Below are 144,179 nucleotides of genomic sequence, written 5' to 3'. Positions count from 1 at the left end.
TGAAAGAGCTAAGAGCTAAGAAAATCAGGTGAGAGATCACAGCACTTGTATATACGGAAATAATAAACGACACATTGAAGGGAGTAGGAAAGATAGTTCTACATAACCTACTGCCACCCCTCCCCTAATCCCAGGCAACACAGCATGAAGAGATACCCTCTCCAAAGGGTGAAGGAGAGGAAAGTGACCTCTGACCCCAAAACTGTCCCATTCCAGTAAAATCCAGGCCTGGGCCATCCTCCACAGCCCTAGACTCCAGGCTGGTACTTGTGGACTCAGCCTCCAGGCCTACCTTACCACTAGGCCTACCCTAGTGACCATAGACTCGAGGCTAACCCCAGCACAAGGCAAACACCTGCAGTCTTACTCATAGTCTGTGTATATTGGCTCCAAGCTTACCTATAGTGATCAACCTGGAAGGCTGTCCGTCCTATATTATTAAATGAGAAGAGTAAGTTGTAGGGATATATAAATAGTATGATCCTATTTTTATAAACAACTAACAAGACATAGCTCTTTTACATATGCATATTTGTTTGTGTATGTTTTATGGTAATGGAAACTGTTGGGGAAAATATACAGCAGACTAATATTCTTTACCAGGAATGAGGAGGTGAAGGGAGAGGGAGAATAGAGGAATATGAGTGTGGGGCAATATTAGTAGCTTTTTTATTAATGTAGCTTTGAATAGTTTTACTTGATACAGAAAGATTTATTATTGCCTTTGAAAACTTTAATAAAAAGTAATAAGCAATAAAACTTAAATATTTTAATCACTAGAACATACTATATGTTACTTGCACTTTAGTCAGAACTATGCAATAGAACTCTCTGCAATGATGAAAAATGTTCTGTGTCTATGCAGCCCTATATAGTATCTGCTGGCTACATGTGGCTATTACAACTGAGGAAATAGATTTTAAATTTTACTTAAAATTTTAATTATTTTGGATTTAAATTAAATAGCCACAGGTAGCTAGTGGCTTTTCAACATTACGTGTTGAGCCTGCCTACAGACACTGAGATTTCCTGAATAATCTTCATCTGCAAAATCCGTTCATGTTGCCACATGCAAACCCTTGCTGTGACTACGGCTACAAGATCGAACTTTCTCATTAGCCTAAGCATTGCGAAATTTCACTGTGTGTAACAACTGTGGCCCATTTTCTATGACTCATACTACGTGAGTCCTAATCTAGCTTTTCTTTTTTTCCTCACATGACCCCAAACATATGAAACTTATAATAAATCACAAAGCTATTACTCTCCCGATACCAATTCACATTCCAATGTTTTCATTCATCTTGTTGTTTCCAATTTCTATTTATGGTCAGAGAGTCCTTACTAGCTTCTTGAAAATAACAAGAAGAGAAATTAATCTGTTTCAATAACTGTGCATTTTCTCTCCCTTTTTTGTACTGACTAAAGAATCACTTCATATCTTCATTGAACTATCTTTTCTCCTGTAAATTCTTAAATATCTTTTCTTCCTATTCAGCCCTATTTACATATCTACTGAAATTTTGAACTACAGTTATACTAGAGAATGATGCTCTTGAGGAATGTATGGTTAGGGCATTAATACCATTACACATAGAAAGAGAACTGTGTTATAAGAAGTTTTAGTAAATATCACGTGAATTGTACACACACACATAAACATGCCTGTATACACACACAAACACACACAAAATTCGAAGAGTTTAGAGGAGAGAGCTATTACTTTTACATGGATATCAAGAAATGTTGGCCAGGTGTGGTGGCTCAAGCCTATAATCCTAGCCAAAGCGGGTGGATCATTCAAGGTCAGGAGTTTGAAACCAGCCTGAGCAAGAGTGAGACTCCATCTCTACTAAAAAGAAAGAAAGAAAGAAAGAAAGAAAGAGAGAGAGAGAGAGAGAGAGAGAGAGAGAGAGAGAGAGAGAGAGAGAGAGAAAGAAAGAAAGAAAGAAAGAAAGAAAGAAAGAAAGAAAGAAAGAAAGAAATTGGACAACTAAAAATATATAGAAAAAATTAGCTGGGCATGGTGGTACATGCCTGTAGTCCCAGCTACTTGGGAGGCTGAAGCAGAAGGATTGTTTGAGCCCAGGAGTTTGAGGTTGCTGTGAGCTAGGTTGATGCCACGGCACTTTAGCCAGGGTAACAGAGTGAGACTCTGACTAAAAAAAAAAAAAATGTTATATGTAGAAGTTATGACCTTAACTTGGCTTTGAATTATAGGCAAAATTTCGAATGGGTAAAAGAATAGGCATTCAGAACATAGTTAAGAATACTAGAAGCACATGGGATTTGTAGGCTACACACTAGGCAGACATACCATTCTCTTGACAGTCTTAATAGTTATGTAACCTTATGTAAATTTCATAATATAAATAAACTTATTTTAGTCCCTTGTAAGGTGACAGACTCACAAAGCTTTTAAAGGTTAGAAATAATGTCTGTAAAACTCCTAGCATGGTGCCTGGAAAATCAATATAGAATAGCATTTATGACTTTTCCAGATGAAGATGTCTTGTGGATCTGGAGGCAGGAATTTTCACAGACACAGGTGAGATTGAGAGATAGTGCAATGAGTTTCTGTGAACAGATCAACTTGGTTTGAGAATTGTGTTTAAGGGATCAATAGGAATCAAATAAGTATAAAAAATAGATTCAAATAAGATTGTAGAGGGCATTGAATTCAAAGGTAAAGAGTTATGATATAGGTTGGAAGTAGCCAATATTTTTGAGTGAGGGAGTGGCCAAGTGGAACAGCATTTTAAGAACAGAAATCTACTAGTGTCATGCCTGATTGACAGGGCATTGACAGAAAGGGGACTAAAAATAGAGATTCAAGCCAGAATCCTAGCACAATCATTAAAACATTACAAAATAAAGTCGAAAATTAGAGCACTGAATGTGGGAAAGTAGTTTTAAAATAACAGACAAATACAGAAAAAATAATAGATCTTTGACAGGAAGAGGAACATGGGATGAAAATTGGTGTAGTGAAAGGAACATCTTTTTTGGAGTCAGCAAGTTTTGGGCTCAAATTCTATCTTCCCTAGATTTGTGACTTCAATCATATACTGAATCTCCCTAAGCTTCAGTTAGCTCATCTGTAAAATAAAATGATACCAGTGAATTTGCTAAGGGATTGTAATATGATAAAATGGTAAGTTTTTTTTTTTTTATTTCAGAATTGGGATAATGTTAGTATAAATGAAGAAGATCATAGGTAAACGAAAACACATTTGAAATAGAAAATAATAAGACTAACATTTTATTTGTTTGATTTTGTGACTAGTATTCAAGGGAGAAGCTATTATTTTATTTTTAAAATGGAAGATATTTTAGAAGTATGAAGAGAAAATTAAGGGCTAGGATGACACCAAATTGTGAGGTTTATAAATATGCAAACTCTTCATCTCTGAGTTCAGACCATGAAGAACTTTATTTAGATGATGGCTTAATAGGTTTCTTAGCTAGCTGCTGTCACTCTCCCATTCATTCTTCCTAACATGGCTAAATATATTTTCCTAAGCCCCATTTAGAAAACTCCACTGATTTTTGCAGGTTTGATACTCTTATCTCTCTACTGTATGGCTCCAACACACCCTTTTAGTCCCAATATCTCACCACATTTCTGTACATTTTTTGCTGTTTCAGGCAAGATCGCCTAGGACTTTTCAATATTTGTCAAAATAAGCCATCATCATAAATGTCACACATCTCCAGGATTTCAGGGTGTATTCATTTAAAAATTGAAAATCTGTGCTATGTAAAACAGAGCATTTCTTTTAGGTAAGCACAGACCTGGCAGGCAAGCTATTAGATTTATATCATGTTATGTGTTGCCTCAATTTGGGTCAGATACAAAATGAGTAAGAATCAGATTGACTTTCCTCTGTCTTAGCTTCAGCAAATATTGCAAACCCAACCTTTTCTCATTATGGGAAGTGATACACCATTGGCAGAATGTAGAAAAAGTCTTTATTATCCTCCATGGGGTTTGCTTAGAATGGACAGACAATATTACTATATAATCATTGGCTTAATTTTATTTTATTAATACCTGGAACCAACCCGTTTACAGAAAGGATTACCCTAATGTGAAATGAGTGAAATAATTATTTGCACCACCCTGCCTCCCTTTTGAGAGTTTAATCTCTTCTCCTCTCTCTTGGTACATTCTTTTGTAAAAGCTCAGAGGTCTCCCAAGATGTCTCATTTTCCAAATAGCACACTTCACTCAAACCCTCCCACTTAAAAGAATACCATAATTCTGACATATTTTACCCCCTGAAGATGATGTTACCAAGGCTCTCTTAGTAAGCACTATGAGATAATAGAAAGTGAAGTTCAACTTGCTGAGCTTGTCTTCTTATCTAAAGTAAAAACATTAAAATCTATCTATTGTCACAAGTGAGTGCACTAACAGACACGAGAATATTAGCAAAGTATCCAGCATGTGACAGTTGTTCAAAAATGATAATCTTCCTTGTCCTGTGCCAAAAAGAGTTGTTATTAAACACTCACCTAGATAATCAGTGATGATTCTATCTCCTACACAATTCTTTATCTTGACTGGCCTAATGACATACTTACTAGAAGATAACCACACATATCCTGTTGGGAACACATGTTGGGCTGAGCCACCCAGGATTGAAGGTCTTACTCCCTTAGTTTCTAAAATGCTGCTACCTAATATCCAAGATCTGTCAGTTCTTTCCAGAAATTTCCCACAGCTGAAGGATCACATACTTCCCCTGGGGGATAGTCTACATCTTATGACTGGTGCTTCAAATTGGGGTAAATCTGAAGACCCACCCCAGCTTCAGAGCTCCCTGTGGGGTTGGCTGAGACCCTTTTATTGCAGCCCAGTTTTCCCCTCTGATTAATCCTGCTGTTTACTTTCACTTCCCCCCAGATATTGACCCTGAGAGCACTCCCTGATTATCTTCTTTCACACTAGTCTGTTTCAGAGTCAGCTTTCCAGGGAACTACACCAGTAAAATGCTCCAAGCCAAGTATGTCCAAAGCAGACTACTACCACCTCCTCCTCCTCCAGCAAACCTGTTCTTCACACTGCATTTTATGTGCTGAACAGTGCTCTTTGACTCAGTTAATTGCCCAAGGCATCCTACTCATTCTCACTTCATTTCCTCATCCAAGGAAATGCAGTCTTGCCATTTTTAACTCAGCAATTTTTCTCTGACCTATGACACTTTTCCATTCATATTTCTACTGCTTTTGTTCAGACACTTATTTTTTCCCTGCCTTATAAAAAGGCAGAAGAAACACATATGCTTTTCTTATGGTTCCTCTTTAACACATTTAAAATAGTTTATTACAGATTCATGCAGACTAACAGTGATTTCTCTAAAGCTCACATGGACATATTTGTGTCCAATCATTTAGAGGATGGGAGAGTACTTAGATTGTTCAAAGGATTACCATTTCTTCCACACACACAAAAAATGTAGGTATTCAGAAATGTAAACTTTTAAATAAGCTTAGATAGATTTAGCAAGGAATGTTGTATTACCAGAAACCAGAGTCATTGGAGTTGTTGTTATTCTTTTTGTTTGGTAGTCAATGAGCTGAAGATCACTTCCTAAAACTAGATCTTGCTAAGAATTAGAGAAGGCCATGAGGACTTAGAAGCATGTGAAGGCTGTGGAAAGGAGTACACCAAATGGGAGCAATTGGGCAGAATAAGTAAACTGGTATCACAATTGACAACAGTAAATTTCTAGTTCACTGAGGAGTGGCCTTTCTGTAGCTCATATGCTCTTAATTGACCTTATCCATTATCATCACTCTTATCATCATCTTCCTTCACTTATGACACCTTTGAGTGTGCTTTGAGAACAATACACCCATGGTTTTGCCTGAAGTAACAGTTTTTCCAAGTAACTCACAGGTGAGAAATAACAGAAATTAACTGTGCATGTTCAGACATATATTACCTGCCTCTGGGGAAGAACTCATGCGTGAGCATATGAATTACCCTGCCAACTGCCCCTGCACTCATTCACTCAGGCTGCCACACAGAGAGCTTGCTTCACTTGGTTACTCAATTCAACCTCAATTCAACCAACCTCAATTCACTCACTATAGTTTGCCTTACTATAGTGCTCAGTGCCCTGCACAATTCAGCTCTTGCTAAACTGTAGCCTCTTGTCACCATACCAGCTTCAGAGTTTCCTGTGTGGTTGTCTGTGACCTTGTTAGACTTTTCTATAAGAATCTTATTGTAATACTTATGGGAAATTCTAACACCACATTCCCACTCTAGTCATACTGAGTATCTTAGCCCCCACAGGCATGGTATTTTTTCTCTGGACTCCAGGATTTTGCACAATTTCTCCCTTTATATTATATATCCTTACTGCCTTAAACTCCCCCAATATGGACAGCTATTTCTAATTTTTCAAGTGTCAACTTTGATGTCTTATTGTCTTAAAATCAAAAGAAAAATAAGACCTTTCTACTACCCTAGACTTGGTCAAATACTCTCCTATGTTCTCTCCTGTGACTCTTGACTTATCTGGGTAATAGTATTCACCAATACATAAAATTGGGTGACATAATTTTAAGCTCTTCAAATTTAGGCTCCAAAAGAACTAGAGAAGATGCTAAATATTATTCACCATTGTAGTCAAGCTCTTGACATAGGACCTGACATATGGCAGGCATTCAAAATTTATTGAAAGAATGAGTGACTCATGTGCTGAAATAAGTATTCTTTTGGCTACCTTGAAAAAAAGTCAAATTGTTGATTTGAGTGTGGTTAGACATAGTTCTAAGATATGGACTTTTTTGGAATTTTTTTTCTCTTGAATTTATAATAGAATTATAGGGCCCTGTATCTGTCAAAATAGAACAAGTCATATTTGTATTAACAAACAATGCCATAATTCAGTGTCTTGAAATATGAATGATTTATTTCTTGCTCACTGCTATAGTCTGAATATTTGGGTCCCTCTGAAATTTATATGTTGAAACCTAATATCTAATGTGAAGCTATTTGGAGTTGGGGCTTTGAGAAGTGTTTAGGTCATAAGGACAGAACCAGAGGATTCCTTGCCCCTTTTACTATGTTAAGGCATAGCAAGAAGGCCCTGAGTATTACCAGGCACTGAATCTGCCAGTATCTTGATCTTGGACTCTTCAACTTCCAGAACTGTAAAAAATAAATGTTGTTTATAAACCAACCAATTTATAGCATTTTGTTATAGCAACCAGAATGGTCTAAGACATCATACTACATGTGAATAAAATTACATGGAGAGAGTATTCATAGAATGAGGACAGAATTCTGAAAATAGAGTTTTCCAAACATTTAACAAATAAAATAAAGAAGAAAATTACATGATGATAATAATTTAGATAAGTTTTTGTTGCACCAAAATGCATTTATGTACACCTATGTGAACAAAAGTAAATAACTAAGTATTTAAGAATATTTATATACTTAAGCAATTGCCATTAATGAAATTTAGGAAAGTAAGTCATTTGTCTTTGAAATACATGACTATTTTCTCTAAAAGAGTGATTTTTTATTTTTTAAAATTTCTGGTAATCATGTTGAATACACAAATATGAAAGGTTGTTTTCTTTTTATGTATATGAATTAGTCAAAATGGGAAACTTTCTCATAGAAGGCTTTACAAATTATTTGCAACTTAGTGTATTTCTTTCAGGTTTTATGTTTTAGATTAATCATAATCGAATTCTAAGACATTATTATTATGATGTTTTCTTGAAATACTTAATTATTGGCAGTTATTTCAGATATTTGGGGAATCATTGTTTTCCTTACTGATGTGCTAGTATTCTTTGGCTTATTTCTCATAAGTGGAAGGAATGTCTTACTTTCAGAATTTTATTTTTTAATGCTTTTTACTATTGAGAATGCAGATTAGGGTATTTTGTTAAATAGTAATATATATTACCTCCTACTATTACCCAGTTTTTTCTTGCTTATACCACTGACTTTCACCTTCTATAGGCAATATTCTCAAGATAGGGCTGACTCTGCTAATGAGTGGAATAGGCAGATTGATAAATGTCTGATAGAATTTGCATGGTTTCAAATTTCTTCACAACCAGTCCCTGTGTCTCACACTCCCACATTGGCTGCACTTGTTAAAAGTAGCTATTTTAGCACTTTTATAAAGTTAACTCAATAAACAAATTTGTTTATCTGAGTTCTCTATGTTGCTTCTCTGTTTTCACATTTGATTTCTCAGATTTTTAAAGAACAAATTGTTAAGCTATTTTAAAAGTATAAAAAGAAAAGACAAAAGAGGCTTCAGTCACAGGGCAGAAACTATTAGCACAGCTCAATTCAATCACTCTCTTTCTCATTCCATAAGATTACTACTCAAGGAGAGATGAGAAAGGTTCAAGAAAAGCTATCCTTCTTCTCATGACTTGGAAATACATCCTTTCTTCTGTGAAGGATGGGGGGATGTGTTTATTTATCTATATATCTATATCTCCTCATATATATATACTCATTCTTAATCCTCATTCCATTCACTTATTTTAAAATCTCCACTAATTCATATATCTAATTATGATGAAAAGTAAATGGTAGTGGAAGTCATTCAATTCTATTAAAATTATTGCCATACTGCTTGGGCAAAATTATATGTGTCTGAATTGACCTGAGGACTTTCTGAGAAGAGTGATTCCATTTTGTTTTTAATTTTCATAGTACTTGGCACATCAAGGTATTCAGTAAATATTAAGTAATGAATGAATGTGTGAATTGATGAGTATACTTTAAAACATCATTTAAATATTAAAGTGATTTCTGGAAGAAAAATATAGAAAATATAGAAAAATATAGAAAAATATAGAAAATCTATCTTTTGAGTGGTTTTAAAGAAAAACTACCTTTATAAAAATGTGTTTTCCAAGGTCCTTTTGACAAGTCATGATGTACCACCTATAAAGGACAGATAATCTGCTGGCAGTTCCACTAAGCAAACCACATCCATATCAATCCACGTAGGCAAGGATTGGGGCACCAAATATCTCATGTGGGAAGATTAATCACACTGTTTATGGGAAGTTCTTGGGTATGAAGGTTAAGTTGGGGGCGGTCTTCTTATTTGAAGGGGAATCACAGTTGCTTCAGAATCCTATGACCAATGATCTAAGGTAGATCATTTTCTACCTTAGATCTGAATCCACCTTAGATCTGTAATATTATTTAATTTGCCTTTACTCCTTTGTCCAGTTCCTTCCTTAACATGACTGTATCTGGTCTTAATTGTCCTGGATTCATCAACTCTGGGGCCCATACACATTGTTGAAATTATCTTTATAAACAAATGCAAATAATATTTATGAAGATGCTCTTTAGCCTGTTTTCAAGAGCATAAAAAACATGTATCATGCAATCTGGTATCAGACATATCTTAGAAAAATATGAAGGGATCACACAAAAAAGAATATTTAATTAAACTTTCAGAATTCTGTTTAGGACATCAAAGGATTCCAAAGCCTTAAGTTAATTTATCTTCAATTAATCATGTACTCATTATTATATACATTGTTGTAAACAGATGAGAATGAAAATGTTTCCATTTTTGCTATCATTTACTATACTACTCCATAAGTAATTTTGAAATTTTTGCAAAGAAATTTTAAGTTCATTTATATCCTTTTTAATATTTCTTAAAATAAACTTTCTTGCATTTTATTATCTTATTAGGCAATAGAATTACAGAGGAGAATTCTTGGACATTGTTGGACTGATAAGAATCTCTAAAAGAATTTTTTTCCTTGACTAAATCTGCAATTTGCCTATAACCTAATTTCTCTAAGGCTTTAGCTTATTGACTCATCTTGACAATCAGCCAAAAGGAAATTCAAGGCATGCACAAAGTGAAAAGTTACAGTCAGTGTTTTCTTCACTTCTGGGAATGCCTTTCTGGGTACCAAGTTATTCTTGATTTGTTTTAGCTAGAAGTCCCACCTAGGAAAATTTATAGAGTGGAAAATTTGGAGGTTTGGGGTTTTGAATTTTTTGAAACCCATTTTGTCTTTATAAGGCTCTCGTTGCAGTTAGAAACTTCCCTTTCCTTACCTCCTCCTCTTTCCCACTGGATTCTGATCATCTTCCTCCTTCCTCCTTAGCCTCTGCAAGAATAAACTGTGGAAGTCAGGGAACTTAACTCAAAGATCCTTCTAAGCAGGAAACATGTTTTATTAATCCTTTTAATGTTTGTCTCCCCTAGAGTCCTTGAGGCAGAGCCTTAACACATATTTATTAACTATCTGACTGCCTTACTAACTTAATGTCCATGTCAGTGAGAAAATAAATGAATGAATAATCATAGCGATTGTTACAGATAATTTCCTACATTGCTTCCCACCTTATTCTTTCAAGTTATTTTAGGAGGACAGTCATTATAATTAGATATTCACTTATTTTTTATTGTATTTTCCATTTGTAAAAATAATTCTTAATATTATTTTGGTTGAGCATTTAAAATACTTGTTTATATGCCTTAAGTTTAAGATTAAATAGTGTACCCTTATAAATATTTGAAACCAATATTGTTTTCCTTTTCTTTATTTTTCTCCTTTTCTTTGTATTTTGAAAATATTAGGCCCAAAGAAAGCACAGTTTGTTCAAGCGAAGGAGATATTTTTCTCTGGGAACAAATAGAATCCACTTTTTTGTGATTCTTTATCTGTCCCTATAAGGCTTTCAGGAAGCAACACCCAGTACCTGTTATCCTTAAGGAAAATTGAACAATGCTTTATTTTGCTTTTTGTCTCACACCAGCTCTACAAATTCTATGATAATAAGAAGAAATGAAAGAAGGGATAATATGTATCTCGGAAGAAAAAAAATGAAATAAAAAAATGAAAAAAAAAATGAAACCTGGAGACATTCTGTTAAGTGAAATTAGCTAGGCACAGACAGACAAATAGGACATGATCTCACTCACATATAGAATCTAAAAAGTTGATATTATATAAGCAGAGGGTAAAATGATGGTTACTAAGGGCCTGGGATCCTTGAAGGGAGGAGAGTTGAAAAGATGTTGGTCAAAGGATACAAAAGTCCAGTTAGATAGGAGGAATAAATTCAAGAGCTTTGTTGCACAATATGGTGACTACAGTTAATAACAATGTGTTGAATCTTGAAAAATGCTAAGAAAGTCATGCAAAGTGTCCTCACCACAAAAGTCATACCTATGTGAGGTATTACATATGTTAATTAGCTAGATTTAGTCATTCCACAATGTATATATACCTAAAAGCATGTTGTACACAATGAATTCAAAGCCCTTTGTATCAGATCATGGCTTCTGTGTCCAACACGATCTCCTCATCAATCTCCCTCTCTTCCTTCCAGTTTCAAGCATACAGTATGCATCCTTAAATCTCCTTGTCTTTGCCATCTATATCTGAAATGCTACACCAGTTTGTCAAATTAATACTCATAAGCCCTTTCTTCATAGATTTATTTAATTATTTGTTATCTATCTCCCCCACTAGCTAGTAAAATCCCCAGTGGCAGGGCCATTCATTGGCATTTATCAAGACCCCAGTACATTTTTCTGGTAAATAGAATATAATCAGTAAATATTTTTAATATCCATAATTGAATGACATGTGTCTACTTTCCTATAATGTGAAGCCAAATAATCTAAATATGCTACAGATAAGGCATATTCCATGCAGAGGAACTGCAGAAGGTGGACTTATTATTTTCTTGGGGTGAGGGGTAGTTTTAGGAAAAGCTTCACTGATTTGGTGGCAAGTCAGGGTTGAATTTATGATTGGAGACTAGAGATTTTGTCCATAGGCAAGTATTGACTGAGGTTCTTAGTTTTAGTTCTCTTTATCTCTCTCTTTCTCTGTTCTTAGTCTCAAAATGGCACGTGTGATAAATGACTATATTTCATTAACTTTTCAATTGTTATGGTTTGCTACTATCCACACCTTATTGTTCAAGAGCTCAATTTTATTTTAGTGTACTGGCATGACTGTTCTCCTTCACAGTGAATTTCTATTAGATTTCCATAATTCTCTTGGAATTTGTGCTCACTATAAGAGGGAGTTGTCTTTTGGAAGCATCCCAGAACCTTTGACCTATAATTTACAACATTTACTTAATGACACAAAAGACAACAAACAAAAGAACATTTTTGAATGACCCTAGAGACTTTCCCCATTAAATCTAATTTTAGATCGTTTCAGTTCCTGCTATTGGAGGTCTTGGAAGCTGCAGTTCACACAGTGCTATCAATTTTAAGGAGAAGGCAATGGGAACATACGGGACCAAAGTTCTGTTATTTATATTCTCCATATTAACCTCTCCCTTTAAAATTAATCAGCATGAGAGGAAATAAACATTTTTTTGTCTTCATTGTACAATGGGAGTGATATCCTCTTCCATTTCCCCAATGATAAATTCCAGATAGATTAAATTTTGTCTTTAACTGTAAAATTTAAGTCAGGTTGACTCCTAAGAGCAGCTTGGGAAGTATTTTTACCAAGCAGAGGAAAACTGTTTCTAAGATAGAGCCAAAAAGCCAAATATTACTCTAAGACTAATCATAGGATTTACAATTCAACTTCAGGGTGAAATAGCTTGCATCAAAGAACTATTACCTATGACATCTTACCTACAATTTAACCCAAAGGGGAAAAATAGTTATGAGAGGAAGACTTAGGATTAATAAAGTTTTATATAGCTATCAAAAACTGAGAATTATATATCAGAATGTTTTCTGAATAATCATAAAGATGTAAAATTAGAAATAAACAGAATTATTAGAAACTCATTGCTTTTTCTGAGCTGTTTCTACTGATTCATAGAAAAAAAAGAAAAAGTACTTAAGAAAATCTATAGACCTGAAGAATTTTACCCATATTGCGGAGTTTGTTAAATAAGAAACATCAAAAATAATTAAATATCAATTGTTCCATTCTGATTATGTGTGAAAAATGAAATTGTCTAAACAGATATTTATTCCCTATGTTTTTCACACTTAATGGTTCTACATTTTAATTGACATCAGAATTAAACACAAAAGCTTTTGTTCTTTAACATTAGAGGAAAAAAATATTCTAAATCTAAAGAAAGTTTTAACCTTTCAGAGATTCTATTCTTTTGATGAGTAATTAAATCTCACTCTCTCTCTCTTTCTCTCTCTCTTTTTCTTTCTTCGAGGAAGACTTTACAAATTTATATCAATTTCTAGTTCAATAAGTCTTAAGGCAGACATAATTATTGTTTTTCCTTTATTATTTGTTGAGATGTTTCCAATATTTTTGTCACTAGCTGCATTCTCTTTCCAGATAGCCTCAGCAATTAGATCACTGCATCATTTAAAGAACTCTTTTTCCCCTCCACAATATAAAATAAATGGGCACTATTTTAAGTAGCAATTATTCTTATTTAGTGAGCTCCACTTGTATACGAGAGACTGTGCTAAGAACTTTGCATGTGCTACCTTCAACTTATAATATTTACCTCCTTGTTTTGTGGTGTGAAGTAAAGAGTTAGTGAATGAAGACACTTTGAACAGTAGCAATGGGCCACACAGTAATCACTATGCATTAACTAGTACTTAATGTAATACATTAACATATTACCTAATAGAATTGTTCTATAAGGCAATTTTTTTTCAACATTTAAATGTTGAGGAAATTGGAGATTAGAAGTTTTAAGTAACCTGTTCAATTTCACAAAGTAGAGGAGCCCAAATCAGAATTCACATCTCTCTTACTCCAAAGCCCAAGTTTAAAATCTGCCTCTTCTATGGCTCCAATAGTCCCCAACCCACATTGTGCCTCCCGGCATATTCAGCATAAAACGTGACAGAAGCACAGCACCTTAACTCACATGCACAGTTGCGTGCATGCTGCTTACAGGAGAAGCAGTTGCCTGAATTATACTTTACACGTGGGCTCTTTCATTCTCTTTGGGTTTGATGAAGGCTACTCCTCTTTTCAAGTCCCATTTCTGTTTTAGGTTTGCTGCTTTCTGCCTTTCCTGCTTTAATCTCCCCCCTCTTGTGTCTTTCATCTGCAAGTTTAGAGGAGGAAGGAACAAATTCTCAGTAGTCAACAGATATGGCATGATACTTGCTTCATTTAGTCTCAAAACTCTTTCTTACTTTTAGTTTGCAGTTTTAAAGAGGTTAGGAAGATCTCAAATGAGTCTTAGAAGATTAAGATAGACTTTCTTAAACTACTGGGTATACTTATGTTGAAGAAATGAGACACCGAAGCATTTTTAGTGACTCTGGCGCTCAGAACCAAACAACACATGATTCCCGTGATGAGAAAAGGCTCATCCTTCCACACAACGGCTAGTGGGAAAGTATTTCATTTATTTCTTGATGCATCACATGAACTTTGTAAAAGTAAAACGAGGCAGAAAGGAGTAACTTGTAGGGAAAAAATATTGAGAAAAATCTCTGAGAAAATCTCTTTTGAACCCTAATTTTCATTTTTGATAGAATAGAAAATACCTGCTTATCTAAGTCAAGAGACGTTTCTGCCTCTTTAATTAATAAGTTGTAAACATGTAATTACTGGGATAAAAATCAAGAGGAAAAGTCACCCTGTTACTTCCTGCCTTTCAAACAGGAGTACAGGCAGACTTTCTGTTCTCTTCCTGTTCACTCAGAATTAGCCTCCATCCCACTGGCCCAGAGATAACCTTTTGTTATCACAAAGTTTCTCCAGTGAGAATAAATTAATAATACTTTCTCCTGCAGAGACTAAGTTGCTATAGAAATTGGGGTTACTTGTATTGATATTTCTCAAGATACTACTCTAAAATTATTACTTTGAATAGTTCAATGTTTTAAATGTAGTAAGCAATCTATCAGGACATATAACTTAGATATAATATATAATACATCTACAAATCAATATGATTCTATAATATAGTCAGGTGTCTTTTTCTTGCCTTTACCAACTCTGTGCCACAAATCCTTGAATGAATTCATCAAGTCAAGTTGACACAACGTGACTAACCTGGAAATAATCGAAGAAGTCAATTATTTGTTCAGGATGGCTGAACACTTAGTTTGAAATAAGAAATGTATAGAATTAACTTAGGAATATTATGCATTCATACCAAAATACCATGAAGACAGTTCTAATTCAACTTTCAGGTGCTCATCTCTCAGTGATAACTTTTATTTTCTAAGACAAAATATATACTTCTATGACTTTGTGATTCTTCTAAACATTTCTTTTCCTGTGGATCCACATATCTTCTGTTCAGCTAGTTTCATCTCCAGTAACACTTTTTATTTTGTTCCACATACCAAATTTTGTGACTTCAATTCTCCATGAATGACTCAAGACTCCTATGACATGCACATGTTTAAACATGTGATTAGTGTGGCTATTGAGTTTTTGGGGTAAATGAATGTTGATTTTGCTTGACTGGAAGTTCAGATTCAAGTATCAAGAGATACTTTTTGGAAATAAAAAGTAATCTAGTAGGGAATAATAATAAGTATCAATGTTTTTCATTTCTCTAAAAAATTATCAATAATTTATGGAAATTTTTCATTTTCCTTTCCAAAATTTTCACTAGTTTCTCAAAAACTAGTGGAGAACTATTGCTGGAAAATATTTCCTTAAGTTGTTTTATTTTTGCTTTTGCTATTGTTTATGATTATTTTTATTTATCTTCACTAATTCTTTATGATGCCTATTCTACTCATAGACAACATGTGCTCTTTTTTAAATTCAGTTAAATATGCAAGTGTTTAGAGTTTATTATCTGAAGGCCGTTTTTTGGTATGTCATTTATAGTGTTTACATAGATTAATGAGGCATGCACTAATTTCAACCCATGTAATACTTACAGTCTAGTAAGCAGAAATTAGTAGATGTGCTCCAACTGGCTAATAATACAAGCCCAAAACTAGGAGGTGAAAGGTGAGTCACATCCCATTTGCCATGTGAAAAAAAAAAAAAGAAGCAGAAGAAAGAAAGAAGATTTTCACCTTGGGAAGTTATTTTATTCTTAAGGAACAAATTATATTTCTTTAAAAATATATTTAACATTTATTATTAAAATTTGACAAATACACAAAATCAGAAAGTAGAGTTAACGACATAAATCCAACCCCTCATATTTAGCTATTATTAACATTTTGCCATAGTTGCTTTGAAAAATTGGATTTTGGTGGTGAAAAATTGGATTTTGGGTGGACATTCAGTTAACAGCAATTTTATAAGGAAAAACATTAGGATAAGGTCATTCGGGGACTGTGAAGGAACAAGACATTTAGGAGGATAGAGGATAAAATAGAAACCGAGGTTATTTTATAGCTAGTATTTGATCATATAAACACAAAGCTTAAGAATGTATGTACATAAAGGAATGGTGGGGATAGAAAGAATCTGAGTTCTTTCGTGTAAAACGCTATGCGCACCCTCCTCTCAGCTATCTTATTTAATATAAGATGTTTTGGACCCTTTCTTTATTTTCTACTTTCTAAAATTTTTAATAGATTTAGGGTACAAATTGAATTCTGTTACATGTATATATTGTATAGTGGTGGAGATTGGGCTTTTGGGGTACCCATTATCCAAGTAGTATACATTATGCCCCATAGGCACTTTTTCATTTCTAAGCCTTCCTTTCCTCCAATGTCTCCAATGTCCATTATACCACTCTGTGTATCTTTATGAAGCCATAGTTTAACTTTCAATTATAAGTGAGAATATATGGCATTTTTTTTCTGTTCCTGAGATACTTCACTTAGGATAATGGCCTCCAGTTCAATCCAAGTTGCTGCAAAATACATTATTTCCTTCTTTTCTATTGCTGAATAGTAATCCATGGATTATATATATATACCACATTTTCTTAACCCATTCATCAGTTGATGGACACTTAGTTTGATTCCAAATCTTTGTGATTGTGAATTGTGCTGTGATAAACATATGAGTGCAGTTTTCATTTGCATATAATGATTTCTTTTCCTCTCTGTGAATACTCAGTAGTGGAATTGCAGGATTGAAAGGTAGATCTATTTTTAGTTCTTTGAGAAGAACTAAATCCATACTGATCTCCATAGAGGTTTACTAATTTATATTCCCACCAACAGTGTATAAGTGTTCCCTTTACACTGTATCTGTGCCAACATCTATTGTTTTATGACTTTTTAGTAATGACTATTCTAATTGAAGTAATATGATATCTCATTGTGGTCTTAATTTGCATTTATCTGATGCTTAGTGAAATTGAGCTTTTTTTATTTTGTTGGCCATTTGTATATCTTATTATGAAAAATACCTATATCTTATTATGAAAAATGTCATTTGTCCACTTTTTAATGGGATTGTTTGGTGTTTTTCTTGCTGAGTTGTTTGGGTTCCTTGTAGATTATGGATATTAGCCCTTTGTTAGACACACAATGTGCAAATATTTTCTTCCATTTTGTAGATTGTCTATTTCACTATTTTTATTTTTATTGCATTTGCTTTTGGGATGTTAGTCATAAATTCTTTGGCTAGACCAATTTCCAGAAGAGTTTATCCTAGGCTTTCTTCCAATATTTTTATGGTTTCAGGTGTTAAAACTTAAGTCTTTAATTCACCTTGAATTAATTTTTGCATATGGTGAGAGATAGGGATCCAGTTTCATTCTTCTGCTTATAGTATTCAATTTTCCTAGCACCCATATTAAATACTGTGTCTTTTACTCAGTGTTTTTGTCTGCTGTGTCAAAAATTAGTTGGTTGTAAGTATATGGCTATATTTCTGAGTTCTCCATTGTGTTCCATTGATCTACATTATCCATTGTCTACTTTTATGCTAGTGTCATGCTGTTTTGGTTATTATTGCTTTGTAATATAATCTGAAGTCAGGTGATATGATGCTTCTGGTTTTGTTCTTAGAATTGCTTTGGCTATTGAAGCTCTTTTTGGTTCCATATAAATTGGATACGGTGTCAATTGTTAAAATTTTGTTAAGACTTGTGGCCTACAATATGATCTATCTTAGAGAATGTTCTACATGCTGAAGAAAACAATGTATATTCTATAGTTGTTGGGTAGAATGTTCTGTAAGTATATGTTAAGTCCATTTGGTCTAAGGTCCAATTTAAGTACAGTGTTTGTTGAATTTCTGTCTCAATGACTACCATTTTGTTGCTATCTATCTCTTTCTTTAGGTCTATTAATATTTGTTTTGTGAATCTGGATGATCCAATGTTGAGTGCATATATATTTAGGACAATTATATCTTTTTGCTGAATTGATCCCTTTATCATTATACAATGATCTTGTCTTTCTTTTTTTGTACTGTTTTTTATTTAAAATTTGTTTTGTCTAAGATAGCTACTCCTGCTCACTTTTAGTTTCCATTTGCATGGAATATCTCTTTCCTTCCCTTTGCTTTCAGTTTATATATGTCTTTATGGGTAAGGTGGATCTCTAGTAGTGGCATATAGTTGGATCATTTTTAAAAACCCATTCTGTCAATTTATATCTCTTAAAAGGAGGGTTTAATCCATTTACATTCAAGGTTAATATTGATATGTGAGACTTTGTTCTTGTCATAGTGTTAGTTGATTTCTAGTTGTTTTATAAATTCTCCTTCTTTCTTTCTCTTTTTGTCTTTGTGGTTTGCTGGATTTCAGTCATGTTATCATTTAATTCTTTTCTATTTCTCCTTTTTGTATTTGTTTTACTAGAACATTCAGTTTTATATATTTGTGTGTTTTTGTGATGATGAATATTGACCTTTCATTTCTATGTTTAAGACATAATTGAACATTTCTTGTAGGGCTGACCTACTGGTGATGAATTCTCTGCATTTGCTTGTCTGGGAATCAGTTTGTTTCTCCTTCTTTTATGAAACTTATTCTGGCAGAATATATTATACAATTCTTTGCTAGAAGTTTTTTTTTTTTCCTTTCTTTCATTAGTTTGAAAATGACATCCTATTCTTTTCTGGCCTGTAAGGTCTCTGCTGAGAGTTCCACTGTTATCTGATAAGATTTCTTTTATAGATGACTAGATGCTTTTTGCTTGCTAATTTTAAAATTCTTTCTTTCACCTTGACTTTAATCATTCTGATTATAATATCTGTGTTGAAATTCTTTTTGCAATGTATTTGCCTGGGGATCTTTGGGCCTCTTGTATCTGGATGTCTAACTCTCTTTTTAGTCTGGGGAAGTTTTCATTAATTATTTACTTAAATGAGTTTTCTAAGTTTTTTGATTTCTCTTTCCCTTTGTGAATACCGATAAATTGTAAGTTCAGTTGCTTTATATAGTCCCAGATACCTTGAAGGCTTTGCTTAATCTTTTTTCCTTAATTTTTTCCGACTAGATTATTTCAAAAGAACTGTCTTCAAGTTCTGAGATTCTTTCTTCCACTTGGTCTTGTCCAGGGGTGGGGAACCTTTTCATGAAGGAAGGTACATTAGTTTAGATATAATCAAATAAGGCCTCATTCGAGAAACTTCAATTAGCTGTACTTAAAAATGTATACTATTTTGTAAAAATCTAACTAGTATGTACTTAATAATTTAAAAAACTAAAAGTTATTTGTTAATTTTACAGTTTAGTAACCTTTTGATGACTTTGTTATGTCTGCTTTTTGTTAGAAAGCATTTGAATATTTGGTTGTAGTATAGAGGTACACAGTTTCAGGTCATCCTCTAGATTGATATCAGTGATTTGTTACCTAAAAGGCATAGGCATCTCAATTTGGGTTATGTAGGAGAGTATAGATTCACAACAATAAGTGGCTGAAAAGCAAGAAAGCATTTTCAAGCATATTGCCAAAGGCATGAGTATTCTACTGCATTTTCCCTTATTTTGATCAGATCTTTCATAGCATCAAACAGTGACTTTAAAATGTTATCTACTGACAGCTCAATCCATTCCCTTCAGGTAGTTCTTTAGGTACCTTGGTGATGGTGGTATAAATTAGGTGAGGCTGAAATTCTAATTCCAGCGCAATATCATTATTCTCAAAGTAGTGAACCTTTCATTGCATTCTCTAATTAATAGGTCTATAATAGCTGCATACTCCTCAAATGATTCATATATATCATCATGCTCATCGATGACCTTTGCTAACTGGGGAAAATGTTTATCTGAAATTTCCTTTTGAAGAAAAAAGATAGCTTATTTTTTGAAATGCTTGGATTTTTGCCACATATCATATATAGACTTAGTTTTACCTTGCAAAGAAATATTCAAATAATTTTGATTTGACATGATATCATGCAGAAATGCTGCATTTTTATAGAAATCTTCTTTCAATAATTCACATTGCTGATTCTGTTCTTCATAAAATTTAACTTTCCATTCTCACAGAGATAAAATTTTGGCTATCACCTGTCCCTGAGATAGCCAATGCACTTTAGAATGATATGGCAAATCCACACTGAGTACCTCATCGTTTAACTTTAGCAAGTTATGAAACTGATGATTCTGTGCTGCATTTTCATCAATATAATTAACTATACTTATAACTTGTTACAAAGCATCACTTAAAATAGTTGCTATAGCACAGAGATTTTGCTGATCCAAGATACAATGAAAAGAAATGAGAACATCTAAATCTGTTGATACCTTTTTTTTAAATCTGTGCAATAAAGTCTTCATGTTTTCCTGTCATGGAAGGTGCACAGTCTGTACATACACTCCCAAATTTACCAAATTCAGTTCAACTTCATGACATTTATCTTGAAAGTTGTTGACAATATCTATTCCCTGTGTACTGTTCACAAGAGTGCCCCAGGCAAGTAACTCTTTGTAATAAAGAAAATCGTCTGTTATAACCTGAATGAAATATAAAACCTGTGCTGAGTCAATAGCATCCGTTGATCCATCCAAAGCAATTGAAAAATATGTATTTTCTTTTTTCAGTATTGCATGAAGTTGTTCTGTTAAGTTCAAGGCTAATTCATACTGCCAATCAGTTACAGTTCTCTTTAAAAGAGGCAGTTGTTTGTTTGTACTTTGAAATGTTATTAGGGTCTAAGTAGCCTACAAATTAGGCAAGGCACTTCTTTCACAATTTCTGTATCACTGAATGACTTCCTTTTATTCCTGAATATATAAGCTACTTTATAAATTGTTTCAATGACATTATTTCCAGGTCTTATTGCTGCTTGAAAGAATTTTCTTAGCTTTTGCTTTTTGTCTTTTAATTTCTGCAATACAGCCTTTAGTGCCTCTCCCTCTAATTTAAAATATTTGTGGTCCTGGTGAGTGTTATAGTGCTGATGAGTATTCAATTTCTTTAATGTTGATATTATAGTATAGCAAAGCAAGGAAATCATCTTATCTTTAGCAGAAACAAGTAATATTGAATTCCTAATTCTCAATAAAAATTTTGGTTTTTTCCTTGAGCATTCTCTTGGTCTTCTTTGACATTATGTGATGTTAAGCAGATAGAATTAAAAAATACTGTTGAGCTGTGCAACTATTCACAAATTCCACTTCAAACAAAAACACCACACCATTGTCAAAAGCTGATAAGAGACTGGCATACTTGACCCAATATACTGTCACCAACCAGCCTCATGTATTGGTGATGCCAGTCATGTAGGGGAAGTTAGAACTGAACCATGAACATAGCAGCCATCAATGTAGCCATATGGCTTACTGATGTTCTAATTGTGCCAGTCATTCTGGGAAGATTATGTCATTGAATGTTATTTTATTCTTTGATATTTTCAATATGTGCATTTTAAAAATAAAATAAAAATATAAAAGACAAACAAAAATGTATTAACAAAACTGAAAGGATTTGTTTTATAAAATTTGGATTCAATCAAAAGGCTGCGCTTAAGGACCTAGAAGGCCACATGTGGCTTTAAGGCTGCAGGTTCCCCAACCCTGGTCTTGTTTATTCTTGAAGCTTTAGAATATGTTTTATATTTCCTTCAATGAATCTCTCAGCTCCAGAATTTCTGTTTGTTTTTTATTTATAATATCTATCTCCTTGGTAAATTTCACATTTACACCCTGAATTGATTATCTGATTTCTTCATATTGGTTTTTAGATTTCTCTTGTATTTTGTTGGGCTTCCTTAGAATCGATATTTGGAATTCTTTACCTGGCATTATGAAGAATTCTTTTTGATTGGGTTATGTTGGTGGATGATTGTTGTGGTCCTTTTGTGGTGTCATATTTCCTGCTTTTTTATGATTCTTGTGTCTTTCTGTTGATCTGCACATCTGATGTAATAGTCTTTTGTTCCAACTTTTTGAAATTGCTTTCAAAGGGGAGAATTTTTTCTGATATATATACATATATTTATATATATATATGTATATATATATATATATTGTTGGTTGAGTAGGACACTTTGGATTTGATTTGGGGGACCTGCAGTTGTGTGATCTTTGTATAATTTCTTAGGTACTACACAAAGTCAGTGGTATCCATGACCCTCAGTGGTTTAGGGAACAGTTGTTAGTTGATGCTGTAGGAAAGTTTTTCTAGGGACTTTCTAGGGACTAGTCCCAGTGGTGGAAACAGTGGGTCACATATGCCTAATTTTAGGCCACAGAGCAGCTTACTTTGGTAGCAGGGTTACTGCATCCTGGGGGGCCAGTTCTTGGGTCTTCGGATGACTATCGCAGAAGCTAGTAGTTGGAGCAGAGGGCCAGGTGTATGTGTGGGGGGGAGGTGTCCTCAGGCTCCTGAGAAGCTAGTGTGATGTGGAACATGGCAGTAGTGGTGGTTGAGCTACCCACTAGGACCCAAGTGGTCCATGTTGGTGTTACTGGTAGCTGCAATGGATTGGACATGCTAGTCCCCAGCCCCACAGCTGCCTATAACATAGTAGTGGGTTAAGTGTGCTTAGAAGAGCTTGGTCACCTCTGCACTTGTCTGGCTTAATGGCAGCTATAGCTAAGTCACCTTGAACTCAGCCCAAGGGTGAGCCATGGCCCAGCATTAAGTTCTCAAAATGGTGCTGGTTGTGGGCTTGCAATGAAGGAGGATAGGTCCCCTTTTATACAAGTGGCTTGGGGAAGAAACTGTGAAGAGTGCTGTCTGCTTGTGCCTAAGTCTCATAGGAGCCCACAGTAGGGCTGTGGGAATTATCCTAGGTGGCGTAGGAGAGCCTGGGCTTCCCTGTCCCTCCTCAGCTGGGCAGGGCTATAGCTTCATCAGCCCAAACTCAACCCGAGTGCATGCACTGCCCAGCTTTAAACTCCCAAAATGGTACCATGGGCCTGTGACAAGAAAGGGTGGTAAATAGACAAACAGTGTGGGCAAGATGCTGGGAGAAGTGCCATTCATTTGCATCTGTCTCACCACGGCATGTGGCAGGGCAGGAGGAATTGTCCTAGGGGTGTGTCCTAGGGGAGCTTGGACTCCCTGTTTCTTCTCAGCTGGGTGGCAGCTGCAGCTGTGTCAGCCCAAGTTCAGCCCAAGGGTGGAGCGTTGCTCAGGTTTAAACTCCCAAAATTGTGCCTTGGGCCTGTGATCAGAGAGGGCAAGGCCCTTCTCAGGTGGGCTGAAGTGGCAGGAAACTGTAGAGAGTGCAATTTGCCCGAGTCATAGCAGCTGGCTGTAGGATGGTGGGCACTGTCCCAGATGTATATGGGAAAGTCTGGTTTCCCTGCCTCTCAGCAGACAGGTGGGGGCTGCAGCTACATCAGCCCGGACTCAGTCCAAGGGTGGGGCACATCCCAGTGTCAAACTCTGAAAATGGCGTCTTAGACCTACAACTGGAAAAGGTTGCCTGCCTCCCCCACCCGGGCAGGCAGAGTGGGCAAGATATTGTAAAAAATGCTGTCTGCTCACATTTCACAGCAGGGCAATGAGGACCTTCCTAGTGGTGTGTGGGAGTGCCTGGGCTCCTCTATTCCTCCTCAGAGCCACTCGGTGACTGCAGGTGTGCCCACAATTTCCTGTTATCTATGCACTCAGAATGGTCACCAGCTCAAGTTGCTCTAGGCACAGGTGCCTATGGGGTTCCATGTGGTTTTTCTCTTTTTGGAGCAACATCTCTGTGCAATCTAAGCAGTTCCTTATGTTAGGCCCAAGAAAGCATGGGCCGGGGCTTCTCTGGTAGCCAAAATAGTATTAATAAAAGCTCATGTCAGAGAGTAGAGCCCTCTAGGGGCTTTTCTCTTACTGTTTCCCCACATCCAGGGGATTCTTTTGGCTGTTAGGCAGTCCCTGGTTAAGCAAGTGGCCCTGAACCCTCTCCTTACCCACTTGTGGTGCTTCCAAGTGCTTCCCTGGTGAATCCTAGTGTTCTATCCTAGATGATCTGTTCAAAATATGAGGATCTGCTTACTATTCTGGTTCCTCTCCATGGAGGAGGCATATTCGACCTGTGTCTAGGTGTCCATCCTATCCGCTGGGCTTTTTCTTTAGGTGACAGATCTTTGTAATCAGAGTTTCTCTGTGGAAAGAATTTCTAGCATATTGGGTTGAATGGCTTTTGGGGAAGAAAGCATGAATACATGGAAGTCAGTTTAGGGTCTAGTAAAATAGTTACGTGAGTGATAATGAAATAAAGCTGAGAACAGGGTTTGCAGGACAAGAAGTTGCAAGTACTCCTTTAGCTTAACTTTCAAGGATGTGAAAATTGATAAGGTATGAATTATCAGGGAAAAGGAAGAGGAAAAATGAAGAAAAGAATAATAAGCTGATATTCACTGAACACTTACTGTATGCCAAACACTGTACTAAATACTTAAATTATTTCATGTAAATTTGTAAACCTCAAAATTAAATACCATTGTTTTTACTATTTAAACAAAGAGAAAACTGAGTAAGAAAGGGGTTAGAAAAATTTAATTAAAAAAACTTGCAAGTAGAAGATTATGTCACAAGTACCATCTGATTTTATAACCTCTTATTTTTCTATATTACCTATCTAAATTCACTTAAAAGCAAAAAGAAAATTAGAGGTGTTAGTGAAGGGAAAAAAGATGATGCTTTTAGTGATGACAAGAGGAAAAACTGGCCATGGAGAATGATAATGGGTTTGATTTGTATATTATAGCAGAAATTCCAGTCATCCTTCAATACCCATTCTCCTCTTCTTCCGTAGTAAATCAACTTCTAATTTTTAACTAGTACCTGAATGTCAAGAATAAAAAATACATTTACCAGCTTCTCTTGCAGACAGGTGTGAACACGTGACAAAATTCTGGCCAGTGGGAAGGAGGTGAAATGCTAAGTATAGCGTTCAAGGAATGTCATTAAAGAACAAAGTTAGGCTCTTTTTTCCATACCTCATATCTGACAGGTAGTGTCAGACCCACAGGTTAAGGGCTCAGTTCCACAAGACTGCCACCACTTCAGACCCAAGTTAAGCTCAGGTTGTCACCTGTGCTTCTTACTGTCTATAGGTTGGAGGTTCCCATGACCCTCTTGGGGTTCCATCATTTGCTAGAATATCTGACATAACTAAGGAAAACAGTTTACTTACTAGATTACCAGTTTATTGCAAAGGATGTACCAAGGAATACAAGCTAACAGTCAGATGAAGAGATACATACAACAAGTAGAGAAGGGTCCCAAGTATAGGAGCTTCTGTGCCTCTGGAGTTGAGGCTGACTCCTGGTACATGGTGGCATTCTCATTCACCAACCTGGAAACTCTGCAGACCCCATCCTTTTGAATTTTTATGTGGACTTTATTACATAGGCATGATTGGTTAAATCATTGGCCATTGGTGGTTAAGTGAATCTCTAGTCCCTTTCGTCTTCCTGAAGTGCAGGAAGTAGGTTTGAACATTCCAAAGCTCTAATCACATGGTTGGTTCACTGGCAACAAGCCCCATCCTGTGATTATCTAGGGGTTTTCCAAAAGACACTTCCTTAACATAAACTCAGGTATGTTTAAAAGGGCTTATTATGAATAACAGAAAGTGTTCCCTTCATTTTTATTGCTATTATCACTTAGGAAATTCCAAGAGTTTTAGGGACTCTGTGCCAGAAATGGAATAAAGACAAAATATATATTTATTATTATAAATCACAATATCATAGTAACTAGCCCATCCAGAATACATTTGTATTATATTTACCTGGTCCAGTTTGCATAATGTCATATTGTCTCTCCTTATAGAGAGACATTCTGCAGAATATGAAGATAATCAAGCATTCTCTGTACTATACTGTGACAGAGATAGAAAACAAGCAATTTAACACAAACTGACCATAACTGTGAATGCCCCTCCCGTGCTACTGCCCCTCCCGTGTAAAGGAGGACTAATTTTTTTAATTCTTTTTATTTATGGAGATTGAAAAATAAAGTTTTTTCTATATCATTAGATATATATTATACTAAGTGTCAGATAAAATATATTGATGTGTTCAAATAAAATAACACATCCACACTGCACCTGCAACTGGGGCCACTTGGTTAAGTCTATTGCAGACCATTACTATCCACAGATCTTTACAAGAACCATTCAAATGAATTAAATGTGAATATGATAAGCACCACACACATATTCTTATATTTTTGAGAATGGTACTAATCCCCATGATTCTATCTGGAATATGATTGTGCATTTGAAATTTCAGGAGTAAGAAATTCTAGGGACATTCACTTTTTTTCTTATGCCTCTGATAGCTCTTACTCTATGGGCCAGGAAACAAATATAAGGGTTTTGCCAGCTGCAAAATGGATCCATCCCAGCTTGGCACATGGGGATCAAGAAAATACAGTGTAGGCCTTTGGACTTGGGCCCTAGACTCTTTTTATTACCTGGTCTACTTTATTTATTCCTTCTATCTACCTGTATGTTTATAACAATTAAAAAAACTCTCTTTATCCCTTCCTGCTCCAATACCCTTCTCAGCCTTTAGTAACTATCATTCTTCTCTCTACCTCCATGAGATAAATTTTTCTAGCTCCCACATATGAGGGAGAACCTGAAGTTCTTTGTCTTTTTGTGCCAGCTTACTTCAGTTAATGGAATGACTTCCAGTTCCATCAATGTTGCTGCAAATGACAGAACAGTATTTCATTCTTTGTCATAGCCAAGTAATATTCCATTGTGTGTTTGTGTGTGTATATACACACAACACATTTTCTTTTTCTTCTTATTTCAACACATTAAGGATGTACAAGTATTTTGTTACATGGGTGAATTGTATAATGCTGAAGTCAGGGCTTTTAGTGTGCTTGTCACCAGAATAGTGTTCACTGTACCCAATAAGTAAATATTTATGCCTCACCCACAACCGGCCCACTCCCCTGCTTAATGGTTTCCAATGTCCTTAACATCTCTTTGTGCTCATGTGCACTCATTGTTTAGCTCCCACTTATTAGTGAGAATATGTGGTGTTTGTTTTTCCATTCCTGAGATACATCACTTAGGATATTGGTCTCCAGTTCCATCCAAGTTGCTGCAAATGACATTATTTCATTCTATTTTATGGATGAGTAGTACTCCATCCGTGTGTGTATGTGTGTCTCACATTTTCTTTATCCAGTCATCAATTGATGGATACTCAGGTTGTGTCCATATCTCTGCAATTTTGAATTGTGCTGTGGTAAACATTCTAACGCAGCTATCTTTTTGATAAAATGACTTCTTTTTTGGGGGGTAGATACCAAATAGTGATATCACTAGATCAAATGGTAGGCATATTTTTAGTTTTTTGAGGAAACTCCATACTGTTTTTCATAGAATTTTATGAATTTGCAGACCCACCAACAGTGTAAAAGTGTTGCTTTTTCACTGCATCCATGCCAACATCTATTGTTTTTTGACTTTTAAGAATGGCTATTCTGGTAGGGGTTGGTAGTATCTCACTGTGGCTTTAATTTGCACTCTGCTGATGATTTGTGACATTGAACATTTTCTCAGACATTTGTTGGTCAATTCACTATCTTCTTTTGAAAAAACTGTTCATGTATTTTACCCACTTTTTGATGGAGTTGTTTGTATTTGTCTTGCTCATTTGTTTGAATTCTTTATAGATTTTAGGTATTAGTCCTTTGTCAGATGTATAGTTTATGAATATTTTCTCTCATTCTGTAGGTGGTCTATTTACTCTGTTGATTATTTCTTTTGCTGTGCAGAAGCTTTTAAATTTAATCAAGTCCCATTTATTTATTAAATATTTTTGTAGTTGCTATGTTTGCCTTTGAGTATTTAGTCATAATTTTTTGCCTAAGCCAATGCCTAGAAGAATTTTTCCTATATTTTCTTCTTGAAATTTTATGATTTCATGCCTTAGATTTAAGTCTATAGTCCATCTTGAATTAATTTTGGTATATGGCAAGAGATACGGATGCTGTTCCATTTTTCTGCATGTGGCTATACAATTTTCTGAGCACCATTTATTAAATAGAGTGTCCTTTCCCAGTGTATGTTTTTGTTTACTTTGTCAAAAATCAGTTGGTCATAGCTATTTATTTATTTCTGGGTTATCTATTCTGTTCCATTGCTCTATATCCCTACTTTTTTATGCCAGTATCATGCTATTTTGGTTACTACAGTCTTATAGGATAATTTGAAGTCAGGCAATGTGATGCCTCCTAATTTGTTCATTTTCCTTAAGATTGCTTTTGCTATTTGGGTTCTTTTTTGGATCCATATAAAGCTTAGGATAATTTTGGGGTTTTTTTAGATCTGAAATATCACATTGATATTTTGGTGGAAATTGCTTTGAATCTCTAAATAACTTTGGGCAGTTTAGGCATTTTAATGGTGTGGGTTCTTCTAATCCATGAGCATGGATATGTTTCCATTTGTTTGTTCCATCTATGATTTCTTTCATCCGTGTTTTGTCATTCTCTTTGTACAGATATTTTACCTCATTGATTAAATATATTCCTAAGTATTTTTCTTCTTTGCAGCTATAATAAATAGTATTGAGCTCTTGATTTGACTCTCAATGTGACAATTATTAGTATATAGAAATGCTAAATACCAATGATTGACTCGATTAATTTGAAGTCCTTGTCCTCAAGGCTTTCTTCAACAAATTCTTTCTTCTTGTTGTTATGGCCTGTTGTTAAAGCTTTTGGCTGTATTTTGAAATTCCCTAAATGACTCTTCATTTGTTTACATTCTGTTAAATCTTTTGTTATGTTGTATATCTCCTTAGAAAATTTTCCTTCATGTATAGACATATGCTTTGGGCTTCTTTGTGTTGTTTTTCAAATTTCTCATCGATCTCATCCATCACATTTGCAATCCATAATCTGAATTCCATATCTGGCATTTTGAAAGTTTTCTTTTGGTTGGAGTTCATTTGCTGGAGACCTATTGTGATCCCTTGGGGGTGATGAACTAGCTTGTTTTTTGTTTTGTTTTGTTTTGTTTTTTAATGTTGCCAGAGTTTTTAAGCTGCTTCCTTCTCATCTAAAACCTCTGCTCTCAGCTGAGGACAGCTAAGTTTGTGGCATACTTGTTCTCCTTTTCTGGGAGCTCTCCTCCTTACTGAAAAGAAGGAGAGGTTCCTGGATGGCACATTTTGTGCATTACTCCAGGAGACTGACCTGGAAAGAGAGAGGAGAATGCACTGAGAGCCTGGGATGCAGCTCTTCTCCTGTGTTGTGCCGTTCTACTTTGGTTGTCTGAATTAAGCTGTTGCTGGAGTATAGTTCTGTGGAGTCATGGGTTGGTTCCCTAGGCCACTGGGGAAAGCTCAATCAGAGGGCTAGGCAATTCCCTCTCCACAGAGGCCAGTGGTATGGGAAATTGCTCTGCCAAAGTCTTTCTGTGGCAGTGGCAGTGGTGGTTGGGCAAGGCTTTCTAGGTGGTGGCTATGTTTAGAATGCCATAAATGTTCACTTTCTAGAACATTGTGGGTGTTTGTTTCACTCTGGTCCAGTGTGCAGTGGTGACATGTGATGGGAGAGAGTGGGTCATGGATTATAGGTCTGTGAGCAGTACATGGTGCCACAGGAGGGTCCATGGTGCAGGGGTGCTGAGAGGCAGTGGCTCTCTCCCAGTGCAGGTCTGGCTGTGGCTGCTGTTGCAACACTTCTTAGGTGGAGTTGGTGGACAGTGAGGGCAGCAAGTGCCTGCTCTTCTCAAATCCCCTATTGGCAGGGAGACAGGGGTTTATGGAACATTTTCGGTTCGAGGTCACATGGTACATGAAAGCATCTGTCCTCTCTGCTCCCACCCCATTCTGGCAGGGCTGCTATGGAGGTGACTGCAGTAAAGCTGGTCCCTGTGTAGACTAGTGATCTAGGCTTGGGAGCTTAGAATGGCATCAGTTGCAGCAATCCAGGAACCCAGTGTGTCCCTACTATGCTTGCTCTCTTGTGCAATGTTACTGTAGTCTCCAAGCAGCAACCTGATCAGTTTGGAGGCCTGCCATGGTGGGGGACCCCCTCATAGCTCAGGTTGCAGTGTCCATGGGGAGAATGTGAAGCCATGAAATTCTCTCCTCTGACCCTTCCCCACATGTGGACTCTTCTCCCAGGTACCTTCTGATCTTGCAGAGGTGATCACTCTGCCTCCCTGTCTTTTACTTTGGGTGTCTCCAGTCACTTCTCTGATGATTGATGAGGCTCTCTCCAAGACTGTCCACCCACAGGTGGACATCTACTTGCAACTTTCAATCCTTGAGAATAACTTGTCTGGGCTGCTTCTACTCTGCCATCATGGCTCCTCCCCTATACCACATTTTCTTTATCCCTTCAGCCATCGATGTACACTTAAATTGGTTCCATATCTTTGCTCTTGTGAATAGTGATATACAACATAATCTAAAGATTTTCAAAGAACCTCATCAAATAATGACATTAAAGTTATTTAAAATGGCTTTAGCCCATCAAAATAAAAATACAGATAAAAATAATTTTTAAGTTCTTCCAAATAAATAGCAGAATAATTCAGTCACCCATGAAGAGCATCTGACTTTTGAATTAGCTAGGTTCCACTCAAACAGAAAACATTCCAAAATATGTGGGCCTTGGATAGTATGGGTTAAAATAATGAAAATATGAATGATGTGTAACTTTCAAACAGTGACTGAATCTCCTGGTTAACAAAAAGTAGTTAGAATCAAATTTAAATAATACAAAATAAACTTACCCCCTTCAAATAAAGGATATGTAATTTGAAACATGTTATTAAAAACTGTGAGGCAGATGTCTAATTGCTATTAGAATAGCCCTGTAGCCTACCCCTGTTTCTACCTTGCCTCCTTTCCCACTCAGACCTTAAAGAAAGGTCACTGAATTTGGGCCTGGGCTGCATCAGGCTTTGGATATTAGACAAGCCAAGAAAACCTGACTGGGGAGGGTAGAGTGACATTGTATCTTCTGTATGCCAATTTTCCTTCTCTACACTAGAACCCCAACTCTGTAGACTTTCCTGCTTTCAAATCTTATCTTACCAGCCTCTTCCTCTATAGCCCTGTTTGACCACTTCCCTTTGCTGTCAATACCTGGTGTTAGTCCCATTTGTTTTATTTTGAATTGAGCACTAATTAGTACAGTGCTAATGTAAAACATGGCTTTAGCTGTGAAATGAAAAGAACCCTTTCTCAAAGTAAAACCAAGCCTTCAGATACTAATGTCCTTATGGCCCATGATTAAGTTTTGTCTATCATAAATATTAAATAATCAGTATAAGTACATTTTTTTTTTTTTTTGTCAAAAGAGGGGGCAAAGGGCAACAACTGGAGAGCTTTTGGCAATGGGAGATGAGAACAGCCAATTCTAAAATAAAGGAATTTCACAAGAATGGGAGGCCAGGAAATCAAAATAGACTTCCACATACTTTAGATTTTTGCATAGGAAGTACCCTGGGTGTTTTAGTTTTATAAGGGTTTCCTCTTGGGTGTTCACAGCTGTTCTGGGCTTCTGTTTAGTGTCAGGTTTTGTAATAGGCACTGGGACATGCCACAGTGAAGACAAGGCTACAGGATTATCAGGGCAAATATGTTTATTTACATTTAACAGAAAGGAAAACTGAGGCCAGAGGGCCTTCCAAGTGACTTTTCTTAAGGTCTTGGGGATAATATTGACAAAACTGCATCAAGAAAAAAATCTTGTCATTTGTGATAACATGGATGAACCTGGAGAGTGAAATCAGCCAGACACAGAAAAACAAATACTGCATGATCTCATTTATACATAGAATCTAAAACAGTTGAACTCATGGAAGTAGGTAGTAGAATGGTGCTTATTAGGGGATAGGGGGAGGGGGTTTGGGGCATATATTGGTTCAAGGGTACAAAGATCTACTTCGGAGGAATAAGTTTGAGAGAGCTATTGTAGATCTATTATATATATCATTGTGACAATAGTAAAAATAATATATTTTATATTAGAAAATTGCTAAGAGAGTAGATTTTAAATGTTATCACCACAAAAAATTGATAAGCATGTGGAGTGATAGGTATGTTAATTAGCTTGATTTAATCACTCCACAATGTATATATTATCAAATCATCATGTTGTACCCATATATACAATAAAATATTAATAAACATTTCACAATATGAAAAAGGAAAAGGGATCCAGGTCCCCTCATTGCTCTTTGTTAAGACCATGACTACTAATTTAGACTTTAGCCATAAGATTTTTAATAAGACATTGTCATGTTTCTTCCATCCTGTACTCATTTCCTCTTCACTTTAGTTACTGCAGTATCGTTCCTCACCATTTTTCTGTCCTTTCCTCTACTGCCCAAGCACCTTTTGCTCTTTGCCGTTGTTATTGTATATGTTGCTCCATCATTTTAAATACGTAGATACAGTCAGAAATTTCCATGACAATTTCTGCCCTAAGGGTATTGGCCAAGATTTCAGGAAGGCACGGGATGTGCCAGCATATTGCATAAGCACCTTGATCCTGTAATCAGACACCGTGGTACAGGACAAAAAATGAACAGGGGGAGCAAAGTCAAGGGGAAAGGGAGAAACATACAGAACAGCTACCACATTGCACTTGAAGCAGAGTAGGCTAATAGGTTCTTAGGCAACCACATTGTTATAAAGGGTTTGCTGCTAGAAAGAAGTGTCAGTAAAACTCAGAATCTAATTATGTGAAAAGTTATTAGGACACTTCATCCATGAGCAAAGGCAAGAAAGAGACATGTCTTTTGCAACACAGAGCATGCATCCTGGACTTAGGATCTCCCTAGAGGACTTGGGATACACAGAGCTGCAGTGAGGGGTCTGGTTTACTCGCTGATATTGTTTGTACCTCACTTTTCTCTGAAATTTGTTGCAGGTTTTGTTCCAAAGGATTATAGGAGAATTGAGAAAATTCTTAGAATGTTCTTTCATGCAATCTCTGAAGTGTCACTCGTTTTAAAAATTTGTAAGGAAAGGAGTTCTCTTCCATGCTCGATTTTTCCTATTTCAGGCACCATTGTCTTCTGTTCATCTTCAAAATCATTTTCAAATTTCTTTACATATTTGGCAAAAAACAAATGATCAATACACTCTGATTTTATATATAGTAAAAGTTAGAAAATGATCGGGGTGAGGGATACTTGAGAAAAGCACTAACATCTCTCTCTCTCTCTTATAAAAGAGCCTCAAGATTATGATATTTTAAAAAAATCATCTTGTTTAAATTCTGCTGTTAGTAACTTTAATGTTACCAGTTATTTGTACCCAAGACTTTGTAAATAGTGTTAATATTACAAAAAAAAACAAACAACATTCTGAGAGTGGGGTATATAAAATATCTCTGGATGTAGGAGAATTTAGGATATGAGCTCATTCTATTTATTCGCAGCTTGATTTCTCTAGGGAGGAAATGTATTCTCTTTTCATTACAAGATTTTCCAGGTAGAAAACAATTGTTCTTAAGCTTGGGGCTTGAAACTGGTTTTTATTCAAGGCTGTATAAATCCTGGAGTTGGTAGACAATTTTAGAGAAGAAGGTATAAGAAGGAAAAAGGGGCACAAAGTTTATAAAGACAATGATTTGGAATTTTTTTTTTTTTTTAAAGAAGCCCTTAAGTAATCTACAGTTGTGCAATCAACTCCCTCAAAATTGAATGAATACTAATTTTAAACTGAATTAGTAGTCATAAAGTAGTCAAAATATAATAGAAAGAATATTGTTTGTGAGATAATGCCAGTTCTATTTCTTATACTAACATAAGTAAATAAACATTTGTATTTTCATTGCTTATACTATTACATAAACTAAGAAGGTAAATATAACTCTGGTAGGTAACCTAAAGTGGTATTTCCTAGGAAAAATATTCAAACTGTAGCCTTCATATTGTGCTTCTAGTCATAATTTTCAATTTTTAAATATTAATGCTTTTTGTTTTTTTTCTGAACATGGTCCTTATATATGATTAGGGAAATAATTAAAATTGAAAAACATATGTATAATGTTGTTTATTCCACTATCTAAGGATGATCACTCTGAAGCCTTCCAGTGATAAGGATATTTCTTACTGCTTGAGAGTTGCATGTAATGAAGGGCAACTATTACATAGAATCAAAAGGAAATTTTATGTTATTAAAATTTTAAAGGTATGTTAGAATTAACATAGTCATACTCACTAAATTCATCATGACAATTTAATTTTCCTCATGCACTTAGGCTTTACCTTTACTGCATTCCCTGGTTTTTTTTTGATTGGGGAAGCATTTTTCTGACATTCTAAATACCTATTACTATGTTGCATTTTGTCTACTTTTCCTAGATATTATGATAGCAAATATCTACAGAGCATAGGAAAAACCTTTGATTCAGATTTCAGGCCTTTTGTGCAACTCAATTTCAAATTTATATAGTAATGAGTCCAAGGCCATGTTTAGAATCCATTCAATCTAATTTTCAAGGGCCCAGGATTGTGACACCTCTTGTTCATAAATGAGAAAATGTGTTTCTTGGCCTTAAAAAGTTTATTGGAGCAACTGAGTACTGAAAAGTCATCTGAGTGACAGTATATTTGGAAAATATAGATTTATAGGTGATCCGTTACTTCTCATTTATAACTGAAGTTGTAAAAATAAAAACATCTGGCTATGGCTGGGCACAGTGGCTCACGCCTGTAATCCTAGCACTCTGGGAGGCCAAGGCGGTAGGATCAATCAAGGTCAGGAGTTCAAAACCAGCCCGAGCAAGAGTGAGACCCCATCTCTACTAAAAATAGAAAGAAATTAACTGGACAAAGAAAAATATATGTAGAAAAAATTAGCCAGGCATAGTGGTGCATACCTGTAGTCCCAGCTACTCAGGAGGCTGAGGCAGGAGAATCGCTTGAACCCAGGAGTTTGAGGTTGCTGTGAGCTAGGCTGACGCCACGGCACTGTAGCCCCGGCAACAGAGTGAGACTCTGTCTCAAAAAAAAAAAAAAAAAAAAACTGGCTAAGGAAGCATGTTATAATCAAACTAAATATTGACATTTGGTATCAATTGGTCTGACAGCAAGGATAGAGACTAATACTTGGCTGATAAGATAGAATTCTCATCCAGTCTATAATCTGCACTGTAGTGTTCTTTATATGAGTGATTTACAGAGGCTTAAATGAGACGGTTGATGTGTTAGCTCTGTAAGGTGAAATGAAGGAGTAGAAGTAGGAGTAGTACAAGAGTGTTAAAAACTGCACATTGAGTGAACACAAGCCCTAAATCATGCCTTGGAGATAGAAACTCAGGGTAGTGTAAAGACCTAGAGTGTGAGATAGAGTTGGTCTCTAATGGTTGTGGAACTTTGAGCAAATCATTTAGCTTTTCTCATCTGCCATATGTGTGACTTGAGTTAGCTCTATTAATTTGCATTCACTTTGAATTAACTACTTTATGCATATGTGTGAGCAATTCTGATTTTCAAAATCATGACAAATTAGAAGTTTTCTCAACAATCAGCTTTAATCTAGAGAGTCTGAACCCAAGAAGCCAGAGTAAAGAGCTTGACATTGGAGACAATGCTGAGATCTAAAGAAAAAGATAGTTTAGCTTGATTTTAAAATCATTTTAAATGAGCTAGATGTTAGTCTCTAAACCAACTATAGCTTCTGTATAGATCTTTATCCACATACGATCCAACAAGGTGAGCCAAGACATCTGGAGATGTGCAAAAGAAAATCCTTGGACCTGATGGAGACTCACTGTTCATAATTCTGATAGAAGAGAGGGTCAGAATTCAATAAAACTATTGATTGATAATTGATTATTCCATTAAAGTATTGATGGGTACATGCATTCAAAATTATTATAGAGCACCTGCTACGCTGTAAACTGTGATGACTACAAAGTCACAATCGCTTCCCTCCAGAAGCTTCTACTTTAGTGGATAATGATAATTAATAACACAAGGCAGTATTTGTTAATTTCCAAATGAGCATCACTGACAGTAAATTCTCTAGGAGTTTATAAAAAGAAACCATCCGTCTGGATGGAGGAGTTCATAAAATCTTTATGCTCCCTGACAGTAATCTGTCAATCTTTCATGGATAATTAAATGCTCAACTTAATGTAGTTTCTTCCCCAAGGAGAATAGGTCAGTGTTTATAAAGAATTCCTTTTGGCTCAACTTTTGCTATAAGCAATTTATTCATTTTTTTTTGTATTTTATAAAATGGCTGAAAACAGCAAAAATATAGATGGAGACACTAGTAATTTAATTTCCTAAGAATTTATAACATTTAAAAACAGATATATATTTAAAGCTATGCTACAAAATTACTAGAAGTTTCTATACTATTATAAACCTTAAAATACTTTCTTACTTTCTCAAAAAGGAAACTTCTAAGATTCAAAGAACACTAGAAAAATATTAATCTTACTAATAAACTTAATGAACAATGGTTTATTTATCTAGGATCTAGATTATTGACATAGGAAGTTGCTTTGATATGCCTTGATTCAATCTCTTGCAATGTAGTTGTGTAGATAATTCTAACATTCTATTAAGCCACCAAAATATTTAATTTAACTGTCCTCTCACTAAAGAAAACAATGATAGAAAAGCAGATATCGCATATGTTTGTCAATTTGATAGCATAACAAAGTGACTATAATCAAATATAAGTTTAAGTATACTTTAACTAAGAGTGGACTAGAATGTTCCTAACACAAAGAAATGTTAAATGCCTGAGGTAATGCATACCCCAATAACCATGATTTGATTAATTTGCATTGTATGCCTGTATCAAAACATCCCATGTACTCTATAAATATATACAACTATTATTTACACTTAATAATAAAAAATAAAAAATTTAAAAATAGTTATTTAAAGGCTGCAAAAGTAAGTTTTTGGATTCATAGAATTATCAGTGGAAAGTTAGATGACTGCAACAATTTCTATTAATTCCATGAAATCATTCAAAACCATTGAGATATGTTACGTAACATAGGGATATATATACATTTTCTAGTTCTTACCCTATCTAAATGCTTTTCAGTTTTAGAGGATTCTTAGAGATGTTCTAAATGTTGCTTAGTTATTTAACACAAATGAGACCATTGTTGAAACTATCCTGTGGATATATGCAAACTTTTATAGGTCAGACTGGTACACAACTTATTTATTTTCTATACTTTGTTTCTGTGAAGGTGGGAGTGAAATTTTCAGCATGGTCAAGAGGTGGAAGGAAATCTGGAATCCATATTTAATTATTTAGTCTGGAAAATTTTTCAAAGATGGGAAGGGAATCTGGGCTTCAGTAGGGAGAAAAGGAGGATGAAGAGTCAGTCACTGGTCACATGCACTTTTTATTTTTAGGGCCACTTGGTGCTCATTGGTCTGTGGGAAGATTTGCAGTTGTCATTGGGTAAGCTAAACTAATTCTCTCATAGGTCCAGTGCTGACATGGCTCAAAAATGTAGTGGGTGATTCTCATCCTCAGAGAATTACTAACCCTCCTTTTAATGACTCTGTGTCACCTTTGTAGCATACCCATCTCTCTCTCTCCCTCTCTCTCTCTCTTTATCTTGTGGTTGTGAATTACCATTTCTCTGAACATTTTTTTTAAAAATCTTCCATAATGTCTATTTTTTATTATTTTTAAAATTGTCAGGTATTATATTTTTTATTGTATACAACATGAGGTTTTAAAGTCTATATACATTGTAGAATAGTTAAATATAGCTAATTAATGTATTACCTTACCTGGTTATTATTTTTGTGGTGAGAACATATAATGTCTACTTTCTTTGTATTTTTCAAGACTATAATAGGTCAACATTAACTATAGTCACCTAGCTGTATAATAGATCTCTTGCAATTTACTTCTATATAACTGTACTTATGTATCCTTTGACAAATACCTCCCCATCCTTCCCTACCCTCTACCCACTCCAGCCTCTGATAACCACCTTTATACCCTCTACATCTATGATATGAACTTTTTTAGATTCTACATATGAGATTATTCAGTATTTGCCTTTTTGTACCTGGTTTATTTCACTTAACATAATGTCTCCAGGTTCATCTCTGTTGTTGCAAATGGCAGGATTTTATTCCTTTTTATACAATAATAGTAGGTGACTTTAACATCCCACCTTCAGCAATGGACAGATCATCCAGACAGAAAATCAACAAAGAAACATCAGATTTAAACTGCACAGTAGATCAAGTGCACCTAAAAGACATTTACAGAACATTCCATTCAATAGCTGCAGAATACACATTCTTCTCAACTTCACATAGGACATTCTCTAGGATAGATCATATGTTAGGCCACAAAACAGGTCTTAACAAATTTAAGAAAATCAAAATCATATCAAGTAACTTTTCTGGGCACAATGGTATAAAAGTAAGAATCAATAACAGGAGGAACTTTAGAAACTTTACAAATACATGGAAATTAAACATGTATACTCCTGAACAACCAATGGGTCAATGAAGAAATTAAAATGGCAACTTAAAGATTTCTTAAGACAACTGAAAATGAAAATACAATATACCAAGACCTGTGGGATACAGTGAAACGAGTTCTAAGAGAAAAGTTTATGAGAATAAACATCTATATCAAAAAAGAAGAAAGATTTCAAATAAACAACCTAATGTTGCACCTCAAGAAACTAGAAAAATAAGCACAAACTAATTCTAAAATTAGTAAAGGAAAGAAATCATAAAGACCGGAGGAAGTAAATGAAATAGAACCCTCTCCCAAATAAACTCAACAAAATGAAGAGTTGGTTATTTGAAAAGGTAAGCAAAATTGACAAACCTTTAGCTAGTGTTACTAAGAAAAAAAGAGAGAAGACTTAAGTAAAATCAGAGATTAAAAAATTGACATTACAACTGACACCATAGAAATAAAAAGGATCATATAAGACATTGATGAATAATTATACACCCATGAATTTGAAAACCTAGACAAAACAGATAAATTACTGGACACACATAACTTACCAAGATTGAATTATAAAGAAATAGAAAATCTGAGCACATCTGTCTCTCAACTGCCTTTTCTGGTGCCCAGAAACACATTTCACTGACTTGCTTATTGAACAGTTTGTCCAATCAGTTTCATGGAGAGCCTCCAATGTGGCAGGTCCTGTGATGAACAAGGGTACACTCACTAACACTGAGTTGTGACTGGCAAATAACTAAACCAAATCTGCAAGGGAATTTATATTGTGACAAAACTTCCATCTAACATTAAGGTAATGGAATAGAGTTCTCACTTGGGGTATTAATATTATTGAAAGACATGGAGGAGACATTTTTTGTACTCAGTGATTTATATGATCTCTTTGATCCCACAGTTAGCACTACAACTAGCATACAATAGCTAAATAAATCCAATCAGTTTCTTCTGGGTTCTGAATTGCAAAACAAACATAAAATTTAGTGACTATCTTTTTCCTACTAACTCCTGACCTTGGTGGTCTTTGCAATTCTAATCTAATCTCTGTTTTAGCTTCTGACTTCCAATATTCAAATGTTTGTTTACTTTTTATGAGTCCCATATTTCCTTTCCTATTCATTATGGCCTTTTGGCAAGTGATTTGTTGTCTCAATGGCAATTGTTGATGAACTTGAAGCTGGGGGAATGGTGAGTTGGGGTCGTTTTATCATTTATCTCCACTTCTGAAAATGTGCATAATACAAAGACAAAAGACAAAGAAAACCATAATAAAAGTGATTTTCAGATTGTCTTTGTGAGTATAAAGATGAGTATAAAGTTGACTTTTAACTATGTAGTAAAAGAGAAGTTTATAGAAAGATTGAGCAACCCTAACTGTGCTTCTTCTGTCCATTAAAAAATATAATTATCAATAATTTTTTGCTTTATGAATTTTACTTGCAGTTGAGTCTTTACATGAATGACAATCAGTCTTTTATGTTTCTAAGTTTCCTGGAAGGGGTGATGTTATGTAAACCTTGATCAAGAGTTAGACCTTAAAATCTTAACTGTTCAATTTACCCATTTCTATTATATTGTGGCGGTTGTTAACTTAAATATCAAATTCCACAGGGCTGTGTTTGTTTTTTAGCACATCACTTATGGTAGGGACCAGATGTTTCCTTTAGACTAGGTTAGGGCTTCTTCTTTGCTTCCCCTTTTTTCTTTTATAATACACACCAACCGATATCTTCCATGTAGTCCTTTGTGGGAGATCACAGTACAGAGTCCTTGAGCTGGCAGTTTGCAATAATGTCTCAGGGACAAGGAAGGAAACTCTATGGGAAAAATGTAGAAATTTTTTTTAAAAAAGGCAACAAACACAGTGTATGACTATACCAGATGAGGCTAAGAAAAAAATAGACAGCACTCTCTACTTCGTTTAACTGTGATCTTAATATAGAAGGAAAAAAAGTATTATGGGGAAACATTCCAATTTGCATTGTAAGTGTAGCTTAATATTCAGATAAATTTTTACTAATTGTTTTTTAAAATATGGTTGATTATTTACATGGCTTAATATTCTCCTTGCATAATGAAATTTTTCTGTTATGTATCATTTAAGGAGAAAAACAAAAATATTTCTAATATTATGCACTGTGTATCTTTTGATGTAATTTTTGCTCCATATGACTAAATAGAAAATAGGTACCAAAAAAAGACATTCAGAATTGTATTGGCACTATAAAAAACAGATCTTATTAATTTAAAATTCTTCTGCTGCATTTTATAAATGACAAAATTATAGTTTAGAGGATCAGTCTGTTTATGATCATGCCATGTAGAAGTGGGAGAATCAGCACTTAACCCAGATCTCCTGATTCAAAATTGTTTTATTTTCAAGTGCTCCTATTATATGAAAAACACATTTTTGACAATAAAATAAAAATAGCATGTTAAAAAAGTTCCTTTTCTAATTTTTAAACTCTTCAAAATTTACATGAATCTGAGCCAGTGTGTCATTTAATTTTCAAACATTTGAATTGTTGAGTTCTGCATTTCATCTAAAACTCTTTGCAAATGGTTATATAATGTTCTTGTCTGAAAAACTACACATTTTGTCAAGATCTCATTAGGTTTAGAGCCAGCATATTTTCAAAGAACAAAAATGACAAGACAGGATCTTTTATTTTTAAAGCAAATGCTATAATTTAGGAATGGAGGCCAACTTTCTTGAAGTCTCTTCAAAATAAGGAGTTTATCAGGTAACTTTATAGACATGTACACAGTATATAAATAAATTCTTAAAATACTCTTAAATACTAAAATGTCTTTTTGAAATATGTGACCAATGAATTTGAGAAGCCTAAATAGACTTCATTTGTAAACCTCAAATTGTTAAATACGGGCTGCACATGTTGGACACCACCTGAGTGACCACTGAGAGGAGATTGATTTTTCCTAGGTCTGAGACCTCACTGAAAATTTTCTACTCAAGAAACTAAGGAACTGTAATTGCTGGTGGAATGGGCCTAGGCAAAGACCCTAAGATAAAGCTGAGATACATATTCCAGGCAGAGAACCTATGAACACCAACTCCAATAGTGAGGCTTGAGGTTAAAATCAGAGAAGTGTTCAAAACTAGGTGAGAGTGTTAGGAATGTGACGAGCACACGTTAGAAATAAGCAGGCAGATTTGTGTTTCACAAGCTCTTTGAGCTGAGCAACACTGTTCAGAGGTCAGTGGATACAGACTGACTTACATATTCTTTTTTTTTTTTTTTTTTTTTTTTGAGACAGAGTCTCGCTTTGTTGCCCAGGCTAGAGTAAGTGCTGATTTAGATAAAATGATTCAGGAATGTTCTTTTTCTCCCCTGCTGTTTTTTTCTACATCAGAAATAATGGCTTATGCTCTCAGGGGCCTCCCATGCCCCTATACACACACACACACATACACACTCACAGGCTATTTGAAATGGAAGTAACTGGAAAGAAATTACATACTTGCATGTTCAACAGTTTCTGGGCATCTGCCTGCTGGCAGGTTTATGGCACTTACACCAGGCACATCACAACGTCACATAACAGTTATAATTTCTGGAGTCTTTCTCTACTGAAAAATGCATGATAGGCTCCCATCCATTGTATTGTCACACTCTCTAGCAGCTGTTGAAACATTTGGAGGAACATTAATGAAAACTGTCCTCAGGTTCCACAATCATGATGTGTCTCAGAACAAAAGGTTACCTAAGGATAGGTCGCAGGGTCAGGGTTAAAATCATACTAGTGACGCACGTCAAATGCACTGCTGAATGAGCAGTCCTAAAATTAATACATTAGCAAAACAGGTGAGATCAGTACATAAAGTTTTCCCAAATTATATGGCTAAAGTTAATCTATACAGTTTTCAAACCTTTGATCTTTGTTCAAACGATGACCTAGCCAGGCTTCTGTGTCTTGGCCTTTATATTTTATCTGGCTCATATGGGCTGACTGAAATATAGTAACTCTACAGGGTTTCCTTAAGTTTTTCTATTTGATTCTGTGCACCTTCAAGTAGAACTTGAAGTAACCTATGTTGTTAGAATTATCATTGCTTAGTTATCCCATATTTTCCACCATCAGCAATAATAGACAACAATGTCTTTAGAATACCACTTATAGTTTAGTCAATCTACTTTATTTATTTGTGCTTGAAAAGGCAAACAAAACAAAATGAAACATGCAACTTGTAGGAAAAAAGCAAACAAAAATTATCAGTGAAAGTCCCCAAGGCTAATTTTAGGAGCTTCTAGAAAGGTTACAATTGTGTTCTTTAAATGAAGAAGATGTTTGAAAATATGGATCAATTAAGAAGTTAGGATAATAAACCTGAATGAAGACCAAATAGTTATATGTAGTTTATATACCAATTTTGGTTATAAAAACCCCATCAAAGATCAAAATTCTGTATCATATCTACAAACACAAAGGCCAAGGTTACTATCACTAAATTTAGCTTGCTTCTTTCAGGAATCTATGACTGCAGTCCCAACTTGGATAATGTATCAAGCAAGTATGAACAGCCAATATATAAGTTTTCTTAATCATCTAATAAAAGAGACAATACTCATGAGTTATTGAAGAGTTATTTGAAATTGATCTCGCACACAATATAAAAACATCTTGTTATATAATATTAAATTTTTATGCTTTATGCCAAAAATGTTTCAATGTTGATAGATATGAAATCTCTTCTCCTGTACCCTCATATTTATGACTGATTTCTGGCTATATGTTGAGTCACCTGCTGCATCTTGTACCAACCTTTCATAAATTTTCAATATTACCCCAATTCCTACTGAAGGACTACCTTGGCCAAGCATTCAACTCCTTCTGTGATATTTCCCTAATTTTTTTCCCTTTTTTTTCTCCAATTAAAACTATTTTCTACTTCTTGAATTAGCAGAGCATCAGGCTACTTGATTGCTTCTCTATTTCCTGTATACATATCCCATAGGTAAGGGCCTCCAAGTCTTCACACTGTTTGTTTGGTGTAAAAGCCCATTTCTTTTTTTTTTTCCCACATATTCAAATCCTACCAATTTTTCAAAGCTTTACATAGTGACCTGCTATCTCTGCATTTCCTCATCTCTCGCTGAGGTCTCAAAGCAAATTATGCATATTTTATGGTTTTATAACTAGTTACCTCATATTATAACTTTCTATTATTGTAAAGCAGTTTTTCCTCAATTACTCATTTCTAATATTCAAGATGATAAAAATTGTAAATATGTCTGTTTCAATTTCTATTTGAAAATCAATTTAGAATATAACTTTTAAAAATGGAATCAAGAGTTTGAGATCCTCTTATTGGTCGCCAAATGAGCATACATTCAGTTTATCTAAACTAAACACAGAGCACTATAAAGACAGAGTTAAACTTTATTCTATTTTATTTTATTTTTTTATTTCTGCATATTATAGGAGTACAAATGTTAAGGTTACATATATTGCCCTTGCTCCCCTCCTCCCTCGAGTCAGAGCTTTAAGGGTGGCCATCTCCCAGACGGTGCACCTCTCACTCATTATGTATGTATATACCCATCCCCCCTTCCCCCCTCCCACCTACCTGACACCCAATAAATGTTATTCCTATATGTCCACTTAGGTGTTGATCAGTTAATACCAATTTGCTGGTGAGTACATGTGGTGCTTGTTTTTCCATTCTTGGAATACTTCACTTAGTAGAATGGGTTCCATCTCTATCCAGGAAAATACAAGAGGTGCTATATCACCATTGTTTCTTATAGTTGAATAGTACTCCATGGTATACACAAACTTTATTCAATTTTAAATGATCATTGTTCTTATTTAAAAACTATTGTATATGTCATTGGTTACAATAGAATTATAAGAATATTAAAAATCATAGGTGAAAGTAGAGAAATCTCTCTATATATCTATAATATATATATGTAAATTGGAAACACTATCAGATTTGAAAATTATATTCAGTTTATTAGTATTTCAATAAACCAGAAAGAGTTTTTTCTAGCATTGTAAAACCAGTGATCAAAAACAAAATGTGTCATATTTATTCTTTTAATCTTTCATTTATTGGTACAAAAATAAGTCACATCCAATAGTACAACTGATGGAGAAGTATTTTCATTACGTAGCCTGTAATCTTCTTTCTTATTCCATAATTAAGAAATTAAATACTAGAAATATAAAAAACAGTATTAAGTAATTCAAAGTATGAAATGAAAAAACTCAAATAGCAATTAAGGAAAGAAGTGTTTGTATTTGATGACAAAAAAGTAGTTAAGCTTACTTTTCACTATATATTTGGTACTAAAACACATTAAAAAATTTAATTAATGCATTAAAAATTATGCTTTTTATTACCTAATTATTTGAAAGTAAAAGTTCTTTGTTAGTAGTTTAGTACTTAGTTTTTTCTATTATGTGAACTTTAATAATTTACCAATGCAATTAAAATCTAACTCTTTATCTCATGATATTAAAAATTAATAATATTTTTAAATACAAGAAGATTTATATATAACTGTCAAAATAGGCCCATGTTGGAAAATGTGTGGAAATGTTGGATGATTAATAAAAATAACTAAAAAGTAAATATAATAAATTAATACCTTACATTTACTCAGAAATTTGATATATTAGTAAGTAGATGAGTAAATACATGAAGTGCAAAGATGATATAGCCCCTGAGGTCAGCCTATAGGAGCTGAGAGCCAACAGCCAGCAAGAAAGCAGGAACCTCAGTCCTACAACCCCAAGGGATTCAATTCAGTCAACAGTCATGTGAAATTAGAAAAGGACCCTAAGCCTCAAATGAGAATTCAGCTTAGCAAAAACTTTGATTTCAGCCTTGTGAATCACTGAGAAGAGAATCCAGCTACTGCATGCCAGACTTCTGACCCACAGAACTATGAAGTAATAAATGGGTATTGCTTTAAGCTACCATTTGTGATAATTTGTCATGAAACAATAGAAAACTATTACAATAAGAGTTGGGTTTTTTGCTATTAATTCCTACCATTTCCTGTATCAAGACAATAACTTGAAAGCTATGTATTATATTATAGATTTTTCATTCCTCAGAGGTATTTTTTCTTGGAATTAAGGTTCAACATTAAATCCTAAACATTTTTAGTGGTGAGTTAATGCAATAAATAAATATATGAGAAATATATTATTCAACTAGTCAACAAATATTTCTGGTATGCTTTCTAAGTACCAGGTCTGCTTCTAAGCAGGGTGGATATGGCAGTAAACAAGACAATAAACGTTCCTGGCTTCAAGGAGTTTTCATTTTCACATGCAAAGTAGATATTAAAGACTTTAAAAAATACCAAAAGATTAATATGTGATAAAATAAGGCAGCACAATAAATGCAATAAAGTGGAGTTAGACGATACAGTGTGATGAGAGATTATTTTAAATAGTGGCATCTGGAGAGCAAAGAAGCTGAATGGAGCGAGGGAGCAGAACTGGCACACACACGTCTGAGGAAAGAGGGAACAGTGATGAGCACAGCCACTGAAAGGTCGGAGGTGGGATGCAGTTTGGCATATTCCAGCAAGGCCGGTGTAGTTTAGCAGAGTGCAGGAAATAGAACATAGTAAGAGATGGATAAACAAGTAAACAAGGGCCAAGTCATGTGAGGTCTTACAGATTCTGAATCTTTGAAGATAATCTCTACTTCTGAACCATCTATTAGAATGCTGCGGAGTCACTACCTATTTTAATGTCTATCATTTATAAATATCTACTTAATCAAGCTGCCTTAAGGTGTAGTGTATGAAACAATCTGATGTCTTCTGCAGAACTTCTAAGTTTTCTTTTATGTGATAAGAGCTTTGAAAGATAGGGCAGTTCCTTTGTGGTCCTGGCTGTCGGGAGACACCAAGCTTGAGCTCCAGTGAATTAATGGTCCTTAGTGAAGGTTTTGGGGTAAATCCATCTCCTCTTTCATGATTATTTTCTTTGTTATTTGTTTCATGTCTCCATTGGTTTGATGTTATTTTGTTTTTTTCTTAAAGCTTCAGGTGTACACACCTTGTTAAGAATCATTTAATTTGGAGAGTAACATCTAAGTAGAGAATTGAAAATTCTGGATATAAGAATTATTTGAAGCAGTGAAACATGCAAGGCAAGATTGCAGGGACTATGTTTTTGAAGAACAGACTTGACTCAGGGATAGAAATGGTAGGTGGAAACCTTAAATACTGGAGTGAGGCTTTAAAGTCCATTATCAAGGCTATGAGGATTATTAATGTTTTATTTTAAATAAATAAATCATAAAACCTAATTTTTATTTGGGAAGATTAATCTGATAAATGAGAGGGGACCAAATCCACGTGCAGGAAGATCAATTAGGTAGTCATGGCCATGGTCAAAGTAGGTAGTGATCGAAAGTGGACTTAAGTAGAGGCAGTGAAAATGAAACACAGGAGAACAAATAGAAAATATATGGTGAAGTTAGAGTTGTTAGGAATTGGAAGATGATTGGGCATATTGGTGACAATTTCAAGTTGGGTGACAAAAAGAATAATAATGAAATTTATGGAGATTGAGGACACAGACCTAGAGATAGGGAAGGGGAGATGTGTGTTTAAGGCAGCTGGGTAGAGATGTCCACAGCAGATTGACCATGAAGATATACAACACTGAGTCAATCGTATCACAAACTGCCTAGCAGTTTAAGACCGGGACTCATGGAATTCTAGGCCCAAGTCTGGCCACATGGAGCACTATGTCAGTGGTGTAAATTACTTAACATTTTAAACTCATATTTAAATGTATAGAATGATAAATATTAGTATTATCTCAAGAGTTTAAAAAATTAACTGAAATAATAGACACTGTACTAGTGAATAGAAAATTCTCAAAAGCGCTAATTTTACTATTATGATAGAATTTAGGGATCAAAAAGTAAATTTTGGAATGAATTATGCAGGGGTGCTAAACTAAACTCAGAAAGAAAAATGCTTTACCAAGGAAGAGAAGATGTAGAGAGAGAAGAGAAAATACAGGCCCAGACCTTGAAAGATATTAATAACTACATTTTGAATGCAGGTAGAGCAAAGGGAACCCAAAAAGTAGACAGGGAAAGGACAACCAAAAAGTATCTGATCTTTACACTAAACATTTGCAAAAATAGAGGGATCATATGTGAAGTATGATTTAAGGGTTGCAGGTCCATTCTAGAGCTTCGCTAGAACTTTTTTATTGACCTCAGGATCGCCTACTTAATCTATGTTGCCCTCGAAGAAAAGAGAATGGACATACAATTCACTAGACACTGCTTTTCTACAATTGTCCAGCAAGAAAGTACATAAGAATTATTTGATTCTTTTTAAAAAATTAATTATTTAATTTATTTATTTTTATTTCAGCACATTATGGGGATACAAATGTTTAGGTTACATATATTGCCTTTGCCTCACCTGAGTCAGAGCTTCAAGCATGTCCATCCCCCAGACAGTGCATACCACACCCATTAAGTATGAATATACCCATCCCCTTCTCCCTCCTACCTGCCCGATACCCTGTGAATGTTACTACTAAATGTGCACATTAAGTGTTGCTCAATTAATACCAATTTGACAGTGAGTATATGTGGTGTTTGTGTTTCCATTCTTGTGATACTTCACTTAGTAGAATGGGTGCCAGCTCCTGGGTTCCAGGAATGTGTCCAGGATAATACAAGAGGTGCTAGATCACCATTGTTTTGGGGGGCTCAGTAGAACCCCATGGTATACATATACCACAATCCCATTACTGGGCATCTATGCAAAGGAACAAAACACATTTTATAAAAAAAGACATCTGCACTCGAATGTTTATAGCAGCACAATTCACAATTGCAAAGATGTGCCCAAGTGCCCATCAATACATGAGTGGATTAATAAAATTGCTTGATTCTTGATGATTGTTACTTGATAACATCAAAACAAAATTTTATAAACATAAAGTGCTGCCTCATGGAAGTAATAATTATAACAAACCAAGGCTCTGTGTCTGATTTAAAAACCAGTGGGACATCTGCTTGGCTGCTACCATAATTGGCTACCAGCCTGTTGTTTTGTTGTGCTGAAAGAGGGACTTTATGTCCTGTGGATATTATTTGCTCTTGGTCCAGGGGGACCCAAGTTTCCATTAGATTACAAGTTCTATACACAGAGCCAGATATGTGCAAGACTCTTACAAATTTCCTCTAAATCATGTTCAACTTTTTTCAAAGGAAATGTAGTATTGGATTTCTTTTAGTTATCTTTGGTCCTTCCTCTGTGAGAATTAAGTATCTATGGATTCACAGTCTCTTAGGTGTTATTGGTGTTTTATGACTCTCTCTTCCATAGCCTTATGAAAGCCTCCTATGATAACCAAACTAAATAGATATTTCAATGTTGCATTACCACTGCTCATTCGTGTTCAGATTGGATTCAGTTCTGTTCACTCATTCATTTATTCATTCTTTCATTTAGGAAATATTTTTGTAGCACCTTCTTTGTGCCAATCACTTAGCTAGATGTGTTGTTATATGTTATCTGAAGAATGAATGTATGTTAGAATATAGAATGATTTCTAGAATAGCTTTGATTTCAGGACTTCCTCAATTAATGTCATTCTCTTTTCCTCCACACAACCACCACTGCAACCCATTGATTTTTACCTTCTAAATATTCCATATTTTTTTCCTTCATTTTTCCTGTATCCATTTTAGCCCCAGTTACCATTACAGTCAGTAATAATTACCTTACTGGTTTCCCACATCAATTCTTAACCTCTGTTCGATCCATTAACCACCTGCTGTCAGTGCTGTCAGAGACTTTGTCTTTTATTTTTTATTTTTTTTTTTGAGACAGAGTCTCAGTTTGTTGCCCAGGCTAGAGTGAGTGCCGTGGTGTCAGCCTAGCTCACAGCAACCTCAATCTCCTGGGCTCAAGCAATCCTGCTGCCTCAGCCTCCCAAGTAGCTGGGATTACAGGCATGTACCACCATGCCCGGCTAATTTTTTCTATATCTATTAGTTGGCCAACTAATTTCTTTCTATTTATAGTAGAGATGGGGTCTCGCTCTTGCTCAGGCTGGTCTCCAACTTCTGAACTCAAGCAATCCGCCCGCCTCGGCCTCCCAGAGTGCTAGGATTACAGGTGTGAGCTACCGTGCGGCCAAGACTTTGTCTTTTAAATGTTGTTGGGGAAATATGATTGAGGAATTAATGAGATGTGGCTCATAAGATCATTATTTTATTGCATCACCCAGTATTGCTATGTTAAAGACAGAAACAGGAATTTGCAGGGTTTTACCCTGAAGGAATATGTGGACTCATTAGTTCTCTTATCAAGGGCTGCATCACCTAGGGAGGGCTCTCAAGGCACCAGTAAGGATGTGTGCCAATAAGGCTTCCCTGGTTATTTCCTCTGTGGAGCCTTCCTGTTTCTTGAAAGGCAAGACAAGGTGAATATGCACCTCACAGGACTGGAGCAGGAGACAATGAGTGCCCTTTGCCCAGAGAGGCACCCCTGTGGTTATAAACAACTTGTTTTGTAGAAAACAGTCTTCCTGCTCACTCCTGACTGTCTACTGTGAGTCCACAATAACTAGATCAAAGAAATATAGAGCCATTATACCTCTTTGTTATACCTCTGTTAATTGACAACTATCTCTTAGAACTTAGAATCTAATCCCTGAAAGACTTAGTACCTGTTTGTTCACCTAGATAGATTAGAATTTGTTAGAAACCCTTTGAGAGGATTTTTGACCCTAACCCACTACCTGTGTAATCCTGTTCCCATAAGCAGCCACACTATCTGATATGTAAATGTGTCACTATGGAGACTGGTAATTGATATCTGTGATTATAAAAGCCTATGTGAATCTAACCGTAATGCTGGATCACGGAGATATGTCCAGACTCCTGAGTACCCCTGCTGATTTTTCTGATTTTTTTTTTAATTATTTTTTTTATTTTGGCATATTATGGGGGTACAGATTTTAAGGTTTCAATAAATGCCCATTCCCCCCCCTCCCCCCAAAAGTCTGAGTCTCCATCATGACCATCCCCAGATGGTGCACATCTCACTCACTATGTATGTATATACCCGCCCCCCTCCCCCCTCCCACCTGCCCAATACCCTATTACTGTAGCACCTATGTGTCCACTTAGGTGCTACTCAGTTAATACCAGTTTGCTGGAGAATATATCTGGTGCTTGTTTTTCCATTCTTGGGATACTTCACTTAGTAGTATGGGTTCCAGCAGCAACAAAAATAAATAAATGGGACATGATCAAACTACAAAGCTTCTGCACAGCCAAAGAAATAGTCATGAAAGTAAACAGACAACCTACAGAATGGGAGAAAATTTTTGCATCCTATGCATCCGATAAGGGACTGATAACTAGAATATACTTAGAACTCACGAAAATTAGGAAGAAAAAATCAAATAACCCCATTAAAAAGTGGGCAAAGGACTTGAACAGAAACTTTTCTAAAGAAGACAGAAGAATGGCCAACAAACATATGAAGAAATGCTCAACATCTCTAATCATCAGGGAAATGCAAATCAAAACCACAATGAGATATCACTTAACCCCAGTGAGAATGGCCTTTATCAAAAAATCTCCAAACAATAAATGCTGGCGTGGTTGCGGAGAGAGAGGAACACTCCTACACTGCTGGTGGGACTGCAAACTAGTTCAACCTCTGTGGAAAGCAATATGGAGATACCTTAAAGCGATACAAGTGAATCTACCATTTGATCCAGCAATCCCATTGCTGGGCATCTACCCAAATGATCCAGTGACACTCTACAAAAAAGACACCTGCACTCGAATGTTTATAGCAGCACAATTCATAATTGCAAGGCTGTGGAAACAGCCCAAGTGCCCATCAATCAAAGAATGGATTAATAAAATGTGGTATATGTACACCATGGAGTACTATTCAGCTCTAAGAAACAATGGTGATATAGCACACCTTATATTTTCTGATCTTTTTATATCAAACTATAAACTATACTTTAGTCTCTGTGTATTCTTTTATTCTCTCTGTTTCCTATCAATTTTCTTATCCTCTATGGTGACCCCTATCTAAGGGATCTGGCTTCATGGGGAGAAGTAGCTAATCTCCTTGTGGCCCTGGCTCTTCCCCACAAAATGTAATTCAGATCCAGTCATGTATCTTTCTAGATTAAAATACTTTAAAGGCTTCTTGTTGTTCCTAGGATAAACCCTTACAAATTTCTATGACATCTGGCTCATCCCTAACCCTCCTGCATCACCTCTGAATTTCCCTGTCTATCATCCAGCCACATTGGCCTTCTGCTTTCTGCTTTTAGTCACTTGAATCTACCATGCTCCTTCCTGTCCATGGCAGGCTCATTGCAGTTGCATTTCCCTTACCTTTGAATGCTTTCCTAATTCTTTGCCAGCTAAAACCTAATCAATTTTAGATATTAGCTCATTTAGCTCAAATATATATAATACACACCCATATATACATGCAATATCCATATATATCCACACATAATATGTATACCCACAGACATATATTCATATACACATTTACACACACATATACAACATACATGTATTTTATATGCATATGTATGTTTGGGAAGTCTCTCTGATCTCTCAGTTTAACTCGTAGAAACTTTGCTTATTTCCTCCACTGAACAATAACGTACTTGAGAGCACAAATTTTGGCACTTCACCATTTTCCCCCCAAAGGAGTAGCATAATGCATACTCATAAACAGAATCTCAATATATCTTGCTAATGAATGAATAATAATTAAAAGACTATCCATCCACCTTCCAAGGAGAGAATGCTGCTTTCGGGCTATACTCTTTCATGTAAATTGGTGATAGGCTTTTACAGTTAATGAAGATAACATTGGAAGAGATAAAAAATAAGGTTAGGAAGTTTAGCAATCATTTTAGGCTTCAAAGATTTAAGAGCACTATTCAATTAAATTATTTTTAATAGTATATATTTCTATTCTCATTATTTTTTAGTACAAAACACAGAATAAGCACTCTCCCCTAATGCAAGTTTTTTCAAACATAAAACATTTTATTTTTTAAATTGGCAGATAAAATTATATTTTTTATTGGATATAACATGTTTTGAAGTATATATACACTGTGGAATGATTCGATCTGGCTAATTAACATACACATTACTTCACATAGTTATCATTTGTGTGGTGGGAATACTTAATGTCCACTCTCTGCATGTTTCAAGAGAACAGTATATTGACATTAGTTATGGAGGCAATTGCAATAAAAACATCACCTTAAGCTGATGTTTGGAACAAGGACATTTCACATACATAAGATTTGAGACTAGCAAGTTAAGCAGAAGAGATGAATATTAAACCTTTGTGACAACTCTCCTGTAGAAAAGTGCTCCTTATGAAGGATGTGTTTGGGTGAATTTGTTTATTCCATGCTAACAAACAAACACATAAACATAAAACTTTGGCAAGAAGAGTGTGCTAATAGAATCCATTAGAAATTGGCCTTCAAATATCTTTCAGATTCTGAATTTAAATTTTAGGCAAGCTGATAATTACACAAGGGTGTTGTTCAAGTACAATTTCCCTAAACACAAGTTATAAAGGTTAACGTGTAAGTAGCTCAGTGAATAATGTTCATTGTTTTCAAGTGAGCAGAGGGGTTTATGCCAAATTTTCTCTAGATGGCCACGGACCGTTCCTTCCCGATTATGTTACGGAGCCAGAGGTTCAAGAATAGTTCACTGTTAACTCTGACAAAGTGGACAGAGATACACAAATGAGGGACAAATCTTTGATTTAAAATTTTTGTATCTCTAAAAGGATTTTTGAAAGCATCACATTAATAACATAAAAGATCTAAACACATTCCACATGCCTTATTTAGGGATGAAGTAAATGTCATTAATAACACTGGATGAGGCATACTGGATATTGGTGGCTGAATGGAGCAGAAAAATATCTGAAAGAAGGAAAGCAGATAAAAGGGATCAGAGAGGCAGGGCATGGGAGGTGTCGGGTAGGAGAGAAAACATGATTGCTACTACTGCCACCATCACAATGATGCTTTGTGTATGTGCAGATGAATTTAACTGCTTGTTCTGAGAAAAGATTTTTTCATGATAATGTCTTGTGAGGAACAGTCTACCAACAGCTGGGAACAGCTGCTATTAGCAGCAGGATTGTTACTTCAACTTTAATAGCTTGAAGTTAGGTCAGGCAACCAACTGGGGGAAAAAAAGTCCCAGGTTCAGTGATTTTCTGTGATGCAGTGTTTAATTATGAAGATAGTTGGTGATGAAAATTTCTGGGGATTCCCTGGTTGGAGGGGTCAGTGTTCTTGTCTGGGTGGCTTACCACACAGCCATAGTCCTTTCTAGCTCTCTCCACCACTGCACTTTCCTCTCCCTCACCACCCAGCCCTCATAAGCTCATGCCCAGCAGGGAGTAAAAAATTTAATGATATTGCTTTTATAATTTATGGAAAGGAAATTTAGGATTTCCTATTCTTACTTACAGGACATAATCCATCTTTGGAGATAATAGTGCTTAGAATGTCAGAGACATCTGTGATGTTTATCGTATTTCATAGTAAATATGCATAGATGTGTTCACTGATTTTTTAATGTCTTCTCACTTTTTTGATGAAATCATTTGTTTAAAACTTCCTCGTTCAAGTAATAGAAAAATCATTTACACGCATGGAAAAATATTTTTTTCTCATAATGAAAAAAGTCACCTTCTATGATATTTGCAAATATGTGGCCTTATTTTTATGCAAAGATTCCCTGGTATGGACTCCTTATCCTGAAGGACTGATTTGTTGCCACCTGATTATCCTTCTTGGTGGATCAGACCTCTGATTGGCGAGAGGTGGGCATCAGGGCTGGCCCTCTCCAGGCTCTGGAAGATCAAAGTCTGCTTGTACAAACTGGCAAGGAGGACTTGAAAAACATAATTGCAAGAGATGAGAAACCTCCCTGGCTAGAATTGTGGCTTATGGATCTTCTCTCTTTTCCTGTGTTAGGGAAATAATGCTTCTGGGGATTTCCTGGTGTCATAGCAATACTCTGTAGATAGTCTGTAGGGACTATTTCTGTGCTTTCCCTAACTTTGTTTAAACAAAAAAAGAAAAAAAAAAAAAAAGAGAGAGAGAGAGAGACAGAGAGAAGAATAAAAGCAGCCTTGGAATTGCTCAAAGGATAGCTAATTTGATGCAGATTAAGTGTGGATGAAACTCATTTTTAACCTGTAAATATATTGTAGGATGGAAAATAAAACTTGCTTTCAAATTAAAATTGTGGGAATTAGACTTTCTAATGAATTACTTAGTAGCCATTTGTCCATTGTCAAAACTTATCTTTTGAGTCTCAGCTTCTTTTCCAGAAAGTGGGCCTAAAAATGTTAATTTAATTTGAAAAGCTATTTTGATATTGGGAAAAGAGAATGAAATTATATCATATCTACCTAGCAAAGTGGCAGGCACATGGGCAGTGCTCAATACCTGGGACTTAATTATGGAAATATTATGAAAATACAGATTTGGATATTTTGACAAAACAGCTGGTTATAGAACAGTTTTATTTAAAAAGTGGTAACTCTAAAGTCCATCATTTTCCTTTAATGGCATTCTGTAAAAGGTATTTTAATGGAAAATACTTAACATTTCAAAATATCAGGAGAGTAATTTGACTCTTTTGTAGTTTCTCTGATCACTTTGTTTTAACATAGAATTAGAGATTCTTAATGTATGAATCCCAGAAAATTACTTATTGTTAAAAATATTGTCATTCTATCTTCAGGGTAACAACTTTAACTACAGTCTGTTTGGGCTGAGGGTGGAGGCTTATTCATGTTTTTACCAGTAGTACCAAGATTCATTCTAACTCAACTACATTGTACAATTACTTCCATTTTTTTTAAATGATAATTTAAACCAAAATATTCTGGCAAGGCATGGCACTTTTTGCCTCATTGATTGAAGCAAACAAAACATGAGCAAATTGCTACTGAAAACATATAGGAGAAAAAATACAAAGAAAGTTTACCAAATAGATATTTACATTTCAGGGACTCACTTGTAAAAGTCAGTGAAACAAAAATCTGTTTGTTGACTAACAGTATTCATTGTGTTGCTCTCATACTTAAGGAAGGAAAACCTGAGCCTGCCTCTATACTGTCATAGCAAACAGTAATCATGAAGAAAAGCAATTTGATTATTAATGATTAATTATTTGAATTTCCATGTTTCATAAGCACAGCACCTTTCTATTATGAGGCATAACAGGTTTTAGCAGGAAAAAGATTAAAGGTTTTATTTTCCTCAACTGAGGCACAAAATGAGATTTTTCAAGTTAACAGTCATTTCGTTTGGCTCAGGTGTCAGGGATCTATCTATATTTATCTCGAGTTAGGCATGCGAAGCCCTGGAAGTCTCCGGCTGTCAATGACTTTCAGATGTCAGGATAACCTTGAGGAGAGATGAAAGGTTGAGACCCCGTGCTTCATTTCTGAGTTCTCAGCTGCTGTGCTGTGGAAATCATGTGTTTGCACTCAGTGTCTCCTCCTACAGCAGTCTCTCTCAAGCCAGTCTTGAGGTTCTACATCTGGGAAAGCAAGCTCTTCTAGAAGTTGGTGAGCAGAATTCTTTTTGTCTGGGAGTATGGCTAGAAATGTCTTTGTAGTTGATGCATTATCATCTAGTAAATAACAATTGTTATTTTTGAATTCTCTAGAAAGATAATTACTACCTGGTATAATAATTTAATCTGTGATACCTTCTTTTAACATATTTATAAGTTTTCAACTAGATGGTTGAAGAAATCTGACTTTTAACCCTTAAATTTTACATTTCCATAAGTCTCTAAATTTATCCTATAAAATTTCCAATTGCACATTTCATATCTTTTATTTTGAAAGTATCAGGAAACTTAAACTCATGATTTCAAAAAGTATACTTTCAGCTGAATTTTTTTCCCTTTAGATTTTTCTTAGTTGATCTGGCATGTCTCAATCTGGACAGATTTCTTATTTTATTAAGTTTATGTTTACCTTCGTATAGCCTTTTTAGAATATTAATCTTTTCAAAAGGATACTCTAAAAATCTGACCAATTATATTTGTCTCTTCCAACTTAGAAAAATATTTCATTAAAATGAGACCAGAAGTTGAATGAACCTTGCTCATGGGACTCTGAAAATGTGCTTATTGTCACAACTGACAAATATATTTAAGAAATAATCTCAATGACCCATTTTCTTAATTTAACTCCTAGAAAGAAGAAAACAAAAGTCTTTCCACACAGAAAACTAATTAATCATTAGTGATCATAGACATCTTATTGATTGTAGAGACCAGATATCTTATTTGTGGGGTGGGGAGAGATTTTGTTACATACCAGAATTGTATTATATGGTGTGTTTCATAATATGGCTATACAAGCCCAGGAAAAAATGCAAGGAATAATGGAGTAATGACTTATACAGAAAATTGACTTAATGGTATACTTATTAAGAGACAAATACTGATATTAAAAAAAAAATAGCAATTCATTCTGTCTCTCCATGCTATTCTACAAAGCCTGGAAAGGAATTGGATAGGTTTCTTTACCTTTAAAAGAAGGTCATTTTCCTTTATTCTTTGGGGAATGGTTGCTTGGTGCTATACTGAATTCTAGGGAACCATTTTGGGCTGATACTTATAAGAGCATGAACTCCTTACTCTCCATGAGAGAACTCAGAACTCAGTGAGATCTGGATCAAATGAAAAGAAATAGGCAACCTGTCTTGTTCTCAGGTTTATTTACCTGAGTAAATAATAAAAGTGGATTTGTGGGGCAATATATGAGACTCCTGGAATCTTGACAGGATGAAAGAAAAAATATTTTCAAGTGATATACTACACACACACTAATTATTTGGAATCTGATCCTTTTGTAAAAGACAATGACAACTTTGTAATTAACTGTTCTCAGAATTTAAGAAAGAAAGCAAACACCTGAGGACAATAAACAATTTTTACCTGGGGAAAAAATCTAAGCTCTTAAACTCAGAAAACTTATTGTCAGGCAAAAATAAGTAAAAAATGCTTTTTAAAATGCTGACAAATCAGTGGCAAAGATGGTTTAAAACAGCAGAGTGGGACAATTAAATAGAAATCTTTCTCTTATAGCAAAGAAATATAATATGCTGTGGTTGTGACTGGCTCACTTTGCTTCTGGTGCAAACTACTGATATATTCTTAATATTTATAAACTAATAGACCTTCACAGGTAAATTCTTTGAAAACATTCACAAAAATGTGAAAATAAGAAATGGTATAAAATTAGTGAAAATGGGAAATGTATTGGTCTGATATTTGTGTTTTCAGCCTTTTGGGCGAAAGTTATAATGTATGTCACCTTTGTCTTGCAACCTAAAAGGAGTGGTCCAGAATGAGGAGCAGGGAGGTGCCAGGAGAGTGGGGGGTGAGTCCATGTTTCCATATCAGGTAACCAGAACTCTTAGTGATGTCTAAGCTACACTGATTCTTTCAATCACAAACAGTGAACTGTTATCAGGAAAAGGAAATTATCTAAGACTAGTATAAGTACACAGGAAATATAAAAAGAATATAGTTTACTAAATAGTGTTCTGTTCTGTTTATGTATGTAGCAGTACAGAAATTGGGTAGGCCACTGGAAACTTTTTTTTTTTTTTTTGTACAAAGGGCAGTTAGTATGCCATTGGTTTCACAATAGGCTTTTTAGTGATTTCTTTATGGAGAAGGTGGGGTGAATTCAGTTTTGTGCCTTCTGATAAATTAAGCTATGTGGAGAATAATTAACACTTTTAGATAGATGCTTGGTGATACGCTGTTAAATAGTTGAAGATATTTTGAAATATACCCAGGGACCTTTGTCACACAAACACTATCATATGAAGGAGGAAATGACAGAAAATTGGCATGCATTATGGAAGGGACATAGGAGACAGCTTGGCTACATCTACCAAGGACTTCAGAGTGTGCTCAAGTGGAAAAGTATTGTTTGCCCTTCAATGTTTGTGAAGTTTAAAAGTGGAACAAGGTCGGTTTTTTTAGTGTTCTTCTCATGAAATCTTCCCAATATAAATCTTACACTTTGCTCATTTTAATGTTTAGGAAATCAAAAAGTATATTTGTAATTTTGTCCTGTTTTAACGTATGACTTAATAAGAATACCTCAGTCTACTGAAATTCATTTGGAGGCTCACTTTGTCCCATTCTGGAACTTTATTCTGACTCTATTTGAAGTGCAGCAGATGCCATTGTAAGGTCTGCTTCTTGTATCTCATTCTGGGAAGTTTTAGAAATGAAGTAATAAAAATTAATGTATTAAGTAGAGTTGTTTCATAGCATAGAACCCTAAACACAGTGACCTTTGAGAACAGATATAAATTTTTAGTAAGTAAATGAGAACTTTTCAACAAGTACTTTGAGACTGAACCCTAAAACACCAAAAACTTAAATTAGTTGAAAAAATGGAGTTGCTATCTTCCCAAAAATATTTAATGAGTACCTACTGCGCTCTAGGGATTGCTATTAGAAATAATGTCGTGCTTAACCTTTGTAAGAACCCAGGATCATTTTATAGGTGGTGGTTCTAAATTTTATTCATATGGAATGAAATATTTTGGTGACAGTTAAAAAGCAGAAACAAACTGTTTGCTTAGTAAATGATGAGAGCACAGGTTGAATTTTGCCGCTTTTCCAACCTCACACAAACAGACCCCTTAATGAGCTATGAATCTCTTGGGGAAAAAATGGGCCAAACAGGTGACAGTTATATTTACAGAAGTAGAAGAGAACTAAGAGTTGTTTTCCTTGCCTACTGTAAGCTTTTTGTCATTGCTCTAAGCTTTTTGTCATTGCCTTTTCAAATACATGATTTACTCTTAAAATGCTAAGTAATATCATACAGCATATAGAAACCCTTCCAGAATAAAATAACATAAGTTCAATGTGGTCTCTCTGCTTTAAGTTTGATAACTTCCATTTACTTTTTGTTGAACTGTTTTGTCTGAAATGGGAACAAACATTATGTTTTTCCTTGGCCTCTTGGAGAGACCTCTAGTTTCTATAAGCCCTATCCTTTTAAGAACTCTTAAAAGCTCTTGGGCAACAGTACATCTAATCAGACACATAGATGCAGAATTACGTACTGTTGCTTGGGCAACAGTACATCTAATCAGACATGTAGATGCAGAATTACGATGCAATATGGTACAAGCTGTGACATGGTAATATACAGTCATAAGGACACTGCTTACAGACCTTTGCTATTGCTTATAATCAGAACATCTTGGTAATATATAAACTCCATAGAGGCAGGGGTCATATGTAACTTATTGTGTGTATCAACAATGTCCCAGTGCTCGACTCATGCTAAGCTACCAATAGATATTCTATTCATTTATTTTAAAACATTACATCTAAATCTTTCCTAACGTAAAATGTTTACCTTTGACTAAAAACTATGATTAAACTTTTAAGAATTTTCAATAATTTAAATAATTTAAAACAATTGTTATGCTTAGCACTATTTTTTTAAAAAGTATCCAAATTGTACCATAAAATACTTAGTCTGTGCAGTTTTTTGTGAATGAAATTCTCAGATATAGATTTATGTAACGTTATTATCCCTGCCTTTCCTAACATGTCTGGCTAGGTTTATGTTTGCAGTATCCTCTACTCATAAAACTATTTGTGAAATTTAAAAGAGAAATATTCTATAATTTATATTACACTAAGTATATAGGCTCCCAGATGCTGAGAATTTCTCAGTGAAGCAGTCCATGAAGCTCATTCATTTCACCTAATACCACTCACTGAAGTCTTAGATCTTTTCTGCAATCTGCATGCAAAACTTAGATATGCTTGCTTCTATGTTGAGTCTCTTAGATGTCTTTGCTGCATGTACTGAGTTTTGAATGAAACCAGAGGGAAACATTCAGCCAGTTGGTTCCACACTGGGTCCAACAGTCATCTAGGAGATTTGCTAACCCTGACTCCAGGTATGGAGTTGTGATTTCTCCACTTTTCACTGTATGAACAACCACAGCATGCACAGTAGCTCTTCTTTGCTAGCCTAGTCCCCCAAAACACTTTCTGGGGGTTGGAGGTGGAGATGGTGGCCAGTTGGTGGTAAAGGTGCAGTCATTTTTTTCTCTATCCCTTAATTCCTTTGTGACTTCTTCAAGAGTTTCTTGCAAGTTCCTACCCCTTAGTCTTCCAAACTTGTGTGTATTCCATCCCTGTACTGTAGTCTTACTATAATAGTTCAACGATATTCTATTTGTTTTACCGGATGAAATCAAGAAATATTAGATTAAGCAAGGGAAAAAGCAAATCCTAGTATTAGGAGGTAAACAGAAAAGCAGCTTACTGTAATTATTCCCATTATCTCCTCTACCCATTAACATTCCTTTTGGGTATTAAAGGTGCCATTTTGTTCTCTCAAATCTCCCATGCAAACTTCTGTACATAGTAACAGCCAGAGCATTTCTGAAGCTGAAATCTTGTAGAATAAATAAAAGCAGTCAAAACAATCTGGTCTTTTGTAAAAAAAAAAAAAAAAAAAAAAAAAAAGGAAAGCAGTTACTAATTATTTACCATGGCAAAGCAATAGCTATGAAGCTTGGTTTTTTCCTGAAGCTTAGGGTTGGAAATCTACTTTTAGCTGCTCTCCCTATGTTTACATTTTTTCACAGCAAAAGCTGCAAATGTTAAAACATGGGGATAGTTCTCAGCATACTCTTAAACCACTAATTTTTACAAAGAAGAACTCAGAGGCTCGTAGAAGTTAAGTGGGCTTTTAAACCTTGCCTATTCAATTCTTTTTCACAGTTTCCATTTCTGCAGATTTTCTAGGCTCTCCCACCCCTCCCCCTACCTTCTAAGTGATCCTCGCCATTTTCAAGACTTCAACTATAATTGTATGTGGAAGAGACCCGATCACTCTTCAGGCCCATATTATCTCTGTGACTACTGGTCGAGTTTTATATGTGGACTCTCCATGCCTTGAGTTGAAGTATCTCAATTCCTTTAATACATAACATTGTCACTGTGTTCTGATTCATGCTATGTATTATCTTTATCTTCAAAATTAAATTATACATAATCTCAAAGTGAATGTGTCTTATGCTATGCTTGAATCTATCCTAGTGTTCAGTAAAATGTGTACACTGCAAGTTATTTTTAAATAAATGAATGTATTAAATTATAATAGCTATTCAGTGACTGCAAAGCACTCTGATAATTATGTAAAGTGCCTATTATTTAATGAATAACATCATAAGTTATTGGTTGAGGCACACTATTGTCAGATTGCATAGGTTTGAAACTTAGACTTATCACTTCCCAGCTTTGAGACCTTGAGCAAGTCAGTAAACCTCTTTGTGCCTCTGTTTCCCTATCTGTAAAATAGAGATAATAACAGTAACTATCTTATAGGGTAATTGTTCAAAATAAGCAAGCTAATACATGTAAAATATTTAATGCAAATGCCTTATATGTGGTAAATGCTATATGAGGGTTAACTATTTAATTTTTACAATAATTTTAAGTAGGTAGTGTTATCCCCATTTTATACATGAGTAAACAGACTTGGAGAAATTTTAAAACTGGCCCAGCGTCTTGCAGCTGGTTAGTGAAAATGCTAATATTAAACCCAGCCTGGGCCAGCCTCACCTCAACCCCAAATCTAGTCCCATCTCTCTCCCCTCCAGGTTAATACTATTTAATACCTCCTTTCATCTTGTGACTAAAGCCTGAAACCTGGGACTCATTCTTGATTATTTTCCCCCTCTGCCTATGTAATTACTCACCAAGGCTTAGCTATTCATGCTACCTTCTAAATATCTCCCCACATTCACTAAATATTTCTGAAATCTTTCCCAACTTATTCCTCTCTAGAGCTTCTTTTCAAGTCAAACCATATAATTTCCTGCCTAGATTATTTCAATAGGTTTCCTCTAGCCATCGTTTCAGTCCTGTCTCCATGCTGATGTCAGGGCTACCTTCTAAACCAGGCGTCCTCAAACTATGGCCCATGGGCCACCTGCGGGTGTTTTTGCCCATTTGGTTTTTTTATTTCAAAATAAGATATGTGCAGTGAGCATAGGAATTTTTTCATAGTTGTTTTTAAACTATAGTTCAGCCCTCCAATGGTCTGAGGGACAGTGAACTGGCCCCCTGTTTAAAAAGTTTGAGGACCCCTGTCTAAACCCAAATTTTATCATGTACTCCCTCCCTAAAATCCTTGTAGTCCTATATGCTTTCAAGATAAATGACTGAGGGAATGAATTTCTAGGTGTTCAAGGCACCTGCTTCAGTTTGGTATATTATGTGTTGTATTAGGGCCTCACAGTCATGGTCATCTGTGCCCACCTTTCTAGTGTCTTGCTCTCCCCAAACTCCTGCACTGTACCAAAACTTTACCAAAAAATGCTTCCTCAGTTGTATGTTTCCTCTTTTGTATGCTTTCTCAGGGACCTCCGTTTGAGGGAAGGCCTTTGATCCCCTATAACCTTTCCCACCTTCTTTACCTGAACCTATATGCTACAATCCTCAAGGAAGGTATCACTTCCTCCACTAACCCTAGCATCTAATCCCTCTCCTCCCCAAGTGTAGGTGTGACAATCTATCATAATTGCTTGTTTATGCATCTGACATCCTAGACATACTGTGAGCTACTTGGGAGGGGGTTGTTTTGTTGATTCTCACATTTTGTTCGAATGAAAAGTGCAGACTAAGAATGCTTAAGGAATTTATCTTATTTTACTCTTGCAAGAGCTACTTATTAATAAAACATATGTCAATGTCACTGGGAAAATAAAACTATAAATCAATTTCAAAACTAAAGTTACTGATTCAAACTGTGATAGGAAAGTAATTTCAAATGTAAGCTGAATACTTCAACAAGAAAGAACTTGATAGGAGAGATAATAACAGTCTTAGAGCCAGAAGATAATAATAGCAAAAAGGCTGGGGCTAGAGTTTGCCTATCTTCTAGGCTGTGGTCTGCTAGTAAAGGCAGCCAGATCAGAATGTGGTTCAGCTTACAGGCATAATTACCCGGCAGGTGCTTGCCATGCAGGCAAAGGGTTGAGGGCAAGATAAGATTAGGAAAGGACATGCACTCTGAAAGGTGAGCCAAGCTTAGCTTCTGATCTAGTTTTAAGTCCTTCCTTCTCTTGGAAAACAAGGCAAGTGAATGTTAGAAACTGGAGAGTGAGAAGTATTTTGTCAAAGCACACAGCTCAGTTTTAACAGCTCATTAAATCAGACAAGGCTTAGCACAGTCGTCCTCAAAATTGGTGTGCACGAGAGTAATCAGAAATGCTTAACTTGGTACGAAATTCATTTTTGCTAGATTGTTATTTGTAATATCATCATCACTATTACTCTCATGGTTTTTCCTAGTCTGTATTTGTACCCTGTAGTTCCCACCTCATTGATTACCAAGTTTTTCTTCCCTTATAAATACACAGTGTGTTTTAATCCCTTCTAAGAAGTTATTTAAAATTCACCTATTATTTTGATAGCCATTTACTGGGAGGGTTGTTATTTTCCTGATAATATTTTGCTATTCTTATGTCCTCTTTTGTAGAGATAAGAATAGTATACCTTCAATGTGGTGGCTGAGACATCTTCCATTTAGTGAAGTTTTGGTGATACAGATTTAGAATTCTCCTCTATCATCTTTTGAAACAGAATCACAATAAAGCTCTTGATAGTTTCACCTGGGACACTGGTGCCATCTGGGATAAGAGCACAAGGCTTTCTCCCTGCTCCTTCCCTATCACTGGCCAGAGGCACGGATGTAGGTTTCAGTTCTCAACAGTGTGGGGGAAGTTTTGAGGGACAGCAGATGACTTGTCCCTCCGTTGTAACCTGGCCGTGTTCCTCATCTTGGCTGGCTCTTTTCTTCCACACTTGACAGGGCTGCTCTAACCTCAAAATCTTTGTCTAATGTCATTTTGCACACCCATAGTAATCTCTTCTGTTCTTCATTATGATGGCATCTTCCAATTTTCCTTCTTTGAAGTTCTATTCTTAAAAATTCTGCGAGATTGTGCTACCAAATACCTCCTGATAACACTGGTATTAGGAGCCATGCTTTGAAATGACTTATTACTGCCCATATCTTTTAGCCAAAGACCACTAGAAACACATCTGTAGTTGACCACTTGGGTTTGTTATTCACTGCAGAGAGAGAGAGACATGTATCACAGGGAATTGACGGTGACTCAGTAAGATAATGTTAGAGAAAAATCTGTTACAGAATTTAGACTTTGGATAGTTGATTGGGGGAGGAGGGTGATGTTGAAGGGAGTAGAGGTTTGCTGTTAATTGGATATTGTCATGAGGAAGGGTAATTTTATGATTGAGTGTCTTAATCTTATCTAGGAGGAGGGAAGACTAGACTGGGGCTAAAGTTGTACTTGATAAAGAAGCAGCAGTCATGCTTGTTAGATGGGAAAAGGAATGTGTGGTATCTGTGGCTTGGACAATGTTCATAAGTGACCTGTGTTCAGACATGATTAGAGAGGGGCCTTGGTTTCTCCTGTTCCATCATGGTCACAGGGTGGTCTTATCTGAACTTAACATTATATGAATTGTTTATGTTCAACAGGAGAAATCCAGGGCCTAATTGTGAGTTTCAGACTGGTATCTAGAAACAAGACCTAACTAATAGTGTGGATGTCGGGCTGTTTTCTCTTTCTCATGACGAAGTTCTTTGTTACTTCAGTAATTAAACCTACATACCAGAAATCCAATTTCCACTACTTTGGTGACTAGGATAAGATTCTAGTAAAATTCATTGGTAATTTCCTCCCTAACCCTTATGGTATGCCCAACACATTGGGTAATACAAAATGTTATTCCTATCATGCTAACAATCTGATAACCAATAAAATCACAAGAGATCAATCTGTGTATAATAACTGTAACTAACATGCACAAATTGTTAAGGGAATTGATTCATTCTTTTGCACTTACACTGTGAGTCTGGTTACTTAAATATATACCATTGGCAGATCTGAAATAAAATGAATATAATTTTAATTTTACTTAGTGAAGATTATTTGAAAAGAAATTGAAGGGTGTTTCTACTTGCTACAGAGAGAAAGAGCTTGATGTTGAGTTGTAAAATTTTAAAGTTGAGAATTCTTAAATCAACATATTTCTGAAAATATGCATCTCAGTAGAACTTATATAAATTTGGTTAAATATATATGCTCAACTTTCTATTTAGATATTCCAGATACCTCCTGGAACATATGGTATAATCTGATTTTTTCTGTTATACAACAATAGACTTCCTTTTGTTGATTTTTTTTGGTATTTTTAATTTTATTTTTTACATTGACAGATAAAATTGTATGTATTGTATACAACATGTTTTGAAGTATATACAGTGGAATGACTAAATTTTGCTAATTAACATGAATTACTTCAAATAGTTATTTTTGTGGTAAGAACACTATAAATCCACTCAGCAATTTTTAAGAATATAAAAAACATTCATAATATGCTTTAGTTAAAGAATATCTAGCAAGTGATTCAAGTTCATGACTGAATGATATTCAATATATTTCAGTAATGTATGGAGTCAGTGAGTGAAAAAATCCCATGCTAATAATTTACTTTGAAGCTTCTTATAAGTCTGTAGACAAAGTGCTGGGTGGAGAAAGAGGTGGGGGGGTGTGAGATAAAGCTATATTTCCATAAGCCACACATAGAAAAAGTGTCTCTCCTTTGAGCACTGTAATATTTCAGACATTTAGAATATTATTCAGTATGCCAATTTCTTTGCTTTACATATATGCTTTTTAAATATGAGCTGAATAATAAATTTAAGGTTTTATTGCCATATGTATGATTATTTTCTGTATCCTTGATTTTTTTTGGTTCTTAAAATATGACAAAAACAATACAAAAGAAAATGATTTCTATGTCTGCTTTATTTTTCATGTTATCTTGTTAATAAGCTATTTTGATTGAACTCTATAAAGTTTGCCCTTTTGTTACTTGAAGACATCTTCCAAACCAAAATGTTCATTCTTCATTTTGTCTTTTAAGTTTTGTCCTTTCATATTTCTATTTCTATTTCATCTTTCCTGTTTTTGAGGGTGACAGAGCTCTGTTGCATGTTACCCAGAAATAATAATTTACTGAACAGGAAACCCCCATAATATGCTAAAATAAAAAAATAAATAAATAAGAAGTAAAAATTTCAATTAAACATTTTAACTTTTGGTGGAACAATGTGGCTTAAATATTTTTAAAGATTATAAATGCCTGTCTTGGGGCTAGGAGATGGGACTTATTTAAGTCTTACCCAACCGGTGGATCACCTTTGATCCTTAAATTTGAATGGTTCAAAAGTTAAATTAGAGCAAGAACCTGAAAACTTAGTTGATTCTTTGGGAATAGTAATAAAAGGCAAATAATACAAATATAAAAATATCTATTAGTTAATTGGGAAGTTAAGATAGTACTCTTGGAGTCTTTATTTTAGGCATGGTCAAATTTGCACATAGTTATCTAAATGCTTTTGTATATGATTGTTCTTTATTAGCACCATGCTCTAACCAGCTGAGCTAACTAGCCACTCATAGATTGTTCTTTAATATTACTGTCTGGAAATTTTCTATAGAATAATATTTATTACTTTTATTTGAATGTCAAAGGTATATTTCATGTGCCCAGCTTAAGCAGCAGGTATCTATTTGAAATAGAAATAAAAGAGAATTAACGCTATTCATTTTCTTAGCAGCAATATTCCTATACTTGATGTATTTTTCCAAACTTTTGACATATCAAAGATATTCTTGAACTGGTTATACAAATTATACTAGAATAAAATGGGCATCATTCTCTTTTTTGCTTGTGTGTAATCCTTGTTTCCAGAGCATATCAGCCTTGAGGGCAACAGTGGTGATTGTTTTCAATCATAAAAACTACCTAGATTATGTCTTGGAGAGCCTCCTCATTTTCCACTGGGTTCAGACATAGGTTTTCTTTTTCCCTTTTATCCCACATTTTTAAACAATCATAATGCATTTACATTTATATACTCCCTGGCCAACAAGATAACCTATAAATATATTCACCTAAAAACAGGTTCATATAATCATTTTATCCATTGCTTTTTTCTAAAGAGATTCTTCCTGAGTCTAGTTTCTCACTCCACACTATGTAAATGAAATTAAAGTGTCCCCTGCCTTTTGGTCTGTGACATTTTGCGGGGGCTCTTTCTGTCTCTTGGCCTTTGCCGGGTCTCTTATCCCCTCCGTCTGCCCCTCACAGCGCCCCCATCCATGATACAGAAGTGCTGCCCTGATTCTGCACTACCTTGGAAGCCAAATCTGGGAGCCAAAGCCCAACCCCAGGACACCCGTTTGTAATGTGAAATTAGGAGATTAAATATTTCTTAATATCAATTGAAAACCGTCGGTGCACTTGTTATCTGCTCTGCTACTTGTAAGCTTTGTACTTGTATTTGTCACTTCAACTAGAGCCAATACAAAATAAGTGCAAAGTTTTTGGGTCCTTTGACCCTTAGTGTATTTGTGTTGTCCTCTGCTTTTATAGGGACTGTTATTTTTCATTAGTTCTCTTCTTTCTACCCTTGCTGTTATGTTCCAGAATGATATCAAGAAAGCTTACCAAGACGTTTTTCCCACTCACTGTAATGACTCTTAGGGGTTGCATTCCAATTTTACAGTCTCTTTGCCATGGCTGCAGCTATACACTGTAAGCATATTCCCCCACAATCCAACCTGTCTAGAATGAGTATACCTTCTCTTCATTGAGCTGGATACGAGTTCTAGTTCAGGGCCTATGTCTTTCCAGCATTATTTTATTAGTCAAGTAGCTAGACTTCTCAGCCCAATTTACTGTTTTTCATGTGATCTTTTAAAAGTGCAAACTGTTATCCTTTCCCTGTCCCCAGTTATAATTACTTAAAGGTTATATTCTGCTTACAGAATAAAGTTCAAGCTCCACTCATTCTCCTCACTTTTGGCACTTTGTTGAAAAGGATGTTTGTACTTTTCTAAACATATCACTCCCTTCCTGCCTCTGAATTTACACATGCTGCGTTTTCTGCTTCTATTGCTCTTTCTCCATCATCTGTGATTGGAAAATGTCTATTCATCCACTGAAACCTCTTTCTATTCTTTTACAATATATCTCCTCTTCACAAAACCACAATCCGTTCAAGATTACATTTTCTTCATCTTTGTAACCCAGTGCCAAGCTCAAGGTGTGGAATATGTTAATAATTCATGGTCAGTAACTGTTGAGCAAATAAACTAGTTTTGTAGCACCTTCCTTCCTTTTAACCTAAAGCTTAGAAAGCTTGTCTTTTTATTTTTTATAATACCTCCAGAGAAATCATAGGAAATCAAAGGAAGTTTCAAGAAAACCCATAGAGTTTCCCTGATAGTCTTTCCAAAGCAAATGGAAGACCCTTTCCTGGTTACCATGACAGCTTTTCTTTGATTCCAATTAGTTAATTATATATTTTACATTTCCTTTGTCAGTTTAGATAATTCTAATTCCTGGAGTGATAGAAACTTGCATTTAATTTTTATTTTGAATTTTGAAAACATGTAATGTTTTCTCCCTTTGAAGAAATATACCCTTTAGATGTTAGGAAGTCTTGTAGCATTTCTTTGTTCTTTATTTTAATTTGATTGTATAGACTTACAATTGTTGATTTATAATAGGGTTTCATCTCAATAAACCAGTTGTGAACTGAAAATATCCAAATAATGTAAGTCAAAAATGCAATTAATTCACCTAACTTACTGAACATCATGGCTTACCCTATATCTTAAATTGGCTCAGAACACTTACATTGGCCTACAATTGGCAAAATCATCTAACACAAAATATATTTTATAATTGTGTTAAATATATCATGTAATTTATTGAATTAGTGCATTACAGTATGGTTTCTACTCACTGTATTATTTTTGTACCATCATAAAGTTGAACCATCATAATTCAGGGATCATCTGTATATATATGCACACAATACAATTTGAGCAAATAATTGTGTTAGCAAGACAGTATTTTGATAACTATTTGAAAAATATATTAGACAAAAATATATAGGCAAGCCTTTTAGAAGCTGGTAATTGTTTCTTAGTATTTATTATTTGAATAGCACCATGAAAATCTCAGCAAACATTTTCTGAGGTCTATCATTGTATCAGTTGGGATGCTTTTGTCTACAAATAACAAAATACTCCAATAAAAGTAACTCACATCATAGGGAGCTATTACTTTTTTTCATGCAACAAGGAGTCAATACACAGAATGATTCCAAGCTGATTAATTCATGGGCCTACCAATGTTAGGCTTCTATGTTGGTTTTTCTTGGCTTTTATCTCTGTGCAAAGTGGCTGCAGCAATTTCAAGCATCATGTCTTTATATCACAATGTCCAAAGGCAGTAAGAAGCTAGACTCCGTAGGAAGTCAGCCTTTTAAACCTGAGAAAAACTGTCACTAAAGCTTTCTGACTGACTTTCCTTTATGTGTCAATGGTCAGCATTTTGATGTTTGGTATACATCTCTTATTGTAAAAGAATTATTGGCTTACACTAATCAATATTCAACCCCTTGGGGAGGGGTCTTGGAATCACATAGATATGAAATACCCGTAATACAAAATTACAGATCAGTTAACAGAGATCAGATGGAAGGAGTGGCAGTAACTTCTGCCAGGAGAGGTCCTATCTCAATTTACATGACTTCAATTTTTGAAAATTGAAATATATTTGTCTTCAATCATTTTTAAAAAGTAAAACTGTAAGTATGATAAAATCTTCAAATATATATTAGACACTATGACATTTTCTTTTCTCAAATGGATATGATATGGTCTTCAGTTATGTCTGTGCTGCTATCAATGGAGTGTTGTCCTCAGAGAAAGACAAGATTGATAAGCATTAAAGTGCCAAAACGTGGTCATGCCTAAATTAGTTACAAGATCTGTTTAGATTTGGGCAGAATTTTATTGTATTTATGTAAATATTTCTATTTTTTGTTACATATAATACTTATTCTCTTATGAAAATGTTAAGAGAAATTTCATAAACTTTTTCTTTTTTTCATTGTTTTATGGATAGTGATAGATATTAATAATAGTGTGACATAATGGCTAAAGAAGCAGGGTCTGAATGCAGCTGCCAGTGTTTGACTCTTAGGTCAGCACTGCTTGACCTTGAGCAAGTTACCTCTCAGAGCATCACTTCTGACATTCATAAAATTGAGAAAATAGTAATACTTAAAAGGTTGTGAAGATGAATTTAGATGGTCCTATAATGTTTTCAGAATGGTGTCTGGTTTGTGGTAAGCACTGTCTGGGCTGCAGAAAGCACTCTTTGAGTTAGCCACTAGTGTAACACGACACAACTTGGGTTTTTCAATAAACATGCCTCTGAAAAAATACTATTATTTCACAAATTGAATATGAAATGATATTCACAAAGAGTAAAAATGGTGATATGATAATTTAAAAAGTCCATCAATACACAACAAAATTATTTCACCTATACTTCAATCAGATTCTGGTGATAAGCACAATGACTTTTAAAGTACTCACCAGAAACAGACTTGGTTCTACTTAGCCCAAGGGAAGAAGGGGTATAAGATACCATTTAAATGGAATTGCAGTTAGATTTAAATAATTATTTCCCCAGTGACCTCATTCTACCAGGTTGCTCATGTATCATGGGCTTAAAGATTGAAGCTCACCTAAATTCAGGGTAAAAGGAATCTTGTCCTGGTCCAAGGACTTTGGGGGCTACCTTTGATAGGAAAAGCAACACTCTGTTGCTTTTTGTCTAACTCAGTTGACCAATAGAGAAGAGATTGCAGTAAAAGCTACCCGCAGAGGCCAGGAGTAAGTTACGCATGGAAGGAGTGTGCTGTCCTCAGACTGGCCTCTGCTCTTGGTAAAGTTAGTAGAGCTTAGAAATGAATGTGACCACAAAGTGTTATATTTGTGTGGCACCTGTAGAACAGAATTTAAAATGAGTGATCTGGGATTGCTGGAAGACTTTTAAAGAAAGGAGAATAAAGAAGATTAGGGAAAATAAAATCAGTAAGGCCAGATGCAGTGGCTCACACCTGTAATCGTAGTGCTTTGGCAGGCCGAGGTGGGAGGATTGCTTGACCTCAGGAGTTCAAGACCAGCCTGAGGAAGAGTGACACTCCATCTCTACTAAAAATGGAAAAATTAGCTGGGCTTTGTGGCATGCTCCTTATAATCTCAGCTGCTTAGGAGGCTGAGGCAAGAGGATTGCTTGAACCCAGGAGTTTGAGGCTGCAGTGAGCTATGATGATGCCATGGCACTCTACTAAGGGTGACAGAGTGAGAGACTGTCTCAAAAAAAAAAAGAAGAAATAGTACTTCTAAAAAGCTAATTTCCTCTCATTGTGCTACAGCGTAGGCTATCTAAATTTTAGGAATGTTTTAGAGTGAAAAACAGAACGAACAAAATTTTATTTGTCTTATTTGAAATGGAAAAAAATTTCCAACTGGATTTAATTTGTTTAAATAATATGTATTACTTTTCATTTTATTGTGAATTATTATTTATACAATCTCATATTTCTTGTTTCCTTAGGCCTGAGTGTGACTGTTTGCTTTTTCTAACCTTTAACATTCACAGTAAGATGATATGCTTTTACCCATAGTAAAAGGCAAATATGCTAAGATCTTTTTAAAATTTTCATTACTTATCAAAACAGCAAAGAAATCGGTAATGGCCATAAGCACTTACATTTTAATATTGTTAGTTTGAATAGTTTTAGATCTAAAAATCATTAAAGTGCTTCCAAAGTTATACATTGACCTTTAATTTTGTATTTATTATTTTCAAATTAAACCTGGGTGTGCTTTTATAACAAGTCAACATATTTGCTCTTATTTTCTAAATTTAAAGCTCTAAACTTAACCAAGTAACAATAAAGATGCTTTATAAAATGCATCAAATATGTTTTTCTTCTAGCTTCAAGTAAAATTTTTGTGCTTTGAAGCAGAATTTTTGGTTTCTATTTGTGCTTTTTACAAGTAAAGTGAGAACTTTTAGCAGTTTGAGACTAATTATTTTTGAATTATATGGTAAAAACTTCACTTTTTTTCAAATAATGCCTGAACATAGCAGGTGCTTAATTAATTGAAATGATTTTTTCTCATATATTGTGAAGTTATCACAACAACTATTTATATTTTCTTTTTTTAAGTCCCTGGCTTGTAGAAATTGCTAAATTGTTCTATGGATTGGGAGATATTCTCTGCCTTCATCCTTCCTCTCCAATGCCTGGTAATTGATCTCTGACTTAGGTTTGAAAAAGGGGCCAGAGTGTCATTTTCTCTGTGGAGCTTGACATCTCTCCTCCTAATGCTGCCTCCTTTTATAGGTTATACTATAAACCTTGGATTATATCACCTACTGTGCTATTCTATAATTTTTTCTACATATATATGTCTAAGTTATTACCATTAGAGTTTTATTTATTTTATTTTCATATTCACTGGACCCAGAAATATTTGGTCTCAAGGATTAGTTTATTCAATGAAATGTCAATGTGAATAAATGTTTTGTTTTATTTTATTTTATTTTATTTTATTTTATTTTATTTTATTTTATTTTTGAGACAGAGTCTCACTTTGTTGCCCAGGCTAGAGTGAGTGCCGTGGCATCAGCCTAGCTCACAGCAACCTCAAACTCCTGGGCTCAAGCAATCCTGCTGCCTCAGCCTCCCAAGTAGCTGGGACTACAGGCATGTGCCACTATGCCTGGCTAAGTTTTTCTATATATATTAGTTGGCCAATTAATTTCTTTCTATTTATAGTAGAGATGGGGTCTCGCTCTTGCTCAGGCTGGTTTCGAACTCCTGACCTCGAGCAATCCGCCCGCCTCGGCCTCCCAAAGTGCTAGGATTACAGGCGTGAGCCACCGCACCCGGCCAAAATGTATTATTTTAATGGTAATCTAGATATACAAATGATGAAGGTCATTTAAAAACATCAAAGTAGGACAAATGCAACTATGGGCAATTTATATTGATAAAAGGCAAGGATTTAGATATTAATAAAAAAATGCCTATACTTTACCATGTGTCCTTGTTTTCCTACTACTCTTTGATATTTCAGGCCAACTAGACACATAAACTCAAGATCTACCTACTTTATACTACAGGCATACCTTGTTTTATTGCACTTCAATTTATTGCTCTTCAGATATTGCATTTTTATAAACTGAAGGTTTGTGCAACACTGCATTGAGCAGGTGCCTCAGTACCATTTCATCAACAGCACATGCCCACTTCATGTCTCTGGGTCACAGTTTGGTAATTCTCTCAATATTTCAAACACTTCCATTATTACATCTATTATGGTGATCTGTGATAGGCAATCCTTGTTACTATTGTAGTTGTTTGGAACTACCATGAACCATGTACATCCATATAAGATGGAAAACTTAATTGACAAATGTTTCATGTGTTCTGATTGCTCTATGGACCAACTGTCCCCCCATCTCTCTCCCTCTCCTGGGGCCTCCTTATTCCCTGAGATACAACAATAATGAAACTAGGCCAATTAATAACCCTACAATGGCCTCTAAATGTTCAAGTGCAAGGAGGAATTGCATGTCTCCTACCTTAAATAAAAAACTAGAAATGATTAAGCTTAGTAAGGAAGACATGTCCAAAGTAGAGACAGAACAAAAGCTAGGCCTCTTGCACCAAATGGTTAGCCAAGATGTGACCGCAAAGGAAAAGTTCTTGAAGGAAATTAAAAGTGCTATTCCAGTGAACACATGAATGATAAGAAAGTGAAACAGACTTATTGCTGATATGGAGACAGTTTAGATAGATTGAACCAGCAACAACATTCCCTTAAGCCAAAGCATAATCAAAAATATAAGGCCCTAACCCTCTTCAATTCTATGAAAGCCAAGAGAGGTGAGGAAGCTGCAGAAGAAAATTTGGAAGCTAGCAGGGTTGGTTCATAAGGTTTAAGGAAAGAGGCTGTCTCCATAACATTAGAAGTGCAAGGTGAAACAGCAGGTGCTGATGTAGAAGCTGCAGCAAGTTATCCAGAAAATCTTGCCAAGGTCATTGATGAAGATGATAAGCAACAGATTATCAATGTAGATGAATCAACCTTCTGTTGGAAGAAGATGTCATCTAGGACTTTCGTAGCTACAGAGCAGAAGTCAATGCTTGGCTTCAAAACTTCAAAGATAGACTGACTCTCTTGTAGAGGCTAATGTAGCTGGTGACTTTAAGTTGAAACCAATGATCATTTACCCTTTCAAAAATCCTAAGGCCCTTAAGAATGCTACTAAATCTGTTCTGCCTATGCTCTATAAATGAGACAGCAAACACTGGATGACAGCACATGTTTACAGCTTTATTTACTGAATATTTTAAGCCCAGTGCTGGAAACTACTGCTCAGAATAAAAAGATTTCTTTGAAAATATCACTGACAAATGACAATGCACCCAGTCAGCCAAGACCTTTGATGGAGATGTATAATGAGATTACTGTTGTTTTCATGCCTGCTAATGCAACATCCATTCTGCAGTCTAGAGATCCAGGAGTCATTTTTAATTTCAAGATTTATGTAAGAAATACTTTTCGTAGGCTATAGCTGCCATAGATAGTGATTTCTCTGATAGACCTTAGGCAAAATAAGTTGAAAACCTTCTGGAAAGAATTAATCATTCTAGATGCCATTGAGAATATTTGTGATTCATGGGAGGAGATCAAAATATCAACATTTATTAGGAGTTTGGAAAAAGTTTATTTCAACTCTAATTCATAACTTTGAGGGGTTTAAGGTTTCAGTGGAGGAAATGCTTGCAGATGTGGAGGAAAAAAACAAGACTAAAATTAGAATTGACACCTGAAAATGTGACTAAATTGATGTGATCTCACAAGAAAACTATTACAAAGGAGAAGTTATTTCTTATAAATGAGCAAAAAAAGTGGTTTCTGGAGATGGAATCTACACCTGGTGAAGATGCTGTGAACGTTGTTGAAATGACATCAACAGATTTAGAATATTGCATAAACATAGTTGATAAAGCAGTGCAGGGATTCAGAGGGTTGTCTCTAGTTTTAAAAGAAGTTCTACTGTGGGTAAAATGCTATTAAACAGCCTTGCATGCTACAGTGAAATCTTTTGTGAAAGGAAGAGTTAAGTGATATGGCACCCTTCATTTTTGTCTTATTTTAAGAGACTGTCACAGCACCCCATCAGTCAGCACCCACCACCCTGACCAAACAGCAGCCATCAACAGCAAGGCAAGGAACCCTCCCCCCAGCAAAAAGATTGACTTGCTGAAAGCTCAGATGCTTGTTAGTACTTTTTAGCAATAATGTATTTTTAAATTAATGTACATTTTTTTAGACATAGTGATATTGCATACCTAATAGAGTAGTGTAAATATAATGTTTATGTGCACTGGGAACCCCCCCCCAAAATTGTAACTCGTTTCAATATTCACTTATTGCACTTTATTAAAGTGGTTTAGAACTAAAGCCACATTATCTCCAAGATATACCTATAATTCTGGACATGTTCACATTTGTCTAATTTATTAACTTTCCTGTGTCAGTTATCTATAAAAATTTGGCTAACAAATAATGATACATGGTAGCATTTAGCATGACACCTGACCCAGGGTCATATGTGAAGGAATATTTTCCCTTATCCTTCCCTATGATATCCTTCCCTTCAAGTCATCTTACATGAGGGAGGAGAAAGAGAATACATTAATTAAAATAGAAAAAAAATTTACTATATTTAATAATTTAAATAATTTTAAAATTTAAAAATTATTTAAAATAAAACTTAAGAACTAAAAAGAAATAGAATCAGAATAGTTTTAAAAAATTAACTTCATATTAGCACCAAGGTACAAATAACAGTATATAGGACTCAAAGAAGGTTATAAGTTATTCTAGTTATGCAGAGATTCAGAAGCTTAATATGAAGTTGACTAGGATTGCTGAAGAGGAACAAAAAAGAATAATGACATACCCAAGAAAGGAAAGGAATATTTTATCAAATAAATATCAGGGCAGAAACTGAGGGAAGAGCTGTAGAAAAGAGGTAACAAGTGGGGAAAATGGAAACATAAGGAGAAAAAGCGATATTCTAGTTAAGAATTTTTTTAAATAACCATTAGGATTTAGAACAAATGGTTCTAAATTTTTGGCTCTCTGAACTCTCATCTGTTAAATGATCATGACTAGATGATTCCTAAAATTCCCTTAACTTCTGCAATGTGAAGGTCATAAAAGAAAAATATGGATCATGCATAGATGTAGGTGAAAGTTCTTTGGACTATGAGTCACAGCTATTTTTATCTGAACAGCTGTGGATTTCCTATGAGTCCAGGAAACTTTTTTGTCTTCTATCCATGAATCTTTCTGTGGGGTTGTCTTCTGTGTACAAGCTGCCTTTCTAGAATGTGAGGTCCTTGAAATTGTTTATAAACTACCTTGGCCGATTTGGACAGACCCTATTTTTGCGTTGTCTTAGTAAATACTGGTAGCTTCAATAAATAACAGTTCATCTGAGGTGCACATTCAATATGCTAACTACAGAATTGAGCTAACCGTCCAGTCTTAGGCAAACAAGAATGCTCTAAAATCAACAGCTAGACAATGAGCCGTTTCTGAACTGAGCTTTAGGCAACTGTCCTTGGTAGACTTTACCCTATTATGTAAGAGTAGGGAATTAGCCACTAATATTTCTAGCCAATTCGTAAGTCTTTGATACCATTAATTTCTCTAGTGAAAACTTCATTGTAAATAATTATTATACCAATCTTCTGTTCTGAGGAGATAAAGATAATTATTAATAAATTGTGGGCTTTTATTAAATGCTAGGTAACCAGTTCTAGAATAAATTTTCTCAAATAGGGTAACTACCCACTTTAAGAAAATTGATTAGATGTACCAAACACTCATATACACTCTACAATTTTATTAAAGTATTTGAAGTAAATTATATAAAACCTCATAGGGGGCCGGGCGCTGTGGCTCACGCCTGTAATCCTAGCTCTTGGGAGGCCGAGGCGGGCGGATTGCTCAAGGTCAGGAGTTCAAAACCAGCCTGAGCAAGAGCGAGACCCCGTCTCTACTATAAATAGAAAGAAATTAATTGGCCAACTGATATATATATATAAAATTAGCCGGGCATGGTGGCGCATGCCTGTAGTCCCAGCTACTCGGGAGGCTGAGGCAGAAGGATCACTCAAGCCCAGGAGTTTGAGGTTGCTGTGAGCTAGGCTGACGCCACGGCACTCACTCTAGCCTGGACAACAAAGTGAGACTCTGTCTCAAAAAAAAAAAAAAAAAAAAAAAAACCTCATAGGGATCATGCTCTCTTTGTGGCAGAGTTCTCTGTATACAGTGTGCTCACGATAAATATCCATTTAGTATGTGAATGGACGAGGGTGTCTGTCATTAACCTCAATTCTGAGAGAATTGCTGCCTTAAATGATCTTGGGAAACATGCATTTGCAGTCTCTTTTAGCATGTGGCCTTTTTTCCTATGGAGTCTTTATTTTTGTTTTAATTTATTTGATGGTTGTATTTTTGCATATATAATATTATACCCATCAAATACTGCTGTCTCATATGGCAAAGGAATAAGCCTGATGGGGTTAGTGTTTCAGGGCCCTGCCTAATGTCCTCATCTCAAGCTTTTCACAAAGCAGAATATTCATCCATGCTTTGTTTCTTATCCCAAAGACCAGTGTACACACTGTTATGTGGTTCTTAGGCGGACCATAAAGTCCTGTAATGAAGACAGGATAAAAAGTGTCAAGGGAATTGCTACCACAAAGTAAGTAGGGATATCCCTGAGGGAACTGCTTCTCTGTTCTTTTAAACGTCACAGACTAATTGTTTCTTTTTTCTAAAGGAAAGAATCAGAGTAAAGAGAAGCTCATTTTTAAGCTTTAGAGGTTAACAAACACTGGCTGCAGAGTTTACTTTAGTTTAGGAATTCCACTGCCTCACTGGAGTGTCAGTCAAAATTCCACAGCCATTCTTGGACACTCGGAGGTGGGGCTGACTGATGCACAGCAGGGATTTGACCCAGTACTTGGAGCAAACACAACCAGAGTCATCAGTGTTAATTCTGTGGTCTTCAACCAGCATTTTGAAAGTGCATTAACATTGGTGGCCTTACACTCTTTCATCGGACTTCTAACTGGTAATTATGCCTGTGTGATCACTGTGAAGTTACCTAGCCTAAAGGTGTGAGATTCCAGACTGATGCTTGCAATACTAAAATCTCTTACTTTGGTCCGAGTTTTGCTCTGCTGTTGTCTAGCTTAAGATAATACTTATCTGTCTCTCAGGGAACAGAATATATAAGATACTGCAGACATTCAAGCACTCTGTACTAAACTTTTAGATAAGTTACATATATAAAAGAAAGGAGAGGGAGCTGGTGAGGTATAGTAGTTTTACTATGGTTTGTCAGTAATAATCATTACTAAGTGATAAGAGGAAATTCAAAACATATTTGAAATTATCAGAACCCTCCAACATACATACGCTTATATGCTAACAACAAGGGAGGCATAATCTTAATAGAAAAACATACTAAAAGGGAAAATTCATGTGTATTCTTTATTCTTAAGAATTTATATGTCTCAGGAAGACTATTACATTGCAGATGGTCACTTGTTACCCAAAGAAGCAATTTTGATGAATATCATTATTGAAAATTTGGGTCTCTTATGTTAAGATTATAAGACAAAGTGGTTATCTTCTCAGTCTTGGAGAAATAAGAATTTATCTCCTCTGCTTCTGATGGTCAACAGTAATAAGTAGAGGTCACAGTCTGTCTCTGCTGCTGGCATTCCTGGCATGACTCTAGACACAGGTGACTACTGTGACTTGTTAGAGGTGACTTTGCAACTTTTACTCTCAGGTTAGAGAACTCAGTCATGTTTTATTGATTTGGGTTACTGAATCTTTGCACTAGCTAATAGGCTATACAAAGTAGTGCTAAAAAATTAAGCACAAATTAAGCCAGTTTTTAATTTACAAATAATTCTTAAGGTGTTTTCCCTAGTAAAAATTAGCTACATAGAATGATAATGGAAAGTATAGAAAAACATGTACTGGAAATAAGTAAAATCTTGCAGATTATAGATACAGTTGTAGTACTGGTCACATATGATCATTTCTATAAATGACATTTTATGATTTGTATTCTGATACAGTGTTCTATAGAAATAAACAACATTTTTATGCCTTTATTGATTGTGATTATCTTAAATAATTGGAAGCTGAGGCTGATAAATTAAAAGAGTGCAAGAGGCAATGGTTTACCTCAGTGGGCACTGTGTGAAGGTAGGGGGCTGAAGGCATTTATATACAGGAACAGGAAATGCTAATACATGCTCTTTCAAAAAAGCATACGCTTGTTTGAACTTCAGATCCATGCAATTCTATTTGCCATTGGGGTAGCTAATATTGTTACTCAAGTATTCTGGATATGCCATGCTTACATATTTCAACACAAAAGCTCAAGGAATTGCTGATTTATAATTACCTATGTTACCTAAGTGTACAATAATTAGAAATAAATAAATTGAAGTAACACACTGTAATATCACTAAAATATACATTTTTTATATTAAAAGGCAAGGAATTTATGAATGCTAGTATTATGTAAATGACTTTGTGTGTGGAGTGGGGTTATGTATTGCATCTTATTAATTCGTCCAACAAAGATGTGTCTGCCCAGATACATGCCAGAGACTGATCATTTTCTATACCTAATTTCACCCACTTAGCTCTAAATAATCATTAATGTCCAAGTACAAATATTATTTAATAAGTGACTATCAGGAAAGAGGTGTTTTATGGAGGTCACTGCTGTACTAGATAATCAGGGGACCCTCTACTGAGTTCGGTACCACAGGTTTTTCTATTTCTTAAGGATGATGAAAGATCAGTGGACTCCTAAGTATCTGCAGCCTGTGGAGTCTCAGGTTGCTTAGAAACTCAGTGGCTATGGGCTTGCTATGGCAACCTAATTTATCAGTGAATGCAAGACTAACTTAGCTGCTGTTGTGGCAAATCTCCATATTTTGCTGGTAAGAATATTCACATAGGTTCTTCTACCATACCTGTATTTTAACAGCTGAACATGAAAATTAAGCTTAAATTCAGTATGTACTTTTAGTTATTTCAAATTCCTAATGTCTACTAGTTACTGTTTGATTGCCTAAGTTTATACATACAGCATATGATTTGCACTAAATCAAAGGCCTGAGAAAGCAAAATTGGTACAGTATATTATCTGTATGTTAAGGAAGAGTCTCTGCAAATTTGACTTATAGTTCTGTCCAAATTTCTAAATCTATATATGTATATATAGTACATTTTAATAATATTTTCATTTTTCATTACTACTTAGGCACAGGTCATATAAGAGAGGTTACCATATTATTTCTCTTTAAAATCTTATACCATGTAATCTGACATACAAATGTATTTAAAACTAATTTATTTGAAAAGCATATTTTTGCAATTATAGGAAGGATATTAGGGAACATAATCTCATTGTTTGAGTATTGCTCACTGTAGGACACTTAACAATTCTGCTTTTTCTGGTTTTTGGCATGCTTTTAGAGCTTATCTATTGTTTTGCATATTAGTGCTATATATAAACTAATATTCTCTGTACCTCTTCATATGAAAGTGTTGTATTTATCTTCCTATTGATTCCAATTTTTGTGTTTATCACAGTCGATAGCAGAGGTAGAACCTGCAGGGTCCCCTGAGACAGACTAAGCCTCTATTTACGGTCCTTTTCTCCTGGGTTTTGACATTTATGCATTTTGTTTTGATGTTTAAGAATTCATCATATTAAAGGTTCTCTTGAGAGTGAGTCAATTTGATTCAGATTTTCTCAGGACAATGCTATATTTGTTGATAGTGACAATTATCTTTGTATTTTATTCATTTCCGCATGACTCTACAAATGATCAATATTTTAAAATTCTTTAGCACAACAATTCAACTAGGCAATGCCCCTGTGGATGATGATAATATCTCACAGATGGAAACAAGTAGAAAGACATTACCTGGAATTAAAGGCCACTGGACCAAAACAAATGGCAATTCCCAGGGGACCATGTTTAAGGGTCCAGTAGGTAGGCCATACTCATCACCTCCCTCTACAGTGCATTATGTAGTTGGACCAAAAGGCCCTCTGTTTTTAAACAAAACAAATGAGCAGTCCAGAACACTAAAATACCCAACAGAATCACGCTTTTATCAAGTGATCATGTATGTTAGTCTATAATAGTAGATTGGCATGTAAAAACTGAGACGGTAGAACATACATATTCAAGAGACTTGGAGAGGATTTTTAATAGAAAAAAATAAAATAATAAAACTACTTTTTTCTTTATTTTTCTAAGCCTCTATAATTGCATGAACAACTACTTAATGATCTAAACTCAATATTTAATCATGCTTTCTGATATGATTAAATGAACTTTAGAAGATTTCATTTTAATCAATATGTCTATTTCTGCAAATGGATACATAAACATAATTGGTATATTGGATCATTTATGATGTTTAAAGAAAGTTTATGGTCTAAAAGTATGTCATTCATCCTTGCATTACAGTTACTCAATAAATATCTGTGGAATGAAAGAATTAAAGCCCTACATAAGAATATTTTCTAATGTGGAATAATCAAACTATGTTTTTAATACATTGAGTTTTTTTCTTAAAGCAGACTACTTTATGGTTCTTTATTCCATTACATGCATGGTATATATCCATACAATGTTTAAACATGAAAAACACACATTTGGAAAATCACCAGTCCTTTTAAACTTGATATAAGTAAAAATACCTCCTCTCCTACCACAGTATTTAAAGTACCCATGTCTTTTTTTAACCTCTGCTATGATATCTATAGTATAGTTTATTAAGCATCCATTCAGTGACTATTTGAGCACATGTTATGTATCAGGTACTATATTAAACTCTGGAATATAATGGTAAACACTACCTGCAGAGTTTTGAATAAAAACATTATAGGGAGTTTCATTGTGACCTACTCCCTTCCTATTCATAAATAAACCAATAAATGATAAATTGAGATGCTTAGGAATACTTTCTATGAGTGGGACACTAAAGTGTTCTAGGGATGTATAGATGAATAAAATATAGTCACATGGTATCTTAACATGAGCTTTATATATGACTGTATTTGTTGCATATAGTGTAGAAAACCATATTACAAGAATAATTTCCTTCCCTATTTTATTTAAAGAGATCAACTTGTTAAGCTATTTTTTTGACCACACTTAATAAGCTAGAAATTTTATTAGATATTTTAGTTATGATACATGTGATATAAGTTTCATTTTTTACATAGAATATCAAGGTATCAATTTGGCTGCTTTCCACCTAAACTAACTGAATCAATACAAGGATTTCTTGGCCCATGTAATTGAAAACTCTGGTGTTAGCAGTTTTCAGGCACAGTTGCACGAAACTGCTTGCTCTCTCTTTTTAACTTCTCTGTTCTTTATTTGGGTGTTGGATTTGACCTAGGCTGGCTTTCCTTGAGGTTATGAGAGGGTTCGCAGGAGCATGGCTCGATGCTTCCTTATCCCTGTGTACAGAGGGGATGGGGACTGGGATGGAGGAGATAGAATAGAAAAATCAGTTCCTACCAATGTTGAACAAAGGAGAACAGTTCTTGTGAGTCCTAAGGGAAAATGCATGTTCTTATAACACTCCCTATTTAATTGAATAAATAGAACATTGACACTTTTAGAGACAATATCATGTCCTTGTCTGCACAGTAAAATATGAAAACAACTTTTGAATCTTTCCTTCTGAACTCAGTGTGTTAATGGGCATCTCTAGAATCCAATCAGCCACACATGGCTTCTGGAAAACAAGGTGCTCTTCAGTATACAAGATAAAACAAGGATCTGAGGATGTTAAGCCTTAAAAAATGTTACTATCTTTCTTCTGAGAAACTCCTAAGCAGATTTAAGTATCCCTTAAAACTTATGATTTATTTAATTGAGATGACTAAATTTAGTCAGACTTATTCATTGTGCTTCATCTATACAAATTAAAGAGAATCCCTCAAAACATTCATATATTGGAAATTTTCTAAAACAGACATTGCCTATTTTGAGTTTGAATATTATTCACCTAGGCTTGGATAAAAAGTGTCTGAAAGACTGGAATATTCCTTGGTAGCCATTGTAGCACAGAAAGAAAAGGTTTTCCAAGTAATTAATTTGCACCAAAAGACTTAAAACCACCACAGTATTTTTCTGCCTAACCTAAATGACATTACAGATAAGCCAGGGAAATTTTAATAAATAGCATACATTTAATTTCAACTTTGTTACTTGAATTTTGATACTTTGAAGAATTAAAATATTTTCTAGTGCACAGGGTGATAAATATATTAAAAGAATAAGTGTCAGAATAAGGTTCACTGTTGACTAAATATTTTTGATATTATTTGGAGACTTATTTTGGTTAAACTGCCATTGGTGGCTGTATGCTTTCAAAACAGAAATAAGTGTTAAGTGGATAAAGTGAGCATTATTTGTAAACAGAGTGGAAGACCAAGGAACTTATGATATCTCCTAATTTAGGAATATTTGTGCTTTTGATATGGAATTGCATTAATTTAGGTGTGATTACAAATTTACATACCTAAAACCAACTATCATTCTAAAACAAGATAAAAATGAAAAGACGTCTATACTGAAAGTTTATTATAAAAATGATCTTTGGGGATTTGCTTCTTTATGACATCGGAAGTATTTAAGGGTTTTTCATTTGGGGCTGCAGAAATGGTGTGGTGTCCATGTTTTCATGGATTTATTTCTTCTCAAATTTTTACTCACTGCACTCTCTTTTCCTTTAACCTATTGTGATTACCCAATTTTCCCTGAGGAGTTGTTGAAAATGAGAGGAAAAACAGGCCTAGCAATGATCTGGGATCATGTCCAGAAAATGTTTTCAGTCCCTAGAATACATTAAGGATGCTGCTCTGAGCCTTGTAAATGCAGCCTGGGAACATGAAGGATAGTCCTAGAGAATTCACTCTGAACACAACAGCACTGTGTGGTTAACAAAAGGAGTATTGCAGAGTATACTGAAACATTCAGACATCACAAGCATCTCAATTCATGTTTGTATTGTTACCGATGAACTGGACTGGTGGCATTGAGGAGTAGGATAGTTTGCTTACTGAAATACCTCAACTGAGAGACCTTGTGTTTCAAAAGCCAAAAAAAAAAAAAAAAAAAAAAAAAACCCAAAATAACACAACAACAAAACATTGCCATGTCCCAGAAGTCTCTGAGGATCTGTGTACTAATTGAGTAATACAAAAGAAAAAAGAAGCAGAACTAGCAGAGTCATTTGAAGGGGACATTCCATAGCAATTAAAATTCCATACCGACTATATTTACTTAAAGTGCATCCCTAGAACAAAAGAGAAAAGTGACATTCAGAAATCTGAAAGAGGATGATCAGAATAAACATGTTTGTAGTTCTTGGTTACTTGTTGGAGAACAATGAGGAGGATAGACACTTGCATAAAGACAGGATTCATGATACTTAAACCTACCTAGTAGAGTTAGAAGGCTGAAAGATTTCTTTCTACATAATCACAAGTTAAAGTGCTTTATGAAGTCTATTGTCATCACTCCATTATACCAAGTGAACTTTCATGGGATTATTACAGTGTCAGTGCTAAAATGAAGTTTGGTAAGTCAAATTTCTCTATTACTTAAAATTTAAGTGTGGAGATTCCTAAATGAAGGTTTTACTCTACTCTTTTGTAATCTCTTTCATTCAAGCAGATAGCCAGCTATCACAAAAACACGTGCAGGAGAGTTGAAGGTTTTCAATATTTTAGAATGATTTGGTGGCCTAGTTAGTACTTGAGTGGGAGAATGATTTTGAATTTCTAAGATATGTCTTATGTATTATAGAATGGTAGTCTGCTACTTTTTATTCTGTCTGACTCTTAATGTTTTCTAGAACATACTCATGGAAGCGTGATGTAAATGAAGCAATTTAAATGACTCAGTATTTCCAGAGAAACATTTGTTTCTGAAAGTTTTACCATATATGTACATATATGAATGATACACAAAACACACATTCATGTATTTGTTTTTTGTTTTTTTTTTACAAAGTATTATATGAGGCTTTGCTAAACTTAAAAATACATTTAGCACAAGATGTTCCCAATTTTAATCCTATAGATTCTAGGAAATCTTAAGAATGTCTTTCAAGTTATTGCAAGGGGTTTATTTGAGAAGTAGTGCTCCAGATGAAACCTGCTGGTCTCTTGGAAGATGGAGAACTGAGGCTTGTCCAAGAGCAAAATCTTCCCTTAAGCTTAGTGGGAACCAACTTGGAAAATGATATTTTGATTTAACTGTAGTGTTTGACAGGTCATTTTTATATTCTTTTAAAACTACTAGCAGAAGCTGCTGTGTCAGTCAACTGCAGAATTTGTGCCAAATCGTTCTTTGAAGTGTCAAGGCAGAAGGATCACATTTCACATTTCTCCATTAAAAAAAAAAAGGCCTCAGAGATGTATTATTTCCTGTGTTTTTTTTTTAATATTGTTATATAACATGCTTCTAAGAAATATTTTTTTCTCCTCAGCTTTAAAAAGAATTCTAATTAGGCATGCATGCTTCCATATCCTAGAAAATGTGTATATGTACATGCACATCTATATATATATTGTGTCTTTCAGGAAGCTAATGCTCAAATGGCATATGTCTTTAAACTTAAGGTAATAGATGATCAGCTAGTACAAATGTCAATGTAATTAAGTTTTTAAAAGACAGACTTGTTAGTGTGGTTTGGTATATTTATGAAATGGACCAAAATCACTTAAAGTCTCATCATCCATCTGATTTCTTTATATAAATTGTTTTGTTTAATGCATGCATCATACTGTTCAACTTTTTTATTAGTGTTTAATCAAAATAAAGAAAAATAGCATTTTAAAACACATTTTGACCAAGCCAAATCCAATGTAAATGTAAATTGATTTCTCATTTCTCTCCCTTCTTAAAATTATTTTATTAATTTCGTTTTTAAGACCCCACCTCAGGGACTATCTCTTTAGTCCAGGGTTATTACAGTATTTCTCAGCACTAAAATTATACCTCAATTACAATGAATTTTCTATCTTTCTGCCCTTTGAAATTTCTACTTAATCAACTTTTTTTCCTCAGCCTTTTCTATTTTATAATTTGGTACCTATCAACTAAATGCTTAGTTTGGCTATCATTTTTTTACCTCTGCTATTTCATCACTCCATGTTTTGAGGCCTAGTTATTCTTTTACCTGGAAATTTCTGTGTTTTCCCCTAATAAGTTGTATTTATGCAGTAAATGGGAAATTACTTGACAAACTATACTGATCATAACATTTCCTTATGTTTCTTAGTATCATTTAAGTCTTGTTTTTTTTTTTTTCCTGCCTCTCTCCTTAGTTATTTTTGCAAACTGTTCAAATAAGGGTTAAGTCTGCCAACATTTTTAGATGACCTATGAAATTTACATATTGATCTGGCCATGGTCATATGAGAGCTGTCTACATATACAGACGTGCTTTCTCTTTAATCTCTCTTTTACACACAGCTCCTATTATGGTTTCCATTAAATATATAGGTAAGATTATTTTATGTTTTTTTATTTATTTTTTTCTTCCTCGACATAAGAAAACAATATTTTATATTTTTAGTGTGTGTTTGCTTTCACCCTGTTTGATTCATTAGGCCAGGTGGTTTAAGTCTAAATTTTAATTACCCTGATAGTCTACATTTTATCTTTAATATGTCATTGAAATTTTTTAAAGGTGATCTTTGATATCTCTATTGTAGTATCTCAATACTTCACTGGCATTACATTATAATTGTGTCTTTGAAATTTCATATTCTTTTTAAATTGTATAAATGTATATTTATTTTTATTCCTGCATGTAAAGTTCTTGCTAATCACATAAAGCAAGTAGAGCATGCTGTTGGTTTAATACTTCAAAAATGAACATGCTAGCAACTAAAAAATGTATTTTGATATATTTCATATATATTTATATGTACACATATGCTTATATATGTACAAAAATGTGTGTATGTACAAATCTCCATGACTAGTATTCCCTAAGGATTAAAGTGATAAAGCAAATGTTGCCTCAGTTTTACATTGGTAACTAATGTTATGAGATAGTGGACAGGTCATTAGAATGAAATTCTATTAGTTTATTAATCTGAAATCTGTTAATTGCCACCTATACAATGAGTTCACTGTTCATTGCTTGTTGTGTCTAGATATAATTTTTCTCTCAATGGCATATAAGGTCATTTAAAATTATCCAATTTATATAAACATTTTGAAAATAATATATAATATAAGGTTATTATAAAGAACACATTTATCTTTTTTTTTGCCCAGCAAAGAGCACAGGCTCTTTAGTCAATGTGCTTGGGTTTTAACCCTTGTTCTAGGAAGTACTTGCTAGGTGACTAGTATTAGCTAGTTACCTAAAGAGACTAGTTAGCTGGTATGATTGGTCAGTGGGGTAATGTCTGGGTTGTAGTCTGCTCTCTGTTCTTGGTGTGTTCTTGGCAGAAGGATGACTGGACACACCTAAATGTCAGGTCCAGGTTCCTGGCAGATTGTTATCCTAGTTATTTGGCTCCTTCCTTGGAAAAAAAAATCACAAGCAGGACTCATGCGATGGAGTGACCACAAATAGGAAGCAGTTTCACATGCTAGAAGTTTTTTTTATTATAAAATGAAACAAGTCTGTCTGCACAAGTGGAGAGAGACAGATTAACTATCTCTCTGGGACTTCTCGAGTTGTTTCCTTGTATTGGCCTGGTCGGGGCACCGGCTTTGGGAGATGTGGGATGTTACCAGATGCTTAGCAGGTGTTCTCAAGGTTGCATCTTCTATGCTAGCTCCTTCTCTGGAAGCCTGGAGGTGGGGAGGAGGGAGAGGTTGAGGGGGTGAAATGAACTACAATGTAGATTTAGGCTAATGACATAATTAGGTTAAGGTTACTCGAGATCACTTTCCAAATCCTATTATGCCTAGACTGGGGAATTACCTGATTGGTAAAGTGTCCTCTCCTTCCCCATTGTAGCAGTTGCCCTGGATAGGATTAGGGGTGAGGCCAAAACAAAGTGCCTGCCCTTATCCTTCTTCCCAGGTGGGGCAATTGCTCAAGGCAGCATCAAAGCAGGACACTCTCATCCCTAGAAGAGCTGGAGATCCTATCTACCCAACAGTAATACATGTGAAACACTTAGCCTAACACCTGGCAGGCAGATAGTCAACTCGCAATAAGTGTTAACTCTTTTACTGTGTCACCATCATCTTCATAATTTACAAGTCTTTGCTTGCCTGGACAATCTAGAACTACAATGCTAGTTATACTGAAATGCGTTTCCTTTGCTGAGCTGTAAAAAACAAACAAACAAAAAAAACACTTAAATGTTATCTAGTACTGTAAACTTTACCAATACCTTATATCTACATATAGTTTTACATTTTTAAGCTTAAATCTATCTGATTTGATGTTCAGCTTGAATGTGTAGGTAGACTCCATATGGGTATCCTCTTTGACAAGAAAGGACATCAGGAATAGAACACTATGTCTTGCCTAGTTCACAAATCCTTATTGTTAATAAAGCTGTGGTCAGAATTGGGCCATGTGATCCTCCTTCTAGGACTCATAATGCTTCTGTCATTTGCTTCTTAAATATGTTGCAATATTTGTGTTACTCAACTTATTGCCCTCTTCCTCTTTTACTTCATGTTAGATTCCATAAATCAGCTTATCTAAAACTGTTAAAAGCATTTTTAAAATCCCTGAAAATGCAAAAAGAAACTTTATAATTTTTCATATTCTCCAAGTAGAGATAACTTTTTGAAGCATGAAATAATCCTTAAAAGGAAATGACTGAAAGGTCATGGAATAAAAACTTATTTAATTGAAACATACAATAAAAATAAATTGTCAAATAAAAAAAATTGTCAAATGTCAGAGACTATTTTCTTCCTAATTAATAAAGAACAATCCCCAAATCATGGGGAAAAATGGGCAATAATATTGTTCGAAAAGTTTTCAAATAAAAATGGCTAATATACTTTAGAAAATTGGTTAAGCTTCAGTCAATTTAGTATTTATGAAAAGTAACCCAACATACTTGTTAGAAACTTAAAGTTCAGCATAAACCAGTGTAATCAATGTATGGAGACAGAAATTCTCACACATTGTTGTGTACCTGTATGAATAGAAGTTTTGAAAATTCTCCCTACCAAAGAAAAAGTGCACACTTTTGTCCCAGAAATTTAATCTCCCACTTTTTACTGGTGTCCTATCCTAGCTCAGGTATATAAAACTATGTGTACAAGAATATTTTGTACTGTTTTTCTAAGAGCAAAGAACTAGAAATAATGACATCCATTAAATAGGGGACTGGACATTTAAAAGATAACACATCATTATGGAATATTTTGCAATAATGGATAATGATGATATTCATGATGTGGGAATACCTCCAAGGCACTTGTGAGAGGCAAGTTGCACAAAATATGATTTAATATATGTATTATCCCATATAGCTATGTATATAAGTTTAAAATTATAAAGTTACTGGCGGGAAGGGTAAGATATGACTTCTGAGGAATAAAATTGGGAGTGAAAGAGACTTCTCATTTCATACCTTTCAATAACTTTCAATAATTTTTATTTGCCCATATTTAATAAATTCCCTAAAATTTTTAGTAATAGCCAATGATAATCATTATCAAACTAAAACTATACATCAGACTCTGTGCTAAATCTTTCATATCATCACTCTAAATCTTTACAAGAATTCTGTGAGGGAGATATTTTCACTTTGGCTAAGAGTTACTGTAGTTAGCCACAAATCAGACGCTGAGGAAGTGATGAATTCCAAATTCAGTCGTGGGTCCATTTACTTTCTTAGCAGATGTTCTTAATTCCAATCAAACCATTACTTACACATTGTGTGAACAAGCAGCTCAATAGCCTCTCATTTCCATTCATACTACTAAAATATTAATATAATGGTTATAATTTCTTATGCCCGTTTATTCACCTGCTTACCAACTGTGAGCCTGTTCTGTGCTCTCAGGGTTCAGTGGTGAACCATTCTAGCAGGTGGAAAGGACAAAAACAAGTCAATGCCTTGGTTTGTCCGATGGTGATGAGCAACCTGTGGAAAACTAAGCAGAGAAAGTAGAATGGGAAGGAGGCTTGCAGGAAGGAGTGATGAGAATGGAAGCACTGTTTTAGTGCCTAGTAGTTGGCAGCCCCCTGTCAAATGTACACTGTTCACCCCATTTAGTTCTTATTTTCCCTCTTTCTCAGTTTTCTCAACTTTTTGATTAAGAAAATAAGAGCAATTGATGTGTTAATTACCTTGATTGTGGATCATTTTTACAATGTATATGTATATCAAAACATGCACAACTTGAATTTTTGTTGATTTATATCTCCATAAAGCTGGGGGGAGAGGGGAAAGGAATGAACAGTTATTTAATTTTTAATTCTAAGTCAATATAACTAGTGCCTGGTATGATCAAGATTCAATTTTATGTCTGTCTGATTTCTAACCCTGTATGTTCTCTCACAAAAAAGAACTTCCAAAGAATTGTGCCTAAGCTAACTTAATTATATTGAACATTTTCTCCTGTCATTCTAACACATTTATCTAGTGCTATGATGGATTTACACGAGGCAAGGTGTACTCTCAATATAAAATTCCTTCAAAATTTGGTGGATGCATATTCTTTCAAAAATGAAAACTCCAACATTCTTTACTCTAAAATGGGTACAGCATTTTGCTGCCTTATTGTTCAAGGAGTTTATTTCCCTCAAAATCCATGGTTGCAGATTTGATTCAGGCGTTTGCTTTCTGAGTCTTGTGTGCTAAGCTACACAGGAACTGTTGTCTATGAGATTGAACACTTAATAGCTGCTTCTGGGAATGTAAATTTGATTCTTTGGACTGCTCATGGGACTGTGTGACATTTTCCATTCCAGTGACAGAAGATTTGGATGGCATTAGGCTACTGACTGATTCAAGTAAGTTCAGTGTGAACTTAGGCATCTATTTTGCATCTTTTCTGAAATATCTTTCTCTAATAGTGTTCATATTTTCATTATGATTTAGCTATTCATTCAGTATGTTTAAAATATATTTAAAACAAGTCTTATCTGAACTCTTGTGTCGGTAAGCTATTTCTGAATTGTCATATTGGTGTTTGTGTGAGAATTATAGTTAAGAAGAAAATAGATCAAAGTGGCTTAAAAGCAAAATAGATATCTGCAAAATAGATATTCTTAATCAAAATATGTACTACCCTTTATGCTACCTGTTTATATCATACAACCAAGATAAAGGTCATAGTTATTTAAGGGAATTACCTTTTTAAGTTTCCAGACTTCTCTGTAAGTTATTCTTTTAAATCAAAATCATAATGAGATTACACAAGGCCATGGCTACTTTATCGTAATTAAGTGTTCTAAAATTTGGAAAAAAATTTTAAAATAAATAAAATATTTTATGACTTCTTACTAATTTTTAAATAAGTGTCATAAAAAATACTCTGAAAACAGAAAGCCGTGCTTCAGGAGAAAAGAATGTTTTGGGTTCCCTTCCAATTATATCAAACTGCCTGCAAAAGAAAGGATTCATTGTATGACTCATATGCCCAGAAAAGACAGCACGAATAATCTAATGATAAAGACTAGCTTAAATATGATCTGGTGGACTAAATATGTTTCTGCCCGTTATTCTTAGCTTGCGTTATTTTGGGGTTGACTGAAGGCATTTATCCAGCTATCTATTGGATATATGCCAGTGTACCCTTCTGAAGATTTTTCCTGCATGATTTTTGAAAGTTTCTTTTTTATAAGAATGGGGTCCAAATATAGTAGGTCCTTCTTTCCCCAAAGTGCAAAGTGTCCTACTTTGATTCAATATGAAAATAATGCTCTTTTTGAAAGTGACTTAAGTATATACTTTTTTACATTTAAAGATCCTTCTCAATAATAATTCTATTTAAATGTTATTAATAGTCAAGATTTGGCTGAAGAAGTTTAAGGGATTTATTTTTTGTAGGAGGACTGTGCTGTACTCATGAAACTTCTGTAAAACTAACAGAAAATGATAAACAGTTAAGAACTTCCAGCCAGAACAATGGGCTATTTCCTTTTTCAAGTCTGTTTGTCATCCTTGCTGATGGACAGTTCCCATTTGTTTTCAGACTTATTAGTTGCAAAGTATTTCAGATCAATGCTGTATAGAAAAGTACATTTTATTTATACTTAATGAGGTAACTTTTGCAAGCTTAGTCATGACAGGGAAGTGAGAATATGATTATACTTCTCAATTTACCCTTTCCACATGAAATAATGATTGTGAGGTAAAATAATCTATTAGGGGCAGCTCAGCAAGTCAGTTCCTTTTTTCCCCCCCCCTCTGGCCTCTGGCTTACTTGGATGGGAAAATGGCCAAAAAAAAAAAAAAAAAGTACTGCTGCATGTCTCAGATATAGGCAATGGGTCTTCACCAGACCATAAAAATAGAACCTTATGAGCCATGCTAGTAGTGTGCTGTGTGTGGGTTTCTTTTCTTTCTTTTTTTCAATTGCTCTGGCAACAAACCACACACTGGGATCTGACGTTGTAGTTTTTTTTTTTTTTTTTTTTTTTTCCAAAGCATATTTAAACTCTCACACACTTATGTAATGAGGATTTTGTGTAGGATTTTTCTGCAGAATAACATTTGGTCTTATTAAGAATTGTCAAATGTTGGAGCATTTGATTGAAAAATCCTTCTTAGCCTTTTTAAAGGTAAGTCATATGATTTCTCTTTAAATAAAAAAGAAGAGATTTCCCATCTCCCAAATAGTCGGAGAGGACACTACTATATAGATACTCCTAAGAAGTTATATATATATATATAGGACAACAAGAAGTAGTAATTACTTTCTTAAAGTCATTTGGCTTTATTTAAAAATCAGGTTTCTGTTGCTTTCCAATTTATCAATCTTTGTATATTTTATGTTTAAAAAGAATTAAAACCATGTCCAATGGCCAATGACTTGTCACTTCTCAATGTTTAATGTCTTATTCTTATCTTTAAACACTTATTACTTAAATGATTTACAGTCCAATTTGAATTTTGGAAAAACTGTCATATTGAGGATATTTTACTTGAAGTTTAAATTATAAAGAAGGTCATTATAAATGAAGATCTATATAATGAGATTAGTTGTTATAAATGACTTGCCTCTTAGGTTAACATGTTCTCTCTCAAGCAATTGTTAGCTACTTATTACTTTACATGTCATTATCTTGTTTAATTTTCAATTTGAATTACATAATTTTTTGGATAACCTGACTTTGTCTACATGGTTAAATACAATGTATATTTTGTATATTTGCTTATTAAGCAATTTTCTTTAATGAACAAAGATATTTAATTGTTAATGGAAATGTTAAAGTATATTTTAAATAGTAATCTGAAATTTAATTAGTGTAAATTGTTAGAGTAAAAATAAACCAATATTAATACTTTTGGCAATTCAGTAAGCTTATTACAAATATTACTGAATTATTATCTTAAACGATAAAACCAAATTTAAGTAGAGGATAAATCATTAGAGAAATGAACTAAAAGGCTCAATACTTTTATTAAGTAAATTTATAAATAAGTATAAATGGCATAAATTTTCTAGAGTAAATCTCATTTTCTGGAATCACCAAGTAGCAAATCTAAATATGTTTTATAAGATTTACATGTACTTTTCAGTCCTTTCCTATGTGGTTTTAGGTTAGTAATATCTTTTGAGGCTAAGAAAAACAATGCTTTAAATATTGGTTTGCAAGGAAACCAAAATGAAATACTAAAAAATTTTTGTTACATAGTATATAATGGTCCTTTGGGGTTTATAAGAGGAAAAAATGTAGAAACATTTTATTAATTTACTGGAATCATTATTGAACCAGAACAATAAACCAAATAGAGAACTATCAGATAACGGGTTAGGCTGGGAGAAATACAATTATAATTAGAGAGGTACTTGCACAGAGTGTACTGAAATTTTTGGAATTTATCTCGGAAGTTATAGTTACCGCCCTTATTTTTTATAAAAATGTTTTGGCCAAGTTAACTCAAACACACTCAAATTGTGTGTGTGTGTGTGTTTCCTGAAGGAACTAATTCTGTGACTATTTTATGATTTAATTACAAGATGTTTTAGTTCACTGGCCCAAGATATGGCTAAAACTTCCAAGTAGCATTGTTCTAACTAGTAGCTGCCTTGCCATTTAATGATATTGTAATTATATATATATATATCATCAGTTTTATTATAATCTAAGTGTTTTGTAAATCACCACCATTTGTATAAAATATACACATTCATTATATTTAAAAAAAATAATACTTGACCACTGTGAAACAACATCTTAATGTTATGATTATTTAAAATAACATTTAATGATAGCATTTCAAAATAACATTTTCCATGATAGGGATTTTTATACATTATCTTATTTAATTTATATTAACCTAATTTGATATACAATAAACTAATTTTACATGAAATGGAATCACAGTCAAATTTCAATACTCAGACCCAGAATTGAATCCACATTTCCTGACTACAGTGCCCAGAATCTCAACCACTGCAAACCTTATAATATCTTTCTGTTTGTAGAAGAATTTTGAATGTGGGGGAAAAAGAAATTGGCCTTCCTGTTGTCTAACGTTGAAAGATTAAGAATGGTTCTAGACAATTGTCTTTAAGTCAATATAATTCTAAGAGAATCATTTCAAACCTATAGTAATCCCTGGCTCATAAGTCTCTAACAGATGGGCTTGTGTCTGGAAGGATCATGAGTATAACATATGAAGCCCAGTGTATTTATTGTATTAAATTTCTGAGACTACCATCAAAACAAGTTTTAAATTGCAATGTACTAAAGTATGTTATTTTATATTATAGGTGTCTATAAAATGTTTTCTATGGTATTTTTTTACCTTCATATATTCTGATAGGATGTAAATGCACCTGTGATAGTGTAAATAAGATGCTGATGATCTCCTAATTCAGTGATTTAAAAATGATCTGCAGAGCCCTTGGGTTCTTTGGAGATGATTCAGTGCCCCACTGAGGTGTGACTGGAAGGGGAAAGAGGCAATTCCTGCCTTTTCTTTTTAAATTTTTAATTCATTTTTATTATTTTTGTAGAAATGGAGGTCTCACTATATAGTTGAGGCTGGTCTCCAACTTTCTGGCCTCAGAAGTTGGCCAGGGTGATCCTCCCACCACACCCTCCCAGAGTGCTGGGATTACAGGTGGGAGCCACCATGCCTGGATATATTCCCACCCACCCCCTTTTAAACTGTCTTTATATATTGATATTGTCTGTAAACTTTAACTTGAAAGGAGAATTCTATCTCCAAACAGAAATTTATAAAGATTAACCTAATGACCTGTTTCCACATGATGAAACGTAATCAGATTTAAATGACTGATTTGCACCCATTTCTACTGTCTTGAATTTGAGTCTACATCTGACTCATGGCTAGAGAACCATGGCTTTGTTAACACACATAGTTATGCCGTAGGGCAAGAATGTGAAAAAATAATTTTGAAAGCTAACTTCTATACTCATATTTAATCTATTATTGGATTAGTCCCACTTAATAACTCCAAAAACTGCTTTAAGGGAAGATGCTGTATTTTATACTGAGAAAGACTTTGTGTATTCAATGAATGACAGTGAAAACCAGAGGTATGTGGTCTAGTTTTCTGTCCTAAGAAAAAGTGGAAGGAAAGCTTATAGATACAGTAGAAAGTTTTAGATATGCACTGGTCAGTAAGAAAATATCATTCAGGTCTATCACTCATTTATGGTACATGGACTCTGGAAGTCCAAACTTTTTCAAGTTTCATAGTTCACGTCCCAGCAAATGTTACCCTGGGTTATGCCTTTTCTGAGTAAAGTTTCCCAGGGAACACAGCTTTATCCATGCATGGGAATAATTATAGATACTCTGGGGACTTGCTTTAATGTTCTGGTCTATGTACAGGAGAGGCTTCTCATAGTTCAGCCTGCTGCAGGCATTGTAATAATAATGAAAAATAATTTTTTTAAGTTTTTAAAAAGCTCAGTCTCTGTTTAGCTTAGGTTCCCAGCATAGTGGAAGGGCATTTTGCTTAAAAGTTCATTACAGAAACACTCTGCTAATTTGACACACCCCTCCCAAAGAAAAGGAAGTTCTATTGTTCCTCCATCTTTCAAAGACAGCCAGAGGAATAGGATCCACTAGTGAATTCTACAAAATGAATAGTATTTATAGTACATAAATTGGATAGGAGACAGTTGATTTAGCATTAGAATCAAGAAAGGTATGTAATTGGTGGCATTTTAAAACATGCCTTTTTGTCGTCCCTTATTTACACATTTCAATAATTTTCTTTTCTGTATCTATTATTTTTTATTTTTAAATTTAAGTACTTCAAGCAGAAATTAAATTATTTCAGATATAGTATCAATGTCTTATCTTTGATATAAAGGATAAATAATTAATAAAAAATAAAATTTAACCCAAAGTTAGCAAATGAAATTAATTACCTATTTTAATATGTAAACAATTGTTTATTAAGAAAACTGAATATGTAAGACCTAAATTTTGCATGCTCTAAAGAGCTAAATATGATGGAAGAGTAGACAAGATACCCTCGGAAGACGGTATGCAGCATAATAATAAATTATGATTAGAATATGATATTTCATTATTCCTGGTGTCACAGCATTCACTAATAATAAATGAATCAATTATCTTGCCTATTCTTAGGAAAAAAGCAGAAATGTACAGCAAGGTAATAAAAATGAATCAATCAGTTGAAAATCTCTCTTAATTTATTAGTGTGTGGAAGAAATGATGTTGGATTAACACTTGTATCTTTGCCTATATTGGATCCAATCATATCCAGACCAATATTAGATTAATAACTGTCTAACCACATGATTAAACAGAATAAATTAATTGACACTTCTGTTTTCTAAAGAAGTTGACTCAACAGCAGTGGGATGTGTACACTATTTCACTTCAGTTTTAAGTTTAAGCAGACAGAGCTAGGCAGTACCCATGCCTATGCATTTCCCTAAATATCTGGGCTCAGAGTCCATAGAAGTTGTAATTAGTTTTTAGGTCTGGAGAGGGAGGCATCGGAGCACGTGCGCTGTTCCCTGGGTTCTCCAGTGGGCACTCTTGTAACTCTCTCCCCCTGGTAAAAACTATTCCTTGTAATGCATGGGGCTGCTTAAAGAATGATTCTGGAAAAGGCCAGATAGATTCACAATGAGATTGTGGCATAGAATCTGGAAAGGGCAAATAGATGCTGATGTATCTGTCTTAACAGCAATAGATTTATAATCTTAAAATAAGTTTATATGCCATCAGAGTTGAAAAGGACATCACAATTGAATGAATAATTATTAATGAAGTTCATATAGGACATGATAAAATAACTTTCTGAAAGAAGGAACTTAATCTTTGAGTTAAATGGATTCATGGTATATTCACATAACTGGAATTTAACACTGGGTGTTTCCTGCTGCATTTTTTTCTAATGCACTCTTAAAAGCATAGGATTCTAGAGAGGTTTTTCTAAAGCTTCCCAAACGTGGGGAAGAAGAGCATGAGGCAGGAGTGGGGAGACTGAGTTACGAATGAGTCTCAGCTGTGTAATCACAGTCATTTTTGCCTATTGGTCTTACATGCAAGAATTGAAGAACCAGTTCAGCTGCCTAAATTAAAAACTGCTAGCATCACCTCACATGAGGAAATTGAGGTATAGAGTGGCTTATCCATTGTCACCTAGCAAGAGAGTGGTAAATCAATCTTTGGTCTAATCTCTAGACTCCTAATCTCAATTGCACCAGGGTGGATCCCTGCATTTTGATTGCTTCCTTAAGTATAACTAGCAAATAAGAGTTGGGGGATGATCTGTGAAATGTGCATTCAGTAAAATGTTATGTACACCCTGAATATTATTATTGATTCACAGCATGCAGAACACCAGAATGGTATTCTCTATTTAGCAATTACTACGGTTGCTTAAAAGATTGTGTTTCAAGAAAAGTTTAAAGTGCTTTACAATTATACTTTGCAGAGAAAATTCCATTTGATAATAGCCATCCCTTATCATCAGCCTTATGTAACTTGTTCCATTGTATTATGACAACACTGGTCAAGCCAAATCATGTTACATCATTCAAGAGGGCAGGGAAAGCTATTATTCCTACTCCACCTTCAAGCAGTTAATAAAATGTCAGTTCATCCCCATTTGCTCAGTGAGACATAAACTTCCACAGGAAAAACAAATCACTTGTTTAAGCTTATGTGTTTTCCTTTTACACTGGAAAAAACATAACACCAATGAAATACCCAAGCTTGTCACAAAGCATTGGTGTGAATGAGTTTGTTGCATCTGTGATTTATAGTAGAAGTGCCCCAGGTATAAGGAAGTAGGTAAAGAGAAATCCTAAAGGGTAAGAAAGAGTATATAATAAGTAAATAACTGAAATTGCCAAGGAAAAATTTTATGTTTGTCTTTCTCCATTTTGGGAAACAATCTTATTTTTTTAGCTATGCAAGTAGTATTTTTGAAAGACTAAATGGTTCCTCAAGTGAGCCATTTAGTTTTTGGAATGGAAATAAATACTCATAAAATCCTAAAAATGGTTCTTCTATTGCAACAAGGCTGTAGAGACAAAACCTGAAACCATAATGAACCATAATTTTTATTTAACTTACAATAACAGGAATATTCTGTGTGCCTCTCTTTTGTCTGTAGCCCCCTTTTTTGTTGGCATGTATGTTTTCTTTGGCCATGGGCATTTTGAAGTTGAGAATAGTTGTTTATAAGTCACACAGCACATTCTGACTATCAGTGACAGGTCAGCCCCAGTATTTTAAAAAATACCATTATGATAGCTCAAATTATTGTGTTTTCAAATATTATAAGTAATAAATTCATATTTCAATTTGATTCAATTTGATTCAAATTACAATTTGATCCAATCATATAATACATTATATGCTTCCAATCTTTATATAATAACCACATACTATACAAAGATACCAAAAATAAGATTGACTGAAATACATACTAGCACAAACTAGTTGATTTTTAACAAAATTGGCAGAAAAACAACTGCACATGACAAAACAATATAAGTTGTATATAGTCAAAAAACCTTTTGAGATTAGTAAGAAAGCAATAATATACACAAAACATCCTTTACATTATATATTTTCTTCAAATTCTTTACATCTATATTATACCCAAAAGTCATTAACAATAAAATTGAAAATAAGGCATACTTCTTTAAATTAATTTAGTGTTTTAAACACTGTTTATAGGACAAACAATTTAAGCATGAATTCAGTATGAAATTTTCTTTTAACAATGGTTATAATTATGGTGATATTAGACAGTATCCTAGTATTAATTTTCTGACAATAGATTGTTTCTATTAACTCTTGGTTTTTTATTCTAACAGCTTGCTCTTGAATGATTAGAAGAATTGATTCTCTCTGAGATTCATTGGTTCATTTCCTGTAAAATTCATATCTTGCTGTTTATTCATGAACAAGGTATGATAAAACGTCTGTTACTATACTTGCTTAGCATTTAGGTGCAGAAGACATCAGTTCATCCCCATCTGTTTGGAGGAGAACTCCAGGTAGGGTGAGGACAGTAGTGTTTGGGTGGAGAAGCTACTTAAAGGATGATGTTGCAAGTAAGTGTCCAAGTGTCCTAGGCTGAGGGTGAGAGATTTCAATATGTTAATCATCTATAGAAAGAAAATTTAAATAGAACTTTGAAGAAATTCAAATATGACACTATTACTTCTGCCAGTGGTGGATAATAAAGCAAAAAAAAGGCGGGGGGTGGGGGCGAAGACCTAGGAAATCCATTTGGTAAAACAAAAAGAAAAGCATTTGTTCATTCAATACAGGCAAAATTATCTGTTCCAGTTGCATATTTTCTTTGTACTTTGATCTTTTCGTATTGATAATTAAGCTTCTGTTTTATGACTTCTTTCTCATGATAGAACCAGACCTTGTAGGAACCACCTTAATCTTGGAGTGTGAAATATTAATTCATCCCCTGAACAAGAAAAATGGGCTGTGATCGAAACTGTGGGCTGATCACTGGGGCTGTCATTGGTGCAGTTCTGGCGGTGTTTGGAGGTATCCTAATGCCAGTTGGAGACATGCTGATTGAGAAGACAATTAAAAAGGTACAAATAGTCTAAAGACTAGTTCTTTTCATTCTTGATTAATTCTATCTTCTCTTTTTGCTTTGAGTATAAGCTTCATATTTCATGATAACTGGCAATTTTGTGTCTTTGACACTAAGATAATTACGAACCACTGCAATTTCTACATAATAGAGAAGTGACCATGTGTGAGATGTTACAAATATAATGTATATTTAACATGAGTACATTACTATCTTATATAAATATCCACATTGTGATAACAGCTGTCTATAGGTATGCAAGCTAGTAGAAATAAAAATGTTTTTAAATATATCTAAATAGTATGTTGGCATGCTTTTGAATAAGAAGCAAATGTGTTTTGTAAAAGGATATTTATAAATGTAGTGGCATTTTAGTTAATACTGAGAAAAGTAAAGCCAAATATACGAGTATATGTGTGTGTGCATAAGATATTGTATTTGATATTGAAAAATCTTTGGTAAACTGTTTGGAAAACTTTGTTATTTTGGTTTGATAATCCACTGCTTTATATAATTTGTATAATCTGATTGTCTCATAAATTATGTTTTATATTTGACTCTTAGAACATATTTTCAGAAATATGTAAGACATATCAGTGTATAGAAATTGATTGTACTTTAAAATAGTAGAATGATCCAATAGACAGGCTTTGCACAACAACCTAGAATTCTTCTCTGACCCTAGTTCATTGTAATTAGCTATACATTCACTCTTCAGAAACTTTAATTGATAGAGGGAACCAGAGAATATAGGCAAAACACATCTGCTAAAGTCCTAAATCAGGAATGGTAAATTCAAATGGTTTCAGGAGTTTGGAGACAGGGGTTAAACAAAACTTAAGGTGTCAAGAACAAGACAAAATGAAGATCAGGAACAAATAAGAGTATGTGTCCTGCCTGAAGGCATGCACAGTCATTTTTTGAAACATGATGCTGGCCAAATAAAGCATATCCGAGGGCTACCTTCAGCTCTCTACCTGGTTAGGATGGCAGTGACCTAGACAAAGACTTATTAAGTATAGTGCAGGATGGAGAACAACAATTTCATTAAATTTTTTATTGTTGTATTCTTTTAAATATATTTATGGATATGGAACCTGCAGGTACAGAGGGCTGACTGTAGAGTGATTTCTATCTCGTTTATTGCTAACTTATCATAGATCTTTACCTCATACATTTAACCAAAAACATATATATAAAAATTGAATGTTATCTCTGCCTTGAATTCCCCATTTTCTTAATAGTATTTTTAATATAAGCCATTAGAGATTGTGATGGTGAAGCGGGGCTTGTCTAAAAGTGAGATGGAATTCCCATTGCTCTAGCATCCTTCTTCCTCTGTAACTGTGCCTCCCACATGGCCCTGCTGCCGAGAAAGCACAGTATCTGTGTCTATGTTAACACATAGACTATAACTTATCTTTTTGTTTCCAAATTAAAAAGTCACAGTAATCTCACCGTGCATGGCAATTTAGACTATTGATCCTAATACATAATTAATGATCAATACATGAGTATTGACCATTTAATTTTTTTCTTTGTCATGCAGCAAAATTAGTATGTATAGACTCTTTGGGGTGGCATGTGAGATGCTAGGATCTATTTTAAGTTAATTCTTTAATATTTATCTCTTATAATAATCATGAGAAAGACTATTGAGATGTATCAAGATGTGAAAGAGTATCAAGATGTGCTTTTGTATAGTGACTAAGAGAATCAAATAAATTATCTCAACAAGTGTGATATAACTAGGGAAAAGTATATTATAATTAAAAAAATACATTGTGAGACTCTAGAACTGAATTTGGAAAATAAATGTTATTTAGAAACAGAATTCTCTGAATATTCAAGAAACTTCAGGAAGAAGATGGGACTTGAGTTGAATTTTAAAGAAGTATAAAATTTTGAAAGTCCAAAAAGAACTGCAGTAAAGGTGTCAAAGGACTAATTAATTGGAAAAAATTGTGGAAATGAAATTAAATGCAGTGAAGAGGGATGGAAGACAGTAGACAATGTGCCAAGAATACTGGATTAACAAGAGAAATGTTTAGAAGGCAACATTAAGAAGCTATAAACATCAGGCAGAAGAATATTTAATTGATGCTGTGATATACAAAACTAGTTGGTATGTTACATAATAAAACCTGCATTTAGAGATTGATATCATCAAATGTCTAGCATTTATTTAGTGTTTACTAAGAGCTGCTTATATTCCTATATAATTAATTTGTCAGAAATATGTATGAGAAGATCCTGTTATTTTACCCATTTTACAGGCACAAGTGCCTAAATCAACTTGCCAACTTGTCTAGCCAATAGGAAAGGCAGTCAGTTTCCAAACACAGGCATTCCTAAAGTGAGAGCCTAAATGACCCCCATCCTTGTACACTATGCATGTGCAACAGAAAGGGTTGGAAAGTAAGGAGACCAACCAGAAAAACGAGAAAAAATTAGGTAGTATATGACCACTTTCAAGGAAAACTTAAGATTCCTTTTTAGAAAGATCTTTCTGTGGTGGTGTAGATAGGAAAAATTGAAAGGTGATGTCATGCAATTGAAGTTTGGATAGAGGAACTAAATTAGGAGACAAGAAAGTAAAAATAGCAAACTCAAGATGTCCAGTTGAGTTTCTGATAGAAATGTGTACCTTAGGAAAGAAGAGAGGTTTTATATTGATATGAACATCAGTCTATATTTCAAAGGTCAGATCTCAAATAGAGTTGATCATTGGCATAGAAATTACAGATAAGACTAAAGAGTAGATTTGCTTTTAATGAGTTTGAATGTAGAAAAACAAGAACACAAAGATTGCTATACGTTTTGTATATAATTCAGGTGTAGGAAGACAAAAGTGGAAAAGGAATAGAATGATCTTATGTGAAGAAATAGAAACAAAAGAGTCTAATTTCCTGGAAGTTAATAGGAGATCAGGACTCAAGGAAAGAGAGAATGAAATGTTGTGTGGCAGATGGAAATTAAGGAAATAATGGTTAGGTACAACATGGTCAATAATGATTTTGAAAGCATAATTTGAGGGAGGTAGGTAAATAAAGGAGGGGGAATGAAATAAAGAAATAGATTATTTTTTTTCTTGTTCTTTAAACGAGGTTTATCTGTGCAATCTTTTACAAAACAAAAGAGATGGTTTGGTATGGATTCAGACTCTAGGAGGAGGAGGAGGTACAAAACTGAAATTTTGTGAAGATTGTTAAATAATAGTTTGCACTGTATGCTCACTACAAATCGATAGACTAAGACACATCAGAATCCCTACAATGGTCAAGGTCTAGAGTCCATGTAAGGCTTAATCTGATTTTGCTCTCAGATTTCTATATAATCATGTTGACCTTATCAATTTTAGTCATATAATGATGCTAGAACTTTTTCTTTGTTTACATAGACTGTTTTCTTTTTGGTTTTAGTTTACAAAACTATTTTGAAAATGATATTGGTATATGTATATCTTTGGCATATATTAGGAGTCAAATCTCTGAATTATGTGTAAGCCTAGAGAGCCAGTTGTCTTATCTCTGCCTCAGAAACACTTAGGATAATGCTGTTATTTTACAAACATATAAGTTTGTTACCGGTGAATTCTTATTTATCATCGAAACTCATTGAATATTACTTTATTTAATTAGCTAATAGCAAATTCAGGAAGTTATTGTATACAAGTGCCATTTTGAAATAGAATTAAAATGCTTAATGGAAAAAGATCAGAAAATCATACTGTTTTCTCATTTATAGAGTCGGAGTGCTATGATGCCTTCTAATTCTAAAAGATGACATAACATTATTAATTAATATAATTTGGATTGGTCTAAAGTAGTTCAGAAATCTTACTTAACAATATATTTTATTTTTGCTCTTTATTTCCAAAGGATGTTTTCTGGGGACTGTATGCTTTTTAGGGATTATAGCTGAAATCTTTCTTACTAGTATTCTTCACCATGATTCCTAATAGATTTGTGTGGAGCCAGCAAGTTTATGCAACCTTTCTTCTTTTTTTTCTTTTTCATTATCTTAGCACATCTGTTTACAGCATATGCAACCTTTCTAGATAGAGTAAAAGTCAACAGCATGAGTTACCATGAATGTAGAACCTACCAAAGCACTTTGACGAAGAGTCAGAGTTCTGCTGCCATTTGCAAAAGATAATTTATCACTTTATATTGTTAATATCACTTGATAAAATGTTTAGTGAATATTTTAGGTTTTTGCATAAATTCTTGGTGTCCAATTTCTGGGTTTAAGAACCCTATTAAAGCTTCCTTCCTCAGTACATTTCACCAAAGTTTATTCTGGGCCTTAGCTGATGATTATAATCTGATGATTAAAGCTATTTTCTGATTCTCAGCAAAACTCACTAATATTCTAATTCATTCTCTCCTTCTCAACTTACACTTGTACATAATGCCTAAAGATGAAAGAAATTATTTTAAGGATGGGGAAATTGTTCTCTTTAGGACCAGTTACAAGCAAATTGTAAGACTGGGTGGGAATGATGGAGGGCTATTTCAGTGTGCTTCTGCTTTTTAAGGAAGTTTTTATTTTACTGGGGAGAGAATAAATATAAAATTATTTTAAATAGCAGAAAAAGAAATATCAGAGGAAATTACAGTACCTTTTATTTAGCACATGACTGGCGTAGACAGTAAATGCTATGAACTGAGCAGTGAAAGGAATGTGCAGAGTAAATGATATTAGAGTTCTTCCTCTTAGAGGGTGGAACAAAATAATTTTTGAAAAAGCATGGATATGATTTACAAAATACTAATAGCTGATGTTTATTGAATGGCTTCTTTGTGCTAACACTGTTCTAATTGCTCACATTTATTTTTTTATTTTTTTGTACTAATGTAAATGGCATTGAGTTTTTAAATTTCAAATTCCAATTGTTCATTGCTGGTATATAGGAAAGCAATGAACTTTTATACATTAGTATCCTGCAAACTCACTATAATTGTTTATTAGTTCTAGGAATTTGTCAATGTTTTGGGATTTTCTACATGGCCAATCAAGTCATCTATGAACAAAGACTTTTATTTCTTCCCAATCTGTATCTTTTTTATTTTTTTCCTTTTTTTATTTTTTTGAGTAGGATACAATTATTATCTTCCTATTTTATTTTATTTATTTTGGCATATTATGGGGGTACAGATTTTAAGGTTTCAATAAATGTCCTTTCCTCCCTCCCCCCCAAGTCTGAGTTTCCAGCATGACCATCCCCCAGATGGTACATACCTCACTCATTATGTATGTATATCCCCACCTCCTCCCCCTCCCACATGCCCAATACCCTATTACTATAGTACCTATGTGTCCACTTAGGTGCTGCTCAGTTTATACCAGTCTGCTGGTGAGTATATGTGGTGCTTGTTTTTCCATTCTTGGGAAACTTCACTTAATAGTATGGGTTCCAGCTCTAACCAGGAAAATATAAGATGTGCTATATCACCATTGTTTCTTAGAGCTGAATAGTACTCCATGGTATACATATACCACATTTTATTCATCCATTCTTGGATCGATGGGCACCTGGGCCGTTTCCACAGCCTTGTAATTATGAATTGTGCTGCTATAAACATTCGAGTGCAGGTGTCTTTTTTGTAGAGTGTCATTGGATCTTTTGGGTAGATGCCCAGCAATGGGATTGCTGGATCAAATGGTAGATTCACTTGTATCACTTTAAGATATCTCCATATTGCTTTCCACAGAGGTTGAACTAGTTTGCAGTCCCACCAGCAGTGTAGGAGTGTTCCTCTCTCTCCACATCCATGCCAGCATCTATTGTTTGGAGACTTTTTGATAAAGGCCATTCTCACTGGAGTTAAGTGATATCTCATTGTAGTTTTGATTTGCATTTCCCTGATGATTAGAGACGTTGGGCATTTATTCATATGTTTGTTGGCCATTCTTCTGTCTTCTTTAGAAAAGTTTCTGTTCAAGTCCATTGCCCACTTTTTAATAGGGTTATTTGATTTTTTCCTTGCTGATTTTCATGAGTTCTAAGTATATTTTAGTTATCAGCCCCTTATCGGATGCATAGGATGCAAAAATTTTCTCCCATTCTGTAGGTTGTCTGTTTACTTTCATGACTATTTCTTTGGCTGTGCAGAAGCTTTGTAGTTTGATCATGTCCCATTTATTTATTTTTGTTGCTGCTTTGATTGCCTTTGGGGACTTCTTCATAAATTCTTTGCCTAGGCCAATGTCTAGGACAGTGTTTCCAACATTTTCCTCTAGAATTCTGATAGTTTCATACCTTAGGTTTAAGTCTGTTATCCAGCATGGGTTGATTTTTGTGAGAGGTGAAAGGTGTGGGTCCTGCTTTAGCCTTCTACAAGTGGCTATCCAGTTTTCCCAGCACCATTTATTGAAAAGGAATTGTTTTCCCCAGCATATGTTTTTGTCTGCTTTGTCAAAGATCAGATGGCTATATGAGGATGGTTTTATATCAGGATTCTCAGAGCTGTTCCACTGGTCAATATTCCTATTTTTGTGCCAATACCAGATTGATTTAATTACTACAGCTTTGTCATAACAACCTATCAGGATAAATATTTAATTAAACCTTATGAAAATGCTAAAATTCAACTATTTTTTACTTTCAAAAATATCTAGTTTATATTACTACTATTATCCTCATTTCACAGATAAAGAAACTGTGGTACAAAGAAATTAAGTAACCTGTTCACAAATAATTATTAAGCGACCAAACTGGAGATCAAATTGATAGCATTAAATTTCATTGGCAACTACTTCACTCTGTGCTTTAGGGAAGAAGCCACTACAATTTGTTAGGGTGGGGATAAGGTAAGAGAATCTGACTCATAGATTAAATCTGCAAAGCATGATTCTGTCTCTTGGTGGTACTTTATAAGGTCCTTGAGAAATGAGACACTATTTCTACATTTGTACTCTACCTCCGCCATGCACAGTAAGATATTGAGGCCATTTTAAATAATTACACTTAAGTTGCTAGTCATGTAGATGGCTACTGTTTTCATGCCATAGTAATAAGAGAGTATCTGTCTATATAGAAGATACTATCATAAGCATCTTTTTTCAAATTAACATAGCAGAATAGAAGTTTCAAGGTTAGACCTGTAGACCATGCTATATGAGAGTCACTGGGTTGGAATCCAGCTGTTACCGAGGCTAGATAGTTTGCATATTTAATGTCAGGGATAAATACTGACTTATACATTAAGAGGATCTTAAATTACATCTCTTTTTCTGTACATGTAATTATCACCATTGTACTTCAAACTTACTGACATATTTGCAAAATAGGCTAGATAGTCCAAGTCCAATTTAAAATCAAGCCCTTTTATTTTTTAAATTTCAGAATATTACAGGGGCACACACATTTTGGATATGTGAATTGCTTTTGTACAGATTGAATCAAAGTTATAAGCATGTCCGTCACCTCAATAGTGTGCATTGTGAGGTGTGAATTCATCCATTCCCTCCTCCCTCCCCACCTGCTTGATTTCTGTTGAATTTTACTACCATATGTGCAAATGTATGTTGATCCATTAGTTCTAATTTAGTACTGAGTTCATGTGGTGTTTTTTTCCATTCTTGTGATACTTCACTTAAAAGGATGGAAAACCAGTTCCATCCAGGTTGTTACAAAAGGCATTAGTTCACCATTTCTTTTTATGCCTGAGTAATCCATTGTATACATATACCGCATTTTATTAATCCACTTATGTATTGATAGGCACTTGGGTTGTTTCCACGTCTTTGTGATTGTGAATTGTGCTGCTATAAACATTTGAGTGCAAGTGTCTCTTTTTTAAAATATCTTTTTTTCCTTTGGGTAAATATCCAGTAGTGGGATTGCTTGATCCAATGGTAGGTCTACTTTCAGTTCTTTTAGTTATCTCCCTACCACTTTCCCTATGGTTGTACTAGTTTGCAGTCCCACCAACAGTGCTTCCTTTCTCTCTATATCCATGCCAGCATCTGTTGTTTTGGGACTTTTTGATAAAAGTCATTCTCATTGGAGTTAGGTGATATCTCTTTGTGGTTTTGATTTGCAATTCCCTGATGATTAGAGATGTGGAACATTTTTTCATATGGTTATTGGCCATTAGTCTGTCTTCTTTTGAGAAGTTTCCATTCATGTTTTTTGCCCAATTTTTAATGTTTTTTTATGTTTGTTTTTTGGTATTTTCTTGTGGATTCACTTGAGTCTTTGTAGAATCCAGCCCTTTTAAATTTCGAAAGGACATAAGATCTTTTGCTTCTTTTAAAATCAGAAGAACTTGCAACATGTTTAGTCTTGGTACTCAAGGAGTGGTTATACAATTTTCGAATACATACCATAGTGTTAACATCAGAAGTATTGCATTCATATTTTGACTACTTTAATATTTCTTGTCTCTGAACTAATCATGGTGTTATGGAAGTTACATAAAATTAAAGTGAGAAGACCTGATCTCCCCATTATTTCCTACTAAATTTGTCATGTAACATTGACTCAGCCATCTCTTTTTCTCAGGAACCTATTTTCTACCTCTGAAAAAATGGATGGGGTTCAATGGTCTAGATTCTAACAATTAATAATCCAGTGCATTCATTTCAACTCTTTGTGTTTCAACTTTGCCTTATTTGTATGGATATTTTTTTTAAATGGAAAAGTGATTTAAGGGTTTAGAATAAAGCATAATACACTTACTATGTCTTTTGGTATTTAGGTGCATACACATTAGTAAGGCATTCTGTCCTGTCAAGCATATGCTATCATAGATACTTTCAATTCTATAAGAATTTATTGAGTTCCTTTCATTAAGAACTGAAATAAAATATGTACTTGGAGAGGCACTTTATTAATAAAGATATTGCATTGATCCTTAAGATTCTTATACTGTGAGAATAATAATGTGTGTGTGTGTGTGTGTTTTCCTTTCATAAAGTCTGTTGGAAGGGGTAAATTATCAGTTTTCAGCTACTATATAGCTTTCAGTTTCAACATCATCATCAAACAGTTTGTACTTGGAAGAATAGCCATAATACTTTAAGCAATTTGGTCTTAATGCCAAATTGTTAGTGTGGAAATAAGCCCTTGAGGGCAAGTAAAATGTTTTTTGAGGACAATTTTTTTTGCAGAAAGTAAGAGGTTCCAAGATCACTCTGGCAGGTCCAATGTACACTGTGTAAGTGGATTGCAACAGCACAGGGTTTTGTAATTCCATTTTAACTTAGTCTGAGTTCTTCTCTAAGGAATTCCCTTATTCTCTGCATTAAGCAATAGGTAAAATATCCCGAAAATATAAAACTAAATTCTACCAACTACATGTAGAGGGTGACAAAGGAAAAAGAGACAGTAATAGCATGGTGTCAAAGAGCACTAGTCTAAGGGTCGGAGACAAGGATTTTCATTATGATTCCACTACTATTTGCCTAGGCCACCCTTAGGATCTCCACCTGGTTTCTCAGAGCCTCAGCGTGCTTTACTACAAAATGCGACAATATTCAATGTCCTTTCCTGATCCATCATTCTATGAAATGATGCTTCCAGGTGAAGGAAATAAATAGGTCATTTTCTATGAAAGTGGCTTTCTTCCTCTTCCTCTAACACACAAAGGTTAAGCTGGAGCTCTTTAAACCTTGTCATTCTTCCCAAGGCACTTATTTGGAAATATTGCCTGCCACAAAGTCACCTTTGTTTGCACTAGTTACCATAGCTCCACAGTCTTCCAGCTCAGACTGAGAGCCATGGAAGGAAACTGGGAGAACATCTGTGGTAACTCACTCATGTTACAGATCATGAAATTGACCCTGAGAAGTTTGGTGACTTTCCACTTGGTCCTAAAGTGAGGAATCAGATTCCTTATATAGGGTTTTTAATTCTTTCATTGGTATAGTTTCAGTACAAGGGGAATCAGTGTTTTTAATGGATTTCATAAAGGAATAACAGGGCAGCTTCCTTATCTTGTCCTTTTCTTTAAAAAGTAGTAGTAACCCAATAATTACAAATTAGGCTGTTATAATTTTGGGGAACATGTTAATAACAGGTTGTTACAAATATATTGAGAGTTAGGGAAGCGATTGAGTAGGGTTTTGAAGGTAAAAATTCAAATTTGTGTTTTGTTCTTCAGATACATTTATTTTTTTTAATGTAAATGCCATTATCTTCTGAAGTGTCCAACTCTTGAAGAAAAGGGAAGTTTCCAATACCTCTAGATTTTTCTCTCAATTTTTCTGTTTTGCCTCATCAATGCAACTCACTTAGGAGCAAAACAGAAGTTAACATTCAACCTGATAAGAACTTTTTGGAACAGCTTTAATAAAACTGGCTTAATAAATTGTGTTACTATTACAACATTACCAAAGGAGCACTTTAAAGCTTGCCAATGGTTTGCCCTAAAATAAACAGCCATGTCTTCAGTATTACACACTGATTCTCCTTGTAAAAGGTTAGCTAAAAGAGGTTACTATAAAAATCTGCTGAGAACATTTATGCAAGTGTGCGATAAGGTTGGAAAGGTTTTCGTGAATGAGGTACTTGAGCTTGGTCCTTTATTCTGGCTGTCTAAAAGTTATAAACAAACTCTTAAGTGCCTGTATTTACTACAAAGAAACAACCCTAACATGTTTTCTTTTTCATAGGAAGTTGTCCTTGAAGAAGGTACAATTGCTTTTAAAAATTGGGTTAAAACAGGCACGGATGTTTACAGACAGTTTTGGATCTACGATGTGCAAAATCCACAGGAAGTGATGGTGAACAGCAGCAACATTAAAGTTAAGCAAAGAGGTCCTTACACGTACAGGTGAGTCCCACAGATAAGTGGCAGATTGAACATAAGTGCCTTTGAACATATGTATTTTTGAGAAGGCTTCCACTTGATGAATGCCATTGCACTGAAATGCATTTCTTATTTTCTTGCCGGTAATATACCTTGAAATATATTTCCTACCCGTGTAGTAGAGTCTTAATCTAAGGATTTAATGATTAGAAGACATTTATTTTTAATAGATATATACATTACCCAAATATTTGACAGTAGATAGAAAACAAATACAGATTGTTAATTTATTAGCATCAAATAACATCTGTATGTTTATGAAGTTATTATGTAAGTGTTTGGCACTTGTGGCATATATACTCAACTCTGAAATATGCATGTTGAACAGGGAAAATATTTTTCAGTCTTTTAACATCTTAAAATTAAATGCATACATTATATTAGTGGTTTTTGAAGTGTGGCTCCTAGACCAGCAGCATCAGCATCACCAGGGAACTTAGTAGACATGAAAAGTCTCGGACCCCACCCCAGACCAAGTGAATTGGAGACTCCTAAGTTGGGGCTCACTAATGAGTTTTAAAACCCTCTGGGTGATTCCATACACACTCAATTTTGAAAACCATGGCACTAAACTTATTTTTACATAACTGGTATGGATTTATATTCGAAATAATATCCAGATCATATAGATGTGTACATATATCTCATAGTGTCATTCCTCTGTTTTCTCTAGTACTGAGACTGACTATTCACTACCTTTAGTTTACGTTACCTGATAGTTTAACACTGTCTTGAACAGAATCTTAGACTATTAGAACTAGAAGAAATGATTAGCCAGAATCTTTCATTTTGTAAATAATACCTTATACTATTGGATATAAGTTGACTTGTTCATGCTCACACAAATGTAGAAAATGGTACATACATTTTCATACATTTTTCATACATTTTCTATTTAAATTATAGACTATGTATTTTCTAAAGTAAAAGGGAGATTAAGTTGCTAAAACACTAACTTAACCAAGGATTATGGATATATTTATGATATCTGTATGGAACCTACTTAAGTCCTTTTATCTCATTTGTTATACAAATGTGTATTCTCCTTCAAGAACAATTCATTACAACTAGTTATATACCATGATTAATTGTTATCACAAAATTTTATATTTGTAATGATTTATAATTCATACTTTTAGTATCTTATCTTTTTTTTGATATTTTATGATTGTATAATTTTCCTTCCCCTCCAAGGCATCAATATGTTTCTAGATTGGCATCAATATGTTTCTAGATTCACACCCAAAATATAATGACATAACAGTAGTCATGTGCAGGTAGTGCCTCCTACCATAGCATGTGATATATAAGCTGCAGAGGGCCTTGGTGCCTATCCTGCCTTAGCAATTGTCCCAAAGTCTCCTGTCTCTTTGCCCATGTGTAGGACTATTCAGAACTTTATCAAAGAAAACTTAGTTTTCATTGTTATAAGAAAAGTCTTACTTTAGAAAATGTTTTTTTCATGGACTTTGAGTTCTTATATTCTTAGCAAAAACCTATGCAAATATTTTGTTTCAAAAGAATGTTATAGGTATATGTACTTACAAAAATCTAGAATTCATGTGACTTAATGAGAATCTGAGCATAATTCTTTATAAAAAGTAGAAACTGAATGAATAAGTATGAGGAAGAAATGGCTTTTAGAATTTAAGGACTCATGTTTTCTAGGCGTTTAAAAATTGTTTTGGGGAGGTTTTTTATTTTAAGGATATTATTTGGGATATGAGGGAATATAAACATAAAATTATTTAACCTAGTTCTCCTCTGATATTTGACAACTAATATCTATTCTTAGAGCCTTTAAGCTACCTAAGGGACAAAAAGAAAGTTCATTAGGTATACTTGATTTGCTTAGGAAGGTGATGGAAGAAGGGTGGGAGAAGAGGAGTTGCATTTACAGCTGCATTTTATAAACAATGAACTCGTCTTTATATAACAATTTTAAAGAGATTCCTAACCAACTAGAAGTCATCTTGTCCTATGTTGTCACCAAATGGAATCGTTTTGTCTGAATGTCTTAAATAATGTGAAAACTGGTTAGCTTTTAGAAAAAAGTTAATAATTAGATAGCCTTATATGTGTTGAGCTAAACATGCTTCCTCATAGTTAATTGTAACCTAACTCCAGTTAGCATTAAGAGTGTAAGATGTCCCTGCTCCAACAGAATCTCAGGCTTTATTTCGGCGATGGCTGCTAAAGTGAGTTTGATAAAACCTTGAGAAGCTAAGACATGCAAGAAGCTATGAAATCCATTCCTAGATTGAGATCTTACATATATTACATATCTAACCTGCACCGTCTTTATGAAGACATTGTGATGCCTTCAAAATATTCTCAGATATAAATCATTTTTAAGTTACTTTGCTTTGGAAGGAATACAAAGAAAGCAATCTTGGGAAAACTCTAGGAAAATTACTCTCCTTGAAATTACTAACCAACACTTCCCCAAACTTGTATACAATGTAATTTTTAAGCAACAGAAAAGTAATTATGTTCTTTTTAAAAGTACAATCTAAAGTTAGGGCTTAGTTGTAAGGATTTTCTCTTAGTGAGCGCCATCTACTGGTTCAATATTGTAAGTATACTTTAGGTAAGCTCTAGAATTTGGGTCACCGCTAATTTGCTATTATTTTAATATATATACAAATATTCCTGAAAATTAAAATACTTCAATTTTAAATGTTAACAATATGTACTCCAATTTTTAAATAGTTATTTTAGAGAGACGGCATTTCTTGTAATTATCCTGGGTGCTGTTTCAGATTTTTGTATTCTTTGTATGTCTACAGTACTTCAGTGAGAGTTAATGATGATATTTTAATGTAATTATATTAAAAATAAAATATATTTCTACCTAATTTTGAAGCCTATTGTAAAGAATCAGCCACTAATGCATTTATGAAAAATATTTATTGAGAACTCATTATGTCCAAGGCACTGTGTGTAGAGATAGAAAACACTCATAATCCCCACCTTAGAGTAATTTACATTTTTACTATAGTTTAATAAAATGTGTTTCTTTAAATTTCAGTCATTTTTTGAGTCTTTGCGTTAGCTATTCATCTTGCATGACTGATGTTCAAATATATGCTAGCACAACGATAATGAATACCTTATTACTTCTATGTGAATACTTTGTACCTACAAGATCTTTTTCTCCATATTAATCACAATTTACCACATTCCTAAAATGTAGTTGGCACTTTGCAGCATGGAGATGTTAGAGCCAGAAGCCTAGAACTAATATGTATTCAATGTGTGAGGAGGGAAGGGTTGGTCTGTAGCCCTTAAAAATAAAATTATATTCTAATTCTCATTAAAGTACTGATAAAGATGGAAGAGCCAGCACTGGATAGGCTATGTACTTTGAGGGTCTTTTTCTCATGTAAGAAAATGTGCTCTTAATATTGCCCTGCTTAAGCTTCTCCACTTTTTCTTCCTTACCCTCAAGATAACGTCTGTCATTTGAGTATGGGATATGACCTTTTCATGTTTGAGATCTATATTTTACACAACTCTCCTTCTCACTCAGTGATCCAATCGCACTCAAACAGTTGCATTCCCCCAAATGTATATTGTTCTTCTTATCCTACACATGACACTGTCCACCCTACTTTACCTAATTAACTTCTCTTTGTTATTTAGACCACTTAAGTGGAATAGCTACAAATTTTGTCTTGGCTTTCCTCTCCACCATGATCACTTCAAACGTGGATTTGTACGCATTCTGTGCTTTCCCATGGACTCTGTGTAAACTCCCATTTTAACGCATATCACTTCTCCTCTGCTATTTTAATTTCCTGTTTGCAAGTTTAAGACCCCTTTTGGTTTGTCTGCTAAAGACCCAGCACTGGCTCAGTTAACCCCATTGTTTAGCACAATATCTGGCATAGTCTGTGTGTTCAAATATGTGTTGAATTAATGAATGGCATTGGAGATCTAATATCTGCATAAGCCAAAGTTTTTGACTTTCGTTCTGTTTTCTCCAGAGTTCGTTACCTAGCCAAGGATAACATAACGCAGGACCCTGAGGACCACACAGTCTCTTTCGTGCAGCCCAATGGTGCCATCTTTGAACCTTCACTGTCAGTTGGAACAGAGAATGACACTTTCACAGTTCTCAATCTGGCTGTAGCCGTGAGTAGACAAACCACAAAGTTACTTGTTTTAAAATACTCTAGAATCCACTATACTTAATTTCATCATTAGAATTATTTGTAGGCTTTATTTGGCCATTTTTATAAAAATGTGTTCCTACGTCAGTTTGAATGGTGTTATAGGCATTTGGAAAGATGACAAAATCATAACATAGTCAATTCAATTTGAAGACCAGTTAAACTGTATCAGTGAAAAAATAGGACTTGGAATGTCTTCTTGTAGCTGGCATTGAGGCAGACAAATGTAATCATGTAGGTATTAGACAAATTACATTTTAAGTTTTGGCAGGATTTAGCAATAATTTTAAAGATTTGGTTGTAAAATTTTTATTAAACTCAATTTTAGTATTTAATCCATTTATTTGTTAAAATTTGATATTGTGTTGGTGTCTTAAATGGTGATTTTGTTTTTGTAGGCTGCAGCCCATATCTATCAAAATGCATTTGTTCAGTCAGTACTCAATTCACTTATCAAAAAGTCAAAATCTTCTATGTTCCAAACCAGAACTTTGAAAGAACTGTTATGGGGCTATAAGGATCCATTTTTGACTTTGGTTCCATACAATATTCCTACCACAGTTGGTCTGTTTTATCCTGTAAGTACCAAATATGAATGGTGATATTGTTGTCTTCTAATTAGATCAATAGAATGGCATTGGCAAGGCATAATTTCATAATTTAGTGTATTAGCCCTACTGCTCATCTGGAGATATCTGATATATATCCTAAATTTTTAAAAAAGTCTCCATCTCATATGGCTTAACTTTTCCTAGTTGGAAAACTCATCTGAATTAAGCAATTAAAATTTAAAAACTGAGATATAATCAGGTTTCTTCTCTTTTATAAATGTATAATTTGTCTGAAATTGTAAGCTAGTATGTAAATCTTTGAACACTATTTTTGGTTTTGATTAACCTTCTTGTATAATCAAGTTAAATACCATATTTTTGTGTATGTATTAAATGTATCCGTGCTATCATTTCTTCTTCTCTAGACCTTTTACAAATTTGTCTTGGTTTATATTAAAATGTTAGCCTAAATTTGCACATCTCAATGAGACTGATCAGTCAATAGGCCTCATTTTAATGGGACTGTAAGCAAGAATTTCTGGTACTCCACAAACGTCATGAAATGGCAGTTTTAAGATTAAGGAAAATGTGAACTTGAGGGTTCACTTATTTACAGCTTAATGTTTTGGATTACAAATGGAATAAGTTGACTATTGAATGGGAATTTTTACTATGATTTCATTTGGCACCATACATAAATATTAGTTATAATCTCTAGTTCATTGTTATTATTTTACTTTTAGATAATGTTTAGCATTGCTAGGTTATATATCAATATAAATGTAGAAAGCCTTCAGGAATCAGAGATTCAGTCATTATTTTAACTCAGTACTCACAACTCTTTCCTTGACTAAATTTTAATTTTATATGCCTAATTTCTATCATTTTAGTAGCTACTTACAGATCACAACATTTAGAATAACTGTACAAATCATTGTTATTCTAGGGTCTGTTCCATTTACTCTCACTTGAGTATAACAGGAGACATGATCAAAATGGCATTATTGGCTTAATTGTGACGAAGCGTGCTGGAGTTTGGATCATGTCAATTTCTGATGTTTATTTCAGCATTTAGCACGTACTTCTAGGAACCTTTTAATAGTCTATCCTTTACAACATTTTAAAGGTCAATAATTTAAAAACCTTATTGCATATATATTTCAAGTTATATAAAATAATTATGAATAACCGGAGTTTGGGAAATGGCAAAGTGAGTTAATTACATATTTTATAAGTTGAAAAATATGATTTGTTTTACAAGCAATTTTTTTCTTGAACCTGTCTTTTCAGTACAACAACACTGCAGATGGAGTTTATAAAGTTTTCAATGGAAAAGATAACATAAGCAACGTTGCCATAATTGACACTTACAAAGGTAAAAAGTAAGTATCTGGGTATAGCGTGTGTGTGTGTGCACGTATGTGCAGTTACTAGCGTACTCCAAGGCAGGAGTGGTATTTGTTTCACAACAGGTAAAGTACAGGCATCAACCTATGGAACCGACTTGCTATATCTCAGCCCTAGAAACTCTTGTTCCGAATGGCATCAATCCTTTAGTTGTGGCAACCGGCATGTTCACACCAGTGCACAGCTGCTGACTATCAGCCCCAGTTTAGGGTTTGGTTTGGCTTTATGGACACATCCAAAGGGACTATTTTCATCCTTGCTGCATATCCAGCATCACAGTAGACCGTGCAATTAGATAATCACAAATGAAAAGGAAGAAAATCAACTGACTGTCTAGGAGACAGAAACATATTTGGTTCATTGACTTTTGTAATGGAGTATATCCAATAACATTGTGTATGCCAGTGACATGACCTAAATGTGTCTATAAAGTGGAAGTGTAATGACTCCATGTGATTGTTTTCATGACTTCCCCCTGCAAACAGTCTTAATATAATTTTCTATATTGATAATTCTGCTTTTATATTAATGCAAAAATGGAATTAGGATTTCAAGTAAAATTCTAAAATTTACATATGAAATGTGTAAATAAAGAATATGCCACCTTTAAATTGGTGAAAGAACAAGAGAGCTTCACAAAGCCATTATTTCCTTTCCTTTCTAGTTCTGCCTCTTGATCTGAAGTATTAATAATCTATCATATGTGTAAAATAGGAAGGACCCTAGTATCAGGGGAGAAATCCTTTTCTTTAAAGTTAATAATTGTCCTTTAGAACCATTACTTCCTGAAAAAGGATAATCAAAACTGAAAGAGATGAAATGTTTTTATTAATATAAGTAACCACTGTCTCAAGCTGAGTCTTTTTTTCTCCAGTCTTTAATAATTGCATGTAAGAGTTAAATATTAACTAGTGGAGTACTTTTTGTTCTAAAGAGTCTATAGTTACTTATTTTTATAGAAAAGTCAAGTGGAGAAAAACACAGTTCTAAGTGTTTATTTCAAAGGAAATCACATCAACTTTTTATATTGAGCATTTCACTACATTTCAATACTATAGAGGTCTTAAGGGGAGTTAGTAAGCACTTTTAATTAGAGTAAGAATTTTACATCGCTATGAAATTACGATAAGGTAGATTTCAGTCATCATGGCAAGACTTAGCATGATTAACAGCTTATTCTGTTTAAAACATAAGGAACAGCTTGTGTTGACATTGCACTGGATAATAGTGGTAGTGGAAAAAAATTGTTTCCCATCATAAAAAGTGGCTGGAGATTCAGGGAGATATTTACTATTTTTTTTCACTTCTAGATAGATACAGCTTATTTATATACCAGAGCATAACTAATAAAATCTATCCTACTGTAATGCCAGCACATGCAAGAATTTAAAGGGAGAATATATACACTGGTTGATTGAAAACATTTTGATAATCTGAATTGATCCAAATTTCTGCTTTCTTCCTTCCTTCCCACTTCCTTGTTCTACCTTATACTGAGCTTACATTAACCCACTTAACACTTTTCTTCTAGTCTCATACTACTGATTCGTGTCTCCCATTGGGGGAGAAAACTCTAAGTACAGATCTAAGTTTCTTATAAATGTTTTTGAACTTTATTTTTATCCCAAGTTGTTTCTAATTATCTTAACATTTAGCAGTTTTTATTTTATGACCTAGCCACCTAATGGTATCAGGCACTTAATTTATTGTGATAAGAGGAAAGGTTCAAACAAAGCATGAACTGAGTGAATTAGAACATTTCTTAAACTTAGCACTTGCCACATCTGATCTTAGTAGAAATATTGAATCACAATATATAAAGTAATGTGAGAAGGGTGCTCTTGAAATGAGAATTTTTTCTCTTTTTCCCTAAGGAATCTCTCCTTTTGGCCAAGTTATTGTGACATGATTAATGGTACAGGTAAGGACATTTGTTTTATGGTGATAGTCACAATGAACCTATCTCATCTTCTCTCAAATTCACTGTCATACCTATCGTGTTCTGAAAGTTGAGGGTATATGTTTACCTGTGTGTATAGCTCCACAACATAATTCAAAGTCTATTTAATGTGATGGGATTTCTGAAGATTAACCATAAAAAAGTAGCTCCTACTGCATTACTAGGGAAGTGTTTGCTTTATAGTCTTTACTTAATGAACTGCCATCCTGGCAACAGAAGTAATGGTTAAAAAAAAAAAACCCAAAACTCAAAGTAGTTACTATTCAACAACTTAGAATTGAAAGAATAAAAAATCAAGATAATTACAAAAGAGAAAACACACTGATACCAATGCAAAAAGGGTCTGGCCTACGTCTGGTCACTGGCTGCATAGAAAGCCAATAACTGAGCCAGTAATTATTGCTGAGGAAGAAAGGAATTTGTAATGCAAAAAATATCAGGAGAGAAAGTGAGGGAGAAGAAGCCTCAAATCCATCTCCTGAGTGGGAGAGAGTACAAGTTTTATAATGAGGGTGTTTCATGCTTTTGGGACAGGTTAGTGAAGGGTGGTGAGTCTTGGCATCAGAAAGTCCATGCAGGAGACTTCACAATCTCAACTCTCTTGTCTTGCAGAAATTCTTTAATTTGGGACAAACAACTCAAAAAGGTTAAAATAGTTATCATTACAGAGTTCTGGTTATCAAGCCCTACAGAACAGAGAATCTAAAACATGAGAGGAAGGGGATTATAAAAAAAATACAGGATCATTGAAATTTGTTCATAGAGCCGGTTACAATGTTTCTAAGTGAGGTTTAAAGACAAGGTAGAATCAGTGAAATTATAAGACAGAACCATCTATTTTGGATAATATGGGCAGAATGAGACGGAATCAAAAAAGACTAGATGTTTATAAACCACATAAAATCTATAAAAAATGAGCATTCTGAATTAGAATCAGAGGAAAAAGAACTGTGAACTTAGATTTAGGGTATGATTAGATCTGGCTCATTATTCTCCTTGAAGAAAAATAACATACACATATGCCTATGATGTAGAATTAAAATTTTAAAAGCAATGGAAATCAAATACCATGAGGGAATTACAATTAAAAGTGTGCTTTGCACCAATCAAAAACAGTAGCATGAACTTTACAAGGTTGGGGAGAGAATAACATATAAGGATAAAATAAAGATGAAGAAAATTAAATAAAAAGGAAGCATAGGGAATGTTTGCTTTTTCAAAGGCATGAGTGACATTTGCATGCTTATTTAATTCTATCACTGCCTTATAGAAAAAAACAGCAAAAGCACTGCTGGATTTGCTTCTTAGGGATTTGAGCTACCGAAGGGTAGATGAAGAAATTCCTTCCTAAGTAAAGCATTGCTGGAAATAGTCAAGTCTTCAGTATTACTAACTCTAGTAGTTGCATAAGCATAAAACACTTAGTCCTTAGATACAGACAGAAATATACTGTGCTGCCCCTAAATAGTAAAGGATGGCTTAGGGGGAAAAAACATTAAATAATTTTTCCCAAAGCTAAGTAGATAGGTTTAATAAGAGGCTTAATGACAATAATATAAATACATGTGCATTGGGCATGAAGGTAAAAATACCTAAGGGGAAAATAGAAGTAAAACAGACTAGGAGCAAAGGAGGTTGGACAGGAAGGGGATGTTTCCTGTGGGAGAGTCTTGGTCACAGCACCAGGGAAAAGAGTAATGCAAGGGTCCAATGTGTTTTCATCATGAGTTAGAAGTGATGAGTTTGAAAAGACATAAAATGAAAGTATTGATATACAGTTAGAATGTTTCTTTTGGGGGGAGAAAGCCCTGCTAACATCAGCTATCCTGTGGTCATCGCCCATGATAATTAATGGGTAGAAATATGTCATACTCTTCAATGATATTTCAGATGATTTTTAAAAAGTTTTTCAATATATTTTTCTTAATTGTTAAGGTAACAGGAAGACAATGATATGAGGAATTTAAGCTGGATTTTAAAAATATTAATCACCCCTTAGGGCAGATAAATGAATAACTATTAAAAATAAGAACAATGTGGATATGGCAGGAGTTTTAAATGAACTTTTTTTTTTTTTTGAGACAGAGTCTCGCTTTGTTGTCCAGGCTAGAGTGAGTGCCGTGGCGTCAGCCTAGCTCACAGCAACCTCAAACTCCTGGGCTCGAGCGATCCTTCTGCCTCAGCCTCCCGAGTAGCTGGGACTACAGGCATGCGCCACCATGCCCGGCTAATTTTTTTTATATATATATATCAGTTGGCCAATTAATTTCTTTCTATTTATAGTAGAGATGGGGTCTCGCTCTTGCTCAGGCTGGTTTTGAACTCCTGACCTTGAGCAATCCGCCCGCCTCGGCCTCCCAAGAGCTAGGATTACAGGCGTGAGCCACCGCGCCCGGCCTTAAATGAACTTTGCAGTAAGAATGATATCACTCTACTTATGGGGTGGAGCATTTCAAGAAACAAAATCAGTTTTATTAATTAAAGTTTATTTTATACTTACTAGTGCTGTGTATAGTGTGCAGATGCTGAATATGGCAGCTGCACGGCACTTGACATGTGGCTAGTATGATTTGAAATGTGCTATAAGTATAAAATACAAACTATGTGTTAAACGTATGTTTTGGATATATTAGGTTCAATGTAGCTCTTTTAAAAGTGTGGCTGCTATTTATCTAGGCAGTTTGCATTATATTTCTACTGCCCCCACTGGAATAGAGATTTCTAGATTTTTCTAGAACACATCTAATCGCTTGCTACTGACTTGCTTTTAAACAGATGCAGCCTCATTTCCACCTTTTGTCGAGAAGACCCGGGTATTGCAATTCTTTTCCTCTGACATTTGCAGGTAAGACAAAGACACTAAGGTATGTAGGTGAATCATACCTCTTTCTTCCAGGTGCTAATTACCACAGATGTATTGCCACTCTACCTGAGCTCTTGCTGTATCCCTAAAAACTATAATTGTGGACAAGCATTTAACCTCTCTAAATCTTTTTCCTTATCTGAGAAATTGAAGAGCAGTATTTCTTCATATAGTGGTATCTGGGGATTAGAAGAAATGTATATTGAGCCCTAGCACATTGCCTAGGTTACGGCAGACACTCGGTAAATGATGGAGGTGAACAAGGTATATATCAAGCATGCACATACCCAACAGGCAAATGGATTTCCTCTCCAAGATTAAATCATTAAAGACAAACTTTATTTCATTTAAACTGGGCACAAAGGATTTGAGGAATGTCATACATATTTAATCTGTAGCAGAAATTCACTATGAGAAATGACTTTGGTGTAAATACTCTGTGGTAGTTCATAAGCTTAGATGGTTTTGAGAACAAAGGTAATATTAGTTCCTACTCAGGTATGAGTTCTGATATGTGTTTAAATTTCATAGGAACATTTTTCCTGAGAATTAAGACCTAAAATGCTAAGTTAAAGCAAGAATATAGAAAAATATGAACCTCCAGAATGTATTAATAGTTCAGAATCCTGGAATACAGCTTTTTTTTTTTATTTGTGTGTAGGTCAATCTATGCTATATTTGAATCTGACATTAATCTGAAAGGAATCCCTGTGTATAGATTTGTTCTTCCATCCAAGGCCTTTGCATCTCCAGTTCAAAACCCAGATAACCATTGTTTCTGCACAGAAAAAGTTATCTCAAAAAACTGTACATCCTATGGTGTGCTAGACATCAGCAAATGCAAAGAAGGTGAGTAAATAGTCACAGTAGCACAGTCCATGACATAATTTGCAATATTTCTGAAAATGGAAACTTTACCCAGAATGCAAAATTTAAAGAAGAAAGCAATCAGGGAAAAAGATAAGGGTCCTGACAGAAAATGTGTGAATTTTGTATTGTTTTAGTGTTGCATAATTTAGTCATCATTAGGTAAAAACACACCAGTATTTCCCTGTGCTGTTTTTAGATTTAGGGGAAAATAATTTCTAGAATACTTTGAGCATCCCAAGTGATCCATTTGCTATTGCTCTAACCTTTTCCGTATGTCTCTGCAAGAATTGACTTTGACACACAATTTGGAGTCTGTCTTAGGTTGCTCATATTCATCATGTTGAATGGGGAGTTGATGAAAATTCTTAGTCCATAGACATATTGCTGCTGAAACATATTTAGTTGCAACGTTTTGTTCAGCAGCTAAACTTTAGATATTGAAAATTGACATATAAGGAATGTAGAACAGATATCAACTATTTTTGTAAAATAGTGACCTGATGTTACACTTCTATCCCATCCTTATCCCCAGTATCCAAGACCAGCTATATATGTATTTTTATGTAAAAATCTTTATTTTCAAGGAAATGTTTTCTAAGTGATTTGTGAAATGAGCAAAGTTATTTATCCCCAGTTGACTCTTGTCTTCAGGAAGACCTGTGTACATTTCACTTCCCCATTTTCTACATGCAAGTCCTGATGCTTCAGAACCTATTGAAGGCTTAAATCCAAATGAAGAAGAACATAGAACGTACTTGGATGTTGAACCTGTAAGCAAATATATTATTGCTTTGGTTGATACTGAAAGAAAAAAATCTTGTTACTTATACTTGTCAACCATATTTTGTGTCAGTGAAAATGACCCTAATTGTCTTTAATTTTATATGTTACTATTCCATGTTAAACTACAGATATTGCTTATATGAGGAATCATCATATATGGGATTAAAAGATTTTATAGGGATTTAGGGCATGATCTGTTATACTCTGTTATAGCACAGTAGTTTTATTCTTTGAAACATTCTAGAATTGCATTTAACTTTTGAAGTTTAAATGATAGCTACAAGTATAACTAATAATATATGGATTCTGACTGAATATATATTTGATCATATGTAGTTCAGGAATTAACTACCTGATCTCTAAAACTATTTCAGGAAAATCACGTTTTAAAAAGAAATTGGTAGTTATTTTAGTTCTCTTTTTAGATAACTGGATTCACTTTACGATTTGCCAAACGGCTGCAGGTCAACATGTTGGTGAAGCCAGCAAGAAAAATTGAGTGAGTCTCTTGAATAAGGTTATCTTTATATGACTCAGACTTAGGTTCTAACAAGGAAATACTATATCATATTTCAACTTTTCTGTAGCTTAAGATCACTAACAATCATTATTTATTGCTTATGATAACTTTTTATTGAAACAATATTTGCACATATTTAAATGAGTTTTATGTGAGCATTTACAGTAAATTTTTGTACTCAGAAAAAAGTACATTTAGAAATCTGTATAAGTAAAAGAAATGTTGAGAAACAGACTAAAATTTAAATGATTCATAACAGGGAAAAAGGCAATTGTGAAAATTTATTTATATTTTCACAACTTTCAATGTCTATTGCAGAGCACTGAAGAGTCTTAAGAGGAACTATCTTGTGCCTATTCTGTGGCTTAATGAGGTTAGTATTTTAATCTAGTCATTAAAACAAACTTCTTTGTATAGTATTTGAAGTTATGTGTGTATTTCCATTGCCCATAAGTTTACACATTATTGATTATACCTATTTGAGAGAAACTAATCATACAGAAATATGACCTTGGTTTTCTTTTTTAAAGCCACTTCCTATCATTTAGGATTACCTTAAAAAAACCTTTTTCTTGTCATAATGCTTGTCTCAGGGAAGAGGTGCATGCAACTGCAAGTAAATTAACACTCAATATTATAGCACTAATAAAAGCCAACTATGCATATAATGGTTAGGTTAGAGTAGGCATAGGAAGTCTATCCCATTTCCTGAAAAGATATTTTTAGTGTAAACCACTGCATTGATTAACAACAGTGAATTTCCCTCTGTCATTGGGAAACATGGTTTGGATAATTGGGCAGTAGTTCAGAACCAAATGCATCCTGTCCAATGATGAGTATTTAACATCACTTTTAATGTATATTGATGTATTTGCTATATATCACTTTTAAATTATCTTTTACTCTGTAAATAGTACATGTGGCATTTATTGCCGCCTTTGACATACATGAGGAATTTCATTGAATTGTCCATAAGAGTAAGTGTTAATCTACTTACAGACTGGAACCATTGGTGATGAGAAGGCGGAAATGTTCAGGAAGCAAGTGACTGGAAAAATAAACCTCCTTGGCCTTGTAGAAATGATCTTACTCAGTGTTGGTGTGGTGATGTTTGTTGCTTTTATGATTTCATATTGTGCATGCAGATCAAAAAAAGTGAAATAGGTAAGTGAACACACAAAAAAATATATAAATATAAAATATATATTGCTCAAGTAATGCAGTAGCTTATATATGACTTGTTTTTATGAAAGAGTAAATAAGACCTATGACTATCAAGCAGATCACTAAATTACATCTTTAATTCTGGGAAAGAATGGAAATAAAGGATATAATTGTTACCACAAATTACTTTTGTCAAACGTTAATTTGTTCATTTCCTAATTATATAGCTATTATTTCAAAATCAGATAATAAACCACTAAGAAATGTTGCATAATTAGAATGGATAAAGATAGCAATTAATGAGACCTAAAACAAAAGTAAGCCATTTAAGAGAATATTGAAGTGAAATGAAAACAGGGTTGTTGCATGCAGACCTGCTGGTCATACGTTCTTCAAATGCAGGATGTGTACCTTAGATGTTTAATGTGAAGACCTGAAAGACTTTACCCAAAATTTGAATGTAAACAGTACAAGAAAAGGGGAAAATGGTAATTTTACTTTACACAGTAAAACATAGACAAGATTTTCATAAAAGGGGTTCAGGTCTCTGTGCTTTGGTTATTAGTGCCCTTGCTCCCCTGTACATAAACAGGAATGAATAACTGACCTTCGAAGGCTTTTCTTTAGATATCATGGATGGCATTGGTGGGGGAGACTTTTTCACTTTCTCCAGTGCTGCTTTTCCAGACTCCTGAAACAAAATACACAATGTAAATAAAAGCACTATACTTGCTACAACAATCACAAGTTCACAACAGCTCTTTTCTATACTTCCAGACTAGTGACCTTAAGCTGTTTCGTGTAGAAATTCAGGAGCTGCTGCTACGTGCCAGGATCATGCTAAACATTTTACATGCATTATCTCTATCTCATGGGAAACTAAGCCCATGGTCTTTTTGAAAATGGAATGTATACCTTTAAAATGAAGGTGGTCTACAGGATGGGGAAGTGCTGGTCCAGAGCAGATCTATGTCTGCTTTTTGAATGGGAATATGCATCACCTTATGGGTGAAGTCTATTAGAGAACTTCTCTCTGCAGCTTGAGAAACTAGGCTAAATAATAAAAAGTATGATATCTTAATATGATTTCAATATCATCTATTGTATTATTCCACAGCTTTCTGATAAGTAATAACATGTCTTCTACTTTACAGGGAGCAAATGAGTCTTTATGCCTATGCACCAGCTCTGTCAGAACCTCTGGTGATACCAACCCACAAAATGAAGATTTAATGTGCTTCAATTTATAAACCACACCTTATCGCTTAAAGAAATGGTGGCACTATTTTTTTGTTTTTGTACTAAGCAACACATTTCCAAAGGATTATCAAGAGGTTATTAAAATCTATACTTTGAATAAAACCCAGAAACTTTTAAAATGCATCTTTTCAACAATTGAATTGATTTCAGTTTCTGCAGACTCGCTCCAGCATGAACCACTTTTTTTGTTGTCGTTCCCTGATGGCAAATCCAGCAGAGGAGATGTTCTAAACAAATCCTAAGCTCCGCACACCTGTCTTCCTCAGCAAGGGGATGGCATCATCACCCTAGTAGTCCCCTGTTCCATTGCAACAGACAGTCCCCAGCACTGTATGAGCACCAAATATTTTGAAGGACATTTAAAAATGATCGGCTCATAACCATTATCTTAAGTTTCTTTCCCTATGGAATACTTTCTACAGCAGGCATAACCATTTTCTTACTTTATAAAAATATGGGCTTATATTTTACCATAGATCATGCAAATGGACATCTTTTGTAGCACACTTTATCTTTTAAAGACTGTCATTTTCCACATTCTGCGGCTCTTCCGGAAATCTGAGTAGACTTTGGTGTTTCTACTCAGTTTCAATTTATGCTTGGCAACCTCAGAATGCTATTCTAGCATTAAGAGATGTAAATGATAATAAAGGAATTATCGTGTGAAACATTACGAAGAGTAATTGTTGTTTGCTCTCATAGTCACCTCAGAAAAACTGGTTTCAACCTTTAAAACATCAATCCTCTACCTTTTTGGCACCAGGGGCAGTTTTCATGGAAGATAATTTTTCCATCAATGGTTTACAGATTCAATCACATTACATTTATTGTGTACTTTGTTTCATTACATTGTAATATATAATGAAATAATTGTACAAGTCACCATAGGTTGGGTAATCCCTGCTCTGAAAGATATTCTTGCTTAAATTCCTGTGTTTTATCTTAGTTCCTACTCTGCCACAAAATACCCTAATTTTATGAAGTATTTCACTGAATTCTTATTTCTTTAAAATCCACTATTTCCAAATTCAATTTGACCACATTATTCTAGGCTAATTTTTTAATACGATTGGAGGAAAAGCAAAACAATTTAGGTTTCATCCTTTATAGCAGCAAAACATGGGTTCAAGACTGAAGGGGACACACTAATGGGTAATCCTGCTTTCTCTTATAGGGTTTACTCATTGTAGAGAGCACTAGTTCTCCTAAGTCTCAGGAATAGAAAAAGAAACATTTTGTCTTGTGTGTTACAGAAGAATGCAGTACAAAGTAGTAGTAACTTGCCTGTTTGCATACAAAAAATAACTTGGCCTCTTCCTGGTACCTACCAGGGTAACTTGAAAATTCCATTGAAAATCATAAACCAAGATACTGCCTGGTTGTAGGGATCCTTTGAATCTCTGAAGATACTTGAAGCATACTGATTAATGCCTTTCCTTTCAAATGGGAGACAAAAATATCCCTCTAAGATATTGGGATTTAAGATTAACCACTTCGGTACGAGAGTTGACTATACTCGACAGCCACAGATGAATGTACACAGCAACTTTAGCCGACAGCCATGAAATGACTTGTCTAATTTTTCATTTCTCAAAATTGTGAACATTTAAAACTAATGTAATAAAAACATGTATATGTTACCTATTCTGATGTACATTACAAGTAAAGCTTCCTGTAAAGTAGAACAAGGTTTCAGTGCTTTAAAGCTTCCCTCATCACACAAGAGCAAAATGGATTTGTCATCAATGCACAGCACAAACTATTGTGCAGACTATGAGTGCCAGCTGTGGGCAAGATTTCGCGGCCGGTGAGCGCCATACTGAAGTGGTTAAGACTCCAGTCTTCTATATGTGGCTAACCAATTTTCCCAGCACCACCTACTGAATGAGCATTCTTTTCCCCAGTGTATGTTTTTGTCTGCTTTCTCAAAGATTAGATGACTACATGAGGATGATTTTATATCTGGGTTCTCAGTTCTCTTCCGTTGGTCTATAGCTCTGTTCTTGTGCGAGTAACATGCTATTTTAGTTACTATAGCCTTGTAGTATAGCTTGAAGTCTGGTAAATTGATGCTTCTCAATTTGTTCTTTTTGGTTAAGATTGCACCTTTCACCTCTCACAAAAATCAACTCCCAGTGGATAACAGATTTAAACCTAAGGCATGAAACTATAAGAATTCCAGAAGAAAATGTTGGAAAACCTCTTGTAGACATTGGCCTAGGCAAAGAATTTATGAAGAAGACCTCAAAGGCAATCATAACAATAAAAATAAATGAATGGGACCTGATCAAATTAAAAACTTTCTGCACAGCCAAGGAAACTATCACAATAGCCAACAGACAACCTACAGAATGGGAAAAAATGTTTGCATGTTACACATTCATAAAGGGCCAATAACTAGAATCTATATAGAACTCAGGAAAACCAGCAAGAAAAAAAATCAACCCTATCAAAAAGCAGAGGAAATGAACAGAAACTTTTCAAAAGAAGACAGAAGAATGGCCGAGAAACATATGAATAATTACTCAACATCTCTAATCATCAGGGAAATGCAAATCAAAACCACAATGAGATAGCACTTATCTACAGGGAGAATGGCCTTGATCAAAAAGTCCCAAAACAGTAAATGTTGGCATGGTTGCAGAGAGATAGGAACACTCTTACACTGCTGGTGGGACTGCAAACTAGTTCAACCTCTGTGGAAAGCAATATGGAGACACCTCAAAGAGCTACAAGTATAACTACCATTTGATCCAGCAATCCCATTACTCAGCATCTACCCAAAAGAGCAAAAGACACCCTATAAAAAACATATCTGCACTTGAATGTTTATAGCATCACAAGTCAAAATAGCAAAGAGGTGGAAACAAGCCAAGTGCCCATCAATACATTAGTAGATTAAGAAAATGTGGTATATGTATATGTATACCATGGAGTTCTACTCAGTCACAGAAAATAATCGTGACACAGCACCTCTTGTATTATCGTGGATAGAGCTGGAATCCATTCTACTAATTGAAGTATCACAAGAATGGAACATGAAGCACCACATGTATTCACCATCAAATTGGTATTAACAGATCAACACTTAAGTGCACATATAGTAATAATGTACAGTGTTGGGCAGATGGGAGGGGGGAGGAGGGGATGGATATATATACACCTAATGGGTACGGATATATACACACCTAATGGGTATGGATATATACTACAATTTGGAGGATGGACACACTTGAAGCTCTGACTTGGGTGGGGCAAAGGCAATATATATAACTTAAACATTTGTACCTCCAAAATGTGCATAAATAAATAAATAAATAAGACTCCAGACATTTGAAAGTCCATTCTCTTTGCATTAGGGCATTTGTAGACACATCCATCTAAGACAAATATTAAGGAATGTTCTTTAATTCTTGAGATAAGGAAGGCTGAGCTATATAAAGTTGAAACTCTTAAATAGATGTTTACTGCAGCATGATTCACAATTGCAAAAATGTGGAATAAAACAAAGTGCCCATCAATTCATGACTGTATTAACAAAATGTTCTCTCTCTCTCTCTCTCTCTCTCTCTCTCTCTATATATATATATATATATATATATATATATATATATATATATATATAATGGAATACTACTCAGCCAAGAATAAGAATGGCTTAATGTCTTTTGCAACAATATGAATGGAACTAGAGACCATTATCCTAAGTATCTAAAGAATGAAAAAACAAACACAACATGTACTCACTATTGAATTTGAACTAACTGAAGAGCACACATGGGCACAGAAGGAAATATAATCCAATAGACATCAATCAGGGGAGGGTGGAGAAGGAGATGGGTAAAAATCTATCTACCAGGTACAATGAACATTATCTGGGTAACAGGCCCACTTATAACTCTGACTCAAGTGTTACAAAAGCAATCCTAGTAACCAAAAACATTTGTACCCCCACAATACTTTGAAAGAAATGAAAACAAAATGGATGAGAAAATACATATTGACCTCCTGTATATCATGACTGTAATCATGTAGTCACAACTTGTTATAACTGAGATCTTGACATCTTCATGCAGGAATGATCTCATGGCATTTAGCTATCAGAAAAGAGTTTGACCTGTATTTGTCTTTAGTATTGTGTAACTAAATACATGTATATTACCATTTTAATTATTCTTCAAAACTTCCTTTCTCAAATTCTATAAAATGTATACAATGGGAAAGACTATTCATACACAAAGATATGAAGATTATATTAATACCCAGTAGAAAAATAATTCTTTAAAGAATGGGAGATTTTTATATGAAAAAATTGGAGTTTGAATGTGTGTGCATACACATATTTGTTGTGGTGGAGTGGGGCATTGTTTTAAACTGGTGAAAGCATATGGTGGTAAATGGTTGAACACTGAAAATATTTGTGGATGAATTTGTGTGCTTTAGCCATAGAAAAATTGTACTATCTGATAGAGAGGCATATTTTCATTCCAAATTGTGGTTATTAACCACAAAACTTATAGCTGTAATTTATAACTTAAGTTTGAAAATCCACAGTATCTGCAAGTGGGTTAACAAAGAATTGACAGCATCTATAAATAGGTTAATGCATATTGTTCTTTACAATGACATACAGAAATAGAATAAGCTCTGTAGCTTTCATTTCTGACAAAGGGGTAAAGGGAATATCAGTTTAGGAAAATATAGCTATGCACATATAATCTCTGGAAATTCACTCTGGCAAAATGCTGAATGTTTGTATTCAGACTTGTACATGAGCAATAATCCATCAATCTTTTAACCTGTTATCAAGGCCTAAGCTGCATTATCATTACCTTTCTGGTTGTAGTAGTTTTAGGTGTGTTTCCACTGGCAGTTCAGTTTTTCTGAGTCCAATTTATTGGTGACTCTGTGGTTTTTTACTACATCTGCCTCTTTGGCCTAGCCACCATTCTAAGTGGAGTTTGAACTCAAGCAACATTGTCCATTATGGTTTTCTGTATATACCAACACCATTACTTATGACTTATTTTCCTGAATTATTTTCACAGAGCTGAGCTAATGAACTAAAAATGAATTATGTTTTATATTTGTACCAAATATAGGAACACTCTGCTCTTTCTTTCTGTAGCTCAAAGGTAGCTGTATTTTTTAAATATTTGTGAAAATAAATACTTCTGTCAGGAAAATGATTGTGCTTTTTATTTTTTAATACATTGAACTTCCATGTTTGATATCACTACTATACTTTCCTATCACTTGTTATTATCTATTCATGAGTTATTTACATATCAATCCTGTTTTCTTTACCCAACTATTCTCAGATCCTTGTAGCTTATGTCTACACATTGCAAACATGTTCCATTCCATTAATACATATTCATGAAAGGGATTGTGACATACCTAGGACAAATGTAAATGTTTTTTAATCTTTTTTCTATAGTTAGCTAAAACCTGGAAACAACACCCTCAGCATCATCTGGGAACTTGTTAAATCTCAGGTCCTAGCTCAGACCTATTGAATCAGAATCTATAGTTTAATAGGATCTTAACTGAAATGTCCCAATTTAAGTCATATTGAAGTTTGACTGGCAGCTATAAGAATTTTATTTGACCTGTTGCTGGTATAAACCTGTTGCTGGTTTAATTTATTCACAGGAGGAAATAAGAGAGCAAAGCTATACCAGCACACTGAGATGAGCTTGTAAAGAGCAATGATATTTTCACACAATAAAGCTAATCTATATGGCAGAGTAGAATATTAAGCGGTACTAACTTTATATACCCTGGATTTGCTAGAAATCTGTTATTTGATCTACAATATTCATGACACGTATTCACATTTACTGCATAGAAAGTAGGGAATACGTGAGGGACAGGTAAGAGATACTAAAATTAGAGATATCTGATAAAATTTAACTGAGTTGGAAATTAATCATCTGAACAAAAGAACTCTTTGGGATCCAGTAGTGTTACATAGTATATAATTATGGTGAATATAATAACAGATACAGAGTTTTACTCTGGGCAAAAAGAGAAGAAGAATACGAAGAATTTGTGCATGATGGAGAATGCCTACACAATCAGATGAGTGAATGAGGCTACTGTGGAGAAAGAGTTGACCTTGAAACTATATGGGTTCAAAGTGCCAGACTGACAGCTACTGCTCAGCCCTAATCCCATCTTCAGTCCACACAGTTGAGGACTACAGCGTTAGTAGAAAGATGGGTCTACACAACAGAGAAGGGCTAGAAGTAGTGAGTAGTTTCACATAGTCCACTTCCTAATAATTTAAAAGTTCAATTATTCGACACTTCTATGGAATCAGAATAGAAATTCACATTACATGAAAGGCTTAAATATCTTTGTCTTCGGATATATACTAGGGAGCCAGACTATGCCAACATTCTCTTTTCTGGAGTCTGTTTGAAATAACATATGCTAATGTTGCATATTTCCTCATAGATATCTGAATAATCATTTACAAACAACAATCCTACAACTTTGTGAAACTATATGTATGCTGGCTACTAATTTAGGAGTTTCACTTTATCCATTCCTTGGGCCTTCCCACGTTAGTCCTGCCAAAAGCAGACACTCAGTTTGTTTAGGTGAAGTATGAGTCAGCACAGGGGCATCAGTGGAGTAACAAGTAGGGTCATTTGGATCCCGAAATTTCCCTTGCAGGTAACCTCATGCTGGAATGTGTTACTTTGCTGTATTATCTATCTTTTCCTTATTATTTAAGAACAATCAGCCCTGCTAATAAAGGAAACAATGAGGACAGATGACACTAAGTGTGGAATGAAAGAGCTAGTACAACATGTTAGATATGAAGTGGAGCACTTGCTGAAATTAGGAAGGGATAGAATTATCAAGTATACATGAGTGACTAAATGTGTGTAATACACTACACTTACATGGGCCACCTAGGTAACCCACCCGTACACCTTCTGACAACATGCAGGAAACAAACATGGCTGTTCGTCAAGTCACAGGTTCTCCACAGTTGTGGCCAGATTAGCTTGCCCCTGTGTCTCTCCAACAGAGCAAGGGTGAATTTTGACACCAGGCACCTTCCATCGCTCATAGTCCAAATCTGGTCTGAATAACCTCACTATTAAACGAGAAAGCTGATGGAACAGAGAGAGAAGCAGTATATTTGAAGATTATGTACTTTAGGATTTAGTTATAGTGGTACTTTCACCCTGCTATTTACCCTGTCCTAAGTTTGTAAACCTGCTCCTTCTCTTTTCCCTAGCTTCTCACTATGTGTTTGAAGTTGATTAATAAATTATGCTATCTGAACATCTTAAGTAGTTCTCTGAGATTTTCTGTTCCAAGACCTCTGGGATGCCTGGTATACTTGGAGGATACCATTGCATCAAGGTAACTTCCTATACAACACTATGATTTTTATATTGGGATTAAAAACAAGTTTATTAACACATTATAAATATCATATGTAGTATAAGGCCCAGAAGGCAAATAAGTATGTTTTAGCAATCATCTGGTAGTTGTCTAAAATAGTTTGGTTGACAAAGACTTGGATTGGTTGAGAATGACATATATATGAGCATAAGGTCTATGTGAACACAAAGCCATGAAGAGCTGGCAAGTTACATTTGGGAAATGTAAGAAAAAATCTTGGGATCCCTAGGAAAAGGGAAGGTCTCTAAAGGTAACTATGAGGTGGGCAAATTGACTTGAGGGTGTAATCATTGAAAATGTTAAATGGGATCAACTTCTATAGTCAGCTATTTTAATTCATTGCCAAATTGTAGAAATATTTACAAACAAAAACTCTCAATGTTCAATGTATATCAATAGTAAACATTAAGACTACATTTGATTCAGTTTTCTATATATGCTGAATAAGTTATTTATTGATGAAAATGTGCTTAAGCTACTAAAACAGAAATCAACAAAATTTCTATAAAGGAACAAACAGATTAAAATATTTTAGGCTTTGTAGACCATATGGGCTCTACAGGAATTACACAGCTCTGTCACTGTAGCACAACAGCAGCCCCAGACAATAAAAAACAAATGGCTGTGGCTGTGTTTACAAACATACAAGATGGGCTGGAATTGGCACATAGCCCACAGCTCGTTGATCCCTAGAACTGAAGTTGCTTAAACTTTGTAGATTATGATATAATAGATAATTACTCGAATGACTTGGTTAATCGGAAAGTTTCCTATAACACGAATATTGTACCAGTCTACTACAAACACATACCTAAGAAAAGGCCCAGGTAGGGAACAGTTAGGGCCTTCCTTTCTTGGCATACCCAGTTAGACATGTAGGAAAACAAGCCCAAGGATGACTGTCACTTTCAAGAGTACTTCAGGATGGATGATTTGCTATAGGTTGGTTTTTTGCTTTCTTTTTGCCTTTCTAGGCCTGTGAGAAAAAGTTTGGTGAATTCAGTAAATAACATTAAAGTGATTTATTCTGAGAAGTTTTCCCAGAGCCTTTAATGTGCTATAAATCTATAAAAGGAAAAATTTCTGTTCAGTGTTTACCAAAGTTTTATGACCATGGAATGCTTTTATGTAAGAATAATTGTTTAGGAATACAGAATACATCCTCAACAAAAATCTTGGCTGTTGCTATTTTGTTTGCTTACTATAATTTATTTCCTAACTTTTATGTTTAATCACCATAAGATAGTCATATATTTATTCTATACATGATTATAAAGTGCCTAGGACAGTAAGGGGTACATATACTCAATATTTGAAATGTTAATTGTGTCACCTATTCAGTGGCTTTCACTGACATATTTACCTCTATCATCTGTCCATGGTAGTGACTGCACTGTTTTATGTTTGTCTACCACATGACATATTCCTGGGCTATATAGCGACCATTTGTATGGAGAATGCCAAACATTCCCTTAATTGCCTGCCATAACTATCTGAAATTCTTCTCTCACTCTTACATATCAGATATATTACTAATTATTCAAATTTCCTTTATACTAAATACTTAATTCTGTGTCAAACCTTATGCCCCATCTTACAATTTTTGGTTAATCTATCATTACTTACAGGTGTCCTAAATATGTTAAATGCCATGAAAGCTTTGTTTATAAAAAGAAAGAGCATTGTTAGCTGTGGCAGATTGATTAGTGATCACTAAATGTTTTGCCCCTTTCAGACCTCTACAATTAGGAGGAATAATGCAATAAATTTTGGCCACTTTTGTGTGGATGGAAGTGTCAGGCAACAAGCCTGAGAAGCACTGAAGTGTTTCCACATCTTTTCCAACTGATGCTACAACCAATGACAATACAGAAGACATGGTCGGTGCCATCAGTTTAGCTTCCCAAGTGACTGTGCAGAGTAAACCCCTAGCTCACAAGTTTGAGGGATATGAAACTGTTGTTATATTATGCCATGAATATTTAAAGTTACACTATGTTAAAAAGGTTATCATAATTTGAATAAAATATTCCCCCCAAAGTGAAAGGTTTTCAAGTTGTTTTTGAAGCCACCAACATCCTATGTAAAACCTATGCTAATTTTGAAACCTTGTAGATCATAATATTTGACAATTAAAATATCCTGTAGCAATGTTTACTAAATGGATAGACAAACAAGACAGAAAAATAATGAGGGAACACTACACTTGAGTCCACTTTTGACCAAATGGACCTAACATACATATATACAGAACTTTTCATTCAACAGAATCAGAATACACATTTTTCCACAGTGCACATGGAACATTCTTTAAAATACACTATATGTTAGTACACAAGTCTACAAGAAAAATTTGTTAATAAGACTGAAATAATATCTATTATCATTCCATGCCACAATGGCATAGAAATCAATAACATTAGAAATCTTGAGAAATTCAAATATGTGGAAATTAAACAAGATGCTTCTTTGACCAGCGAGTCAAAGAAGAAATCAAAAGGTACGTCAGGCATGGTGACTCATTCCTGTAATCCCAGCACTTTGAGAGGCCAAGGTGGGAGGATAACTCTAGGCCAGAAGTTTGAGACAAGCCTGGGCAACACAATGAGATCCTATCTCTCTAAAATTTCTTTTTTTTTAATTAGCTGGGCATGGTGGTGCACACCTGTAGTTCACACTACTCAGGAGGCTGAAGTAGGAGGATCACTTGGAGCTCAAAATTCAAGGTTGCAGTGAGGGTCAATCAGGCCACTGCACTCCACACTGGGTGACAAGGCCAGACCCTATATCTTGAAAGAAAGAAAAAGAAGAAAGGAAAGAAAGAAATCCAAAGGGGCATTTAAAAATATCTTGGGACAAATAACAATACAAAGACAACATATCAAACCTATGGGATGCAGCAAAAACAATTTTGGATAGAGAGGAAAGTTTATAGCAATAAACACCAACATCAAAAACAAAGAAAGATCTCAAATAAATAGTTTAACATTATGCCTCAAGGAACTAGCAAAAGAGCAAACTAAACCCCAAATTTACAAAATTTAGAAATCAAAATCAGAAAAATAAATCAAATAGAAATGAAAAAAACAGATTCAATAAAACTAATTTTTAAATTAAAAAATTGACATACTATTCAATAGTCTAAAAAAAAACAGCAATAATAAAGATCATAAAGGACTGTTATGAGCTATTATATGCTAAGAAATTGGATACTCTAGAGAAAATTGATAAATACCTAGAGAAATACAACCTACCAGGATTGAATTAAAAGAAATAGAAAGACTGAGGAGACCAATAGCACAGAGAATGAATAAGTAATTTAAAAACCTACCCCAAAAAGCCACAATAAAGCCCAGGAAGATGAAATGGATTCACAATTCTATGAAACATTCAAAGAATAATTGAGTCCAATTCTTCTTAAACTATTCAAAACAACAACAACAACAACAAAAACAAAAAACAAAAAAAGAGCTAGAGGGAAAACTTCCAAACATATTTTATGAGGTTAGAGAAAATATTTCAAAGACTTGCATCTCCTCTTGTTGACAAGAGGCAGGGCATTTGCCCACACACATAGTACACAGCTGCTACAGAATACAAATAACTAGCAGTTGAGAAATCCACTACACTAAGGTATCTATAACCAAGGTATCCATCCAGAACTTAGAACCCTCTCTTAAAGTACCCACAAACAAAGCCAAAGGTCCTTACCCAACATATACTACAGCCACATCCTTAAGAGGTAATATTCATCAGGGATCAGGAAAATGGGAGGGCGGAGGTAAACACACACCTAATGGGGGCACTGTGCACTTTCTGGGGGGTGGGCAGGCTTGCAACTTTGACTTGGGCAATTCAAAGACAATTTATGTAACCAAACAGTTTGTACCCCAAGAATAAATAAAAATTTTTAAAAAATAAACACACAGTTATGGTGGCACAGATATGGTGAAAAAGGTATGCTTATACACTTATGGTGGGAATGTAAATTAGTACAACCTCCATTACAAATAATATGCAGATTCCTCAAAGAACTAAAAGTATAATAGACTGACCATTCAATCTGGGCATCTACCCAGAAGAAAATAAGTCATTTTATCAAAAGGATACCTGTGCCCGAATGTTTATTGCAGCTCAATTCACAATTGCAAAGATATGGAATCAACTTAAGTGCCCATCAATTGATAGGTAGATAAAGAAAATGTGGTGTATATATACCATGGAGTACTACTCAACCATAAAATGAAATGAAATAGTGTCATTTGCAGCAACTTGGATGGAACTGAAGAACAATATCCTAAGTGAAGTATCCCGGGAGTGGAAAAACAAACACCATATATTCTTCCTAATAAGTGGGAGCTACACGATGGGTATACATGATTATAAAGTGGTGTAAAGGACCTTAGAAATGAAGAAGAGGAGAGGACATGTAAGGGTTGAGGGATAAAAACTTACCTATAGGGTACAATTTCCACTATTACAGTGATGGGTACACTAAAAGCCCTGACTTCAGCATTATACAATTAGCCCATGTAACAAAAACACTTGTACCTCCTTCATATACTGAAATAAAGATTATTAATAAAAATTTTAAAAACAAAATGAAAAGGTAAAAACAAAATAAAATCTCTTCCAGGGTGCTGTTGGATGGTGGAGAATCCTTCCAACCTTGTTTGGGGATGAAACTCATTAATAATGGCAAAATATCAAAAGAAAAAACATGCATTTTATATTGATCCTAAAAAATTTCTAACATCATTTGTTGATAAAACCATCTCAACAGTTTAGGTAGTGAAGGAGAAAGTTCCTCAGCATAATAAAGGACATTTATGATCATCCCACAGCTAACATTATAATCAATGGGGAAAAATTGAAAGCTTTTCCACTAAGATCCAGTACAAAACAAGGATGTCCATTCTTTCTTCTATTTAATATAGAAGATTTATTTAATATAAATACTTCTATTTAGCATAGTACTGAAAATCTTAGATAAGAAAAAAAAAGGTGAGTGCATTGGAAAGCAAGAAATAAAAAATATTTGCAGATGACACAATCCCATATGTAAAACACCCAAGAGATTCCATGAAAAAAACTGTTAGAATAAATGAATTTAGTAAAGTCATATATAAAATCAGTAGCATGTTTACATACAAATAATGACCTCACTGAAAAAGAAATCAAGAAAACTATCCCATTTGCAATAGCATAAAAAAAAAAAGGAACATAGGAATAAAACATAGGAATAAATTTCATCAAGGAGGTAAAAGCTGTGTACATTGAAAACTATAAAACATTGATGAAATAAATTGAAATAAAATATGCTTATGGATCAAAAGAATGTTTTAAAAATGTCCATACTGCCCAAAGCAATATAGACATTCAATGCAACCTCTATTAAAAACCTAATGGCATTCTTCACAGAAATAGAAGAAACAATCCTAAAATTCATATGGAACCATAAAAAGCCTTGAACAGCCAAAATGATTCTAAGAAAACAAAGTTGAAAGCATTATATTAATACTTTCTGATTTAAACTTATGTTACAAAGCAATAGTAATCAAAACAGTATGGTGCTAGCATAAAAAACAGATGCATAGACCAGTGCTATAGAATAACCTAGAAATAGATCCAAACATACATGACAAACTAATTTTTGACAAAGGCATGAAGAGGACACAATGGGGAAAGATAGTCTCTTTAATAAATGGTTCTGGGAAAATTTCCATATGCAAAATAATAAAACTGGACCCAAAGATCAACTCAAAATAGAGACCCAAAGATCAACTCAAAACTGTACACAAAGAACAACTCAAAATATATAAAAGAACTATATATAAGACTGGAAACTATAAAACTTCTAACAGAGAATGTAGGGTAATAGCTCCCTGACATTGGCTTGAGCAATGATTTTTTAGCTATCCCAACAAAAGCTCAGGCCACAAAAGCAAATATAAAAAATGTGACTACATTAAACTCAAAAGCTTCTGCCCAGAAAAGGAAACAATGAGCAAAATGCAATGACAGCCTATGGAGTAGGGAAAAATAGTTGATGAAAATTTAATATCAAATATTTATGAAGAATAGTAGAAAAATAAGTAACCCAATTAAAAAATGGATAAAAGACCTGAATAGACATTTCTCCAAAGAAGATACAAATTCAAGCAACAAGCATATGTCAAGATACTCAGCATCATTAATCATCGAGGAAATGCAAATCAAAACCATTGAGATATTACCTCATACACGATAGGATGGCATTTACCAAAAAGATAATCAAGTCAAAAGATAATCAATGTTGATTTGGGTGTAGAAAGAAGGGCTATCTTGTATGCTGTTGGTGGGAACATGGATTAGTACAGTTATTATGAAACACAGTATCAAGGTTTCTCAAGAAATTTAAAATAAATCTACCACATGATCCAGCAATCTTTCTTCTGGGCATAAATCTCAAGGATATGAAATTACCACCTCATAAAGATATCTGCATTCCCATATTCATTGCAGCATTATTTACAATAGCCAAGATTTGAAAACAACCTAGGTGCTGACAAACAAATAGATAAACTATGGTACATATATACAATGGAATACTATTCAATCCTTAAAAAGAATGATATCTTACCATTTGCCACAACACAGATGAGCCGAGAGGATATTATACCAAGTGAAATATAGGAAGGAAAATATTGTATGATCTCATTTATGTGTGAAATTCTTTTTTAAAAAATTTCAACATAGAGAACAAAATGGTGGTTACCAAGGGTGGTGGCAAGGGAAGGAGAAGGAAATGGGGAGATGTAGGTCAGAGCATACAAAGTAGCACGTATGGAGGATGAATAACTCTAGAAATCCAATGTACAACATGAGGACTATAGGTAATAAAATTGTACTGTATATGAGACTCATGCTAAATGAGATTTTTAGCTGTTCTTGCCACAAAACCAACAACATAAAAAGGGTAACTGAGATGATGGACATTTTTACTATGTAAATATATCCCACATCATGTTGTATGCTTTAAATATACAAAATACAATTTACTTTTAAAAAGAAACAGCAGAAAGGGACGTTAGACAGGAGGCAAGTGCATTTCATGCTTGGTAAATGTTCAAATGACTTAAGATAGAACCTTTCATTTATTATGAGAATGTGCTGAGAATCTCCAAGAAGGAGCTATATGACACAACGTTTCTGAAACACATTTTTGCAGAGCAGCTTGCAAGATTACTGTTCTGCAGAACAGGTTTTGGGAAATGGCCGTCCAGACAGACCATAATCCATATACTGCATGTAAAGGGCAAACATGCTAGTTAGAGAGCATTAGACCGGCAGGCAGGAACTCCAACTTTAGTCCTAAATGCTAATAATTTCCTAAGTGAACTTCATTTGCATCATCTGTAAATTGAAGGAGTTGAGCAAAACAAAATGCTCTTATCTAAAAAATTCTAGATATTTAATAAACCTTGTGCTAGTTACAATATGTGGTTATAGAAATAGTTTTCCTAAAAAAAAAGCAAGATCAGTGTCACTGCTTTAGAAACACACTGATTATATTTTCTAAGTAATCTGAAATTATTCGAAACATTTTACGATATCTAAGATTTATTTGGAAGTTTGTTCTCTTACTCAAGATAACATTTTGCCCTATTTGACTTTTTCAGATAAAAACCCATTCAAACTCTCCTCAGAGACCGCAGGGCTTACTTTACGTATCCTGGGCTAGATCCGTTGCTTCTCAAACTTTAATGCACATGGAATCGCCTGGGGACCTTGTGAGACTGCAGATTCCGACTCCAGAGGGCGAGGGTAAAGCCTGCGGTTCTCCACAGTGCACGGACTCCGGGTGAGCCTCATGCCGGTTTGCAGGCAGTAGCACGGACTTAGTGTTAATTCATTTCCTACAACTGTATGGCTTTGTGAGATTGACCAAGTCAATAATTATTTCCGTTTTCCTGCTTACTTTTCGGCAAACAGTGATAACACACCTGCTCTGATGGCCTCACAGAGCTACTGCAAAGGTAAATGAAATATATGATGATTCATTAAAATCTATAACCAAATCCATATAATTTTATATGGAGTCAATGGTTCACTGAATGGGTACATTTTATCTTCTTTGTGATGTTACATGTGACAAATACCATTTGTTGATTTTTCACATAATTCTAGCTTTCTAATAACTCACTGATCCATTGGAATACTCTAAGGGCAGGGAAGAGTTAGGTATTGTGAATAGAGGGAGAATTCAATTAAAAATCAGCAATTTTTACTGTTACTAAGCAAAGATAGAGTCTCACAATTTCATAGCTGAAAGTAACTTTTGCCTCATCATATTTTGAGGAAGAGGAAATGGAGATTAAAAAAAAAAAAAAAAGACGGGTGCGGTGGCTCACGCCTATAATCCTAGCACTCTGGGAGGCTGAGACAGGCGGATTGCTCAAGGTCAGGAGTTCAAAAAAAAAAAAAATTGTTTTAATTCACCGTAGCATGTTAGTCAAGTACTAGGTTGTACCAAAATTCAGGATGACAGAACACTTACTGCTTTTTGAGATAAGAAAAATTCTGCACATAAAAAGTGCTTAAAAATATAAGATGAAGATAAGGACTTTGTACAGCATACTGGAGGGAATGACATGATTTTTTATGTGTGATTTGTCAAAATTCCACTAGATGGCAGACAAAATCTAATATTAAACATAAGGGCATGAAAGGAGGAAAAATGGAAACAAATTTCTATATTGAAAGACTAAGCCTCTGACTCTCACATATTTATTCGATTTATTAACATAACTCCTATCACTGATTTAATATATATATATGTTTCCTATGAAACATTTCTTATACTTTTTTCTTTCAGCATATTATGTGAGTACAAATGTTAGGTTATGTATATTGCCCTTGCCCCACCCAAGTCAGAGCTTCTAGCGTGTCCATCCCCCAGATGATACACACCACACTCATTAGGTGTGTATAACATGTAGCAATAACATTCAGTGGGTGTTGGGCAGATGGGAGAGGAAAGTAGGCAATGGGTATATACACACCTTATATATATTTTTAATTGAACTAATGACATGACTACATATACAAAGGGGGAATTATTTGGTATAGTGATGCAAACATCAAAAAAAACCCTTAAGTCCTGGTCATAG

General features: G+C 34.5%; 1 protein-coding gene and 1 long non-coding RNA gene across 8 annotated transcripts; one reads left to right on the top strand and one right to left on the bottom strand.

Moving 5' to 3' along the window:
• Window positions 1-56,252: 56,252 nt before the first annotated feature.
• LOC105879342 (platelet glycoprotein 4) lies at window positions 56,253-128,272 on the top strand. 5 transcript variants are annotated; one of them, XM_076006482.1, is made up of 16 exons: window positions 56,253-56,364; window positions 91,934-91,975; window positions 100,481-100,574; window positions 101,036-101,224; window positions 111,850-112,010; window positions 116,036-116,183; window positions 116,620-116,799; window positions 118,063-118,154; window positions 120,054-120,100; window positions 122,915-122,984; window positions 123,664-123,851; window positions 124,524-124,642; window positions 125,081-125,154; window positions 125,494-125,548; window positions 126,175-126,339; window positions 127,494-128,272. In XM_076006482.1, exons 4-15 carry the CDS (start codon window positions 101,105-101,107, stop codon window positions 126,337-126,339), a joined length of 1,419 nt encoding a protein of 472 aa, XP_075862597.1. In that variant the 5' UTR covers window positions 56,253-56,364; window positions 91,934-91,975; window positions 100,481-100,574; window positions 101,036-101,104; the 3' UTR covers window positions 127,494-128,272. The 5 variants fall into 5 exon arrangements, with proteins under 5 accessions (XP_075862597.1, XP_075862598.1, XP_012634950.1 ...); XM_076006483.1 differs by lacking the exon at window positions 91,934-91,975 and adding an exon at window positions 58,869-59,021; XM_012779496.3 differs by lacking the exon at window positions 91,934-91,975.
• Window positions 88,261-142,953, bottom strand: LOC142872918 (uncharacterized). Of its 3 annotated transcripts, none has more exons than XR_012921010.1 (5): window positions 142,732-142,953; window positions 126,947-127,030; window positions 91,310-91,393; window positions 90,995-91,113; window positions 88,261-88,833 (listed from the first exon to the last, which is right to left on the bottom strand). It is a non-coding gene; the product is annotated as an uncharacterized LOC142872918 (long non-coding RNA). The 3 variants fall into 3 exon arrangements; XR_012921011.1 differs by lacking the exon at window positions 142,732-142,953 and adding an exon at window positions 141,650-141,803; XR_012921012.1 differs by lacking the exon at window positions 91,310-91,393.
• Between the last annotated feature and the right edge of the window lie 1,226 nt (window positions 142,954-144,179).

This window comes from Microcebus murinus, chromosome 9 (genome assembly GCF_040939455.1).
Source record: "Microcebus murinus isolate Inina chromosome 9, M.murinus_Inina_mat1.0, whole genome shotgun sequence".
In the NCBI taxonomy this organism is placed as follows: Eukaryota; Metazoa; Chordata; class Mammalia; order Primates; family Cheirogaleidae; genus Microcebus; species Microcebus murinus.
Note: the sequence above shows the minus strand (reverse complement) of the source record. Positions and strands in the feature narration are given on the sequence as shown.

What these genes read in the sequence shown, in the direction of transcription:
- LOC105879342 (XM_076006484.1), top strand. Translation starts at nt 101,105, where the DNA reads ATGGGCTGTGATCGAAACTGTGGGCTGATCACTGGGGCTGTCATTGGT. An exon ending in TTGAGAAGACAATTAAAAAG is followed by an intron (nt 101,225 to 111,849) that starts GTACAAATAGTC and finishes TCTTTTTCATAG; the next exon opens with GAAGTTGTCCTTGAAGAAGG. An exon ending in TTCTCAATCTGGCTGTAGCC is followed by an intron (nt 116,184 to 116,619) that starts GTGAGTAGACAA and finishes TTGTTTTTGTAG; the next exon opens with GCTGCAGCCCATATCTATCA.